We start from the raw sequence: 144,179 nt of genomic DNA on the forward strand, positions 1-144,179 counted from the left end.
TTAGGAAGATTACCTTAGTTGGAGTGGAAGTTTATGCACAGAGTCAGAATCCAAATAGGCGGTTATTGTAATTCTCCAGGCAAAGGAATTTGATGGTTTGGCATAAAATACTGTTCGAGGAATGAAGAAATGGGCTGATTATAGAAGATGTTTAGGAGGTAGAATCAGACACAGCTATACCGTTAAGGAGCTATGAGATTGTGAAGATGGGGACCAGTCAGGACTATGCCTGGATTTCTTCTGCTTTAACCAATGAGGAAACACTGGTATCATAGGAGGCAGAATGTAGCAGAGAGTATGTTAGGGGTGGGGGAGATAATAATGTCAGTTTTTGATATCTTAAACTCAAAAACCTGTGCAACACCGTTGGAAATGTCCTTAGTTGATTATGTGAGATTAAAAATTCTGGATTAAAGGCAGTCTTCAAGAAAGTGGTTGAAATTTGATTTGGCCAGGATTCATGAGTACCCAGAAGCCACAGAAGAGGAAGGTCTGGGTGTCAGGGAAGTTTGTTCAATCAGATTCAATAAAGTCATCAGGTACAAAGAGGGTACAGAGAGTACATTTCCTCAGTCAAGAAAATATAATAGAAAAACCAGTGTTTGAAAGAGATGCAAAGTCTGACTCTTGATGTTGTGAAAATAAAATGCAGTTAATATTAACACTGACATTTGTGTAGCGCTTTAAATTTTACAAAGTGTTTTCATGGGAATTATCTTATTTAATTCAAAGAACCTGAGTAAAGGAGGACAGATATTATTATTGTTCCATTCTGTAGATATGGCTACTGAGGCAATAAGAAGTTAAAGTGCATTTCTCAGTATCAGGTAGGAGATAAGTGCCATTACTGAATGTTGAGTCAAGTTTTCTCATCCTAAGCTCCATGCATTTTTCAACACACACACACACACACACAAATATACACACAGATACATACACAAGTGTAATGCCTGAATATGGACAATTGGAAAGTAAAATGAATGTTGTTTAGAACATAGTTTCTCCCCAGTAAGGATTTTATATATGGGTTAAAAATAAATCAGGGCCATTTCAAGAGACTGTAGCATAATACTAAAGTGTATTTCTATACCATTTATCTAACTTGAGATTTTAAAGATTTTAAATATTAAGAATGAATATACATAATAATATTAAAATAGATCATTGCTCTCAGTAAGCATTGGTCACACACAGCCTGCTAGCTTACATAAAATGTTAGCAGGTTTCCATGATAGACAGATAATTTTACAGTTTACTGCTAAATATACATTTCAAGTGACTTTGGATATCAGATTTGAATGGCAAAGGTTTCCTGCAGTAGGCAATTCAGAGGTAAAGGAACTTTAATATGCGCCCTAGTTTCAATGGTGCACTATCTTGAATAAAAATTGATAAAGACTCCAGGACTGGAAATGCTTTGTCAGTCCCAGAGGGTTTGTCTTTTCACACCAGATGCAGGAAGTTGCCTGTATTCATTAATATCCTTCAGTGAGGGTCACAGGTAGGGAGAGAAGGAGCTCCAGGGGGGATAGCTGGTGAAATAAAAACAAGAATATTGAGTTTTGTGTAGTAAAGGAAGGATGCGGGTTTATTAAGTTCTCATGGTCTTAAGGATGTAAATAAATTGAAAGTCAAGTCCACTGAAAGGAACACGTTGTTACTTCAGCCTTCCTATTGCATCCAGAAGAGATGGTCCCTGTTCAGGGTGACTATTGCTTTTTACTCCTCTCTTTCTCCCTAGTCTACCCTTTAAAATTACACACACACACACACACACACACACACACGGGAGTACTGTTCCGGCTTTGTTACTTTGTTATTTTGTCTTGGATTGGTGAAAACTGGAATTAAAACCCGTGGTATTCTTTTATGACACTTTCTCTGTCAACATGTTTCTCAGAATCGAGCTTAACGGATTCAAGTGAATCTGTGTGCAGAAGTGATTCCTGAGGGAAAAGACAAAATCCTTCGAAAGGATTGCTACACAGCTTCAGCCACAAGCATTGAGACCTCCTTATCCAGCCTAACCCTGCTAATGTATTTCAGAATTGAACCCCATCTTCATCCCGGCACAGCATCCCCCTGGTGATTTGAGCAAGCCTTGTTCACAGTTTCATCTAACAGGCTCAGCGGGTTCAACATTTGATTATCTTTCCCTCAGGTTCCCGATCAAGTCTTTTCCCTTCGTTATGCGCTGACAGGCACACTGTGCTCAGGTTCTGTGTGTGGGTAGCTTCACAGACTGAACGTGCAGAAAGTGCAGAATCGACAATCTGGGTAAATCTCGTATTCAAGAAATTTAATTGTATTATTGAAATTCAGGGCTGCGCCCCTGAGACATGGATCCGGTATTGTCAGTTTCAAATCCTGGGCGCATTGGCAGCGGGCCGATGTGCTCATGGAATTTGCAATTGAGGTAATGAGGAATCAAAGCTCGCGACAGGATCACTAACTGACAGAAAACAGGGGAACCAACGCCAGTCGATACGGGTCGGCCCAATGGAGCCCACCTGGCAGCGTGCAATCCTGGCCAAGTTCCTGGGGTTCCAATTTAAGAACAGGCTCAGGACTTCGGAAAGGGGCACAGTTGGTGGTGCAGACAAGGGTGAAGCCTTTGCTTTCCAAGGCACAGAGAATGTTTGCTCATAAGCTTTTATTGCCAAAGGCAAGGCACTCTGGCTTCAGCAGCCAAATAAAACAAAGGGGGATTAAAACAAAACAGTGGAATACAAAATATGAGGGCAAAAAAAGGAAAAAGACTTGTGACAAATGATTGCTTTTTTGCTCTGCAAGAAGTTAGATGTAATCTGCTCTGTTGGGGGATTCTTCAACAATTTCAAAGGAGGTAAAGGCCCACAGTATTATAAGGAGGATATATTTTCATCATAAAGTTGGAATTTTCTGAACTTCTGTTTATTTTAGACCTAAGAGAAGCTCATTTTCATTTCAGAGTGATGGAACTTAATGTGTTTCTTAGAATAAACCAAAACGGACTATTGTCCTCCATTTGCCCTTTTGTTCAGTAACCCACTTTCCCTCTCGGTTTACAGATGCCCTGGGAAGGCTGAGCTATAATTGTAAACATGGAGAAAAGGAATCCAGAGATAGATATTGCAAGCAAAATTTTTTTATCTTGTTCCTGGACATTTACTTTCATGGGATAATTATTAAATTACATGGATGTTCCTCAGCCCAACAAAACATAGAGTGGGGTTACATCTCTAATTGTGGAAAGACCTTGATTTAAACTCATTGTCCTGGCATAATTATGAAAAGCACTCTCTTTTATTTTCAGAATATCTTCATTTGGATAATAAAAATATGGTAATATGTGGTCACCTTGAAAACCTAAACGAGTTATCAATTCAAAAGGAGAGGGGTTTGCTTCTTACCAGACAGCATTCACTGTACCATATAATACATAAATGTAGCTTGATACCTAGTTTGGAAAAAATATAAATGTTATTGCCTCAGTTTCCTCTGAAGTTAAAGAATAAATGCTATCTTAAAGACTTTAGGGGGGAAATTATTGCTGTTTAACTGGATTTTACCAATACTTAAATTACTCCTTAGATGCTTTATGTGCTTTAGAAGGTACAAGGATACACTTGTGAAAGAACAACATGTTTCATCACTGCCTGAGAAATTGCTGGACTGCTCTGTGGCTCTCAGAGTCACCTTTCTTTTACTATATTCCTACAACAGGAAAAACGCTGTTTTTGTGATTAAATACCAAGAAATCTAGTCAAATAGACAAATCTATTTAAATTATTCAGAAGAAGATTTTAGATAAATAAGTAGGGAGGTATATTTATTTTAACCCTTTTGGATAAAAAATAATTCTCTGAAATATATGGAAACTTCCCAGACCTGATGATCAGAGCATCACTGCATAGTTTAAGGTTATCTAAATTATTGGAAAAGATCAGTACTCATACCAGGAAATAGCTTGGCTTTCCCATCCTGAAATTGATCTCATATCAGTTTGACATTGTCACTTACATTATTTTTCTATTAAAATGAGTAAAAACTATGAGAGATTGATTTTATTGGTACATGACAAAATTGCCATTGTGTAAAACTGGCCATTCAATAATGGCTAAAGCAGGTTTAACTCAAAAGTTTCTTGTCTTTATAAAAATATTTACAGAGTTCTAACAAATGTCTTTGGGACTATTTTTAAAGGAATGTTCTCTTATTTCAGTATCTGTAACTCCACTAATCTCTTAGAATCAGATTCAACTCACTCTCATAATCACTTCTACTAAATTCTATACAGAAATATCACATTTTGTAAAACTTTAAAGTATTGCTATGAGAGAACATTATGACCAATTTTCCCTTTAATATCTACCAAATAAAGATTCACTGTATCTTCCCTTCCATCTTAAAACAGTCAAATTTCATTCTTCTGGAGGAGGCAAATTAAAGTATTTTGAAATTTGGTGACTTAGTTTAACATGCTTATTAATCTTATGATTAGATACAGGAAAAACTTAACTGTCCTTTGAATTGAGAGGAAAAATACAATAAATTTTAATCCAATGTAGCAATTAATTGACTCATTCATTTACTCATAAATAATCGCTCAATGCCCACTATCTGCTAAACACTTAGGAACACATCGGAGAACATGGCAGGAATAATATAAAGATTGTCCCTGCCCTTACTGGGAGGCAAAAAAATGAAGGCAAAATGATTCTAATTTCCCTGTTCTATCGCCCTGCCGTGTCTTCCCCTAGGTCATTAAAGCTTAAAGACCTTCTTATTCTTTATGTATGTTTCTAGAGGGTTCTGCTGAATATCATTCCCAAAAAGAAAGCACAGATGTAATGCAAAGTTTTCAAGCAACTGATAAAATTAAAAAAAAAAAACCTCTTCCCTCATTTTGCTTTTAAGTCTAGTTTTCCTTTAATTCCTTACTAATCATTGTTCAATATTCATTCTACTATGAAGAAATTATTATCCTATTGCACAAATTACTCTCACTCCAAAATGACATGATTAGAAATTTTCAGCTAATCAGTAAGTGGTCTGTAGTTTGATTCCCATTCATCAGTGATGTGAAAGGGGAAGAGATCATGGAAAGGGAGCAGTGCTTTATCAAGCATTCCCTGTTAGGAAATGAAGACTGAAATTGATTAATAATTGAGAAAAGAATTAAAATTCTTTTCTTTCACCCATATTATAGGGAAAAGATTGCTATAGTTAATGGCAATTATGTGAAATATTCTGGGTAATGAAGCAACTTAAATAAACTTTGCAGTCCTCACTCATATTACAAATAGAAAGAAATGGCAATTTGAATGTAATATCACAATTTTCATTTAGGATTATGAGGAAACTCAGTGCTTGAACTAACTCAGCCTATTAGGCAATAACAGTTTCAGTAATTCTAAGTGTTATTATTATTATTATAATCATAATAATGCTCTCTGCTTAATTGCCTTTAGTTTGACTAGCATAGTTTACAAATATTTTTAAACAGGCTAAAAGTGCAACCTAAAACCTATTCTTGAATTTTTTAAGGGGGTGCAGACATCTTAGGGGTAGGGGTTAGGTTGTTAATACTTCAGAATGTATCCCTTTAACTATCATCTTATTTGTAATTTAATTTGTTTTGTATGTCATTTATTTATATAGTAATTAATTCATTGGATTTGTACTAAATGAGAATATAGTCTCTTGCATTTTATACGTGCTATAGGTTTTATGATAGTGGAACATTTAACTCTCCTTTATCCCTGTACATGTTTTCTGAATTCTGAGCTATTTAAATAATCAAACACCTGCACTCTGGCATCTGGTGGTCTTTGGAAGAGTGGGCCAGGTGAGGAGTACCCACCACTGGGGGCTCAGAAGAGGCTCTCCAGGACCATTGATGGCATTATTTGCTCACAGATAATGTGAGCAATTTTGGATAATAATTTAGTTTAGTTAAGATATCCAATAACTGGATGCTCATTAAGCCAACATCAGTGTTTCAGTTGTCAATTATTTTAGGTTTACTCTCTTCCCAGTGAACTAAAATAATCAAGTTTGCAAAAGAGGTTTTATTCATTACACATGATCATGAGGTACATGATCAGAGCTGCGTGAAAATATACACACAGAAAAAAGAACAGGAAGAACTCAGAAATCTAAAGAGTTTTTTTCTCCAAATGGCACAACTGTGTATTTCATGTGTTTTCCATAATAACTAGAAATTGCTTTTGTTGTGGCAATGTAACCTTTATGGAAATATTTTATTACAATTATATTTTTAAAATTTAACAGTCCACATTCAAGACTTTGACATATACTTTAGGAAAAATATTTTCTGAGCACTGTCAAACACTAAATTGTTTCTACAGTCACTATCTTGTACCTTTGCCATCCTAAACAGATGTTTACTTCAACTAAGGCATGTGGAGGACAAAAATAATCTCTAATACTTTCAAGTCCTTATCATCTTTATTAAATGTTGGTCAAAGGAGTTTATCATCAATGGCTTTATACAAAATTTTGGAATTTTTCTCCCAACTCATTAAACTATGAGAAGCAGAGTTGACATTCTGTGAAAAAGCCCCTAACATGAATTTTTCTTGAAAGAATCATTGCCAATTTAAGGAAGCCTTCAGTTGTCCCAGGATTTCTCAAAATGTTTTGTTATTTTTGTGGTGTTTTGCGGAATCCATAATTCCTTCACAGCTAGCTTCCCTAGGGTTAATCTGAGAGGAGAAAAAAAACAGCCTGAACTTATTTTGTCATCTTGATAGTCTATTTAAATAGAGATTTTGCTTTTAACATGGTGCTATTGATTTCCAACTAAATCTTTGCATCCACTCTTACTAAAAATATTGTTCTCTGAGATTAGTAAAATGAGAATTGCTGAAGGCTTGTTGCCAAAAGGAATGAAAGTAAAAAATACACAAGAATTTATTTAATGTAGCTATGTAGGAGGTTAACTGAAAAGCTATTACATTATATATACATACAGTTTGATTTATGAGATTTATATAGAGTATATTAATGTGTACTTTCTTCATTAAAGAAGACCAGAATAGATCTGCAGAAATGTCCAAAATATTAAATGTGTAAACTCAGGTGTAAAGGACTTCTGACAACTCTTAACCTATAGATAAGCACATAAAAATAAATAAAATTAAACATAATTCTAACTTTTTGAAAGTCCTGAAATTAAGAGGTGTCCAAGATAAAGCAAGTTACTGCCCATCCAAATTAACAATATATAAGGGAGTTGATTCTACAGTAATTTTGAATAATTGTGCAGAAATTGTCACATCACCATTATCTTGTTGTATAATTCTATTTCCAAAACATAACTTGATTCAGTTCACTTCATTTCTCCTGCCTCCAGTTTTGTTCAAGTATCTATCTTTTCTCACCTGGCCCGCTGCTGTGAGCTCCTCACAAATTTCCCTGCCTATCTACTGTATTTAACCTCTTCTCTCAATCAGCTCATTTCGTCCAGTACATAAAAATGTTCAAGTTCCATCCAATATATCATTCCTGACCCTCTATATCTCTTTCTCTCCATGTCTTCACAGTCAAGGTTCCCAAAACTTTGTACTTTTTGTCTGTCCTGCTTCAATGATTTTCTACTCTTAATTCATAGTGTAATTAATTAATTCATAATCCTACTGTAACAAGCAACTAGAAACTTACTTCCTGAGGTCATTGAGAACCTCCTAATTGTCAGGTCCAATCTGACCTTTCTGCCATATTTGCCACTGTTGACCATTCTTGTCTTTTGGAAACTCTTTCACAATTGCCTTTTGTGACACATCTCTTCTTTCTGCATCTCTGCTTATGTGTCGGGCAGGGTCATGGCAGGAAACAGATGGCGCATATAAATTGGATAATTTGAGAAGATTTTAATATAGGGACTATTTACAAAAGTGTGAGCAAGGGAGATGGGTAGGATACTGTAGTTCCCTAGGTTTAATATCTGTGAGTGTCACTACTCTTAGGCATGAAGTGCAAAAAGAGGAAGAGATTACCAAGAGTTGGGGACAGAGAGCTTTTGTTGAGCTATATGGGAAATGTGACCTTCAGTCATGGGATATGTCAATGCTTTGAGAACTCAGTAAGATGGATGTGGGAAAATAAAACCTCTGAACTCACTCTTCTTTCTACCAATTTTTTGGAAGTGCCTCCTCTTCAATTCTTCTCCTCTAACAATACCTAAAGTTAGAGGGCAAGGGCACCATTATATGTGGTCCAAACAGGTCAGCTCAGCATCTCAGGCACAGAGCAAGGTGGAGAAGATTAGAGAAGAGAGTGATCCTGCCCAACCTCTATTTTTAAGTGGTGGTTTTTCTCCAGGGTTCCAATCTGGATCCCCCATATTCATATTCTTTAAACATCCTTCTAACCCTGGAAACTTCTTATCTTCAATCTTGACTTCTGTTATTATGTCTATGCTGGTGATTCCCCAATCTGTATCTCCTTTATAAATATATTTTCTAAGGTCAGTCTCATACATTCAAGTATAGTAATAGTATCTCTTTCTTGAATTCAACATCACAAAATCTGAACTCATTTTCTTTCCAAGTAATTTACTTTTCTATATTATCTCTCTTTGAAACTGAGTTACATCCAAACCCACCCAATCACCAAAGCCCAAAGCCCAGAATTATCCTTGACTGAGTTTTACTCCCTAGGTAGGTAGGACCAGTTGCTCACAAGGCATTATAGACTACTCCTAACAGATGTTTAATTCACCTGCTCCTGTACACTGTCACCATCACTATCCTGGTGAGTGTGGCAAAAACAAACATACCAGGAGTTATGGAAACTGTGTATAGGAAGAGTTTACCTAGTCTTCAGACTAAGTTCTTCCAAAGGAAAACCTATGTTAGCTAAGTCTTGAAGGATGAGTAAAGGGTGCCTGGACAACTGGAAAAAGTGTTGGATGCAAAAGAAACAGCATGTGCAAAGATTCCTACAGGAAAGAAAAAAAATTAAACATTAGAAAGACTAAAATAAGGCAAGTATAGCTGGAGTGTGGAGAATTGGGATAGGAGAATATCTTAAAATATCTTCAGCTGAGACTGAGGAAGTAGGAAGACAAGACTGAGAATGCTTTGAGAGTTATCATGGCTTGGGGACTTAATGCATATGGTACTCAAGTTGATGCAAGAAATAAAGAATTTAAGAAAAGACTCCAAAAGAATTATTCTATTTAAGCCTGAAAAGGTCTTACAGTCTTACTCTGTAGAGTAGAAGGATGTTCCAGCCAGTTGAGAAAAGATGATCTGATCAAAGGCAACAGGTAAAGAAATCTTTAGGAGCAGCACACTCATTTACTACTCAATTTTCCAACTGCAACTCATCTTTGTTCCCTGAACATCTGTGCATATTCAAGAATTTTCAGATTACATTATGAGTCAGGAATGCTTCTTTGAAGGGAATTCCTTTGTATTTATAATTTGCTCCAAAATTTTTGGAATTTATTATGAATATTTGTCACATCTTTTTTCCAAGAGGCAGGATGGAAAGATCATTTATCTAAGAGTTAAAAATCTTAGACATCACCTTGTTGTTATTATTATTATTATTTAATCATGACCTTACAGGTTGCTGATAATTGGAGCAAGCCATTTAGGCTCCATGTTTTTATTTCTTATCTTCTAAAATTTGAGTTGAATGAGATAATTACCAAGAGACTTTCAAGGTCTGAAATTCTGTAAATCTAAATAAACCCAAATCATGAGAGAAGATTAAATGACCCTTTAAGATTAGTTCCAATCCTCTAAGCCCTAAAACAAATACCATAAAATAAATGAAATGGACAATCATGATAAATCATCACTGCATGATTCCAAGTAGATCAGCATTCATTCATGTAATCCATAAAGCTTGGAATCTGATTTAAATCTTCCATCTACCATAGTAGTTATTCGACTGTTGAAATTCCATCTCCAGAAAGGTATTAGTAATTAGATATAAGATAAGTTCCAAGTTAATGTACTGAAGAAATTTACCTGACTCTTGGAAGAAACTACATATCACAACACACACACACACAATTCTTGTTAGAGGCTAGACTATAGGTATTTTCACAGACAAAAGAGAATAGGAAGAATGAAAATGATGAGAAAATGAATAATTAAGGAAAAATACATTGTCCTTTCTCATTTTTACATCTTAAACTATTTTAAGTCATAACTTTTGACTTTACTCTTAATTTTCTTTTACCACCTCTTGACTTCAGCTTAACACTGTCCAGTGGAGAATTTCAACTCCTAAAGGATCCTAAGGCTTAATTAATAGAGGAGCCAGCCAGAGGGATAAATCTAGAGATATCAGAAGTAATTACAGTTTAATGAAACAAGAATGAACAAATTACCACAAAGCCCAGTAGCCTGGTAAGTGACCTGAAATGAAAATGTGGTCATCAAACTGATAACTTCTTTTTTTTAACCTCTCTCCCTGAAATACCATTTTTACTTTACTCTTTCCCATTCCATTCCCTTCTCAATTGGGAGAATATTTGAAATGATCATAGTTATGATTGCAAATAAAAATAATAAAAAAATCATCGTATATCGTGCCCTCAACGTAAGCTCACATTTTCAAAAGATAACTGTGAGGCGTGGTCTGCAGGGCAAAGTTAAAATTCAACTTTAATGACATAATTTAAGTCAAAATTAACTTAAAGAGCTGTTTGGATGAAAGTTTACTTTTATTTCAGGTATACTATAAAGTTTTCTGAATATTAAGCATATTTCCAGGCCTACATGCAACTCATTAATGTCTCTCAAACACAGTTTGAGAGGGTGGTCTTCAGCACACAACTTCACCACAGTACATCTTAAATTCAGCCTCAGAAAATGCTTGGAATACAGGGAATGTTTACAGTCCCCGTGCTGTTTATTTTGACAAACACAATCTCTTTTCGCACTGCAGGAGGGAAAGAAAAGGGGATCAAAAAAAAAAAATCTTTGTTTTAATCCGTAGCTATCAAATGTTAGAACTGAAAAGGGGAAATTTAACTCCCATCCTTCTGGTGAGAAGGAGCAGCAGGTTGAACTAAACTGGGAAGACAATCACTGTCCTTCTCATGTTTCCACTGGGGCAAAAATGACAGCCTGTTCCCGGGGACCCCCAGCCCCTCTCCCATAGATGCAGAATCTCTCTAGCACCAGTCAAGATGCCTGAATGTATTGCATGATACAAAGTATTTCAGTTTGGGGGGAGAGGGATATGGGTGAACAAAATCTAGCTGATAGAAGAAAAATTATCCAGTGCAGACCATGGCACTCTTTATTACAAAGCTGGTTGTGAGTGAGGAAATGATTTCCACCCTTCAGCAAACACTGAGACAATTAAATCTTGCATTTTCTTATATCTAACAGTTCACTGCCTCTGTGGACATATTGGTTTCACAAAAATGGAAACTGTGGCAATTAAATGAGGATTTAAAATTTACTCCATATCTCTGGGCTATCTAATGAATTGTAGTCTAAGAAACTAATTGGAGTCAATATTGCCAAACGAACAGTTATTTAGTTGTACACAATACTTTCTTCTGATGATAGCTAGTTTTAGAAATACGTTGAAAGTAGCCTTATCTAATCACATCCTAGAAGAATGATATTTATTAGATAGATACATGATGCTAAATTCTGGCAGGTTTGATAACAGTTGTGTTGGGGGGGATTAGCTTTAAATGAGTCAGAAATATGCTCAATAAATACAATAAATGAATGCAATAAATGAAATACAAAAATAACAAAATGAAAACAAATCTGTCGTTAAAGCAATGTGATACAACTATGAAGGAAACTGCTGTGATACTGAGAAAAAAAAAGATGACGTATTAAAGTACTTTATTATTAACGTCTTTAAAATCAGAAGATTATTTAAGGTTAAATATTAAATTCACCTAAAGAAGTGAGACATCAAGAAGAAAGTAATAGATACAGCTTCCACAGTATATGAAGAGACATGAAAATAGCATTTAAGACCCACTTTAAAGTATTACATATGTGTGTATGTGTATATATATACATTATATGTGTATAAAAATGTAGCAAGTATTTGTAATGAATAAACTGTTCTATCAATGGGGAATCCCTGTGCAACTACACGTTAACATACGTTTTCAAATTTTACGCAAAATCATCCTTCCTGTTCAGGCATAAGGCCAGATGGAAGCTTATGGGCTGCTATGTCAATACCTACAGAACGTTGATGTCTTCTTAGCTAGTCCAAATAGAACCATTCCATCTGCCATAAACACTGGACCCAAAGGCCACATTTAGAGATTGAGCTAAAAATAGTTAAAATTATTTTTACAGTGAAGACATTTTTATAGATTCTGGGAAAAAGGAAACTCACTGTGTGTTCCAAAATATGTATTCTCTGGTGATTGTGAGTGCATTTTCATGTGTGCATGTATAGAGAAATAATAAAATAACCTTAATAGGAGATTTTTATGGATGTCAGAGCTAAATTAACTGTGCAATATTATTGTTTCCCTGGGGGTGAGATCTAGCTGATTCTCTTTAGCTTCTGCATCTTCAGTCTTCTCAAGATGATGATTGATTTTATTCCTTTTTTAAAAAAATTCTAACCACCTGATGGTTTCCTTCTCCAGATGGAAGATGTAGAGTACATCTTTGTCAATCTGCCAGGTCAAATTCAGTGAGCATTTTGTTTCCTTTCAAAATGAGAGTTTCACAGTGCTTGGAAAGGTTAAAAAAATCTGCACCCAGGTTCTTATAACCTGCTAAGAACTCAAAGGTTCTGAAGGTAAAATATGACCATAGGTCACTAACTGTCCCCAAACTTACTTTGTAGGTTTGTAATAGTCAAAAAATATCAGACTTAAATTCATTTATTTTGACTTCTGTAAAAGACAGATAATCATGCATGATTGAAGTGAAGGGAAAAGAAGAAATAAAGAGGATTATTGGAGCCTCCTGTATTTTAAAAAGTCACCAGATACTAAATACTGTTATCCTAGAGTCATGCCAGAGTCCACAAGAAGAGTAAGGAAGGAAAAGCAACTCTGGCCTCTTCTTTCCCTCCATCTGTACTTTAGTGTGTTGGTCATTGATTCTGGGTTGGTTGGTTTGTACACATCAAATTCAGTAATCCATTTTAAGGGATTTGAAAGTCTCAAGTGCTATAATAAGTTGGATGGGGAACCAAATTAAATATTTTTAATGCCATATGAATGTTAGTTATTCATGAGTATTCCCACTATACTCAGTAGGAAATGGTGAAGCAGGGAGGGAAGGGAATTGCCTGGCCAGGCAAGTCAGTTGAATCATCCTGGAGAGGAGTGAGTCAGTAGCAAAAAGATGTTAGACATTTGTCACACTCTGTGGTACACGTGGTGATTGACCTTCCAGCCCATTCCTGTTGTGGAAAGTCTATCAACCAAAGCTGCTAGAACAAACCATCTAGGTATCAAGTGACCTCAAGGAGACTGACTAAAGCTGATTTGTGTGGACCTGTGATCAAATTTAAAAAATATCAGGGAGATTCTCTCTCCCAGAAATTTAGAATTAGGATACTGAAAAACTTAGTCTGTTCATAATGGTATATCCCTAACTGAAAGGTCTTGTAGTCAAAGTAAAGTTAGCACCATGGTCAGCCAATGCCATATACAAGCTGAAATTCTAGAGAAGTGAAGATCTAACTGCAGAGAGGTGGGATAGGGAAAAGGAGATAATAGACAAGCAAAGATCATGTCCATGTGGCTCTAGAGAAGAGGGAAGATACAGCTTCCTTTTCTGACTTTCTACTTTGAATCTTGTGGCAGCATGGCTAAACATCTGCCTTGGTGTTGGCTTAAAACAAGTACCATTTTCATAAGCCATTTTAAGATTTTTTGTACACAAATATGGCATGTCTATAATATGTGCACATCCTTTTCTTAATGCTCTTTACACACATAGTCTACATCACACTACTGTGTGTGTGCAAAATACTGCATCCAGCTCTGTCATGTCGGTTCACATTGGTTTCAAGATTTTTAAGAGAAGGAACTATGCCTTTTATGTTTGCACATATACTACAGAGCCTAGCATTCTAGGCAAACCAGTGCCATTTTAAATACGGACTTATTTGACAGTCATCTTGGTCCAATTCTTCTCAGGCAATGGTGGTTGCCAACCATGAGGAAATCACTCTCCACCTAGGTTTTCCATAAAATGTAAATTATACCTGGGACTGGATGTATTTGGAAGCCTATTAGTCACTACTTCTTTGCTCCACTTCAATGGCATCTTTACGCTTCCATTTAATAAACAAGAATTTCATTAAGGAAGAACTTATGTTACTTGAGGAAGCACCAAAGGAAGAAGCTGGCTTGATTAAATATAAACTTAGGACTAAAATAAATAATCTAAGAAAATAAATCTACAGATGTAGACAAGAACACGGAACTGGAAGTTTTCTGAAAGATTCTTAATTTAGCTATATTTATTCTTAGCATTTCTTATTTTTTCTTGGTGGAAATTAAAGATCAAGTTCATAAAGGCAAACCAGTCTACAGGTTTTTCTTTAAGGATAAAAAGGAAGAAGTAGGGACTTCCCTGGTGGCACAGTAGTTAAGAATCTGCCTGCCAATAAAGGGACACAGGATCAATCCCTGGTCCAGGAAGATCCCACATGCCGCAGAGCGACTAAACCCATGAGCCACAACTACTGAGCCTGCATGCCACAACTACTGAAGCCTGTGCATGTAGATCCTGTGTTCTGCAACAAGAGAAGCCACCACAATGAGAAGCCCACGCAACATAATGAAGAGTTGCCCCTGCTCGCCGCAACTATAGAAAGCCCACATGCAGCAACGAGGACCCAAGGCAGCCAAAAGTCAATCAATAAATTAACAAATTAAAAAAAAAAAAAGGAAGAAGCAATGCTGGGCACCTTTTTTTTTTTTTTTTTTCTTTTTACATCTTTATTGGAGTATAATTGCTTTACAATGGTGTGTTAGTTTCTGCTGTATAACAAAGTGAATAAGCTATAAATAAACATATATCCCATATCTCCTCTCTCTTGCATCTCCCTCCCACCCTCCCTATCCCACCCCTCTAGGTGGACACAAAGCACCAAGCTAATCTACCTGTGCTATGCGGCTGCTTCCCACTAGCTATCTATTTTACATTTCGTAGTGTATATATGTCCATGCCACTCTCTCACTTCGTCCCAGCTTACCCTGCCCCTTCCCTGTGTCCTCAAGTCCATTCTCTATGTCTGTGTCTTTATTCCTGTCCTGCCCCTAGGTTCTCCAGAACCTTTTTTTTTTCTTAAGATTTCTTAAGATTCCATATATATGTGTTAGCATACGGTATGTGTTTTTCTCTTTCTGACACTTCACTCTGTATAACAGACTCTAGGTCCATCCACCTCACTACAAATAACTCAATATCGTTTCTTTTTATGGTGAGTAATATTCCATTGTATATATGTGCCACATCTTCTTTATCCATTCATCAGTTGATGGACACTTAAGATGCTTCCATGTCCTGGCTATTGTAAATAGAGCTTCAATGAACATTGTGGTACATGACTCTTTTTGAATTATTGTATTCTCAGGGTACATGCCCAGTAGTGGGAATGCTGGGCTGTATGGTACTTCTATTTTTTGTTTTTTAAGGAACCTCCATATTGTTCTCCATGGTGGCTGTATCAATTTACATTCCCAACAGCAGTGCAAGAGGGTTCCCTTTTCTCCACACCCTTTCCAGCACTTATTGTTTGTAGATTTTTTGATGATGGCCATTCTGACCAGTGAGAGGTGATACCACATTGTAGTTTTGATTTGCATTTCTCTAATGATTAGTGATGTTGAGCATCCTTTCATGTGTTTGTTGGCAATCTGTATATCTTCTTTGGAGAAATCTCTATTTAGATCTTCTGCCCAGTTTTGGATTGGTTGTTTGTTTTTTTAATATTGAGCTGCATGAGTTGCTTGTATATTTTGGAGATTAATGCTTTGTCAGTTGCTTCATTTGCAAATATTTTCTCCCATTCTGAGGGCTGTCTTTTGGTCTTGTTTATGGTTTCCTTTGCTGTGCAAAAGCTTTTAAGTTTCATTAGGTCCCATTTGTTTATTTTTGTGTTTATTTCCATTTCTCTAGGAGGTGGGTCAAAAAAGATCTTATTGTGATTTATGTCATAGAGTGTCCTGCCTATGTTTTCCTCTAAGAGTTTTATAGTGGCTGGCCCAATATTTAGGTCTTTAATGCATTTTGAGTTTATTTCTGTGTATGGGGTTAGGGAGTGTTATAATTTCATTCTTTTACATGTAGCTGTCCAGTTTTTCCAGCACGACTTATAGAAGAGGCTGTCTTTTCTCCATTGTATATTTTGCCTCCTTTATCAAAGATAAGGTGACCATATGTGTGTGGGTTTATCTTTGGGCTTTCTATCCCGTTCCATTGATCTATGTTTCTGCTTTTGTGCCAGTACCATACTGCCTTGATTACTGTAGCTTTGTAGTATAGTCTGAAGTCAGGGAGCCTGGTTCCTCCAGCCCTGTTTTTTTTCTCAAAATTGCTTTGGCTACTCGGGGTCTTTTGTGTTTCCATTAAATTGTGAAATTTTTTGTTTTAGTTCTGTGAAAAATGCCATTGGTAATTTGATAGTGATTGCATTGAATCTGTAGGCTGCTTTGGGTAGTATAGTCATTTTCACAATGTTGATTCTTCCAATCCAAGAACATGGTATATCTCTCCATCTGTTTGTATCATCTTTAATTTCTTTCATCAGTGTCTTATAGTTTTCTGCATACGGGTCTTTTGTATTCTTAGGTAGGTTTATTCCTAGGTATTTTATTCTTTGTGTTGCAGTGGTAAATGGGAGTGTTTTCTTAATTCCTCTATCAGATTTTTCTTCATTAGTGTGTAGGAATGCAAGAGATTTCTGTGTATTAATTTTGTATCCTGCAACTTTACCAAATTCATTGATTAGCTCTAGTAGTTTTCTGGTAGCATCTTTAGGATTCTCTGTGTATACTATCATGTCATCTGCAAACAGTGACAGTTTTAATTTTTCTTTTCTGATTTGGATTCATTCAATTTCTTTTTCTTCTCTGATTGCTGTGACTAAAACTTCCAAAACTATGGTGAATAAGAGTGGTGAGAGTGGGCAACCTTGTCTTTTTCCTGGTCTTAGTGGAAAAGTTTCCAGTTTTTCACCATTGAGAATGATGTTGGCTGTTGGTTTGTTATATATGACCTTTATTATGTTGAGGTAAGTTCCCTCTATACCTACATTCTGGAGAGTTTTTATCATAAACGGTGTTGAATTTTGTCAAAATCTTTTTCTGCATCTATTGAGATGAGCATATGGTTTTTCTCCTTCAATTTGTTAATATGGTTTATCACATTGATTGATTTGCGTATATTGAAGAATCCTTGCATTTCTAGGATAAACTCCACTTGATCATGGTATATGACGCTTTTAATGTGCTGTTGGATTCTATATGCTAGTATTTTGTTGAGGATTTTTGCATCTATGTTTATCAGTGATATTGGCCTATAGTTGTTTTTTGTGATATCTTTTTCTGGTTTTGGTATCACGGTGATGGTGGCCTCATAGAATGAGTTTGGGAGTGTTCCTCCTTCTGCTATATTTTGGAAGAGTTTGAGAAGGATAGGTGTTTGCTCTTCTCTAAATGTCTGATAAGATTCGCCTGTGAATCCATTTGGTCCTGGGCTTTTGTTTGTTGAAAGATTTTTAATCACAGTTTCAATTTCAGTGCTTGTGATTGGTCTGTTTATATTATCTATTTCTTCCTGGTTCATTCTTGGGAGGTTGTGCATTTCTAAGAATCTGTCCATTTCTTCCAGGTTGTCCAGTTTTGGCATATAGTTTGTTGTAGTAATCTCTCATGATCCTTTGTATTTCTGCAGTATCAGTTGTTACTTCTCCTATTTCATTTTTAATTCTATCAATTTGAATCTTCTCCCTTTTTTTCTTGATGCGTCTGGCTAATAGTTTATCAATTTTGTTTATCTCTCAAAGAACCAGGTTTTAGTTTTATTGATCTGAGCTATTGTTTCCTTCATTTCTTTTTCATTTATTTCTGATCTGATATTTATGATTTCTTTCCATCTGCTCACTTTGGGGGTTTTTTGTTCTTCTTTCTCTAATTGCTTAAGTTGAAGGGTTAGGCTGTTTATTTGAGATGTTTCCTGTTTCTTGAGGTAGGATTGTATTGCTATAAACTTCCTTCTTAGAACTGCTTTTGCTGCATCCCATAGGTTTTGGGTTGCTGTGTTTTTGTTGTCATTTGTTTCTAGGTATTTTTTGATTTCCTCTTTGATTTCTTCAGTGATCTGTTATGTAGTAGTGTATTGTTTAGCCCCCATGTGTTTGCATTTTTTACAGATTTTTTCCTGTAATCAATATCTAGTCTCATAGCGTTGTGATCAGAAAAGATACTTGATACAATTTCAATTTTCTTAAGTTTAGCAAGGCTTGATTTGTGACCCAAGTTATGATCTATCCTGGAGAATGTTCCATGAGCAGTTGAGAAGATAGTGTATCCTGTTGTTTTTGAATGGAACGTCCTGTAAATATCAATTAAGTCCATCTTGTTTAATGTATTATTTAAAGCTTTTGTTTCCTTATTTATTTCCATTTTGGATGATCTTTCCATTGGTGAAAGTGTGTTGTTAAAGTCCACTACTATGATTGTGTTACTGTCAATTTCCCCTTTTATGACTGTTAGCATTTACCTTATGTATGGAGGTGCTCCTATTGGGTGCATAAATATTTATAATTGTTATAACTTCTTCTTTGATCGATCACTTGATCATTATGTACTGTCCTTCTTTGTTTCTCGTAATAGTCTTTATTTTAAAGTCTGTTTGTCTCATATGAGAAGTGCTACTCCAGCTTTCTTTTGACTTCTATTTTCATGGAATATCTTTTTACATTCCCTCACTTTCAGTTTGTATGTATATGTGTTCCTAGGTCTGAATTGGTCTCTTGTAGACAGCATATATACGGTCTTGTTTTTGTATCCATTCAGCCAGTCTGTCTTTTGGTTGGATCATTAATTATCTACCTTACTTTACATTTAAGGTAGTTATTGATATGTGTGTTCTTATTACCATTTTCTTAATTGTTTTTGGTTTGTTATTGTAGGTGTTTTCCTTTTCTTGTGTTTCCTGCCTAGAAAGTTCCTTTAGCATTTGTTGTAAAGCTGGTTTGGTGGTGCTGAATTCTCTTAGATTTTGCATGTCTGTAAAGGTTTTAATTTCTCCATTGAATCTGATGAGATCCTTGCTGGGTAGAGTAATCTTGGTTGTAGGTTTTTCCCTTTCATCACTTTAAATATGTCCTGCTACTCACTTCTGACTTACAGAGTTTCTGCTGAAAGATCAGCTGTCAACCTTGTTGGGATTCCCTTGTATGTTATTTATTGCTTTTCCCTTGCTGCTTTTAATATTTTTCCTTCGTGTTTAATTTTTTTATAGTTTGATTAATATGTGTCTTGGCGTGTTTTCCTTGGATTTATCCTGTATGGGACTCTCTGTGCTTCCTGGACCTTATTGACTATTTCCTTTCCCATATTAGGGAAGTTTTCAACTATAATCCTTCAAATATTTTCTCAGTCCATTTCTTTTTCTCTTCTTCTTCTGGGATCCCTATAATTCAAATGTTGGTGCATTTAATGTTGTCCTGGAAGTCTCTGAGACTGTCCTAAATTCCTTTCATTGTTTTTTCTTTATTCTGCTCTGCGATAGTTATTTCCACTATTTTATCTTCCCAGTCACTTATCCATTCTCTGCCTCAGTTATTTTGTTATTGATTCCTTCTAGAGAATTTTTAATTTCATTTATTGTGTTGGTCATCATTGTTTGTTTGCTCTTTAGTTCGTCTAGGCCCTTATTAAACATTTCTTTTATTTTCTCCATTCTATTTCCAAGATTTTGGATCATCTTTACTATCATCACTCTGAACTCTTTTTCAGGTAGACTATTTCCTCTTTATTTGTTTGGTCTGGTGGGTTTTTACCTTGCTCCCTCATCTGCTGTGTGTTTCTCTGCCTTCTCATTTTGCTTAACTTACTGTGTTTGGGGTCTCCTTTTCACAGGCTGCATTTTCATAGTTCCCGTTGTTTTTGGTGTCTGCCCCCCATGGGTAAGGTTCATTCAGTGGGTTGTGTAGGCTTCCTGGTGGAGGGGACTGGTGCCTGTGTTCTGGTGGATGAGGCTGGATCTTGTCTTTCTAGTGGGCAGGACTGCTTCTGGTGGTGTGTTTTGGGATGTCTGTGAACTTATTATAATTTTAGGCAACCTCTCTGCTAATGGGTGGTGGTGTGTTCCTGTCTTGCTAGTTGTTTGGCATGGGGTTTCCAGCACTGTAGCTTGCTGGTCGTTGAGTTGAGCTGGTTCTTCTCATTGAGATGGAGATCTCTGAGAGAGATTTTGCCATTTGATATTACATGGGTCTGGGAGGTATCTGGTGGACCAATGTCCTGAACTTGGCTCTCCCACCTCAGAGACTCAGGCCTGCCACCCGGCCAGAGCACCAAGTTGCTGTCAGCCACACAGCTCAGAAGAAAATGGGGAATAAAAAGAAAGAAAGAAAGAAAGAAAGAAAAACATAATAAAATAAAGTTATTAAAGTAAAAACTATATTATTAAAAATAAAAAGGTAATAAAAAAGAGAAAAAAGAAAGAAAAGAGCAACCAAGCTGAAAAACAAATCCACCAATGATAACAAGTGCTAAAATCTCTACTAACAAAACAAACAAACAAACAAAAAAAAACAGACAGACAGAACCTAGGACAAATGGTAAAAGAAAAGCTATACAGACAAAATCACACAAAGAAGCATGCACATACACATTTACAAAAGGAGAAAAAGGAAAAAAATATATATATTTTAAAAAAAGGAAGAGAGCAACCAAATCAATAAACAAATCTACCAAAGATAATAAACTCTATATACTAAACTAAGATAAACATAAAACCAGAAACCAGTCAGTCACATACAGCAAACCCCAAGTCTACAGTTGCTCCCAAAGTCCACCGCCTCAATTTTTGGATGATTTGTTGTCTATTCAGGTATTCCACAGATGCAGTGTACATCAAATTGATTGTGGAGATTTAATCCACTGCTCCTGAGGCTGCATGGAGAGATTTCCCTTTCTCTTCTTTGTTCACACAGCTCCTGGGGTTCAGCTTTGGATTTGGCCTTGCTTCTGCATGTAGGTCTCCTGAGGGCATCTGTTCCCTGCCCAGAGAGGATGGGGTTAAAGTAGCAGCTGATTAGGGGGCTCTGGCTCACTCAGGCTGGGGAGAGGTAGGGGTATGGAATGCAGGGCGAGCCTGCGGTGGCAGAGGCCAGAGTGACGTTGCAACAGCCTGAGGCGCGTCGTGTGTTCTCCCGGGGAAGTTGTCCCTGGATCATGGGAACCTGGCAGTGGTGGGCTGCACAGGCTCCTGGGAGGGGAGGTGTGGATAGTGACCTGTGTTTGCACACAGGCTTCTTGGTGGCTGCAGTAGCAGCCTCAGCATTTCACGCCCATCTCTGGTGTCTGCATTGATAGCCGTGGCTCGCGCCCGTCTCTGGAGCTTGTTTACACGGTGCTCTGAATCCCCTCTCTTCATGCACTCTGAAACTATGGCCTCTTGCCTCTTAGGCAGTTCCAGACTTTTTCCTGGACTGCCTCCAGCCTAGCTGTGGCACACTAGCCCCCTTCTGGCTGTGTTCATGCAGCAAACGGCAGTCCTCTCTCTGGGATCTGACCTCTGAAGCCCGAACCTCAGCTCCCAGCCCGCGCCCACCCCAGCAGGGGAGCAGACAAGCATCTCGGGCTGGTGAGTGCTGGTCGGCACTGATCCTCTGCGGGAATCTCTCCGCTTTGCCCTCCACAGCCCTGTTGCAGCACTCTCCTCCGTGGCTCTGAAGCTTCCCCCCACCACCCACCCACCGTCTCTACCGGTGAAGGGGCTTCCTAGTGTATGGACGCTTTTCTTCCTTCACAGCTCCCTCCCAGATTTGCAGGTTCTGTCCCTATTCTTTTGTTTCTGTTTTTTCTTTTTTCTTTTGCCCTACTCAGGTATGTGGGGAGTTTCTTGCCTTTTGGGAAGTCTGAGGTCTTCTGCCAACATTCAGTAGGTGTTCTGTAGGAGCTGTTCCTCATGTAGTTGTACTTTTGATGTATTTGTGGGGAGGAAGGTGATCTCCATGTCTTACTCCTCCGCCATCTTGAAGCTGAGCTTCTGGGCACCTTTTTGAAGTCAGATTTGATAGAAAAAGAATCTCCAAGACACAGATGATGTGGTGTCTGATATATGAGAGAGAGAGAGAGAGAAAGACATAGAGACAGAGACAGAGTGATTGAGAGGGGTTGAGACAGAGGCAGTGGGAGGGGGATGGAGAAGGAGAGAGACCCTCTGAGACCTCTGTCTCTCCAGGTTCCATCAAGATTATCAAGATCACTTGAAGCTCTAGGAATCTTCAGGATGTTCAGGTTAGCTTATGCTCCTTGTTTTCCCAAGAGACAGGTTCATTTTTTGTTAGAGAAATTTCAGGCACTTAGCCTTCAAACCCTGATTAAGAGGGAGTGTTTTGGCAGATTCATCCATTTCTTCCTGAAACTACCTAAGTATAATATATATATATAAAAGTTTGAAATACATGAGGCTCCATTTTCAAGCCTATCGATGGTCGATTCATATGTTTGAAAATATTCCTGAAGAAAAATATGTTTTAAGTTGTGAGTTGTGACTTATAAAGCCTTGAGTTGTGACTGATAAAGCTTGGATGTACATATTTACATAAACTGCAGGGCATTTTTGTGCTGCCATGTTGATAACAATGGAGTTAGAAAAAAAAAGCAAGGATCAATGGTTCCATTATGGGTAGAAACAATCTCACTTCACAGAAAGTCAAATTTGTAGAGAATTTATTAGCGTTCCCCAAAGATAATCCATTGAAAACATTCACACACGAGAGAAATACTTTACATTCTACCCTTACTATATAATGCAACATTGATTCAATAAAATTTTTACAAAACAAGCCTTTGTTAGAGGGAAATGCTTTGCTAAAATTTTGTTTCCTTGGGATGTGATGTTCCTTAACCACTCCTGGCTTCCAACCCTGTATCTTGATCCTCCAGTGGAGGTTGAGTGAGGGGTCAGTTGGTTGGAGGTGATAATTATTAGTCCATGTTTCTCTTCTGGGAGAGATTAAGCTGTCAAAAATTCTGAGCACAGACATTTCCTTTTTTTCTCTTCCTCTCCACTTGGTCCAACAAGGAGCAATGATGTGAATTGGTGTTGCTGCTTTGAAAACTCAAATTTTGTCTTTGGGAGGACTATGCCAATTTGGACAGTTGGGAGAAATGGAGGTTGAAGGCTTGCTCATGGAGGCACTCTCCCTAATTCCTCCAATTTACCCTTCACTGGCTGTTAAGATGATGTTCGGGTAATTCACTTGCTGACGTGTTTTTCTTATTTCCAAAGTTTTCCAAAAGTTCTTCAGGGAAGAGTGTATTTCATTTGACTCTGTAGACAGTCTATAGTATAATGCAAGGTGTATTTTTATACAAATATGAAAATGTAATTTTGGATTACTAATTAAATCCTATAAAATAAATTCAGCAGTATACAGGAATAAATTACTGATTATCCATAAAGAACATTAACTAGTTAATCTAATATGCTGTCAAAATTATTTTTAAAGACAACAGAAATTTATACATAATTCTTTGAGATGAAGAAATATATACTCCATAACATTTGGTGCAGTCAAACACAAAACCATGTTTAAGTTCCGAATTATGAATTCAATTAATAATTAAAGGATTATGCTCATAGGGAAGGGTATATATAAAACAGTAAATGGCTTTTTCAGGTGATTAAGCATCTCACACCAAAGAAAAAAGAAAGTCTTTTGTGATGTTATTCCTTAGCTTGAATAATATTCCTCCAAAATAATAAGAACATAATTTAATGAAAGTAAAATAGCAGAAGAGAGAGTGAAGTTCTTTGGGGCTTCTGAATGGCTGGCCTGACTGTTTTCTTCAAGTTACCGGGGATATCAGAGCGACTGCAAGCAAGAAGTGAGCAGAATGAAGTGAGGGCAGGTATGAAAATGGGATAATTATGTGAACCTGGATTAAATAAGTGAATAATTTTCAGTTGAAATGATCTGTATAGAAAGGCAGTGATATAATTAGATATTTTAAAGCCAATAAGAATTTCAGGGTCATTTTGTGAGTGGGAGAATGTATGAATTTTCTAAGCTAACTTTGCCTATATCCTTCTCTTGACATACTGTAGCAATTATTCTCCCATAAGCCTTCACAGGATACAAATTGGACAGTGTACAAGTAATTACTGATGAATGTGAATGCACGGCTCAGTGATGAAATGTTTTCATAGAAACAGAATGAAGTAGATGGAAAAGGTATTCTCATCAATGTTGAATAGATCTAGTCAAAGATAATGTGCCTACCACAAAAGATTTGAAAAGAGGTGTTTCAGTAATGTGCTCATAAAGGGTCATTTATAGTAGACTTTTTAAAAAAGCTATTCCTATTGAAACACAGAAAGGCAATTGTATAGAAAAAAATGATAAATACACATTACAGCTATTTAAGGAAGGATGGATGCTACATAAATGCGTTCTATTCATTTTAAGACTTGGATTTTTAAAAATTTCTCTGGTTGGAAATATACAGTTTACCTCATAAAGATCCTGTTATATCTAATGGAAATTAAACACTGAATTTCTTTCAGTGTCAATAATAGTCTTTTTTAAAGGTGTGCATAATTGCATTATAAGTTCCTTGAAAAACATCTATATATTCTCAGAAAAATTAATACAGATATACATATAGTTTTAGAAACACTGTTATTTGGGCATATTTGGTCTACCATCCTTGCTTTACTATTGCTTCTTAATCCTTTGTGCATTCTCTTCTCACAGACAGCTGAACCTGTAATTTCACAATTCTCATGTGAGGTGGCTCCAAGGAGTACCTCCACACTCAGCCCAAGGAAAGGGTCCTGCATTTTGAACCCTTTCTGCTGGAAGGACAGGACATGCTCGAGAATTAAAATGAGTTTTCTGCATTGGGCCTAAACCCTGTGCACTCTTCAAAGAAATACAAATAAAAATCACGGTCCAGAAGACTGAACATTTTCTACATTTATGGTCTATGTCACAAAATACTTAAATTATTTATTCTTTGATATGCCACTTTAATTATGCATGGTATCAACTGCAGAAATATGTTTGGGGCTCAGCGTCTCTCTTTCTCAGAGCTTTTCTTGTTATCTCCATGAGAGAACAACATTATGAGTCAAAAAGGGGTGAAACCTCTGGAAATATTGGCAATACATGAAAAGGCTTATAGGATAGCCCTGTAGGGAAGAGTCTGGTCTCTCCAACCAGATATATCCCTTACAGTTCTTGCCTCTATCCTTTTCATAATGAACTACCTTGGGGAATTTAATCTATCTTGGCCTGTGAGAGTTGTGGTGGGAATTAAATAAGATGTCGATAAATACTTAACCAAATACTCCGTTACTCCCCTTGGTTTCCAGAGCTCTACTAAGAGTTGTGGGGATGCTAAGCTCACTATTAAGAGTGGTTAATCTCTTGTTATGGTTGTGTTCACAACACTTGTCTCTTATTCTCTTGTCAGGAATGGTTTGTGCAATTTGATTCTAAGGATGATGAATCAAAGCTTGTAAATTATTTTATTTTTAATAACCAAATGGAGAGGTCTCAAGGTGTAGGCATAAGAGAGTCACTTTCAAGATGCTGCTTTGAATGAGAATGAAAAGGGTTTAGTGACAATTACTGCACTGGGAGCTGCCCAAGGTCCTGTCCCCTCCAAGGGAGAGGACTCACAATGGATATAAATATCATTTGTCCATGTGTATTGGATTCAAAAGATTGAAAACGCTTCAGAAAAAAGGATTGCCCTTAAATTTCCAAGTTATTAAAGATATGGAAAATATGAGAAGAATATTTCAGCAGAGGAGGTGAAACAGAGAAAATCCAAGGTAAGCTTAAGAACAATCATTTGGAAGTCCATAAAGTTAACCCACTTCATTAGTTGCCTTTAAAACTTTTCATGTGAACCTGTATTTGGAAATATTCTGGGGCATAGGAGGAAGTTTAGGGAATTGAATATATCAGGTTATATGGCACCCTATACAAGCAACACATGTTCATTCAACTAATAGTTATTCAACATCTTCTATAAGTCAGACACTACTCTGTCCTGGATGATAGTAATAAAGCATTAAAAAAAAATTCCCCTCTTCTTGAAGCATATATTCACATGTGTATGTGCATGCTCTCGTGGGATGAAAGAGATGGTCTCTCAAATAAGTGGGGGAAAGAAAAATTATTTAATAACAGCACTAGAAAAACTGAATCACAATTTGAAATAAAGTAAACTTGAATTGAAACCTCACATCTTACACACACACACACACACAAATCCAGATGGATCAAAGATCCATCAAACAAAGGAATTCACACAGAAAATAAAATAAAATATGTCATGAAATTAAAAACAAAAATCCATCAAAGATGCAAAAGTCATAAAGTTAAATACTACATAACAATAAAAACACTTTGCTTTGGAAAGTGCATCATAATCAAAGTCAAAAGACAAAGCAAACATCTTGTTTTCTTAACATGTAAAAATCGCCTTGACATCAACAGGAATAAGACCAACAACTCAGAGAAAAATATAACAGTGGACAGATTCTCTGTAGTTTACTGATATATATAAAAATTATCTGAATAGCTGGAAACTATCAGTATAAAGATGAAAACAAACACTGAAAAATATTTTTTCTCTTTATACTTGAATTCTGATTGGCTTATGTTGCCTTTTGCTCTTTGATAAAAGAAAATATTTTTGAAAAGTAAATACTGATTATATCATTTTGAGGATTTTGGATTCTGTAGAAATAATTTATGTTTAATGAACATCATAAATTTTTCTTTGATTTGCTTCTTCATTATAAACAATGTGTCTTTGAACACTTGAACTTAAAGTAAAATCTAATTTGGCTTTAGTTTTTTAAAAAACTGCTTTTTTTAAAAAATCTTTTTATTCCAGCAAACTATTGGATCAAATAACTAAGGAAAATCTTTAATGTTAAACATATTAACAACTTTCTCTTCAGTACAAATTATAACCATAGCCCCTATTGATTTTTTTTATATATTAAAATATAAAGCAAACACTGAAATTACAGAAAGTCATTTCAAGCAGTCTCCTGGCTTTTAGTTAAATACAATACAAAGATTTTACTTGGTTGCACCACATTTAAATAATTCTGATGGCTAGGGCACCCCTTTATCCACAAAAACAATAAAATAACATTACCGGTTAGTATTTCTCAGTTCAGTTTTTGAATATACATTTTATTTACCTAATTAATAAAAACATTAAGTGATAATTCTAGTTATTCTCATCATCATTAAATTTAGAATGCTTTGTATGAATGCAGAGCTTTAAAAATCATAAAGACTACAGTCACTTGACCAAAAATTTTATAATTGAGACTTATATAATGTGTTAAGCAAGGCCTCAAACACTAAGGGTATAGGCAGTTCTTAGGTGAAACTTCAATTCAGATTTTATAAACCTTTAAGCAAAATTCAAAAGAAATAATGTGTACTGCAATATTTCAGAAGTGAAAACCCCAAGACTTGTCAAAATCTTAAATTATAGATTGGTGTCCTACATTTTATTAAATTCTCCATAATGCTTTACTTAAGCAGCTTCAGAAATAAAGTCCACAGGCCTCATGGAATATTCGGGATTCCTGCTATTGCGAGTGACAAAAGCCCAATTCAAACTACCTTCAGAAAACAGAACAAGAAAAGGAATATTCGGGGCATTATGGCTTCAGAAAACTTTAGATCCAGGAGCTAAAAACTGTCACCAGTACTCAATCTAGTTCTTTGCACATTACAATCTGTCAGACATTTGTTACATCATAGCCCCCAGCAGCCCCACCTTTTATGTTACCAGCTTTCAGCTTATAGACCAAGAATAAGAAAAAGAAAATTCTTGGGACTGACTATTGCTGGACCAACCCAGGCAGAGGTCCATCTGAGTTTAACTCATGATATATTAGATCTAAGTCATAATCTGAGCCCTGAAGCCAAACCAAACCTTGTCTACCAGGACAGGGGAAAGAGTATTTTCTCATTAGTAATTTGAGCTGGTGTTTTCTGAACAGTTGGATGTGGGACACGCAGAAGTTTTCCCTTCATATCTGCATAATCCTCATTACCATTTGGCTTTATACTTCCTCTTCTTTTTTGGTCTGCACTTTCTCCTAAAAGTCATCTATTCTTTCTGCAACTCGTAGTTAATTAATGTCATCACTCTTCTCTTCTAGGTTATTAAGAAAGGTACTTAATTACTCTTCTGGACTCTAATCTTCCTTTCTTTTACACACAACCTCCCCTCTGTACCCAAAGTACCCATTTAAAGCCTAACCTAACCATGTCACTATTGATAATTCAAACTCAATAAATATCCATTCCCAAATCTCAAATCTTTGACACATTTATTCTACCCCTTACTTCAATAGTCTCAGAAGATAATCTTGCCTCGTGACATAAGGAAAAAATAGAAAGAAAAAGTTACTGGGGAAATGATCCTTTTCTCTAAAAATTATTAAATAAGTATCGTATCTGATATGGGGCTGAATCATTTTTGTCCTTCTGATAATGTATTTCCAGTACAACTAAATTGAGTATTTACACAAAGATTAATTCACAGATATGTTAGAATAATAAGATACTTTATAGGACTCATAATAAACCAAATTCTCCCAAGAATAGCTTCAAATATTGATGTTTTTGCTCTGAATTTTTGCTCTGTAGTGTGGAAGCACCTCAAAGTTTGAAGTTTTTTGTTGCTGTTATAAATAAGGTTAAACTATTATAAACCTCTATATCCACCTCCATGTTTTCTATTCATACAAAGAAATCTGTGCTACCATTGTTTAATAATGTTGGCTTATAGGCTTATGAACACTTTTGCACATAATAAACCATAGCATTATTGAATTCTACTGGACAGTTGTCAAAGTGCTTAAAGCATTATAATCATATTTTTCTCTCTTCTCAATGACCTGGAAGCACAAAGGCAACATCTATACGTACCCTGTAATAAGCTTATTTTGTTTAAATGAGTTTTGTTAATGCCTGGTGATGTTGGGCAATGTTAATTTTGTTATTAAGGTGGTTCAGTGTGTGCCTAGTGTATCAGCACACACTAAAGAGATCAAAAATGCAAAACTATGGTCAATAAGATCATGCAAAGCTACATCATCACATCACAGTTTAGCATAATTGACTTTCACCTTATAAAACAATTTATGAAATAGCCATAAAACCTAGTAAGTCTTGAGCTAGGAACAATTGATTATATAAAGAAAAAAGATATACTTGGGCAACTGGTGAAACAGATTCTTTAGTGCTTGCACCTCACTGACATATCGATAATAATCAATAATCATTGTTTTTTCTTGCCATCTTGACTTTGCGTATAGTTTATGTAGTAACTGAGAGCATGAGTTCTGAAGTACATGGTTTCAAAAACTGGCTTTACCAATAGCTTCCCATTTTTTGAAAATTATTGAAACTTTATGTGCCACCATTTCTTCATTGATAGAATGGGGATAATAGTACCTATTTCATAGGGTTGTTGGCAAGTTTATGTGGCATCATACCAGGAAGATGCTTAGACAGAATTGCACACACAGTATATACTATTATATATTCTAAATACCATTGTTTATGCATCTCATCTGATATGGGAAGGGACTTCTCAGACTCCACTGACAGTGTCAACCAGAACTAGCAAATAAAGGCAGAGATCCAGGCTCCATATAAGCTGGTACACTGCATTAGGCACAGTATTGTATTGAATACAGTAGTATATTGAATACGGTAATATGCATTGAAGATAATAATACATAATATCAGTGTGTGTTATCTGCATGAGAGACGATGCATTTTTTGAAGTGTGAATTCATAGAACACCTTGGATACACATATTCCAATATGTATTCTTCCACTGTGTTCTGTATCTTATCTCCAGTTTTCAGAGCAGAGGTGAAGGGATTGACATTAGGTCAGAGGTTACACAAGTGCTTTCTTATAGCATGAGGCAGAAAGCAGGGGTGTGGGCAGGTATGTGAAACCCTGAGATCTAGTAATAGGAAATTCGAGTTTTATCTGGTGGCTCAGTTCAGTGGTGAACTTCTTAAGAAAGAGTAATGTGTTGGCTATTTCTTTAATACTATTCTCCTTTCCAAACAATGACACTTAGTAAACTCTGCACACTTTGAACACTCAACAAATAATCTGTGGTTTTCAGAAGTTTTCATTACTCTGGTCATAAAATGAAAAATCAATAATTATAAATTAATAAATCATTCCTATAGTTTATAAATGTCTTCCATTCTGATGGAGTTTCTGGAAAGGATGGGATAGAATTTATTCCTCTTACTCATTACCTACATAGGAGCAGTCAACTGAACTTTGGGATGAAAACAATACTACAAAATTCACTTTTAGGTAGAAGTCATTGACAAATATTATTTTTGTTTTTAGACTGTGAAGATCTGTATACCACCGTCAAAAATTAAAATAATATTTGAATATTATTTGAATTCAATATCAATTCATTTGAATCAATTCTTGATTTTCATTTTGCTTCTATTTTTAAAACAGTGTTCTGAAATGTCCACATAATCTCTGAAGCACTTTGTTTACCTTAGGAAGGTACAAAAGCTTTTAAAATAAAACACAAATAGCTTGGCAGAGTTCACAAGAATATTTACTGTTAAAAGATCTATTTTCAGAAAATATATCAACTTTGTCATTTACTTCAGATTAGAATAAAATATAATCATGTAAGGTAGAATGTGTCATCCCTTAAAAATTAATTTCTTTTTGTTCTTTATTGACTCTCATTCTTCTCCTTATATCCTCTTTTTATTTCAACTTCACCAAGGAGCATTAGCATCCTTCATTAGGCCATGATGCACTCACCAGATAATCCCTCTACATAAGCCTGTTGTACACACTGTCAATGTAAATTTGGGGGTACACACAAGAAGTTAAAAATTTTAAGAAAGACATTTTTTCTCTCTCCTCTCCATTAGCCAAACCAGCAGGAAGGTGGTAAAATAAGGCAAGACCTCTGGCTCAGATAAAGGCCAGAAAGGTAGAAGGGAAGTCACCTGGATACTCCAAAGGTGTTCTTCTGTAAGGTGAGAGGTGGGGAAAGTTTTTATGCTGTTTAGGGTGATTCTTGTGAGAAAAGGATTTCAGTGATCCATGGAGTATAGGCCAAAGCAATAGTGATAGTGTTAATAACATATAGCACTGTAAGTGCAAGATATTTTGACCAAATATTACCAGGTGACTTTGGGTCTCCCAAGCTTACTGAGCCTAGGTTTTCTTATCTTTAAATTAGAGGTGAGAATGCCTACCTGTGGCAGATTATATTTTCCAAAATCTATACAGCAATATTTCTGGTCCCACATGCTCTTCTAGAATTTTGTCGTAGCCAACAAAGAGGCAATCTCTTTATCCTTCTCTTAAACTTGAACAGGACTTTCCAACTGCTCTTCCAGATAGAGTGGTGCAGGTAATACCACGTGACTGTGAGGTCAGAGGTCAGGTCCTGAAAGGTGATACAGCTGTCACCTGGCTCTCTCCTTCAGGACATGCACTTGTGGTTCCCCAGGCCATTGTGTACAAAGTCTAGCTCTCTTGAGTCCACCATGAGAGGGAAAACATGTGGAGAGGCCACATAGAGAAAGAGCTATTGAATCTTCCCTAGCAAGGCACCAGGTATGAGAATGGAGAACGTCTTCAGACTGTGTCCTCATGAGACAGGCCAGAACCTCCCAGCCAAGCTGTTCTTGAATTCTTAACCCACAGAGACCATGAGAGGTAATAAAGTATTCTTATTGTTTTAAACCACTAAATTTTGTGGTGATTTTTGATGTAGCAATAGATAACTAATACATCACAATTTAGTCAACTTGTGAGGATTAGAAAGCATGTTTCAAAACTTTGTCAGAGTAGATGCTCAATAAAAAGCAGATGTTTATTAACATATTTACATGAACTACATGCACTTATATACCATCCTTCCATTCTCTGTCCCCAAAAATTTCTAATAGTAATAATAATAAAAGAAGAAAAAGAGGAAAAATATTATCACCTTCTGTAATAAATGTCTCTGTTTTCTGAAATTCTCTTTTAAGCATAATTTTGTAAAGAGTAATAAAACATTTGGTGAGGAAAGACACAGACCTTTTCCTGGTGCCCTTTCTTTTTAATATACCTGGAAAACTGAATTGAATGAATAAATTATATCTCTATTGCCAATATTATTTTCTCATCTATTATTCCTCATATTCTAAAGCTACAAAGCAAGTTATTTTGTTAGGGGGAGGAATATTATAAGTATGGTAGCATATCACATATAATTATTAGAATATTCTTAATAATAAAATGATATAGCATTCTGTGATTAAATTTGTAGTCATTTCTTGGCATAAAATATGATATACTGTTGACAAAATAAACAGAAGATCATGTAACCAGTGTAATGAAATTGCCTCTGAGTAGACACCAGTGTGTACTTCCACATCCTAGGGCTTGGTTGGGCCTTTAAAGGGAAGGCAGACCTTCATGTTTTGGCCATGCTAAACAGGGCTGAAGCCAGCTGAAACTGTTCCATATAAGAAATTAGGGGTTTTGCTTCTGAGAGTGAGGAAACTGAGAATTTAGGGGAAGGGGAAGGAGTGGAGGGGCATAATCCAAAGCAAAATAACAAAATGACCCCAAACATAAAAATAATAAAAAGGCTAATGTCTAAAATTCAACATCAGATTGTTTGCATATGTGCTGTATTATCTCCTTCCATCTCTACAAGCACAGAGTAAAGTCTGTTGTATATTTCAAATGCCATCCAGGTAATTTATCAATTTTGGATACTGAAACTAATGCTGAAACTAACCCTAAAAGTGATGCTCTCTCAGGAATAGAGGTGGGTAAGTGAGAATGACACTCACTGTTTTTAGATATAACACAACTCCCCATATCTTGCAAATGCCATTTAGTTGCTTAGTACTCAGAGAACTTTCCTTGTCTACTCTTTGGAGATAGTTCAACTATGTTGAACATTATGGCATTCTGATGATTTTTGTTAGTAATAATGCTATTTTCTCAGCTACTCAAAAGCATGCATACTTCACCTTAACTTAAAATCTTCTTCCAAATAAAATTTGAATGGTGTTGTTCCCCACAAACATGGCTACTTTTGTTTCAAATTAAAAATTGGCAATCTTGAGGTGAATTGGTACATACACTCAACAGTTGCTATACAGTCAAATGATTTGTGTAGAGGAAGTAGCCATATTGAATAATTCTGTAGTTAAGTACAGTGTTAGCAGTATAGTCTATCTCAGGAGCATTAAAATCCATGTTTTAATTGACTTATCATAGTTTATTTTTAAAATGTTAGAAGGATTTTATAGCTTTACATTCTGAGTGTTACTTTATAGTATACTCAGAGCTACAATTCTAAATAGCATACAGAGCTAAAATCTTTGCACTGAAATTGGATATACCTGAAACCAAGTGCTAGCTCAGCCATAAACTAGTTGTGTGACCATGATCAAGTTACTTAACCTCTCTGAGCCTTGATTTTGTCCTCTGTCAAAGGTAGACAATAATAGTATCTATCCAATGGGTTGTGGTGAGGGTTAAGTGAGATGATTCATGTTCTTGACCCAAAGAAATGTTACCTTTTAATCCTATATTTTTAAAGTTACTATATATGTCCTCAATAATATAATATCAGTATGTAGAGCCAATATCTTCTAATGACTAATACGGACAATTGCCACTACTTTGAGCACTTTACACTTTACAAGTATTTTCACATGCTTTATCATATTAACTTTCACCCTAAACCTAGGTGCTGGATATTCTTACTATCTTAAGTTCAGAGATGAAAAAATTGAAGCTCAAGGAACTGAAGTAACTTTTCCAAGGTGACTCATGTCGCTACTAGCAGAATCAGAACAATAACGAAGCTGCCACTATTGCCATGATAACTGATCTCAAAACAGAAAAAACAGAAAGAGATATGTGTCTCAAACATTTCAGTTTTGTTTTTTTTTTTAATATAGGAAGTCAAGTTTATTCAACTGAAAGGGTTGTGTTTTTTTTTTTTTAATTGAAGTATAGTTGATTTACAATGTTTTGTTAGTTTCAGATGTACAGCAAAGTGATTCAGTTTTAGATAGATAGATAGATAGATATTCTTTATGTATCTATATAGATATTCTTATATATGTATATTCTTTTTCATTATAGGTTATTACAAGACATTGAATATAGTTCCCTGTGCTATAGAGTAGGTCCTTGTTATTTATCTATTTTATAGCAAACATTTCAGTTTAAAGCATCACATGCTAATTTGCAGTCCTGATATCTTGATATTCTTCTCAGGGATGCATCAATATAATTTCACTCGCATTATTTTTTTTTTCCTGCCCTTCTTTGTGATGGCTGTGCTTTCATTCACACATCTATGGTACACAATGCTTGCTCCCTTGTCTTTCCCCTACAATCAGGTCAGCCCACTGGAGTTCTATACCCTTGCTTTGGGCATAATGACTGCACGCCAAGGATTTGCTGAAGCTGGCTCTGTATAGGCCTCGAAGACAACAGGGGGCACATAGTGTGTCAAATAAGACCCTGATTCACAAAGTGCAGTCTTTAAATTTTTCTGTATCACTGTCTCACTCAAGTACTTTGCAGAACTCGAGCTGGAGTACTAGACTGAAATATTGGGTGGGCAAGAGATAGAGCAACAGCTAGAGGAAAGATTTACAAACCTTATTGGGTTGAAAACAAAAAGAAAACTAAACTTTCACACCTCCGTTCTGATCAGAGCACAAGCTTACTTTTATCAGCTAGATGTCTTGTTTTTCTTGAGATTGCATTATGGTGGGGTCAACTCATTTGCTGACCTCTGTCTTATTCACCCTGAATATTTCATCTCAAATGCTGGACTGATTTTCAAAATGATCCGTAACACAGAGCAGAGTTTAAAAGGTGAAGAGACAAGGGTCCTTGAGGAATTTTGAGTAGGACAGTCAAGTAATCAAGTAACAAGGGCACTGGAAACTACAATTAAGTAGCCTTGAGGAACTGTAAATAGCTGTGAACAGCAGCCTGAGGGGGTCATCAGTCTTGGAATCATGGTTACAAAGCACTGAACATTTTTCCACAAACAGATGGTTTTCTACCTCATAAAATTATGTGGTACATGCATCTTATGCTTCCTTATAAATTTATCCTATAATATCCTTGGCTTTCACTATATCCAGAAGGATATAGATAGCAATTCTAAACAGAAAGGGAGGCTCCCATTGTATGGCAGCAATGCCTTAAGTGACTAATAGCATATTTCTTATCTCTGATTTATTCTTTGGTTTATTCATCAATTCTTTACCATTTATGGAGCCAAGTAACAAAAAGTAGAATATCTTCATAATCTGATTGTGCCAAGCTAGTGATATCATGATTCATTGCCAATATCATCTCTCATAGATATGCATTCCAAGAACCTCCCACACAATGCTCTACATAAAGAGTGAATCACTAGCTACGATGCCAAAATCTTCAAAATCATGAACAAGGACAACTGTAGTCATTGAAAACCTTTTAATAATACTCTAGAGCTGTTATACCAAAAAAAAAAAATTGGACTTATTAGTCATTGTCAAAGAATTTTTAATTATAAAAGGAGGCTTCCCCATCTTAACAAATGGCATTAGCTTCCACCAAGTCATCCTAGCCAAAAAGTTAAGTCCATCTTGATTCCTGTCATATCATCCATCAAATTCTTAAAGCCCCATCAGTTATAACTTCTGAATCTTGGTCATGCCATCTACACTGCTGCCAGGAGTGCCCAAAGCACTACCATTGCTGGCCTGGATGGCCTTCATCTGGTCTCTTTGTTGATTACTGCCTCACTACTATCTACCCTCTGCACAGCACTAACGTGAAAATCCATGCTCTTTATCATGGCTTTCCTGCTTTGAGGTCTGGTCCCAGCTTCACTGTCTATCTAGTACTTTTCCCTGACAATACTGGCCTTTTTCATCTTCTTTGAATATTTGAAACTTGTTCTTACCAAGTAGTTCTCACCATTCCTACATCTTTGCATGGCTGGCTTCTCTGCCCAGGTAGGTCCCCTCTCAAAGGTATTTTCCTAGAGACCTATCCCAGAATTCTTTTCTAAGTCATTCATCTCATTCAAAGTCATTATCTGCCACTCTTTTTTGCTTTTGCCATTAAGTTTATTATCTGACATGATCTTGCTTCTTTTACTTGGTTATTGTCTGTCTCTACCACTTAATGTATAAGCTCCATGAGCACAAGGAACCTATTGTGTTGTTTTCTTGCTATGACCAGTTCTTGGGACTATTCATAGCGTGTGATAGTAATCAATGAGTATTTTATTTGAATGGGTGAATGAATGAAAGGGACCTGTAAGAAAAGATATAATAAGAAATAAAGAAGAAGAAAAAGCTATGTCATAAACTTTTTTATCATAAATCCAAAGGTTAAAAAATAACGTTTTATTATATATCACCTATATGTTTTAAAATAGGTTAATTGATTATTTTCTCATACTGTGGAATAAAGTTTTACTCATTGTACTTTTCTGAATTCTTATTTACATTTATTCATGGAATGCTTATTAAGGAAGTAAACTAGAATTGCAAGCATGACCAAAAGACAGTGTTCGCGGAGCCTGGTTTCTTGATGAGACTTGTGAAATGCAAACATATTTGAACATATAAATATATTTTTAATAATGAATGATTATTAATGTCCTCTAAGCAAGGCAGAATGTGTTACTTAAACAAACAATTATCTTTCAGAATTGAAAAGTGAATAAGAAGATAATTTACATTTTAATTTTTTCCTCTATTGTGTTTTCAAGCAGGTAGCATATGCTCCACACATGAGAGTGAGCAAGCTTGCAAAGACTTGAGCCTTTCTACCAATGAGCTAAATTACCTAATGAAAGGTCAGGAGACATGGAGGGGCTGGCCACCACAGGGGGGCTGTTCCCCCACAATTCAAAGGAACCCAAATGATATCAAACTGTGTTCTCTTTCATTGCTTTCTCTGTTCACAGAAGCTATTTCTTAACCTGAAATTTCAGAAGTACTGTCTCCATGGGGACAACTTCACATTTATCTCTTTTTTCATCACCTTGATCTCCTACTTAGTTTTGAGTAGCCCTTAATGCATGTTCCATATTTGAGCAGAGCCACTAAGCCAAGTGCTGTGAATCTGAGAGGCAGCCTGTTGCCCTGGGAATACTATGATTCACAGGGTCAAACAGACTCATTCCTCCTAAGTCTGCCACTTACTAGCTTGGCGGCTAGGCTCTTTCACTTCTGTGAGCCTCAGTTTCTCACCTATGGAACAGTAAGTAAACTCACAAGGCTCTTGTGACAGTTGAATGAGATGGTGGGGGCAGACATGCTTAACCCAGTATCTGGCATACAGTGTCCCCTCTATCCCTCCTCTAGTCTCAGTTCTGACACTTCCTAGCAATGGGACCTTGTCAATTTACTCATCAGGTCTGGGTTTAATATTCCCCTTTCAAATGATAGCATAATAGCCAACATGTTCTTAAAAGGATTATTAGATCCAAAAGTCTAAGATTCTTACCTGTAAGAATCATCAGCTTGACCATTCACATGGGAATGATATATTCAATGTCTTGGTAATCTCTTCCACATTCATTTCTCTGTTTTATTTCACCTCTACTTTATCATGTATATGTGCTAAAAGTAAATCTGATTTCCTCGAGAAAGACACCACTGTCTTTCAGATGTATCAAGTGCCAAGTTTGTATAAAGCTCAGCACCCGAAGTGCATTATAATGTAGGATGTGATGGTTGTCTTCTGGGTAATGTCCTTAAAGGCACACATACCATTAATTTTATTCTCAAAAGAAAATATCTGTTATGTTGCTTTGACTCTAATATAGATCATCCATATTTTAAAAGGCAACTTGGGAAATAGGATACTTCAACATAAAAAATCTCACCTTCAATGGTTCAGCCAATACAACCACATCTAGACCCAGTCCTGTGAGCCAGATGGTGGCAAAAGATCTTCCTTCCCCACCTGAAAATCCTCTCAGCTTCAGTTTCTCTTTTGCAATATACTAGAGCCCAACTTTACCTGATTCTTTTCATATTTTGTCATGTAAGAATAAAACACAGATAAAGAAATATGCAGTTGAAAATGCATTTGTATTTTAATCAAGAACTGTGTGTTCAGGAATTATCACTCATGCAAACGGAGATAGTCATCAATCATAAGTGCTCCTTTGTATCTGTGGCAACTTATTACAGAGAAAAGAAGTATTTCTGGATTCTGAGAAATTTGCTGTCAGAAATACTACTCAGAACGCTTTTCTTTTTTTTTAATTTCCTGCAAGCCTCTGAAGGCAGAAATGAAGTAGGAGGGATGTTTTTTTCCTTTGCTGTGACCTGAAAATAGACAGAAACAGATAATCTGTAACATTGCCATTTAAATCAAAACTCTGGAAAGGACATTAGTCATTATTTTATTTAGTATTATAACCATAGTAAGATGAGCATAGTAATTTATAGTATATAAATGTATATATATATATATAAGTATACGTTTGTGTATTATATGATTTGATTTATACAAAAACCCTATTATATTTTAATTGAGATTCAGAAGACAGCAAGGGACTTGGGACAGGAACTCAGGGCTTCTGTCCATATGTCCTAAGTTATTTCCATATTATATTTTCCCATTTAATTTACAGTAAAAAAAATCAGAGATTCACTTGAAGTAATAAGAATTTTAGAGAGTGGAATAACACTTTGTATGTATGTATATATATACACGCATACATAATACAAACTAATTGTTTTTTTCTAGTTTATTTATTTATTTATTTATTTTTGGCAGCATTGGGTCTTCGTTGCTGCACGCAGGCTTTCTCTAGTTACAGCGAGCGGGGACCACTCTTCATTGAGGTGCGGTGGCTTCTCATTGCAGTGGCTTCTCTTGTTGCGGAGCATGGGCTCTAGGTGCGCAGGCTTCAGTAGTTGCAGCGCACGGGCTCAGTAGTTGTGGTTCATGGGCTCTAGAGTGCAGGCTCGGTAGCTGCCGTGCATAGCCTTAGTTGCTCCACAGCATGTGGGATCTTTCTGGACCAGGGATCGAACCCGTGTCCCTGCATTGGCAGGTGGATTCTTAACCACTGTGCCACCAGGGAAGTCCAAACTAATTGTTTTCATATCTAATAGTTAAGATTTTGGTTTATCTTTATGTAATTAAAACATATCTTTAGAATTCAATATAGACATACTTTCAACCTCTATTTTCCATATTTAAATTGTCAACTTTGAGAAATGTACAACAATTTCAATCCCCAATCAGCATAAACCAGATAGGAGACTGAAACTCATCTACAAGGTGCTTTGTAAGTGTTCTGAAGTCTTTTCTGCATGCTTCATTCTGTATTTCTAATAGTGTGTAAACAGCTTCATGATGCAGACCATGTTTCTTTTGTGATACCTCATGATATAAGTATTGAGAGATGCAAACAGTGAGATCTTAGTGAAATATGGCTTCCTGAATCTAATTGTGTAGGTTTTTAACATCTCACAGACACTTCAGTTGGTTGTCTTCCTGTTCTCCTCATACTTTAAACTGTGAAGTCAAGAGCTAAGCAGAAGAGCCTTTTAGTCGTGGTCTGGTATTAAATAGGAATCATGTCTACATTTGTACCATCCAGAACATGCCCAGCTTCAATCATGAGTGCTGAGTAGATTTGCATCTTTCAGTATTTGTATGGGAGATTTCATGTGAAAACCAAGTCCTATAGGCCTTTAAGATAAACAGTGTTTTCCGATGGTTAAGAATACAATATTTAAAGTTATGGAAACCTGGTTCATATTCAAACTTTCCTATGTGAACTTAAGCAATTTTCTTCAGTAATTTAGTTCTCAGTCTCTTCTACCCATAGAATGGGAACAAAAGAGCACCTACCTTATTGGATATGTTTGATAAGGATTATACATTAATGCATGTACAACACTTTGACCAGTGTCTGCACATGGTTACTTGTCATTAAATAGTACTTAGCAATAGTACTCAGAGTTTTATAATATTATTAATGCTCCCTTTGATAGTTTACTATTCACTCATTTAACAGATATTTATTGGGTACCATCTATGTAAGAAGCACTGTCCTAGGTGCTAGTTGTACAAAAGCATACATCTCTATTCTCATGGATTTCACAGTTACTCTATTTCTATCATTACTCCTAATTCTGCATTATGCATTCTCTATTGTATTTCTATTCTATACAGTTCTATTGGATTACTGTATTAATTCCATTATGCAAATATACTCACAAATAAGTGTACAATTTTGACTGATAGATGATTCAAAGAAGAGCTGGTTAATGCTATGGACTTCATTGTTTTTTCACAGTGAGGAATAGACCTGATACATAGGTATCATCCACAGGATCTCAAGGTCAGAGAGAACTGAAAAGATACCCAATTAAACAGGTATGTATTTGTATGTTATTTAGTCTCTTCAATGATTGCCCCCTGTACATTTTCCATCATTTAGTCTAAAGTTCATTCTCTTGATTTCTTGTCATTTTCTCAATTGGCTATGATATAAGATAAATAATTATGGCTAAACAATAAGGCTAGGATATAAATGAGAAAGCAATATAGTAAAATCTTGTTAATGCAATGCTAGTTCATTCAAAATAACATTCAAATTGAATCAACAGTTATTCCCCAGTCAAATAGATATGGTTTTCTCATTAAAATTGTTCATTTAATACAAAGCATGCATTATGAATTATTTAAGGCAGAAATTAGGTCCCAGGAGTACCTTGCATTATTAAAGAGGTAAAATAATTCCAAAGGATGCCAGGAAACAGCTGTATATAAGCTACAGTGAAACTGTATTTGTGGACCACTGTGATTACTTGAGGCTGCAGGACTTGGTACATAAGATAACCATTCTCTCACGTCTTCTCTTTAAAACAGATATGCAGGACCATTTCTATAACTTTACAATTTTCCAGGGGAAGGGCTCCTCTGCTTCTTCCTATGGTATTCAGTACCTGGTACAGAATTACTTAATTTTAATAATTAAAAATAATTGAAGATGTTTTACTCTCAACTATCAGCTAAGTTTTCAATGATAAACTGTTTTTTATGATCTCCTTGAATTTCTAGAAACTGAAAACTTTCCATTGTGAATGGCTGGAGAACTAAAAAAACTCACTGTTATTAAAAGGTACTAAGTGTATTTTTGGGAAACAATTGGAAGATACAAAGCACCATTTTTAGAGACAAATTTCCTCAGCTTTGCTGTCTTTGAAATGGAGCTACTGTGATTTGATGCTCATCAGAGGGTCCAGACTTAATATAATTTTAATGTTTAAGAACCTGAGGATCATCAGATAGAGAAGTGTTTTGAAAGTACAAATTAGGATTGTTTAAAATGTATAAACTGTATCATCTAATTATAAAGGAAAATCTTACTTTAGAATCCCTGGGGGTATGGATGTTATTTCTCTTTTAAAACTATTAAACAATCTAAGAGCTGACAGTAGAGTTAGTGTGGTTTGAGCTTTCAGGCATGATTTTAGTGTAAGATTTCACTTCTGTTCTAGGGGACACATAACTGTTGAGAACAAATACTCTCTGCTGTGGCCCTAGTTGTGTCAATATGACAATTCATTTGGGAGATTTGCAAATCATTAGAAAAGGTTTACAGTATTGTTTCCCCCTAATGACCACAATGGGCTATGTCACATGGTGATTTATGACTCCTCATGAATTTCCTTGGGATAAACCATGTGGAGTTTAACATCCTATACTCTTGAAATTAACCAGCATTTCTATCTACGTGATCCACTTGCGAACAGAGAGGAGTAGATTTGAAGGTTAAATCACAAAGACATGGAAAGAGCAGGATATGTGTTTTATAGTAATAATTCATATAATAAAACTACAGTTTTAAGGAAAGCCAATTCAATTCATAAAAGAGGCATGATAGTATTAACTTTGCCATTATAATAATAGCAGGGATCCATTCAACAAATATTTTTGTTGATTATTTTGTGCGTCATCTGTCAGGTGCAACAGGAAACATAAAGGTATCTAAGATATCGCTCCTATCTCAAAATATGTAGATGAAAAATATTTACAAATTTCTTCTACTCTCTCCCCTGGGCTCCATCAAACCAGAGTCAAAAATAAACAAAACTAACAAATATACCAGAAACCTCTCTCTGCCTTCTTCCTAGACTTTCTCTTGGAGCAGAGCTAATGTTAAACTGGTTTAATAAACCTCATTTTATGCCACACAGCCAACTGTAATTGCTATACTTTAAATATATTTCAAAAGCCAAAAGAAGTGTAGAGTCTGAAGTCCCCCTGGGAAAGCTGTGCTTCTCACAGTATTAGTGTCTTTAAGAAGAGATCCCGGAACTGTTTTTCTGTTCCTGCTCAAGAAGAGGGACGTTTCTCCTTCTCTCTCCCTGCCAACACCAGATATTTAAACTCTCCATTGTTACGCCTGCTGAACTCCTGCTTTTCCGCCAAGGAAAAGACTGTGATTCCCTGTCGCATGTGAACCATGTTAGTCTCACCCTTCTCTATGTCCTCCACGCACTTCCTATGGACTCACCCGTGCTTATTGGCAGCAGTGCATTCAGTGATGTGAATACATCCCTGTCTCCAGAGCAAGAGGACACATTGCATGAGAACCAAGACCCCATCTTACTTTTCCATGTATTTCCAGACTTTAGAAAAGTACTTGGAATTTCTGAGGTACTTAATGAGTTAAACGATGGACCATGAGCCCTCTTTTCAATTATTTAAAATACTTCTACATGATGGAGTGATGGGCTTACTTTCCAGAGCTCCAGAATCAGAAGAGAGTTCCATAAGTAGAAGCTCTGCAGAGGCCACATTGGAATACACAAAGGAAACAAACAGAAATACTATATAGAAATCACCAATAACTGGAAAGGAGCTGGTCACTGGATGCATCTAAGGAGTAAAGGAAGAACAATTTGGGAGCAATGCTACAGAGAGAAATCCAAAAATCAGATTGGTTTGTACTACATGGAATTTCTTTTTTTGTTGCTTTCTATTTCCTACACATGCAGCAAGCATGCAGTGATGAGTGTTTTGCATTGTTTTTAAATAAACGAATGATGCGCCTGCTTTCAGTGTGACAGGGATGGGCATAAGGAGAGCATGCACTGTGATAGTATCAGTCTCTAATGTTGTTTCTTTCTACTTCACTCTTCAGCTTTCTAGTTTCCTCATCCAGGTTCAAACCAACCACGATGTGTGGGTTCTTGGCTCACGTTCCCGGCTCCTTGTGATCTGAAACCTTAGCTTGGCTCTAGCTCTCTCAGTTACTAGACTGGATCACGTCCCCTGGTTATGTTTTGAACTTCCAGGTCTGTATCCTCTGCTTCCTTCCTCCTCTTTTCCACTCTTTCTGACTTGACAACACAGCCGTCTGTTACTCTCTCTTTTTCCTCCACATCACTCCAAGCCCCAGCCTCACACCAGCGCATCCGTGTAGCCCAAGACCCCATGTGCTGGAGTCAATGACTTTGGCAGCTGACACTGTGGAGATTGCTCCAGCTCCTGTTCACTCCAATTGTGGAAAAGGGCACAACTAAGGTATCAATTAGGGAAATGACTCAATTTGAGAAACTAGGACAGCAGTGATAGCAGAAACATACACTCCACGGCTTTTCACAACCACAGTCATAATCTCAGGTCCATTCTTCCAGCTCTTGGTCATGCAACCATAGCAGGCAGAGGCAGAGGAGGCTGCTTTGACCTTTTTTTTTAATTGCAAAAGAAATTCTCCACTACAAGTGTTTGCATATACCTGTCAAAAGGTTTCACTGATACACTCAAAGCTTTGCCATCTGAACTCAGAATGCAGGACAGCCCATGTCAAGGACAGAAGTCAGTATTGTATAACAATCCCCAGATTATGGGTCAAACAGGTGGGACTGCGCGTTGACAGCAGTGCTGGTGGCCCCTCATCACCCCATGTTTGCAGGATCACTCATAAATGTAATTAAGGGGCTGTGCTTGTGTGCCTCTGGTCTCAAGGTTAATTAACCACAGGAAAATGACACCTTCAGGTGTCCTGTATCATAACAGCACTCACAGAGAGAAGCAGGATTTTAAATTGACAGCACTGACACCGCCAGACAGCAGAGTTGAAACCAGCAGAGGTGAAAACAAAGACTGACATAGGTTGCTGCACTGCTGACAAGAGGGAAAAAGGACACATTCTTCCTGCCTTTGGTAGAAATAACACTGAAACCAGAAAAATCGCACCCATGATGGCTCATTCTTGAATGTGATTAAGGACACATGTGCAATCCTGCTCCCTCCATCCCATCCCAGGGATGCTTGGGATGCTTCCAGAGCTCTGCACCCCCAACTCCAACATGTGTGCACACACACCACACATATACACACACACACACTCTCCCCTCTACTGCCCCTCAGGACTCTCCAACTCCTTCCCAGATAAGTCCAGCATGGAGGAGGATGTAAGCTCCCTAACTCTCACTGAATGCTGAGAACTTTCCACAGGTCCCTTACCTTCTTGGAGGTTTATTTTCTTCTGATTTAATGACCCTTTCTGATTCTGTATTTTTTCTTTTTCCAAATTGCAAGCTCTGTCCAGACCGGTCGGCTCAGGCATCTGCCATATCCATGTCACCTGGAAGAGATAAACTTGTGAGGAAGAGAGGCTTCCTGGCCCTCAACAATGGAGATTCTTGGGTTTCTCACCAGGTGTTTTTGCCTGCATGGAGAACTGGGTCTCTGCTACCTGGTCAGGATGTGTGTTGAGGGGTGGAGGGAGGGTTTTTTTTTTTTTTTTTCTACAGGGAATGGCACCAAACCCACCAGCACGGAACCCCGCTCGGGTGTCTCGAGCCCTGAATGCAGTGTGCTCAGCTCTCTCTCCAACTAAATCCCCTCTGCTCTCAATTTGTAAACAACTCAACTCTGCCTGCATAATGTGTGAGCCAGCGATGCCAGTGCCTCGCTGTGCCCTTCCCTGCTCCCAGCCTAGCACACCTGCTGCCCAGGGCTCTGGCTGCTACTGCTGTCATCACGCTCTGCCATCGCCCGCCCTGCTGCTCGCTGAGCTGGAGGCGCATCCTTGGTGTGGGGAGGAATGTTTATTAGTTTTAATTCGTGGACACGGCTGAACAGTGACAGTTGGGGAGTATTGTGTGTCATTCACCCTGCACCAGGTGCCGGCTGTGATGGCAGATGTAGGTGGATCAGCTTAGAATCCAACCTACAGAGGAGTGCCTTTCCAGAATAAGGCAGCTGCTGTGTCTCTCCCCTACTTATGGGAACACACACTTTTCCCTTTCTTTTACCACCTCTTGTGCTTTCCTAAGCGGAAAGGTTTTATTAGTCTGGAATACAATAGTCTCATTCAAAAAAAAAAGAAAAAGAAAAGAAACCTATTCTTTCTCCAAAATACATAGTCTATGAATACAAGTACCTCCTTTTTTATGTGACCCAAGCATCTCCCTGAACTGACTGGTAATATTCCATATGTTGCAAGGATTCATATATATCCTGGGTAATATCCTGAACATCAACTTAGCAAATCTTTTTATACACAAATAAAATGTTTCCCCATCAGATTCTACTCCTATTCAACTCTATAACCTCTCCCTATTAAGAAGCCTCGAAGCTGACTGCTTTTCAATCTAACAGATTGAGTTTTTATGTGTTTAGCTCCTCTTCCAAAAGGGGTCAAGCAATAATACCCATAGCAGAGTTGGGTGGAAGCACCAGTGGTCCTTCCAGAAGCAGTGGATCTGGGAGCTGCCAGCTGTCTCCCCTGGATGCACTAGTCCTGGACAGTGGTACAAAATCACACACACACACACACACACACACACACACACAGCCAAACCTCAGCAAACAGTCATTCTCTCAGGATTCCTTCCTTTACTTCAGCCCTTCAGCAAAGCCTTGCCTTCACCAGACCAACAGAAGCCAAGAACATGGCTTGGCGTCGTTGCTTTATGCTTTAATAAAGGTGGTGAGTGTCACATATAGCTTCTGCTTGTTTATACATTTATATCAGCCTCAGCTGCTGCAGGAATGAGCCGAGAGGGGACTTAGTGGCTTCGGAGTGCAGAGCCAGAAACGGTAAAACACTTCTGCCACCTAGCGGTGCAGCTAAAGCTGCACTCATCGGAAAATGTAAATGCGTCTATAGGGCCAGGGAAAATCAACTTTAGACTTTAGCTTCAGTTTCAAAGGAGACAAAGCATATACCCCACGTCCTCAAGTGCAGTAATTAAAAGTGACCTAAAAGTAATGTTTTAATGATGCCAGATCTTTCAGCAATAAACGACTAAACAAAATACCCTATGCTGGTAACTAATTACAGTGTTCCCAATTGTTGATTTATAAAACGAAGTGACCCAAGCAAATGAAATCATTGTACTGAATTTCTTCTCCAGAGTCTCAGTGTTTCTTTTTGTTTTGTTTTGTTTTTTGCCATCTTTTGTTTAGCTATATACTGTTCCAAAGTGCAGGGAAGGATTGGAGTGTTGTTATTAGTGGCAAGGAGATTATTAACTTGGAGAAAAAAATAGCTCATGTCTTAGTACAGAGTATGTACAGCCACAGAAGCTGCCACTCATCCTAAAACAATGGAAAAGAGGGAACATTCAGGATGTATGTAACTCATGATTGAATACAGTCATTATTGAATTCTATCTTCACATGGCTTTAAACAACACAATATATAAATACTGCAAAATAAACCAAGTATTAAATCATTTCCAAATTGCTGCTGAGTGGGTCTCTGCCACTGTTTTAACAGAAGTCAATGTCATGTGTAATGGAATCATTCTGTAAGTACCGAGGGGTTGATTCCTTTTCAAAAGACAACAGGGTTTGAGAAAGAATGAGTATTCTGAAAGGATTTTAGGAGAACAGTCCAAACAGCAGATGGTATGGCTCCTTATGGATACTCAGCATTCAACAGTGAGAGAGATTTAGATAATGCTAAAGGTGTAGAAACTGCAAAATCAAGTATCTTTCTCCCCTCTAAAAATGTAAAATAAGAAAACAAAACCTATGCATAATTTATGGATGCCCCAGGTTAGTCTTAAATTATGCAATCCACACATCCACGAAAAGTTGCTTACTATATTCCTTAGTTACTTCATGACACTGATGGCATTCCCCTCCCCCCAATGCACACACACTTTATTTCTGAGACAAGTCTGTTAGAAAGGGATGTCTGTATCTACCAAGTGAGTGGCACTCATTTCTAAAGCAAATATATCGGTGAGCAGGGAAGCACAAAGGCATTTGCTAACTAAATGCTTCTTTTATCAACTCAGTGGTCTTCCCTGCATAGAAAGCTTCTCAAATGTGCATTATGGGATTTAAAGCACTCTCAATAACGTTCATTACTTTCGTGGTCCTTCCCATCTTCATGTGAAATTAACTGCATCTCCTATATGTACATCTACTTAAGGTAGTAATTTAATGGCAATAACATCTATATCTAAGAGGGTTATTTTTCCCTTGGGTCTGTTTCACACTCAGAGATCTCTTCATGGTGTTTAGAATAAAAACCGGAAACACTGCTTTCCTTCTGTTTTAGAGAAATGAGGAAGAAAAAGACAAAGGAGAACAATGAAATAAATTTTAAAGCAATAATCCTAGAAAATAATAATGCCACAAACATGAGTGTTCAGTGGGGAAGGAAGATGAATAAAGCATAAGTATATTTAATTTGCATTAAATAATCTCCAAAATTTTTAGTTTTTCATCTTATACTCTCTTTTCATCTCCTCTTCTCTGCAACACCCCCCCCCCCAATATGCATACGAAATCTTGCTCTATCTTTTTATTTAGGAAAATCATGTCTACTTCCCCTATTTTCATATACATTCAAGGTAGGTATTCTTAAGCCACACTAGATAAGTGCTGTGTCATAACGTTAATGTCCCCTCCTTTTATGTGCAGAGCTCTGATTTTTTTCCCTTTTTCTACTCTTCTCACACTTGACTCAGAGAGACTGAGCCTTTACCCAGCACTAAACCCCAATTTGCCAAAACCAATCATCATCACCTCATTATATTAGTTGGTGAGCATGTGACCTAGGTCTTCCCAATACCATGGGGGGTGTGCTGAGGAATTCAGAGGATGACTCTGAATTCCTACAACAACAATCCCAGAAATAGTCTTCCTTTGTACCTCTGGACATGGCTCTTTTTAACTGTTTCTCTTGAAATGGTCGTATCCATCTTACATCTCTGAAGGAAAGCAGCCTTTAGGATAACTGTAGAGGATGAATGGAATTTGAGTCTGTGATGACTTTGGCCCCTGGGTCCACTAATACCAAAGCTCCTGACCTGTAAATAAAAGTTAGTGTACTTTGGCCAAATGGACCCTCATTTATTCCTTTGCCCAATGGCCAGCAACTGTAAAGACTACAGATGGCTCCAGAATATGTTCTCTTTCAATACTTTCAATTCTAAAACCTTGATCTTGTCTGCATTACTACTGAAAATTACCCTGAATATTCTAATTATCCATTCTTTCCTCCTTCACATACAGTTTCCTATTGAATCCTATAGATTTCACTTTGTAAATATCTCTTGAATCGACCTTTTCTAATCTATTCCACATTTGCTATTTTAGTTCACTCCCTCATAACTTTTCTTTTGGAGTCTTGGTAGAGCCTCATAACTCCTCTATTCAAATAAATCCTTTGTTCTGTCTAGTATGATCTTATAAATTTCAAATGCAGCAGGTAGTTCTCTATGTTTCAGTGCATGTCAAAATGTCCCTCTGTATTCAGGTTCAAAGCAAAACCCTTTTCTGTGATCAATAAGCACTTTTTTTTGGTTTGTTTTTCCTGCTTGCCCTATGCTAGATTTTTAAAAAATTTTCATTGAAGTATAGTTGATTTACAATGTTATGTTAGTTTCAGGTGTACAGCAAAGTCAATCTGTTATGCATATACATATATCCATTCTTTTTCAGATTCTTTTCCCATGTAGGTTATTACAGAATATTGAGTAGAGTTCTCTGTGCAATACAGTAGGTCCTTATTAGTTATCTACTAAACAGAAATAGACTCACAGATCTCGAAATCAAACTTATGGATACCCAAGGGGAAACGTGGGGGGAAGGGATAAATTAGGAGATTGGGATTAACAAATAAGCACTTCTTCTTGATCATCGTTGGAAATTGAGCTTTCCTACCCTTCTCTTTATCCTCTACCTCCCAGCCGTACTGAAATAATTATGCATCTAAAATCTTGCTATTTCTTGCCCCTGGGCCTTTGCAATGGGTCCCTCTGCCTGTGATACCTTCCTCATCAATCAACCCCAACTCTAGTTTACTTCAGCTGGTTACTTTGTTGTCAAGTCTCTGAGAAGCCAGCTCTCTCATCGTAACTTGTTTTGTTTGTGTGTCCCTCTTCCGCTTCCCATCTCACACTGTCCTCACTTGTTACATAGTGCTGAACACACTGTTATGTCATTTTTTTTTTTTTTTTTTGGCTGTGTTGGGTGTTCGTTTCTGTGCGAGGGCTTCCTCTAGTTGTGGCAAGCGGGGGCCACTCTTCATTGCGGTGCGCGGGCCTCTCACTATCGTGGCCTCTCTTGTTGCGGAGCACAGGCTCCAGACGCGCAGGCTCGGTAATTGTGGCTCACGGGCCTAGTTGCTCCGCGGCATGTGGGATCTTCCCAGACCAGGGCTCGAACCCGTGTCCCCTGCATTGGCAGGCAGATTCTCAACCACTGTGCCACCAGGGAAGCCCTATGTCATTTTTTTTTGTTTATGAATTTCTCTACTAGTAAATGAGCTCTTTCAGAACTCAGAGCATAACTTTACCAAAACTTCATACCATGCCTGGTCTAGAAAAGACTCTCAATAAAAAATTTCTGATAAATGACAATATCTAACGGCTTCCCAAGTTACAAAGTAACGATTCTAAAAGGCACAGGGCTAGATAGTGATGCAAATGCAAATAGAATTGAGAGGTCCTTTTATTTCAATATACTGTTTCAGATTTAGTTTACTCTGGACCCTAGCGGTTAAAACTTAGAACTGTCATTTAAGACAAATAGCTTCTTCAAAGGGCTTTACCAGAGCCTTATAGTTAGAATTGCTTGAGGCAGAACTTTTAGCCTTCCTATCATCCTCTCTCTTATTTACAAAACAGGGGCAATAGTATTGCTCATCTCTTTTTGCCAAGGAATGATTAATGTAAGGGTCAGTGAAACCAATACCCATGGAAATGATTAAAGGCAAGGCTAGGACTCAAAAAGAATATCCTTGTACTCTTTTTTGGTTCATTATATCCTTCTGTGTATTTACTGAATACGAGAAATTCAACCACAGTACAACACGGAGTACATTTTTCCGGTCGTATCTGAGAAAGGAATATGAGACAAACAAAAGAACCACAGTGCATCATCTGTACATACCTTTCTGCATTACAAAGTGGAGTTCAACATCTTTCTATTTCACTATGTGTTTATGTATCAGGCAGCAAGCCCTTGACCCTGTAACATGTTATATTTCAATGCATTTAATCAATTCTATATTTAAACCCTGAAATGCTGTGCATTTTGATTCTACTCAGTATGTGGCAGTATAAATACAATGGCTCTATGGGGAAAAATTCATAATAGTTGTAATGAAGTGAAATCTGAGTTGTGTTTCTGAATATTTTAAGAATGGTCAGAGTTACGTTGCTACGTAGATAAAAAGTGTCCTCTAGACAGACTCATTTCTCATCTTCCTTAGTTATCTCCTCAAATGTTAGTATCAGGGAGCCTCTCTCAACTATTCTATTTAAAATGGCACCCTACCCCACCCCTGTGCCCTCCAACACACACACATTCTGTCTCTCTCTCCCTCCTTCCCTCTCCCCATATTTTCTTTCCTGGCATGCTTTCCTGCTGCTTTTTCATCCCTGTATCACAACACTAGATGACACACCATTTATTTTACTTTGACACATCCTTTACTTGTTTTTTGACTTCATGCCTGTCTCTTCCCACCAGAAGGTAAGTCTCATGAGGGCAGAGGCAGGTTTCTTCATGCCCCATTACCAGTGCCCAGAACAGCATCTAGCAAGTAGGAGGTACTCAATAAATAAGCGCTGGGATAATGAGAATCTTATGCTGAAGAAATAATTTCACTTTGGAGATTCTCTCATAAAAGGACCTTTGACCCACAAAAATATTTTTATTTTAAAATTTTTTTTATTGGAATATAATTGATTTACAATATTACATTAGTTTCAGGGGTACATTATAGTGATTCAGTATTTTTATAGATTATACTCCATTTAACGTTTTTACAAAATAATGACTATGTTTATGCTGTGCAGTACAATATATCCATGTAGCTTATTTATTTTATACATAGTAGTTTGTACCTCTTAATCCCCTACCCCTATCTTTCCCCTCCCCCTTCCCTCTCCCCACTGATAACCACTAGTTTGTTCTCTATATCAGTGAGTCTGCTTCTGTTTTGTTATATACAGTTGTTTGTTTTATTTTTGAGATTCCACAGATAAGCAACAATATAGAGTATTTTTCTTTCTCTGTTTGATTTATTAACCACAATGAGATATCACCTCACACCTGTCAGAATGGCTATCATCAAAAAGAACACAAACAACAAATGTTGGCCAGGCTGTGGAGAAATGGGAACCCTCCTACACTGTTGATGGGAATGTAAATTGGTGCAGCCACTGTGGAAAACAGTATGGAGGTTTCTCAGAAAAGGACCTTTTTATCCTGTGACCTGTGACCTGCTTTGTTCTCTTGACACTTTTTTTTTGTTAACATATCATATCCTAGTATCAATGGTATTATTCAGAAATCTTCTCAAGTGTGCCCTTTGGAATCTACAATTTCTAATGCAGGATATCATGGGTGGAGATACGCAGTTGATAAAAGCTAAAAGAAAATTAATGATTCCACATTTTATCTCACTGCTTTAAAAAAATTGTTTATCCTCTGAGATACAAAACATGATGATAGAAGTTAAAAGAATAGAATGTTCTCGTAGCTTACAAAGTGATCTCCCAGCCCCATGCAAATGCTATATGTAACTGGCAGCCCTTGTGCCACTATAGGAAGGTAATAAAGGAAAGTCTGTTTCTAAGACAACAGCATTTTCTTTTATGTCTTATGCTGTAATAATAGTTCCTATGACTTTGAGGATCATCTGGAATTTTGCCAGGAATAAAACAGTGTAAATTAACCAACAGTTAAATACCCCTTCAAATGATCAAAATAAACAAAGAGAGATAATTTCATTTTATTGATTGAAAACAAGTATTACAGTAACTTTATAGCAATTTATACTGAGCTACCAAGACAAAGAGGTAGAATTCAAATATTTAAAAACACACTACATTTCAATTAAAGTGGCTATTGATAGAGAAACACACCTACTAATTCTGAAGGATTACTTTCCTGACAATATCAGAAAATTACAGACTATCATACATGAATTTCAGACCTTATTTTACTATCCTTCTCAGTACCTTATGCACTTACTCATCCTGACCATGCCCCCATTTTCTCTATAAAATGGAAAGAATAACACTGATACATTTAAATGAAATAAAAAAAAAATTATAGATTGAAAACAGCTATGAGTCTTCTGTGTAAAAATTATTTTAGGAAAACATGCAATACATTAACACCATGAATAATTCAGCCCTGATTCCTAAAATACTCTACATAGACTTTATTCTACATAAATGATAAGACCTTCATTGTATTGACAATTATATTTCAGTCTTATGAATGTTACTACCAAAACATGCGTTCTTAACAATTGTTTCAAGCATTTTTTTCTTATAATGTATCCAAAAAAAGGAGAGAATATTAGTAATACATATTTAGGTTGAAAGATTTTTTTTAATGAAAAAATTACCTTTTCATATTTTAAAATTAAGTTTTATACAGCATGTTCATGTAATAAATTAAAACAGATTCCTTACTCCTCGCCCCACCAATTTTTCCACTAAAAAACATGCTCAAGATTATAAGACAATTTGGTAAGTTTTTTCTGGGTTTTTTTTGTTTGTTTTTAATTTTTTTTTTGAGGTTACTTGTAAGTTCAAGTCAAGAAAAGGTACAAATGAGGGAAGAAAAGAGTCGTGATAAATTTAAAGAATAACTAATAAGTACCTGCCATGAATAAGGGGAAAAATACAGGGATAAGACAATGATAAAACATTGTCTTATGATTATGATATATGCAAAAAGATAGACACAAACTATGTCCTAAATGCCCCAAAAATGTGAATGAAAAATTCTTTTATTTTTCTTTTAAGTTGAAGTATAGTTGATTTATAATATTGTGTTAGTTTCGTGTACAGTGAAGTGATTCAGTTAAATCAGATTATTTTTCGTTATAATTTATCACAGGATATTGAATATAGTTCCCTGTGCTATACAGTAGGACCTTGTTGTTTATTTTATATACAATAGTGTGTATCTGCTAATGCTAAACTCCTAATTTATTCTTCCCCCACCCCCTTCCCCTTTGGTAACCATAAGTTTTTTATGCAAGCTCTCATTCCAGTCTGAATTACAACACAGGTGAAAGGATATTAATATAAATGTTAAAGAAAAAAATATTGGATCAGAACATTGTATTATTTTTAATTCATTCTGTATACTAATAAGCCAAATGTTCACTTTATTTCTGGAAGGTTTTCCAAAATTTGTTCCTCCATTCTCCTTTGTTTCCTTCCAGGGCCTCACAGTAAACCTGAAATTGTAGTTTACAAACAGATAGGCATCTCATACCGTCTTTTGTTCATGTTCCTTCAGCCAGTTTTCAACACATGTGATTGCTCATTATTTGGGGAATAAGATTTCATTGAACACTATATCAAATGCCTCACTAAAATCAATACTCATGACAACTGTTATGTGGCCTTTATTCATTTAGGCTGTGGTTCTATCAAGACCTAGAAACAAATAGGTGCTCTATATAGGATACCTATGAGTCGTGCTTGGCTGTCTTTTGAGAGTTTACACATATGTTTTTATTAAAAATTTGTTATTTTACTTTACTAAGGAGAGTTTTAAACATATTTGAGTAAAATATTCAAACTGGATCTGCTTGTCTACTTTCAAAATCACAGGTGAATGACACATTTTATCTATAATGTTTTATAGTTTTCAGGTTCTGTGACTTCTGAAAAGTCAATCATTCTTTATTTGATAATGTGTTCATTCACTTAAACAAGTTCTATCCATTATGTTGTCAGTTTTCCATGATTAAAATACATTTTCTAATTGAATTACTTTTGTTCTGTATACCCAATCATCTAGTTATTAGAAAAAAATTTATAGTTAAATGTGAAATGTTTTGGTTAAATTGAAAAACCTGCCTGCAAAAGACACAAATACATGCCACTTTCAATATTCTGAATAATTTATAATGTTGGCATCAATGAACTTACATAACACTAAATATCAAGGCAGACTCACTAAATGGATAGTCCTAAAACCAAACTCTTTGTGTTGAGCCATTGGCAACAAGGGATCATGGAGTAAATGGGGGTTCTGGTTACTCTGGCCATGCTAACCCTGGCTCCCCTAGCTGAGAGGATCAGGAAGGGTAATTCAATGGTAAATACTGAAATGATAAACAACCACAGATTGCAGCTTCATTAATTTTGGGTCTAAAATTGTTGGTAATTTCTACATATCTCTAGTTTGCTTTTTAAAGCACAACCTCTGAGCTCATCAGATCTGCTTCCATCTCTTAATGTCAAGAGTGTCACGAGAATGAAATTAAGGAAAGGCAAATTACTCATTGATCCATAGATACTTAGACTTTTAGACTGTTTGAGCAGCGAGGATGCCTATAGAACATTTGCTTTAACCGTCTTATTTTATAGATGGGGAGAAGGGTTCCACTGACATTAGGCAACTTTCTCAGAGTAGCACAGCCAGTTAGAAGCGGGACGAGTACACAATCTGTACTGATTTCCAGTCTGAAATTCTATGCATAATACCACGCTATTTCCTCATTCTTCAATAAGAGGAGAATAATTTTGTTGTAGAGTTTACAGGATTCAAAATTTCTATGAAAAAATTATTATAATATCTAGAATTCCTTACAGAAATTCTAGAATTCCCAGGAGTACTGAGGTATGTAGACATGAAATATATTGATGACTTGTTTAAAATTCATTGCTATATTCTATATTTAAAATAAATATTTTGCTCATTATATTCAATTTTAATAAAGAGAAAGACCTGGAATAAATCAAGAGAAGCAACTATCTCTCTTTATAACATCTCATTCCGTCACATGTTTTCCACTCCCATCCATATGGTGATTATTGAAAACTGAATCTCCAACCCAAATCTCCCTTTTGTACCCCAGCCCTCACTATTTAATGATCAACACTACTTAATGACCATGAGCACATCAAACTCGAAATGTCAAAAACAGAACTCATCATGTTTCTCCCACGCCTACACTTCACAACAAAACGAAATGAATAAAAATTATTCCAGGTTTCTCTTCCTTATTCTCTGTTATCAGAGAATATAACCAGCATCCACCCATCTAGCAGCCCCAAACTCCACCCATTCAGCAACTCTTCCATCTGTTTCACTTCCCACATGGAATTATTCATCAGAGCTTGTCTGTTACATACCTCTTAAATACCTCCCACCTCCTCAAAAGCTCTACCTGGACTCCCATCCTTTCTTCATCTTCTTGTCCCCAGATCAATCAAACCTTGGACTCTCACATTGTTCTCCTGGAATAATAGAACAGCAGTTGAACTGCGACATTTTTGTTTTCTCTTCAGAACCTAAATTTAGAACCTGCATTCCTTCTCATAGTCCTACTGGCATAGGAGAACTGTCATGACCTAACCCTAGGTTACCTCTATAACCTCATTCTTTCTACTTATGCTTCACTACTTAATGTTCCTCTGTATTTAACTTTGCACTTCTCAGAAAGTTATGTGTTTTCTTTCACATTCATGCCTTTACAGAGCGTATTCCCTCTGCAGAGGATAATTAACCTCTAGGACTCACCAACTGACCCTAATTTTTTTGACTAAGCAAAGATGATCTTCCTTCAAAACCAACTAAGACATTGTCTCTTTCAGGAAGCCTTCTCTGACTGCCACAGATGTATTAGATGCTGCTCATAACCATTACCATAAAAATTAAATATATCTCAGTTAGTAAGTAACACACAGCATTGTGAGTTTTCCATTTTGAAGTTTTTAAATTTCTTTTAAATTTTCTGGGGTCCTACAGTCTCCAGTTCAGCAAAACAAGGGAGCTAGATTGAAGGAAACTTTGAAATACCTTCCAAATGTAAATATGTTATATTTCTTATAACATACTAAGTACTGATTTTAATGAAGAGGATTTCATAAGCACTTATTATGTATAAATTATTTAACATTCATTTTCTCATTTAATTTGTTATTGGTGGGATACCTTATGTTACAGTAACAGAAACTTAGTTTAAACTACTTTAAATAAAAATAGTAATTTTATTACCTCACAAAACAAAACACAAATCCCAAAACAAGAATTAGCTCCTGGTACAATTGAATCCAGGGCTCAAACTGTATCTTCAGCACTTGGTCTCTTCTTTGTTTTTGTCTCTTTATTCCTCAGAGTTAGTCTGTTTCTCATGTAAGCCCTCTTAGAAGCAGTGGTCCTGAAAAAGCTCAAGTTTTTAATTAACATTCATCTAATAACTCCAGAAGAAATATAGTTTTTCTTTCCCAAAAATTACTGCAAAATCCCATGTTTGTATCTTACTGGACCTACTTGAGCTGTGTGAATAAATTTTTTTTGTGATCAGAGACATTCAAAAGCAAGACTAACTAGTCCTAAGTACCCAACCCTAAACTAAGAGTAATGGAGTCAGGCCCACCCTACCTCATCTTGAGTAGGTTTGTTGAGATCTGAGATCAGGGTAGGGTTTGTTGCCAAAAGATAATCTCTTATTAGAAGAAAAGAGATTTAGGCTGGCCAGGCAAATATAGCACATAACCTGCAACAAATTCCAACAATTTGTGAGGTTGGTGTTATTATCGCCTTATATTTTCTCACCAGACTAGGGGTCAAGAAACTTCTTCTATAAAGGCCCAGAAAATCAATATTTTATGCTTTTGTGAGTCATATATGGTCTCTGTCACATATGCTACCTCTTTTTTTTACAACCCCTCAAAAATGTGAAAAACTTCTTTAGCTTGAAGGCTGTACAGAAACCAGCTGTGGGCTGGATTTGACTCATGGGTCATAGTTTACTGGTCCCTGCACTAGACAGTGAGTTGAATGCAGAATCTGTGTCTTTGGGGTATTAGTATTCCCAGTGCACATAGTGAGTGCTCAATGTTTGTTTGCTGAATAGATGCAGAATTGGATCAATTAAATTGAGGATTAGAATGAGGAAATGAATTTCAAACTCATTTCATACATAACATTCGAATAACCAGAGATGGAGACTCTTTCTCAAACACTTGATAAATTTCATCTGACCTCAGCCTTTTGGGGAAAACAAAGTTGGGGGAGAAGAGGAGGAGAAGAGAGGAAGAGAGAAAAGAGTTGTGATTCTAAATAATAATTCTTCATGCAGTTGTTAAAGATCACATAGAGAATGCAGTGGACCTTTCTGTTGGGACTGCAGAGGGAGAAAACCAAAGGATCTGGGAAAACACACTCTCTTGAGGCATCACCCAAACTGCCTAACCATCACTGCCTAAAGGACAAGTTTATTGAGAGAAACTATTGAGAGACAGGTGGGAATGCCTCTAGTTGTATTTTTAAACTATCCTATCTAACTTATGCCTCCAACCTCCTAAAGGCTAAAGCCCTCGGCTCCCTATGACCACAGTTGCTAAGATGTATAGCTGCAGTAACAATCAAGGAAAATGGAGCTTCTGTGACAGCTGGAATGAAATAGTACAGGAAGAGAAATCACTATTTTATATTAGGGAGTGTTCCTTTAATTTATGCTATATAGTATTTTCTTATTTATCTTTCTTTAATAAACATGTTTCACAATTTCATATATGTCTTTCTACCACTTCAGTCATTCTGTGTCATTTTTTTCTAGTACTATGATTCCGACAGTCCTTCAAATTCACCTAAATGCCAACTCCTTTGATCCCAACATCTTTTTCACATGTCATCCCCCACGAAGTCCTCTTTTCCTTTTCAGGAAGTTTAAAATACACAATCAAGGGAGTTATTACATCCAATCTAAGTTCCTTGCTCCTCATTATGGCTGAATGGTGGTCCCCAAAATGATATGTCCATGTCCTCATTCCAAGAACCGTGAATGTTTTCTTACTTAGAAAAAAAGGTCTTTGCAAATGTAATTATGTCAAAGATCTTGAGATGAGGAGATCGTCCTGGATTATCCAGGTGGACCTTAAATCCAATGACAAGTGTTCTTAGAAATGACACACAGAAGACACACAGAGAAGGTGATACGAAGACAGAGATAGCAATTCGAATAATGTGGCCACAAGCCAGAGAGAAGAGAAGAAAATGTGACCAGGGGAGCAGAGATTGGTGTGATGTAGCCACAAGTCAAGAAATGCCAACAGCAGCCAGAAATTGGAAGAGGCAAAAAAACAGATTCTCCCCTAGAGTCTTTGGAGAGAGTTCAGATGTGCTGACACCTTGATTTCAGACTCCGACCTCTAGAACTATGAGAAAATAAATTTCTGTTATTTTAAACCACCCAGTCTGTGGTGATTTGTTACAGCAGCCACAGGAAATTTCTTAGAGTGCTCTGGGTAAACCTCTATCTCCTCTGGACCTCATCCCATGCACTGAACATAGCTGGAGAAAACTCACAACTGGTACCATTCTAAATCCATAACCACAAACTCCCCTGGTCTATGTGTGCTCTTTCTTGCTCTCCTTAAGAATGATTTCTTATCCTCACTCTTGGCTGATACTGTCACTTTATCTTTCCCTGAAAATAAATAGAGGAAATCAAAGAAGTTTTATAGACTCTTACCATTCAGTAGGTACCCATTTATCCTGGGTATATAGATCAGGTATTCATACTTCTCTCTAAACATCTAAAGACAATCCCACTCCATGAGCAGATCCACTCCTTCTTGCCTAACAAAGATTTTCTCATCTCTTCTACATCAGTTTTCTCTCTACTGAATTACCTTCAGCGTACAAAAATGTTCCTCTTTACACCATCTACTGTCATATTCCTTTACTTGCTGACGCAGCAAAACTCCGCTAAGTTGTTTGAACTGATTCCCTCCAATTCCTATCCTCTGGGTTAAACCCACTCTATCAAGCTTTTGCCTGTACTACTCCATCAACAGTACTTTTAGCAAGGTGAGTCATTACCTGGATGTTGCTAAATTTAGTGATCAATTTCTATTTCCCCCATTACTTGACTGTTCAGTAATACTCAGTACAGTCATGATGTCTTCCTCCTTGTTATACTCTCTTTACTTGGGTTTCAGAACCCCATACTCTCTTGTTTTTATGCCTACCTCACTGACCATTCTCTAGTTTTCTTTACTAGTTTCTCCTTTTTTCCCTACCACTTAATGTTGGTGTATCCCAGGGATGTTCTTTGTCCTCTTTACTACCTAGACTCGAATTTTTTTTCGTGATCTCACTGTCTCATGAATTTAAATACGATCTGTTAGCAGACTAATCCTAAATTTATGTCCCCAGTCAAGACTCTTCTCCAAACTCCATACCGCTATATTCACCTTTTTCCTTCATTTACCCATTCATTTGCACTTGGAAAGTAGACATCTTAAACTTAACACATCCAAAACAGAACCTCTGAATTCCATCCTCAAAAATTATTTTTCCATACTCTATCCATTAATTACTCAAGGCAAAAACTTTTGACACGCTATCAGAGACATCTATACATTTCTTACATCCCACACTCCAATCATCAGGAAATCTTGTTGTTTCTATTTTCAGAATATATTGAGAATAAGACAATTACTTTCCACCTTCACTGTAGACACCTGGTCCAATCCACCATTATCTCTCATATGATCTCCTAACAGTCTCCCTATTTTCATCCTTTTTACCTTGTGATCTATTCTCAGCAAGTTGCTAGAATTTTCTTTTTAAGAACTTAACTCAGATTTTATCATTTCTCAAATAAAATATTCCCAGTGGTTTCCCTACTACATTCAGAAGGGAGGTTATTCAATAAAAAACTCAGAATAGTGTATACCAATTTATATCTCTCACCTTATCTTCTATGCTTCCCCACCCACTTCTCTACCACTACATGGGCACCTTTGCTGTTTCTACAAAACACCTGACACCGTCCTGTTAAAGCATTTACACTGGCTGTTCCCTCAGACTGGAATATCCATTCCCCAGATAACTTCAGTTATAACTCCTTCACATCCGTTAAATCTCTGCTGAAATTTCATCTTCTCTAAAGTCTGCATTGACCACTCTATTTGAGAATTACCCTGTCCCAACTACCACACTCCCTGTTTGCCTTCCTTGCTAAGGCAAATATTCTCCATGGCTCTTATTGTTTTCTGGCATACTATATAATTTCTTTAACTCTTTGGTTCGCTGGTTAATTTCTGTCCCTCCCCACTAGAATAATTTCCACAAGGCAGAGATTTTTGTCTATTTTTTTCCACTGATAGATCTCAAATTCTTAGGATACTACCTGGCACATTGTAGGCACTCATCAAAATTCATTTGAATAAATAGTGTACTCTAGTAATCTTGCGTTCTAATTCCCACTTTGTCACACACAAGCAATAGGTCTTTGAGTATTTCATTTAATTCCAAATCCTCTCATTCAAATGATTTGAATGTCAGTAAATTGAACATTCAGGGAAAAATATAATCATAAAGGCCACTTTTAGATGCCAGCATTTCATAATTTCAAAATCTTAGAAGCTACCAATTTTTGATAACAAAGAAGAAAAGGAATTGACATTTATCAAGCACTAACATTGTGCTAGTATTTTAATCCATCAACTCACTGACTAAAAATTCCATGAAGTAAGGTATTCTTTTTTCATTTTATAAGTGAAGGACCTGTGGGAAACTTAAGTCATCCAATAAGCAGAAGAACTGAAATTTTAGCACACCTTTCTCTAACTACAAACATACACAATATACACAATGGTCTGTTTAACTGACCTGTTTAGTTAAAAGACAGGTTACTGCTTTGGTGCCTGTCATGGACCTGCCTGGTATTTCCTGCCTAGCACTTTTCCCTTCTCTTGGTAACTTGGAAGGAATTGGGATCTTTACAAAGACCTTATGATTGGGCTGCGATCAGCTCTGGAAGTGCACAGCTTATCTCAACTCATCCAATCATTCCCCTTCTTTGGAAATCGCATGGAGTCATAGCATCGCAAGCTCTGAAGGAACTCGTGCTGAAGTCGGTTTCCCACTATATGGAGGGAATCATTCTGAAAAAAGAGAATGAATCCCTTACACAGAAAAATGCAAAGAAGGGAGATGGAGGAAAAGGAAAAGAGGGAGAGGGAAGGAGGGAGATAGGGAGAGAGAGATGGAGAGGGGGAGGTGAGGACATTATTGGGGCAGGGAGGGTGCTGACACCTAGTTCTTGGAGTACCACCTATTCTAGTTTCAGATATCCCCAAAGTGGGACTGCAACCCTGTTACTCAGAGATTAGTCAACATTTTCTTGGATTTATAAAACAATCAATTCTCCTCTCAGATTGTTTTTTCATATTATATGGTCAAAACTGTATCTTTTTTATTTGGAAACTCTGCATTTATTAAATATAGAATTACAACCCAACAGGGCACCATCATTACCTAAGATACTTGGAATTCCAAATGCTAGTCTTATAAGGTATAAGGAAGTGCAAGTGGCCATGTCTTAGAAAATGAAGCTGAGTTAATTAGACAAACCTTAGAGCAGATATATGAAATAAAATGTTCCATCCTTAGGAAATATATCTAAAAAATAAGAATGAAAATCTGGAAAAAAAATCAGACATACCTGCAGGTCCAAGATCCCTTGTTTTCTCCACATGCTTAAAGTCAAGGTTTATAATTTCAAGAAAGTAGAAGAAGCCAGGGCAAATAATGAAAATGAGTGTCCTGAGCTAGATGTTAAAAAAATTAATTAATAAAAAATTAATTCATAATTAATTCAAAGAAAGTGCAGTAGTGACTGGAGAAAATGGAGGAATTTTTCCTTACTTTCAAGGGACAGGTCCTACTCAGCTCCAGCCATTCATTATCATTTCTGTACACTTTCTGAAGAAATGTACAGACATTTGAGTTTTTATGTGAAACCTCTATATTTATAAATATTGGTTCAAAGTTTTATAACACTGTGAAGTGCAAACAGAACACATCTGCAGACCAAACTCAGGTCCCAGCATCAGCTTTCAACTCTCATTGGTTATCTGGGCCAAGTAATGATAAGGCAAAGTATGAATAAAGAATCAGGCACATGTGTAGTGGCCTCCCAGGAAGGCCATTGAAATAGTTTTATTATCTTTCATCTTTGATAAGACTGACTTCTTAAATTTCACATCGACTAAGTTGGATATTTTTAAGTAGTGGGGTCATGAATTACTCCCACATACTCCAATGTGTAAGAAAAAGGTAATGGTGTTTTAAATTTATTTACTACATTTATGGTGTGAACTTTCCCCACAGAAGCACATTCAGCTGGATAGTATAGATAAAAATGAAGTCTTCCAATCTAACAAAGCAAACACTTCAGACAGTTCCTCCTTGGGGGATGAGTGCTGTCTTAGAGATTACCTCTTCTTCCCCATCTCTTTGCTAAGATGGTATCTGAGTATATACTGGGAGAAGCTTATGTGGGGAGCAGTTGGTTCCTTCCTGATACTCTTCACTAGCACTTTGGTCACCTGCAGTGATGCCATTTACCAGTGTGGTTAACTGGACACCCCGAAGGCATTCATTCTGCCTGGTGAAATAGTGATGTGTCTTTAGTCTCAAGCAGTGCTCAAAGGGAAGCTATTTCATCTCTGTGCTGACAGGAGATAGCTCGTCCTTAGCTCCCCCTGGCGCCATGGACTCCTGACCTCTAGCAATAACTACCATGTGGTCCCTCACCCAGTTGGGCCATAGGGCAGCTCTTGACTTCAGGTCCTTTCCATTCAGCCACACTAACTCCTCAGCCCTCCATCATGCTTATCAGCCAGCACACTAAGCTTCCTTCTGTTCCTTCCAGCTGGATGTGTTTATCAACCCAGGAGCTGAGGTGGACTTTCTGGGGCAAAGCCTACTCTCTTGTTCCCACTGCCTTCCCAGAATGAACTGCCTCTTCTACCCCAAGGCAGCCACTTCACAGACTGTGCAGGGACTTCTCCTCTTAGGGTCCCCAAAGGAAATGAGATCAAAGCCCCTCTGGTCTACGTTGTTCCCTCTACCTCGCCAAATATAATAAAAGTCCCTTAACTCCAAAAAGGCAGAAGCCTTCACAGAGGTTAAACAAGCCCCCCTTCCTCACTCCACCTCATCCTCTCTCCACACCAAGTTGAACCGGGACAAGCAGGTCTGGACTGTTACTTTCTCCTCCTTTAATAAAGGATGAAAATTCTACGATTAAGAAACCAGGCTCTTGATAATGTTATAGAAAGAAATGAAGAAATTTAGAAAATACAGTTCCCTCTAGGTAAAACCAACTCCCAAGCATATTGCCTTACGGAGGACTTTGGTATTTTGGGTGTCAGAGCTACATACAGCTTTTCTCCTTTTCTCTTTGCATTCATGCCATAACATTCTTCACGCTTTTGGAGGCAGATAGATGCATCAGGCTGAACACGGAGGAGATCGTGTACAAGAAAATAAGTAAAAAGGACAGTATATAAGAAATACCTCACTACACTTATGTAGATAGTAAACTAGAGGAGGAATCTCAAGCCTATTTCATTTGGATGTTCTACTAAACAAAACTGAGGAGTCAGCACAGGCACCTGTTTGTGTATTGCAGTCCTAAGCTTGAGACTTGACCAATATTCCAACACTTCTGAGAACTGGAGAAAAAATATCCTTTCCACTACAATCAGCTTTAGGATATGTCTGTTGCTTTACTTATGCAGTCCTGCAACCTCCCCTGATGTTTAGGGAACAGCAACTAATAAATTACTATTGATAATAAGTTTCTTCCTGTATTTTCTTCTTCAACCCTGCATCATTTTCATCTTGCTCTTAAATTTTTTCTTTTAGTCAAAAAATTTTTATCATTATAGGATCAAAGAGACTTTTTCCATGGCAACCTATCCATGTTATTCTCTCATTCATTAAATCATATTTATTTTAGTGCAGTTATTAAAATTTTAAAGTAAAATGACTGATAAAAGCCATTTTTCATTTTAATACATAGTTTTCTTTTTTGAACTTTGAAAGTTTACTTTTGATTGATTTTTAATGACAAAGTCATCTTTCTCCCATGTTAAACTGATTCTTGAGCACTCTATTTTTCTCTTAGGTAATGTACCAGAATTAACCTGAACATTTTTTTGAAGTTTTAATATAAGTATTAATTCTGAAAATCTGTTGCAAATTATGATCTTTGTTCCATAGCAAACATGCTACATTTATGGACATGTATAACTCAAAACAGTCTTTTTAAAAACTCCTCTTTGAAAGGTAATTAATCTCATTAAATTAGGAATAAGCATTAAGCTAGCAAACCAAACTTTTAATTTAATTATAAGTTTCACAATATCTAAGTGACCTTAAAGAACATACCATAACCCTGGACCATATTTTTTAAACAGTTAACAGAAAATAGATATATCCTCACCTACTGAATTATAGTTTAGGGTGTATGAAACAAATTAGGCAAATTATTCTCATTTTTATTATTTTGGGAATATGTTTATATGAATTCTCAGAAGAAAGGAAACCATAGTGTTGATTTTACAAATGCCATTGCTTTGTTAAGCATAAATGTTCGTAAAGCCATGGAAGCATTTATTCCTGTGGATCCACATAGACCCCAATACATACCATGCCTGACACATACTAACTTCTTTTTTCTAAATTAATTTATTTTTTACTGAAGTATAGTTGATTTACAATGTCATGTTAGAAACAATATTCTTTTTCAAATTCTCTTCCCTTATAGGTTATTACAAAATATTGAGTATAGTTCCCTGTGCTATACTGTAGGTCCTTGTTGGTTATCTATTTTATATATAGTAGTGTGACATACTAACCTCTTATAGAGGATTCAAGTTCAGTAACACTCACTCTCCCTTGCTCATCTGCCCTGGGAGGAGGATATATCCTCATCCCATTGGTGTTGGACTTGTCCACGTGATGTGCACTGACCAATGGAATAGGGGTGAAAGTAAAGGCATGTCAATTTCCAGTGACATCTTTAAGAGTCAGTAAAAGTGTCTGGCAGCCCTCCTGCCCTCTTTGCTCTGGCATGATAACAGCGTACTTATATTAGAGCTGCTCCATCAAAGGAGGCTTTTGACGGAGAGGTTATGTGGTGCAAACCAGAACCTGACCATGGGGTCAGCCTGGCGTGGAGCTGCTGCAGCCAATCCACAGATTTGTGAATGAGGAATCAATACATATTCTTGTAACCCACTGAGATTTGGGGAGTAATGGGTTCATAGCATCATTATAACAATAGCGTATAAACATAGTCATTGATACCTAGAAGATGTGTGCTGGCAAAGCCAAAATCTGAAATATGCGTCACGTGGCTTTGGAGCCTGAGTGGAAGGCAGCATGGAAACTGTTAATTCTGTCTAGACAAATGGGGAAGTATTTATGGCCAAATAGTTGGCAAAACTGTCACCTGAAGGAACTTAGAAGGCAGAAGACATATCTAATGAATCTGTAGGTTTGGGCAAGGAAATATTGAGACAGAATATTACTAGCATGAGTTGTTTGTTAGAAGCCGTGGTTGATAAATATCATGAGTGAGAGATGAGCTCAGGAAAGAATTAGCCTTTTTACAAGAAGGGATAAAAGCGGAAGAGAGAATCCAAACATGCCTGGACTTTCAAAGTTTCAAGATGTAACTGATTCTCTCCTCCCAGCCTCTTCAGCCTGGAAATGATTGTCAGATTAAGAGAGAGCTGGGGAGAAAGACCAGCCTAAGGCAACACTGTCACACCTTTTGTTAAGACCTCTGATTGAATTAAGATGTCCTCCCGTAAATTTTTTTTCAATAAAATGGCTCAGTGAAAAGAGACTAAAGACACAATCTACAGAAGTCTAATAATCTCAAAATATCTGTAAGTCTATAGATATACTGGCACATGGTAGTGACTGAAATCATATCTATTAAAAACATGTTTTTGAGACAGTCATATTGCCAAAAGTGTTGTAAAACTAGACCAAAAAGACTGTGACTGCTAAAGAAGTTAAACAATCACAGGCCCCCAAAATTTCTAGGGACAAGGGGCAGGCTGAGAATGTAGCTCAGCCAGAAAGGAGTGACTTTCTTCAATGCCTCCCTCAGATGTTATGAAATGCCATAGAACAGGAGAGCACACAGAGAAGACAGAGTCAAAGCCTTGGAGAACAATGAACTTGAGAGCTACTCGCAGGACCAGAAGTGGAGCCTCTCAAGGAAGATCCCCTAAATACAAAGTAAGGGGCCTCACAGTATCAGCCCAGTGGGTTACTGTGTGATTCCCTTTGTTCCAGTCATTGAATAGGAGTGATTACTGCAGTTGTCTTGTTCCTTGCCTATCCTGTGCGTTGTAAATGTAGGGGGGAAGAGAACTTTTTTATTCTTAGTTTTTAGATTTCCATAATGAGTTGTATCCAGCCATAGCATAGAGACTATCACAAGATGTATAACTCAATAATATATATTGCCTACATGAATAAACTGAGTAAAAGTTAGCTGAAGTGATATGTGTACTATATATATTGGTCAGGAAAGTTTACTGTACTCAATCTAATCATTGAATACCTTCATTCAACAAATATTTAGCAGTGCAATAATAGACCCAGAATCCTCTAATTGTTCTCCTTCTCTTCCATCTGGATGAGTAAAATCCATCATCCACAGAACTATGACATTGATTCATCTAAAAAGCAGAGTTGACCACATGGGACACACCCTTGATTATACCCAAGTCATGTCTTCTATCATCTACTGGATAAAGTTCACACTCCTTGATATGTTTTACAGGATTCTCCATGAAATGGTTTCTGCTTTCATTTTTAGTCACATGTTTTCCTTCTGTCCTCAAAATTTACACTTATAAATATTAAATGGAGAGGAACAAACATCAATTGTTAGCTGATTCTCAAATTAACCAATTTTAATAGATGTATCCATGCACTACAGCAGAAGTAGCCTGACCAAACCAAACTGGCCTCTGAGCTATTTCAACAGGAAGCCCAAACAAGGAGTAATGAATTGACAAGGACAGCTATATGTTACATTTGTTTTGTTTTGTTTCATGAGTCCCATGACTCACCATCCCCTGACCTGGAATCATCTCACTGAAAGCCCCTTTCAACCAAACAAAACTGAATTGTACACTGAGAAACTTCAGCCTGTAGCATTATTTGCTGATTAATAATAATAATAATAATAATAATAATAATAATAATGTGAGGGCAGGAATCACATAAGGGGATGTTTTTCTTTCATTTATCTTTCAAACTGCCATTATAGAGAAAGAAAATATTTACAGAGGGAAATAAGTAAACATGGCAACTCCCCAATCTAGATGATTTCAACTCAGAAGAATGTTGAGATGGTTGTATAGATTATGTAATCATTAGAAGCACATCAACATTCACATTTTTTTTTTTAAATGTCATCTTATTTTTACCTGAATTTTCTTGGCTGTCCATATTAGGTTTTATTTCAACCTCAGCACTATTTATGGTTCATACCAAATAGTTCTTTGTTTTGTGTGCATGTGTGTGTGTGTGTGTGTGTGTGGTGGTGATGGTGGTGGTGGTGTGTTGTCCTGTGCATTGTAGGATATTTAACAGCATCCCTGGTCTTTCCCTACCAGTTGCACCTACACTCCCAGTTGTGACAATCAAAAATGTTACAGATTTTGCTGATTATTCTGTGGGGGAAGAAAGACAAAAGTTCCGGGGCAAGAACTACTAGTCTACACTGATCACATTTTTTGAAAATTTTGTATAATTTTCCCCATTTTACTCACCTACATATATCTTTGTGTAGTTAGACACACAACACTAGCAGGCCATTCAGATGACCACCTCAACAAGCTTTTCTTACAAATGACCCTTCAATCTCTTCAGAGAGGGTGGAAAAGTCTTTGTGAACTAAATTCCTCACTGGATTGCATGACAGCATGACTACTTCTGTTGCATCATTGTACAGTTAGAAAGAACATTTGATTTTTCTCCTAAATATCTTGTGTCCAAGGTGTGGTTTCCAAATAGTCAACCAGTAGAAAGCTCTTGGAAAATCATTTAAACATCTCAACCTCAGTTTCCTGATATGCAAAATAAAAATTATATCTGTCCAATCAACTTTGACAGTTTACCCCAGGATCCAATACGTTAATAAATGTGAAAGTATATTATAAATAGCATTCAAAAGAGGCACACTATTATTTTTTAATAATGCTACTTCTCTAAACCCAGTTTGAATATGAAAATTAAGATACTCAGCTTGGGTGATATCACATTTATTCTAATCTCAAGCCTCTAAATTAAGGCACTTCTGTAAGAAGACCAAGAAGGGATATGGTAACAGTTAATTTTTTAAAGTGAAATGATGTAGCAAATATTTTCTGAACCAGTTAAATTTTAATTGCTTGTACATGGATGATTCTATAGTGCTTTGCTCAGATAAGTGCTTAATAAATACTTGTGGAATTGAATTAACTGAACCAAAAGACATATTTCCTTCTAATAGATCTAGCACTGTGACAGTTCCAAGTTTCATCATGTGGAAATAAATTATGATGCCTTTAAATAGCAGCTTCATATGGAATTGATAAAATAGGTTCAGAATAAACTCTGTCATATCAATTCATTACTGTTTGTTTCCTTTGTGTTGACTCCAATACCATAAGTATTAATAATGTTTCTTGTAAATTACCTTGAAGCTGATAGTTTTATTTATTTATTTATTTAAAAATTTAACATCTTTATTGGTTTACAATGTTGTGCTAATTTCTGCTGTATAACAAAGTGAATCAACTATATGTATACATATATCCCCATATCCCTTCCCTCTTGCATCTCCCTCCCACCCTCCTTATCCCACACTTCTAGGTGGTCACAAAGCACTGAGTGATCTTCCTGTGCTATGCAACTCCTTCCCACTAGTTATCTATTTTATATTTGGTAGTGTATATATGTCAGTGCTACTCTCTCACTTCATCCCAGCTTACCCTTCCCCCTCCCCGTGTTCTCAACTCCATTCTCTACATCTGCATCTTTATTCCTGTCCTGCCCCTAAGTTTATCAGAACAATTTTTTTTTTTTAAGATTCCATATATATGTTTTAGCATTGGTTTTTTTTTTTCTCTTTCTGACTTACTTCACTCTAAATGACAGACTCTAGGTCCATACACCTCACTACAAATAACTCAATTTCTTTTCTTTTTATGGCTAACATTCCATTGTATATATGTGCCTCATCTTCTTTATCTATTCATCTGTCGGTGGACACTTAGGTTACTTCCATGTCCTGGCTATTGTAAATAGTGCTGCAACGAACATTGTGGTACATGACTCTTTTTAAATTATGGTTTTCTCAGGGTACATGCCCAGTAATGGGATTGCTGGGTCATACGGTAGTTCCATTTTTAGATTTTTAAGGAACCTCCATACTGTTCTCCATAGTGGCTGTATCAATTTACATTCCCACCAACAGTGCAAGAGGGTTCCCTTTTCTCTGTACCCTCTCCAGCATTTATTGTTTGTAGATTTTTTGATGATGGCCATTCTGACCAGTGTGAGGTGATACCTCATTGTAGTTTTGATCTGCATTTCTCTATTGATTAGTGATGTTGAGCATCCTTTCATGTGTTTGTTGGCAATCTGTATATCTTCTTTGGAGAAATCTCTATTTAGGTCTTCTGCCCATTTTTCGTTGTTTGTTTTTTTGATATTGAGCTGCATGAGCTGCTTGCAAATTATGGAGATTAATCCTTTGTCAGTTGCTTCATTTGCAAATATTTTCTCCCATTCTGAAGGTTGTCTTTTCGTCTTGTTTATGGTTTGCTTTGCTGTGCAAAAGCTTTTAAGTTTCATTACGTCCCATTTGCTTATTTTTGTTTTTATTTCCATTTCTCTAAGAGGTGGGTCAAAAAGGATCTTGCTGTGATTTATGTCATAGAGTGTTCTGCCTATGTTTTCCTCTAAGAGTTTTATACTGTCTGGCCTTACATTTAGGTCTTTAATCCATTTTGAGTTTATTTTTGTGTATGGTGTCAGGGAGTGTTCTAATTTCATTCTTTCACATGTAGCTGTCAAGTTTTCCCAGCACCACTTATTGAAGAGGCTGTCTTTTCTCCATTGTATATATTGGCTCCTTTACCAAAAATAAGGTGACCATATGTGCATGGGTTTATCTCTGGGCTTTCAATCCTGTTCCATTGATCTATATTTCTGTTTTGTGCCAGTACCATACTGTCTTGATTACTTAAGCTTTGTAGTATAGTCTGAAGTCAGGGAGGCTGATTCCTTCAGCTCTGTTTTTCTTTCTCAAGACTGCTTGGGCTATTCAGAGTCTTTTGTGTTTCCTTACAAATTGTAAATTTTTTGTTCTAGTTCTTTGAAAAATGTCATTGGTAGTTTGATAGGGACTGCATTGAATCTATAGACTGCTTTGGGTAGTATACTCATTTTCACAATGTTGATTCTTCCAATCCAAGAACATGGTATATCTCTCCATCTGTTTGTATTAAATTTAATTTCTTTCATCAGTGTCTTATAGTTTTCTGCATACAACTCTTTTGTCTCCTTAGGTAGGTTTATTCCTAGGTATTTTATTCTTTTTGTTACAATGGTGAATGTGATTGTTTCCTTAATCTCTCTTTCAGATTTTTCAACATTAATGTATAGGAATGCAAGAGATTTCTGTGCATTAATTTTGTATCCTGCTACTTTAGCAAATTCATTGATTAGGTCTAGTAGTTTTTTGTTAGCGTCTTTAGGATTCTCTATGTATAGTATCATGTCATCTGCAAACAGTGATGGTTTTACCTCTTCTTTTCCAGTTTGGATTCCTTTTATTTCTTTTTCTTCTTTGATTGCTGTGATTAATACTTCCAAACATGTTGAATTATAGTGGTAGGGAGGGCAACCTTGTCTTGCTCCTGATCTTAGAGAAAATGCTTTCAGTTTTTCACCACTGAGAATGATGTTGGCTGTGGGTATGTTATATATGGTCTTTATTATATTAAGATAAGTTCCCTCTAGGTCTACTTTCTGGAGGTTTTTATCATAAATGGGTGTTGAATTTTGTCAAAAGCTTTTTCTGCATCTATTGAGATTATCATATGATTTTTATCCTTCACTTTGTTAATATGCTGTATCACATTGATTATTTGCGTATATTGAAGACTCCTTGCATTCCTGGGGTAAACCCCACTGATCATGGTGTATGATCCTTTTAATGTGCTGTTGGATTCTGTTTGCTAGTATTTTGTTGAGGATTTTTGCATCTATGTTCATCAGTGATATTGGTCTGTAGTTTTCTTTTTTTGTGACATCTTTGTCTGGTTTTTGTATCAGGATGATGATGGCCTCATAGGATGAGTTTGGGAGTGTTCCTCCGTCTGCTATATTTTGGAAGAGTTTGAGAAGCATAGGTGTTAGCTCTTCTCTAAATGTTTGATGGAATTCCACTGTGAAGCCATCTGGTCCTGGACTTTTGTTTGTTGGAAGATTTTTAATCAGTTTCAATTTCAGTGTTTGCAATTGGTCTGTTTATATTTTCTATTTCTTCCTGGTTCAGTCTCAGAAGGTTGTGCTTTTCTAAGAATTTGTTGATTTCCTCCAGTTTGTCCATTTTATTGGCATATAGCTGCTTGTAGAAATCTCTCACGATCCTTTGTATTTCTGCAGTGTCACTTGTTACTTCTCCTTTTTCAGCTCTAATTCTGTTAATTTGAGTCTTCTCCCTTTTTTTCTTGATGAGCCTGGCTAATGGTTTATCAATGTTGTTTATCTCCTCAATGAACCAGCTTTTAGTTTAATTGATCTTTGCTATTGTTTCCTTCATTTTTTTTTTCTCATTTATTTCTGATCTGATTTTTCTGATTTTTTTTCTTCTGCTAACTTTGGGGGTTTTTGTTCTTCTTTCTCTACTTGCTTTAGGTGTAAGGTTAGGTTGTTTATTTAAGATTTTTCTTGTTTCTTGAAGTAGGATTGTATTGCTATAAACTTCTCTCTTAGAACTGCTTTTGCTGCATCCTATAGGTTTTGGAGCATTGTGTTTTCATTGTCATTTGTTTCTAGGTATTTTTTGATTTCCTCTTTGATTTCTTCAGTAATCTCTTGGTTATTTAGTAGTGTATTGTTTAGCATCCTTGTGTTTGTACTTTTTACAGTTTTTTTTTCCTGTAATTGATATCTAGTCTCATAGTGTTGTGGGCAGAAAAGATACTTGATACAAATTCAGTTTTCTTAAATTTACCAAGGTTTGGTTTGTGACCCAAGATATGATCTCTCCTGGAGAATGTTCCATGAGCACTTGAGAAGAAACTGTATTCTGTTGTTTTTGGATGGAATGTCCTATAAATATCAATTAAGTCCACGTTGTTTAATGTGTCATTTAAAGCTTCTGTTTCCTTATTTATTTTCATTTTGGATGATCTGTCCATTGGTGTAAGTGAAGTGTTAAAGTCCCCTACTATGATTGTGTTACTGTCGATTTCCCCTTTTATGGCTGTTAGTATTTACCTTATGTATTGAGGTGCTCCTATGTTGGGTGCATAAATATTTACAATTGTTATGTCTTCTTCTTGGATCGATCCCTTGATCATTATGTACTGTCTTTCTTTATCTCTTGTAATACTCTTTATTTTAAAGTCTATTTTGTCTGATATGAGAATTGCTACTCCTACTTTCTTTTGATATCCATTTGCATGGAATATCTTTTTCCATCCCCTCACTTTCAGTCTGTATGTGTCCCTAGGTCCTAAGTGGGTCTCTTGTAGACTGCGTATATATGGGTCTTGTTTTTGTATCCATTCAGCCAGTCTATGTCGTTGGTTGAAGGATTTAATCCATTTACATTTAGTGTAATTATTGATATGTATGTTCCTATTACGTTTTTCTTAATTATTTTGGGTTTGTTTTTGTAGGTCTTTTCCTTCTCCTGTGTTTCCTGCCTAGAGAAGTTCCTTTAGCATATGTTGTAAAGCTGGTTTGGTGGTGCTGAACTCTCTTAGCTTTTGCTTGTCTGTAAACTTTTTAATTTCTCCATCAAATCTGAATGAGATCCTTCCTGGGTAGAGTAATCTTGATTGTAGGTGTTTTCCTTTCATCACTTTAAATATGTCCTGCCACTCCATTCTGGTTTGCAGAGTTTCTGCTGAAAGATCAGCTGTTAACATTATGGGGATTCCCTTGTATGTTATTTGTTGCTTTTCCCTTGCTACTTTTAATATTTTTTTTTTGTATTTAATTTTTGATAGTTTGACTAATATGTGTCTAGGCGTTTTTCTCCTTGGATTTATCCTTTATGGGACTCTGTGTGCTTCCTGGACTTGACTATTTCCTTTCCCATGTTTGGGAAGTTTTCAACTATAATCTCTTCAAATATTTTCTCAGACCCTTTCTTTTTTTCTTCTTCTGAGACCCTTATTATTTGAATATTGGTGCAATTAATGTTGTCCCAGAGGTCTCTGAGAGTGTCCTCAATTCTTTTCATTCTTTTTTCTTTACTCTGCTCTGTGATAGTTATTTCTACTATTTTATCTTCCAGGTCACTTATCCATTCTCTGCCTCAGTTATTCTGCTATTGATTCCTCCTAGAGAATTTTTAATTTCATTTATTGTGTTGTTCATCGTTGTTTGTTTGCTCTTTAGTTCTTCTAGGTCCTTGTTAAATGTTTCTTGTATTTTCTCCATTCTATTTCCAAGATTTTGGATCATCTTTACTATTATTACTATGAATTCTTTTTCAGGTAGACTGCCTATTTCTTCTTCATTTGTTTGGTCTGGTGGGTTTTACCTTGCACCTTCATCTGCTGTATTTTTCTCTGTCTTCTCATTTTGCTCAACTTACTGAGTTTGGGGTCTCCTTTTCACAGGCTGCAGGTTCGTAGTTCCTGTTGTTTTTGATATCTGCCCCCCGTTGGTGAGTTTGTTTCAGTGGGTTGCGTAGGCTTCCCGTTGGAGGGGACTGGTGCCTGTGTTCTTGTGTGTGGGGCTGTATCTTGTCTTTCTGGTGGGCAGGACCACGTCTGGTGGTGTGTTTTGGGGTGTCTGTGAACTTAGTATGATTTTAGGCAGCCTCTCTCTGCTAATGGTTGGTATTGTCTTCCTGTCTTACCAATTGCTTTGCATGGGGCATCCAGCACTGGATCTTGTTGGCTATTGGGTGGAGCTGTGTCTTAGCACTGAGATGGAGTTCTCTGGGAGAGCTCTTTACGTTTGATATTACGTGGGGCTGGAGAGCCCTGAATTCGACTCTCCCACCTCAGAGGCTCAAGCCTGACACCAGGCCAGAGCACCAAGTCCCTGTCAGCTACATGGCTCAGAAGAAAAGGGAGAAAAAAAGAAAGAAAGAAATAATAAATAAAAAAATAAAATTATTATAGTGGAAAAATAAAAAAATATATTAAAATAAAAAATATTTTAAAACTAATATTAAGTAAAAAAAAAGAGCAACCAAACCAATATATAAATCCACGAATGATAACAAGTGCTAAAAACTATACTAATATAAACATAAAATTCAGAAACAAGTCAATCGCAGACAGCAAACCCCAAGTCTACGATTGCTCCCAAAGTCCACTGCCTCAATTTTAGGATGATTCGTTGTCTATTCAGGTATTCCACAGATGCAGGGTACATCAGGTTGATTGTGGGGATTTCATCCACTGCTCCTGAGGCTGCACAGAGTAATTACTCTTTTCTGCTTTGTTCACACAGCTCTTGGGGTTCAGCTTTGGTTTTGGCTGCACCTCTGCATGTAGGTCACCCTCAGGCATACTTTGGGAAATCTGACATCTTCTGCCAGCGTTCAATAGGTATTCTGTAAGAGTTGTTCCACATGTAGATGTATTTTTTATGTGTTTGTGGGGAGTAAGGTGATCTCTATGTCTTAGTCCTCCACCATCTTGAAGGTCCCCCCTGAAGCTGATAGTTTTAAAACAACATTTTTCCTATGTTTTCTCATTCTACCTTTCTGAAATTTCTCCATTCTTCAAAGGCTGAATCAATGTTTCTCTCTTCCATAGTTTCATCCTGTATAGTCTTCTACACACACTAAGAATCACATGGATTTTTTAAAATTCTTTTTGTTGACTCTACAAAATTACAAAATGTACTATTTTATTATGTGACTGTCACCTAACATTTCATGTGTTGTCCATTTTATAAATATTAGTCAGTAAATGGATGTTTGTTATTTGAGTCTGTCCCTGAAAAGTGGAAGTTCTATAAATGCAAGGACTATGTCTTACACCAATTTTGCATTCCATGAAGAATTCTTCTTTCAACAAATATTTGATGAATATTTGCTATATGCAAGTCACTGTTCTCAGTGATTTGGGGGATACAAATGTGTGTGAGCTGCTGCAATCCCTTACCTCCAGTGTAATTGTATAATTGATAAGTGGGCTGAAGCCTACCTTATAACTATATGAGTTCACTCAATCTAGGATATTTAATATTTTTATTTAATTTCCACTACCACCCATCTGTTTGTTTTGCTGTTGCTGATATTTTTTAAACTCAACATCTAAATGGGAATTCAAATGAATACCTTGAGTATCAAATTTGTTGATGTGTGATGGCATTCGTGCTTTTACTTTCCCATTATATTTTTTTCCTGTCAAAAGAACTTCAGCATATACATTTAAATCAGAATACACCATCTCATATAGTTTTATATTTTTCCCTCAAGTTGGTCCTTTGAAAATTCATCTATTCAACCTTTAGTCCTTCCTATTCTTTACTTTTAAATTAATAACCTCGCTGTTCTGTTCAGAATATTTTCCTCTTCCCTTTCCAAGTTTGACTGCTATGCTTTTCTTCAGGGCAATGCTGTAAAACACAGTCAACAGCTGCCCTTAAATAAATAAAGCCTGAATAAATACATTTTTACCTTTTCAATAGCTTATCCTTAAGGCTCTATAACTGTCACTGCAAAAGCTATTCATGCTGGAAACTAATATGTTCAAAGGCCAGAAAGTGCATTTGGATAATATGATCGACAATCAATTCTAGACAATATTTTAACTATTTATAATGCCAACAAACACTTCTTAAAAATCAATGTTATGGATGCATGTCATTATATATTTGTCCACACCCATAGAATGTACAACAGCAAGAGTGAACCCTAAGATAAACTATAAATTTTGGGTGATTATGATGTGTCAATGTAGTTCCATCAACTGTAACAACTGTACCACTCTGGTGGTGGGGGGGATATTTATAATGGGGAAGGTTATGGGGCATATGTGGGGACAAGGGGTATATGGGAAATCCCTGTAACTTCCTCTCAATTTTTCTGTGATGGTAAAACCTCTTTAAAAATATAATAAAGTCTTAAAATTTTTAAAAATTAATGTTCTGTTCACTTTATTTGAGTTCAATAATCAAACTATCTGTAGATCATGTTTCAAGTTCAAGTTTTTTGAATTACCATATTAATCCAGCTCTTTAAATCATGACTTGATCATAGATTAACCTACGGTAATAACGTATGCTCCATACTTCCTACTTATCATCTGTTTGTGTGTATCACTGCTCCAATATATCTGATATTTACATTGTTAATAATATGAACATTGACTAACGTTATTTGCCAGCTACTTTGCTAAGTACTTCACATGTATTAGCTCATTTATCCTCACATAAAACTGTGAGGTATAAACTATTAATGTTTCCATTATAATAAAAATTAGACCCAGAGAAATTTTATAATTTACTATTGCTCATCCAGTCATTAAATGTCAGAGTCCATGATTTTAATTATTGTGCTTACTTCCATATATAAATTTTCATATATAATTTATTGCATCATTCTTCTTTTCTAATATTGTTCTGGTATGTCTCATTAAAAATTGAGATAAAGAGCAGTTTTCATTAATAAAAAAATTAAAATATATATATTTTTTAAAAATAGGCTTACCCCATACAGACATTTGAATAAGTAACTTAGACTTGACCAATAATATGTGTTGCCTATAGACTGAACCCTACCAAGTGGCTTCCTTTATTAGAGAATGATTTGTAATTTACATTTTTATATAAATAGGAATTTTAAAGTTTCCTGAAGGCACTTGAAACTTTTCTAACATATACAAGCAAATATAAAACTCCAAACACTATTTTTCTTTAAAAAAAAATTACAAACATAGAATTTGTGGAGTATAAAGATTAGCAAGATATTATTTATAAATTGCAAGCAAAATCATGCAGAACAACCACAAAAACATGACACTGAAAAGCATGCATGAAGGCGTCTAAAGAACGGAGCTAGCAAGATCTCAAGGTGTAATTTTCTTAAAGAGTAAACTATCCATAATGAAAGATGGGGTGCATTAACTTCTAGTACCTAGCATAATTCTCAACATATAGTAAGAACCAAATGAATACAGATTGGTTGGCTCTATGATGTGAGTTAATATCAGTGGCAGGACCGTGGATCATTGTCACTGGATTCCTTTCTTTTCCCTATCTCTATTTTAGTTTACATAAAAATGACATGTGAGTCAGCTCAGCTCTCTAGAACTATACTTCATCACACATGACAAGGCTTCAGTATAGGCTCCTATAGTACAGTCTGAAAACAGCTGAGCTATAGACGTAATAAGCACTTTGCCATGGCTGGGCAGTGTGACATTGGCAGTGCTCTAGAGAGAGGAAATTCCAAGAGCTGCCTTGATTCTTCCCATTGTCAAGACCTCTATTGATCAGTTTCCTAGAGCTACCAGATTGATGCTATCATCAAGTCCTGGCTTCTCCACACCATTTTAGATTCCTTGAGATACCATAATCCCCTGACAACAATGCTTTCTTTTGCTTAAGCCTACCAGAGTTGGCTTCTTTTACTTTCAGCAAAAACAACAAACTGCCAATAAAATCTTTACTATCAAACCTCAACTGAAAAAGGCATGTACTTACAATCAGCTCAGGAAACCTCTAACCATTATCAAGGGAGCATCCCTTTCACTGTAGTCACCTAAATACTTGGTATAATGATTTTTAATATCATTGACAATTTAGTAGGTGAAAATGACATCTCATTGTTATTTTCTTTTTATTTCTTTGAATGCTAGGGAGATTGAATGTATTTTCGCATATTCTTTGGCCATTTACATTTCTTCTCTGTAAAATGTCAGTTAAAGTTCTCTGCTCATATTTCTATTGGGGTGTTCACTTTTTCATATTGATTTGTAGAAGTTATTAAAAATATTAACTCTGTGTGTGCTATGTATAATATGAATTTCCCAACTTTATAATATGGCTTCTAATTATTCTGGTCCTTTTTTTGGCAAATGGAATGCTCCTCATTTATAAAGCAATAAATTCTTCCAATTTTCTTTCTTTCCTATTTTTCCTTGATTTTCACTTTATTTGGGTGCATTTCCTTACCCTGATTTTTAAAAAAATTTAGTTTGAATGCTTCACTCTTTATTTCCTCTGGAATGCCTATTGGTGGAAAGTAGAATTCTAACTGTTCTGATTTATTACATGATTTTTTTTTCAAAGAACCCTCAATAATATGTTAAATAACCATTCTTTTCTTCTCTGATTTAAAATATCCCTCATTGTAGACATGTGATATTTGCTTTTATTCCTCCTTTTTCTGGTCACACCATTACATTAAGTACATTTTGGTGGGCAAATGTCAGTCATGCACCCAATGGTTGGGTGTAGGTCTGGCCCAGCCAAAGGATCCAATGAATTGGGTATTCTTTATCTGAGATTTAGACTCTTGAGGAGGCAGACAACAAACTGAAAATCATTGGAGTTCATTTATTGCAGCTGTGACCCCATGAGAGGCTCAAATTTGTGCCACTTCCTGCACTGATGGAGCAATCAGCTTCCTTTCCTTAGTGAACTCACTCTTCACCATACAGTTTCCTTCTGGGATCCCCAAATTCTTAAAAAATTTCTTCTTTCCTGCACTTACCCAGAGCCAGTTTATATTTGTGAAGCCAAACACCTAAGGATTAATATTTACATATTAATAGAGGAAGTCCTAAAGGAAATATAAAATATATTCTTATGAGAAAGTAAAATATGGTGTATGGAGTTTTATTATTGTCTTAATGCAGGAAGGGCCAGAATGCCACCCAATGTATTGTCATATGGGTATTGTCAGGAACTAAGGCTGTGGCTGCCCATATGGCCTTCAGGTTGCTGGTTGCTGTGGCTAGGGTCAGCAACAGAACTTTCAGGAGAAACACTTACCTGGTATAAGAATCTGTGGCCAGAGAGCAGACTCTCTTTCGAAGCCTGTCTCTGCAGCCAGCACAAGGCCTCCCTGGAGAAGGCAGTTCAGCAGTCATTCATGAAAGGGCCTTAGAGCATATTAAGGACTCACTGAGGCTCACTTTCCTGGGACGCTATGGAATGACTCTAAAGAAAGTCTTCTCACATCAGAGCAGTTGGAGATAAATGGATATGAAAAGAGGTCTCCCTAAATATCTCCACATCATTTCCAGGAACTGATCTGATGTTGTGGTGAGTCTTATAGTTCACTTTTTGATGACTCTGCTTAGACCCACATTCTAACCAGAACCAACAAAAATCTATAGAATATGATTCTCATCTGGATTTCAAACTACCCACTAAATTACAGTTGAGCTATGGTTTGAATACAGTAACTCTTGAAATTTTCCCTCAAACCAGTAAATTCTTAGTCTTCCCTATCTCAGTTGACATAATTTATTTCTATTTGCTTTGGCCAAAAGACATGATAATTCCTTTGAAACTTCTCTTTTTCTCAACAAGTTTACGTGGTTTGGCTTTCTAAATACACCCACTTTCTAACCATGTGTCACTGACCCTACACTTGCCCAAACCATCATCATCTCTCTCCTGGATTAAAGCAATAGGTTTCACATCGCCCTTCATGCTACTCACCTTGCCTTCCTGGAATCTTATCTGAATGTGACTGCTTGGTTGATACCATTAAAAATAGGCTAGATTATGTTTTTCTCAAATCCTCCAATGATCTCCCTTCTCACTCAGAGTAAAAGACAAAAATTTTTTGTGTGTTACAGAGAAGGCCCAATGTTATCTGACTCCCCATGACCTACTTTACTTTTTTCTCCTTAGTGCATCTCATTACCTACCACACTATTATTTACTTGTCTAATTATTTTATTTTGCATCTCCTACACACATAGAATGTAAGCTACATCCATGAGGACAGAGATTCCCCTCCCCATTGTTATATCTTCAGCACCTAGAAGTGTGCCTGACACAGGGTAGACACTCAAAAAAGACATGTGTTGAATGACAAATGAATGAATGAATGGTTCTTTTCCTAGTCAAAAAAGACAATTTTAGATTCTCTACCATAGTCTTCTATTGAGAGCTTCTAGAAGGCAAAAACCATAGCCAGTTAGTTTCCTGATAAAATAGATTGAAAATATAAACTCTTTATAATATGTTAATAGCATTAATCATGAGAGGTTTAGAAAATAAAACCAAAAGTATAGTCCTTACACAAAAGACCTAGTGTACCTATTGCATAAGTGTTTTAACAAGGAAGCACATGATTTAGAAAAATCTACAGAATAGAACATTAAAATAGCCAAAGAGATGCAGTAGCTTCCATTTCTAAAAAATTTTCTTCAATCCGGAAGTTGTCTGAAAAGGCTGTGTCGGTATCTATGACATCATTAGAGTGAGATAAAAGTGGACACAAACCTGCCCAATTATCCAGGATGTTTACAAGAAAGAATATACTTTGAAGCTAAAGAAAACAAAATAGGATAAAATCAAGTCCTATTATTTTATAGAGCAGCTAATAAAAATACAGAATTCACTAAGAACACAGAACAGATGATCTAAGAAATAGAACAAATTAAGAGGGATTTGAAAAATATGTGAGTAAAATTAATCCATAACTAGCACCTAACAAAGAATAGGGTTCAAGATCTATCCTGTAACTTTAGAGGTTCATGTCATGAAGTATAACTAGCAACTAATCCAATTTAACCTTCCTGATGCCCCTGTCAGATATAGGAAATTAAGATGCACCTTTGGTCTGACGAACTGTAATATTTTTATGTTCTTAAGTTTAAATGTCTCAGCTCCATCTGGTTCAGCTGCACTTAATCTAGACCCTGCTTCAGTTTTTTAAATAATAAAAGTATTTTACTAGGGGAATAAAAATAGCAAATGCTGATCACTGGTTATGGGTTGTGAAAGAAGACATTGCTTGTAACTATAGATATATATTTTTGGAGTTTATGATTGCTTACAAAACTAAATTAATCTCATCATGTGTCACAGTAAAGCAAATCAATGTCTGGAATGACATACCTTGTAATCAAGCAATGCAAATACATCAAATAATCAACATAAAATCAATATGCAAGTAAAAATGAAATATAAAGTTGTCACTAAATATCTAAATATGAGTAGTGATACAAATCATTTAACCTCTTTTTATTTTCAAATATGGCTAATGACTAGAACCATCAAGGGAGCTTTTTTAAAATACATATTTCCAGGCTATACCCCCTTGAGATTATAATTCAGAGATTTGGGGTAGATTTGAGAACATTATAAACTATTCATATAAACATTTGGAAAATTAGTAGTTATGATACAGTGCTGTTTTAACACTTAGTCAAAGTTGTCATTGACCATTTAAAATAAAATGAGATTAATATAAAGAGAAATTATGTATGATATGGAATGCGTGTCAAATACTTTAAAAAAACTATTACTATAATGATTTTACTTGGACAATGTAGTGATACAAGTTTGAAGAAGTCAGAAATATCAGAGCTTTGCACATGTGGGACATAACATATAACCTAGTTAGGAGGAATCTTTTTGGACTTTAACAAGTCATTAGACTACAAGGGTTAATCCTTCAATTCACAAAACAAGCAAGTGTCAAATTTCAAACACACAAGGAAAAGAGGTTAATGTATTCATTTCCACTTTTCTCGTCTGATCGATGAGATAAGATTTTAATGAGTTTTCTCAGAATTGCAAAACTTGGCTCACTCTTCCATTTCCATTTAAGAAAAGTTTAGAGATCTCCATTTGGGACCTATCCTCAAAGAAGCTACTCCGTCTGATATTAAGTGCCTCCAAGATCTCAATATTCAGTCTCAGATATTCTGTATTTCCCAATCACAAATTTAAATCTCTGATTTTCAACTGGAAAGTGACAATAATAGCAGTACCTGCCTGTATAAGTTGGCATTCTTTAGGTTACAACTGACAAACCAAAAATGCATCATTGCCCTCATGGTTAGGGCTGGCTTTTGGATGCAGAAGTTCAAATGATGTCATACAGATCAAATTCTCTGTTTTTAATTTTTAATTAATGAAAACATATTTAGACATTAAAATAAAAGCCTAGCTTAGGAAATAAAACATTTCAATTATAATTGAAGATCACTCTATATACGTATTCTTGATGTATATCCTATCCCCTTACCTGCCTCTTCCCACCTTCCAGATAATAGTCACTAACTTGTTCACTTTTACTATTTGTACACTTAATCCATAAATAAATTAATACACACACATGATTTAATTGCATGCCTCAAATGTTTCATAAAAGTCTCAGAATATATATGCTTCTGCAACTTGTATTTTGTGCTCAACATATGTGAGATTTGTGAGATTTATCCACGTAAATACATGTAGAACTAGTTCATTATATTAACATTAGTATATGTGATGTCTGTAGAATATTCTAATTTGACTGTTGGACATTCATGGCGCTTCCAAATTGTTACAGAACACAGCTGAAATAAACATTCTTATACATATCTACTTTGGTAAATATTCTAGAGTTTTTATTCAGGATTTCTTGTCTTTTTCTTACTATTTGACAGGAGTTATTTAGATAATATCTATTATAATCTGTAGTTTAATAACAGAAATTGTCTTGCCAATTTCTTCTTGTAGTTTATAGCTTGTCAAAAACACAAAAGATTTATATTTTACTGTCATCAAGTATTTCAATATTCTCTTTGATGGTTTGTGATTTGGGAATATACTTTAAAAAATTCTTTACTAGCTCAAGATCATGAAATAATTTTCCTTTAGATCAATAGTTTTTAGATATTTCTTTTTCATATTTAGTGGTTTAATCCATCTGAAATCTATTTTTGTATATAATATAAATTAATTAAAAAATTTTCCATATGGATAAATACTTGCTTATTCTAGAAAGAATCATGTGGCCAAGTAAATAGGATGAATTAATTCCCTAAAATCTGGGTCACATGCTTTACTCCAGGAGCTAAGGAGAAATAGATCTCTACCCAGAGCACATGAAGTGAGAATGGAGAGAATTTGGATCCTTCGTCTCCTCATTAGAAGTTGTTTGATTAAACTATTAAAAGAGAGCAGCAAATGGTTTGTTTTGTTTTGTTTTTGAGGCTTCCTTCTACATTGCTCAAACCAACTCATATCAGGGAAACAAGAATTCATACACTATAGGAATCTTCCTCAGGAATAAAGAGTGTGCAGATTGCTGGATGTTTCAAGCACTTTCTATTGTAAATCTAAGTTTAGAAGTGGCCAAATTGGAAGCAAACAATAAGAGATAATCCCCTGTATGAATTTTCAGTTCGAGAAAACAATGTACAAAATTTTCAAGCTGTTGGCTGCCTACTGCCCACTTATCACCAGGCAAAGCCTCAAAATTGACCGCCTCATCCCCTCACAGAACACTAGTCAGGCTCTTTGTTCAGAGGAGGCTGATTATGTAAGCAAACTCACATGCACAGCAAAAGAGGACTCTCAGGACAGTGGCACAGAATAACTAATCCAATTCTATCATCATAAAATATCAATAGAAAACTTCTGATCACCAGACACATGAAGAAAATAGCAACCAGAAAGTGAATAATCAAGACTAAAACAACAACAAAAACCAACCAACCAACCAAAAAAAAAAAAAAGACAAACACCTGAATCCTAAAAAAACAAACATAACTTCATGGAATAAAAGAAAAACAAAAAATTATCTCATTGTAAATCCTCAAGAAAATAAAATAAGATTCAAAAAATGGAACAATTGAGGAATAAGAAGAACCTGTTGTAAATTAAAAGAAAGAAGCAGAACAAAAATAAGAGGCCGAGAATCAACCAAATAGGCCCAATATTCAATTAATAGATATTCCAGTGAGAGAGAACAGAGGAAAGAGAAGGTAGAAAATTATAAAGTTAAAAACTAGAAAAATACTTCCCAGCAGTAAAGACACAGATCTTCACATTGAAAGGGACCAAAAGAATGTAAAAAAACAAAACAAAACAAAAACCCAAAAAGACAGTTCTATACTCTCTCTTGTACATTTTCAGAAAACAAAAGACAAATGATTCAAATATTTCTCCTCTGATAAAACCAAAGCATATGCATGTGAATAAAATTGGCATCAAATTTGAAATAAGCAGCATTACGTGCTATGAAAGTTCTGAGAATATCATTTTAAACTGTAATTTTATTATCCATACAAACTCTCAACCAAATGTAAGATCACAATAAAGAAATTTCAGGACTTCCCTGGTGGCACAGTGGTTAAGAATCTGCTTGCCAGTGTAGCGGATACAGGTCCAGGAAGATCCCACATGCCGCGGAGCAACTAAGCCCATGTGCCACAACTACTGAAGCCCACGCATCTAGAGCCCGTATTCCACAACAAGAGAAGCCACCACAATGAGAAGCCACCACCATGAAAAACCCATGCACCACAAGGGCGAAAAGCAACCCCCAATCGCCAGAACTAGAGAAAGCCCACGTGCAGCAACGAAGACACCATGCAGCCAAAAATAAAATATAAAATAAATAAATTTTAAAAGAAAATTTAAAAAAAAAAGAAATTTCAGTATGTAAGAATATACTTCTCTTATTTTTTTTCGAGGAAGGAGAAAGACAGGATATAAGAAAGAATATGGTTAAAAAAAAAAAAGAATCTACAAAAGATGCCCACACAGCTGGTCTAGAAAGATATTGGTCCAAACTAGAACAGGAAGTCAGTGAGTTATGAGCAAAATATCCTCAAGAGAAGGTATAATGCATTCCATTCAAAAGTTACCCAGTGTAAAAATCTGTAATTTCTTAACAAAAACCATAAAAGTAAAATAAAATGAGAATTGAACTTTACCCAGTGTTAAACAAACTTAAATATATGGCAAGTTTTTATCAAATGATGAAACGCGAGAAAAGAGAATCCATTTGAACTTCATGTTTGAAATACTCTCCTTAGAGTTCACAGGGGTTAAAGGAGAAAATCTAACCATGGCATACCAATTTGCATCATAGGGAGCAGTGTTTCCATAATCATCAGGTAAATAATAAATAAAGGTTTTGAACTTTGTAATATAAAAAGAACAGAAGAGAATCTAAAAGGTATTAATTTGACAGTGTACAGATAAAGTTATGGCTGATAGATATTGATCATTGATGAAAAGTGGTAGAAAGGATGGGAGTACTAATATCCTCATCTACACCATCGGAAGTCAAGAGAAATGACCTAGACTTGCTGGGACAAGAAATTCAAGTTTATGCATATTATTTTAAGTAGAATTAGTAAACCAAAAGAATAATGATAATAATCTAAAAATTTATATTTGTAAAGGAGATGGAGAGGTGCATGGGGTTACTATTCGTAAGGTAAATCTTTACCTTCCTTAAAGGAGAATAAATATATGATTAAGTGTTGCTTATTCATAGATATGGAAGCAATTACCAGAACTGCAATTATTAAGAAATGATTGTTTAAGCTATGGAAGGTGGTTTAATAGACTGCTGTTTTGTTTCACAGGTTCTTTAAAACAATATGTATTTTTACAATGTATTTGGATTTGTGTGTTTGTTTTACTTTGATTTAATTTTTTTAAAGCCAAAACACAAATTATCTGATGAAGAATACAGATAAATGAGCTACTTAGTCGAAGTCCATCCATAGCTGCTGACACATGTCATGAAGCTCTGCCTCATTGATTCAAAAAGAATACAATTGTGAGGGCTGTGAAGTGGATTGATGGGTTCTCCTTGGTTGGCAGCTGGTTTCAGTGAGAAAAAAGAAATACCTCAGAGGTGGGTAATGAGTGTGCTGCGTTGGTTAAAAGAAAGGCAAACAGTTATCTCATTCTTTTTATAACTTTCTGAATAGTGATTTTAATAAAGTATTAACAAAATATTTTGGCTCCTAGCAGCCTAAAAATGAAGGCCATATAACATTCAAAAGAACTTCTGTTCATTAAGGAATTAACATCCTTTTAAAATCCAAATAGAATGTTGTTATTGAAATAACCAAGCCCACTAAGGCATTTCATTTTCTGAGGCAAATATCTTTCTATAAGGTTAAATTCATCTTAGAATATTTTATAAGCATCATTTTTACTTCTTTTTAAAATTTTAGGAGTATCTTAGCATTACCTTAATACCAATACCTAAATACTAATATCCTATTTTCTAATTTTCTTTGATATTTTAAAAAGAAAAATTATAACAGTGGATTTTAATGAAAGTCACTCTTACAGGACTACTAGTAAAACTATTTAAGATATTTTTATGTAATTGTATGTATCTTTCTTATAATATCTTTATATAATATTCCTTACCTTTTCCTTAAATAATCTATTATCCTTTAATGAGCCCTAAATTATTCCATCTTCTTACAAAGTTAAATACTTTGTCAATTTAGAGAAAGACAAATACTGTATGATACCACTTATAAATGGAATCTAAAAAATACAACAAACTAGTGAACATAACAAAAATGAAGCAGACTCACAGATATAGAGAACAAGTTAGTGGTTACCAGTGGGGAGAGGGAAGGGGCAATACAGGGCTGCGAGAGTGGGAGGTATAAACTATTGGGTGTAAGATAGGTTCAAGGACGTATTGTATGACACAGGGAATAGAGCCAATATTTTGTAATAACTGTAAATGGAAAGTAACCTTTAAATTGTATAACAATTTTAAAAATTAATTAAAAAGAAAAATAAATAAATAAACTCATTTCCTGGAAAGCAACTCTTATGATTTCCTGAGTTACTCATTGATTTTTTTAAACTTTTACTCCATAAACGGTAAGGTAGGAATTGTGAGTTTCTTGTCTATGTATCCAATGATACCACAAAATACTTTGAATTCCTTTCCAGACACAGACACAGGATATGGATGTCTTTTTTTTTTTTTTTTTTAAACAGTGGTTCTGATACTCCTGTGAAGCTCAGGATATTTAGTCAAAGTTTCTATATTCCCCACTGTATTTTCCAAGTCATACAGAACATTTATATTAATCTAATAGTCAGGCATACTGATTTCAAGAATCAACCTAATTGTTCAAGATTATGGCATGCAAACTTATTGCTTTTTTAATGTTTAATATTTAAATTTTTAAAATTAATAAATTAAACCAATTTGGATGGAACGAAAACCATTTAACTCAATGGAACATGAGCAAATGATACACATTTTAAATTTACTTCCATGTTTGCATTAAAACAAAACAAAAAAAAAAATGTTGGACACAGTAGAATCATCCTCCTCCTAATAGAACCCCATGAAAGCCATGTGGTATCCTTGATTAAAAATTGAAAAATAAAAGCCATGTACCCCAAAATTCTTAAAATATCATTGTGTTACAACTAGTTTTATGAACTCTGTTTAAAGAATTGTATGATATGAGCATTAGATAAAGCCTTATGTAAGCAAATACAATTCCCATGACCTGCAATTTCCTCAAGAATAGGGTTAAATGGAATCATTTACAGACACTGTACTTTGGAACCTTAAAAAAAAATGGCATTTGTGATAGAAACAGCTTATTCATTCACCAACTCCCCTTTCCCTCCCATTCACACTGTTGTGTTGCATTTCTTTCCAGACAGATCCAGTCATGGGGCTAAAATCTGGCCAGAGGAATGCAGGATAGAGTAAGGTCCTCCACTTGGACACCTCATTCCTGCAAATCCTCAGCTATCCTTCCTAGTCATCTAGCCGGATTGAGAGGACAATTTGGGAGGTGCCTGGGTCCACAGAGAACTGAATAGACCAGAGTCCCTCTCCCTTTTCTTGCATTGGATTGTGACATGGGGGATAAATACAATTCTATTATATATTACATAAAGCCACTGAAATATTGGGTTTATTATATCAGGTAGCTTATCCTTATTTCACAAAATGTACCAAGCCACCAGTAACATCCCCAGATTAAGAAACAAGAGACCCAGATTATAGCCCCTGACCTGCCATTCCCCACACAAACAGCCATAGTTGCATCAGTGGTGTCACTTCAGATGAGCTTCATGTGGGCAACATCATCACTGCTGAATCACACTACTAAAAACAAAAACAAACAAAAAAAACATGCAATGGTCACTCTTTGTTGAACCTCCATTAAGTTACATACAAGGCTAGACAGATATTCAGCTAATTTCACAGGTAAAAACAAACAGGCTTGGAGATACTTCAAATGACATAGTTACCAATCAGCAGAGGCAATTGGAGACACCAAGTCTCTATGATTCCTGCTACCTCTCAGTGAACTATGGGGGAACGTCACACAGGTACTCTACTTCCCTACACTCGGTGTCCTCATCAGAGGATTGGGTCAGAAAAACTCTAAAGGCTTTGACTCCAAGATCTCTCTATGAGAAATAAGAAATAGTTGTCAGAAAAACATAGAAGTGTTGGCTGACATATTTATATTTGTGCTAAACTATTACAACTGTGTTATATATCCTACAGAACTATGTGGAGAAAGTTGGTGGACTTACTCGCTAATTTTCCTTCCGATTTTCCTCTCTCTTCCTCCCCTTCACTAAACACACACACACCGTCCTTCATAACCTACAGTGATTCACTATGTGGCTCCTTTATCTGACAATGTTTTGAAAAGTGAATACCAGCTATAGGGAAGATAGGATATCAGGGGACCTGAGGAAGACAAACTTGTGTATGACACAAATTTTATACCCAAAGAAATTTTACATATACTTTTGGAAGATATTCAAATAACAATGAGATCATCTCAAGAAGAGGGATGGTGATCTCAATACAAAGTACTTTAGTGAGGAGCCATCTAGAGTAAACTCTGAAGAACCAGGAAGATTTGTATTATGTAAGACAGGTGGGCAAGAGGAAAGGTGATAATCTAGCAAGAGGAAGAAGAGTGAGCTAAGCAGTCATGAGGGTGGAAAGCATGAGAAAATCCATTAACGTTCGGTCCAGGGTAGGGTGTTTCACTCTATGTGGTCTCCTCTCCTACTCCCTGAACTTACAAATGCACGTATTTTTGAGGGTTTCCTCATTTATCCTCTTTCCATGTCTACCACATTACCACCTATGTGGTAATGGTTTCCGCATCTATGTTTTATTTCTTTCATCTATGTATACGGCACTTTACCCTGCCAGATAATTATCTAAGCATTAACAAATACTAAGCCATTTCAATCCATATACATTTCAATAGGATAGGTGTACTATTTTTATTCCCATATTACAGGTGAGGAACTGAGGCCCAGGGAGGTTGAATACCTTGCCCAAGGTCCTGCAGTTAATAAGGGTTAAAGTTGGGAAATAGCCACTCAGGTAAGACACATCTCCTGAATCTTGAATAGCCATGATCAGCTATGGTATGGCATAAATTTGGGAAATCATCTAAATAGATGTGATTGTTGAAGACGTGTAGAGGGTTCAATGTTTGACTGTCAATTGTCAATGTGTACAGAATACTGGGAAAAGAACCAGGGATAGAAATATCCACTTTTAGAAACAAAGGAAGGAAGCAGAGTCAGAGACAGAACTGGAAATATAGGCAAGGCAAACAAGAGCCTGCCTTGCCGTAGAATTTGGGGTAAAAGAGAGGCAAAACAGGAACATGGTCCACAGATTAAATGCTGCAAAGTTAAGTGGCCTGAGTGCTAAGAAAACACAATACTTGATATTCTTGTGACTTGTTTGAGAGCACTCCTGAGATCAATGAGTAGGCAACAATAAAGTGAAGATGGTGAATATAAATCTATAAGGGAATAGGAGGTGTTATAGACAATGCATTAGAAGATCTGGTTCTGCTGAGAGATTTGAGAATGCCTTTTTTTCTCCACCCTATTCATTAGCCTTTATTCTCTTCAGCTAATAAAACAGAAGAGTTTGGCCAAATAATTTCTATTCAGTTTTACGACCTTATCAGAGTATTGACTGCATAGGGAGAAAGGATTTGGAGGATGGCGTGTGTGTTTAAAGTAAATGTTTATTGGTGCCACAGAGGAACCCAGCTCTGCTGACTTCAACACCTAACATGAGACCCAACTGACTCTAAGTGAGACACACAAAACTGCCCGAAGAAAGCTGAGTAAAAATCAAATCTAGTGGAATTTTCTTCATTATTTTCTAATTTCACCTTTTAAGTGGACATCTTCAAGACTCTTCATGACTCCTTGAGAGGCTCTGAAGGCTAAAATTACCACCAAATGCTTCTTTTCCTATGTCAGCCCTTAATTTGGGTCTTTTTATTGCCTTAAGACCTCAGGTTCAGGCATAGCCATCAAGTGCTTGGGGTGACCAAATATGAACTTCTGCTATTTGCCATCATTTGATGTAATTTCAGTGTCAACTTGTTCACTTTTAAAATGTCAGTAACACTTATTCAAACTGAATCAAACAAAAAAATTTTGGGTTGTCAGGGCATTCCAGAAGATCACAGAATGAGAGCTAAATACTTACTGGTGTGTCTTCTAAAGAACAGCAGAGAAAAGAACATTGCCACTGAAATGTTAGGAGCCATAAAAATGTCTGGGTAACTAAGCTCTCTACCCAAAACTCAAAGGCATTTTAGGACATATCAAAGCCAGCAGGAGAAGCTAATGGATGTAACAGAGTCCCATAGGAAAAGGGATTTCAAAAGCTACTCAATTCAACCTCCAGCTCCCATCCATGTTCTTAAGGTGGTAGAGTGGACATTTGTTTTATTCGAACATTCCGAACTTCTCTTCTAAATTTTGTCACTTTCTATTCAATGAGTCCTCTTCCCCCAGGTAGAAGAGCCTTTTGCCAGCCCCTCTTGCAGCTGGGACACATGTATTCAGGTTCTGTAGATGGGCTAGTCAGAAACATGATCCTGAGATTTATTTTAGGAAGAGAGTGATGTGAAGAGGGCAGAATTATGTGAAGGTGGCAAAGGGCAGAAGGATGTTCAGTTCTCAGAGGCAGCAACAACAGAGGTCTAAGCAGATACTCTCAGGCTCAGAGGCTCTGGTGTAAGCCATGTGTGCCTGGCAGCTATGGGTGTAAAGTTTCCTCTAGAGGCACCTGAACTATAATACGAGTATTAGATAGTTCCTGGCTACCCAGCCAGAGTTTAACTCTTTGTGCTCTTGAAAAATGTGGATACCTCTTAATGTCCTTTGTAAAGTTCCTTTCACCTTAAATGAGATAGACTAGGCTTTAATTTTTGCAACTAAGAATGTTTACCTTTAAATGGAAATTTCAAACAATTGATTTTTGAAAGATATATCAGGATAATTATAACAAAGCCTATATTCTGGTCTTGTCTACTGTGCCAATTTTTCCCATGACTATTTTTCCTTTCAAACCACTTCTTGAAATGCACCTGGCTTCTTAGCTCTGCTGGTTTCATTCATTTGTGTATCCATTCAACTGTGATGTAGTGAACATCTATACAGCTTATTGAGTGTCCAGTATCCAATGAATAATGATGGCTGAAACTGTCCTTGATTTCAAGAAATTTCCAGGACTAAAAGTAAACTAGGAAACAAGTATGTATAAAACAATGATATCATACAATTAACGTTATGATGAAAGTGAGCACAGGTCACTGGGAGAACACAGAGGAGGGTAATACATTTAACACAGGGCTAGGAGGTGGGAAATTCAAGAAAGACCAGATAAAGAAAACTACAAGTTAAAAAATAAAGAATGAGTATGGGTAGATAAATGTGGAGATACATGATTGACAACATATGCAAAGTCTTAATTCCAAGAAAAAGCATTGCATTCCTGAGGAAATACAAGGCATACAGTAGGACTTGAGCTACAATAAAATGGCATGTGAAGTGAAGCTAACAGGTAAACCAGAAACAATGACCCATACTGAGGAATATATCAGAAATGGGAAATCATTGGAGAACTGAAGCCTTTAAGGCTGGGACACAGACCTCAAGCGAACTAGGATGAAGAGACTGATGATATTATGATGACTTTTTTTAAAGGGTTATTTGTTTATTCTTGTCTGACTGATTAAAAGAGTTTATCACTTTTTCTACAATGTGCCAAACAATTAGGGGCATATTAGTGCCTCCCTGTAGGGTCCTGATTTAAGCTTCTTTTTTTATTTTTATCAGTCAGGGGTCATACATATATATATATATATATATATATATATATATATATATATAAAGGTGCTGAGCAGAAGAAAATAGTGGAGTTCTCCTCACTTCAGATAATACTGACCAGGTTTCTCTGCTGAAGTGATCCCTCAGTAGTTTGTCCTCCAATGTAGGGCTCAGTGCCTTAGAAATGAACACAGAGTCATATTTATATGGGTCTTTATGTTATAACTACCAATGAGCAAAATCCCTGCTATTATTACTTAAAATGCAGAGCAAAATCTCTTAACCTATTCCTGCCCCTTCTCTCTAAGACTCATCTTCCTAACTAAGAAGTAATTTCTTCTTAGTCTCCCAGCCTCAAGTCAGGCATTATGATGTTTTTCACTTACTTTATGTTATTCTACAAGGATATCAAGTCTTCCCTTCACTCTGTTAAAGGAAATCATCCCAGAACTGTGTTCCCAAGCCTGGTTACATCCCTTATTCTTGGGAACTTACCTTTTTATCATATTTTTTCCTTCCCAACACCTCTTAGGAAATAAGTTAAATCTGGAGTCATCCTGAGCAACAGTGTTAGGGAACTTGGAACTCTCTCCTATATTCACCCAGTGTCCATGCATTGACCACTGACACCACATCAGTACTGTTCTAGGTGCTGAGGATACAATAATGAACAAGACAAGCATGGCCCCTGCCCACAGAGCTTAAAAAGGTACATTTTCACAGTCTGGAGTTCCTTGAAGGTCAAGGACTCCACAGCACTAACCACTTATTTACCAATACTTAAACGACTGCTATGCTCAATTAAGTACATACCAAATTGTTTTTCTTTCTTGGTGAAAGCTGCTCTGAACAACTCAGGGAAAGTTGTGTCATATTCTTAATAGACTCAGAATTTCTTTTTATATGTAGCACAAAGAGAAGCATTAAAGCTCCATTTGCAGCCTAAAGAGCTGATGCTTTTATTTTTTATCATTGGCAAATTCGTTGAAAAAATACTTTATTGCATTATTTAAAACCGATCGAAGTAATGTGTCCTCTATCAAACTTGGTACTCAGACTTTTATTAAAGTGATCTTCTTGCATGGCAATGAGTTATAACTTGGAGATCAGTAACAATTATGCTAAACAGTGAATGGCAAATTTTTTTATACTATGAACTTGAACCTTCCTATAGACCAGTGATGCTCAAAGTATGGCTCCTAGAACAGCAGCATTGACAACACCTGGGGGCTTGCTAGAAATGGAAATTATCTGGTCTCATCCAAAACTTACTGAATCAGAAGTTCTGAAGGGGGGGACCAGAAATATGTATCTTAACAAGACCTCCAGGTGATCTCGTGCACACTCGAGTTTAAGAATCAACCTGCAGAAACATCACCCCTGATGGCTTTCAAATTTTCAAACTTAAAGAAACTTACCTCACAAAAGAATACAAATAGTCATGTAAAAGGGTACAACTTCACTAAAATTAAATAAGCAAATATGTTATTTTATGGTTTATTAATTAAAGTAGCAAGGATTTTTGAAAATCATACCAATGTTGGTGAGGGTTCAGGGAAATAGACCTTATTGGGAGTGTAAATTTGTTCACATTCTGGATGGCAAGTTAATAATAATCAAAAGCCTTTAAATTATCTGTAACTTCTCAGCCAGAAATTCCAATTCTAGGAATTTAGTGTGAGGAAATAAGATGAAGAACTTCAGTTCTGAAATTAAGCAGACCTGGGAACAAATACTCCTTTCACTTACTAGCTTATGACTTTTGGGTAATTTCTTTAAACTCTCTAAGCTTCAGTCTTTCCGTCTGTGAAATGGGGTTAATTCTGACAACTAACTCATAAACTGATAAAAACAAAGATATAGTCCATATATTTATGGTTGCCAGATAAAATATGGAACTTCCAATTACATTTCAGATAAGCAATAAGAATTCTTTAGTACATATATATGCCACAAATATTATGAGACATACATATACTAAAAAAATTATTTATTGTTATCTGAAATTCAAATGAGTGTCTTGTACTTTTATTCATGGAATATGGCAACTCTACCTATCATGTACTAGGTGTTCAATAAATATTAGCTACTCACTTATTTTGTATTGTATTTTTACTTGAGAAATTGATAAAGCAAACTGGTGACAAGAAAATTTGCAAATTTTAAATTGAGATTAGCAGTTCTGTAAAACTCGAAAGAAGTTTATACTTACAAAAACTTCATGATATGCAGATGAATATGCTGAAATACAATCTTAGGATGTCTCATATCTAGAAATACTCCTGAGTAATCAAAGACATTCAGTATCTTGGGTTTGAATAAACCCAAATTAACTGGAAAACCTGATTTGTTAAAACATTTGAGCATCCCGGTTCTGCTGCACTATAAGAAAATATTTGCTTATACATGTATCAAAAAACTCCTCTTATAATAGAACAAAATAGAGAGTGAAAGTAGGGCTGCTGACTTTGTAAGAAACAGAAAGAAACCCATGTGCTATCAACTTGTTACTAATAAAATGTAAACATCCTGAAACTTTAAATCGCATTTGATTCAGCAACCAAAAATAAATTTGTCTTTTTAAAACTGTAAAGTTCTCTCTTTATGCCAATAAAATTTAGTGACTTATAATTATGCCCAAAAATGTATGTGACACAGTTTAAAACATAAAGTATGAAGCGGAACAGTAGTCACAATTTGCCTTTTTTTCCCCTTACTTAAAGATTGTAGCCGGATGCAGATGCTGAAAGGGGACCAGTGTGACAGGGGCTGTCTTCACTATCAAAGGGATGGCATCATGACTGGTCATGAATGATCGAGTCATTTTGGCTGTCTTCATGATAGATAGATATGTTTCCCTGATCAATTCTACCTGCCACTGTGAAAGGTATTGACCTACAGGCAGCTAGAAATTACTGAGTGATGGTTGAATTCACTGGCTACATACAGATCTGGTTGAAGTTAGGGCTGTCCAGAAACAGTGAGATCCTTTCCCAGTGGGGTTGTCTGAGAAGAATCCATGAAAGAAGTACTAGTGAATCTTGGCCTTGAAAATGACTAGGGTTTGGTAGATAAAGACAGGAAAAGAGGCATCCTGGGCCAGTGGGAGATGCCAAGAGCAGGTCTGTTGGGGATCGATGAATAAAGTGAAGCAATATGCTCTTGAGAGAACAAAATGAAAACAAAGGTGAAGTAACTTTGGGCCTGCTTGGAGGTACCAAGGAGTATGGATTTCAATCTCCTACAAGAGGAAGATACTGGGGTTTTGTAAACAGACAGGTGACAGATATTGATACCAATTAGATTTTCAGAAGGCTAATCCTACAGGAACATAGAACATGTGCTGGTGGAAAAGGAGATGGAGGCAGAGAGATCAGTTAGAACCTCTCCTAAGGGTTTTGGCATTAAGAAGTGAGAGATGAGCTTTATGGAAGCAGAGATAACAGAAACAAAGCAGCCGTGATGGAAATTAAGCCATGGGAAGCAAGAGTCACAAAAAGGTTGTTTATACCGGGAGCGGTAAGATGGATGGAGAGAAAACTGGCTTAAAAGGGGAGAGGGCAGGGGTCAATTTGGTTAAAAAAATCAATGATGTCTTGGTAGGTGTTGAAGTGGAAATATCCACTAGCAGCTGGAAATGCAGAATTTCATTTTTGAGGAAATCTTAGTGATGTAAGTAAAAATCTTAGAGACCATGGCAGGGAGGGAAAACTGAGGCAGTGAGAACATATTGAAGACAAGAGGTGGAAGGGGTAAAATCAATTCCCATTGAATCTCTAAGGTAACTTCTGCCATGAACGTAGATGGATGAAGAAGAAACAGTTAAAATATGGGACCAGGAATTGTAAGACTGAAGAAGAGTAGTCTTAGAGAGATGAATAAAACTAGCTTAGAATTATATCACAGCAGTCAAAGTTGGGAAGATAATCAAGTAGACAAGAGCAGCCAGAGTCAATGGAGCAGGCCAAGTAACAAGTAAAAAGGCATTCCAGGCAGGTCAAATGGAGCAAGTAAGGACTCTGAGGTAGCAAAGAGGGTAGAAAAGTTGGTATATTACTTCAAAAAGAGCATGGAGTTTGAACTCCCACCAGGGTTTAAATGCTGATATGCTTCCATTAAATGGAAATAATAATGCTGTTATCAGTGAGAATTTAAAGTCAAGTTATCTGGTATAGAGAGCAAACATATGGACACCAAGGGGGGAAAGTGACAGGGAGGGTGGTATGTTGAATTGGGAGATTGGGATTGACATATACACTAATATGTATAAAATGGATAACTAATAAGAACCTGCTGTATAAAAAAATAAATACATTTCTAAAATTCAAAAAAAAAAAAAAGCCCACCAAACAAGCAAACAAAAAATAAAGTTAGGTTATCTGGGACTTCCCTAGTGGCACAGTGGTTAAGAATCTACCTGCCAATGCGGGGACACGGGTTCGAGCCCTGGTCTGGGAAGATCCCACATGCCGGCGGAGCCACTAAGCCCATGCGCCACAACTACTGAGCCTGCGCTCTAGGGCCCCCATGCCTCAACTACTGAGCCCGTGTGCCACAAGTACTGAAGCCTGCGCACCTAGAGCTCGTGCTCCGCAACAAGAGAAGCCACCGCAATGAGAAGCCTGCGCACTGCAATGAAGAGTAGCCCCTGCTCACCACAACTAGAGAAAGCCCACCGCAGCAACGAAGACCCAATGCAGCCAAAAATAAAGAAAGAAAGAAATGGGAAAAAAAAAAATAAAGTCAGGTTATCTGGATCAGACATTCAGAGCACCAATCAGTAAGGGTCTGAGAACATCCCCTATATATGAGATAAAGGCAGTTACATTTCTAGAAACTTCTTGAAGAAAGATTATTGTGTGTGGTGAGAAGGAACACTTAAATTAGCCATTTGGACTGGGAAGGGGCACTGTGAGCGCTCAGCAACTCCCTACCCCATTCTTGTCAAAGACCACTAACATAACTTGACTGTTTGCAGAGGAGAAATTGTAGAGCTTTTATTCTCAAAGTGGACTGTGTTGCTGTGGTCACCTTAGGGGGTATCACTTCTGTGCTTATTCCTTATCCAAGGCTCATTGTCCTGTCTAATTAAATGCTAAACAAATATTTGAAGAATATTGTTTGAGGGGGGAGCAAATTAGCCTTCCTGAAACACCCACAGGTTTCAGCCTGGCCCTGACCTGTTTCATTTTTGTCCAGATTAAATGTACCATTGGCCCTCTGTATCCATGGGTTCCACATCTGAGGATTCAACCAACTGTGGATAGAAAATATTCAATTATTCTTTTTAAATTCCAGAAAGTTCCAAAGAACAAAACTTGAATTTGCTACGCACCAGCAATTATTTACATAGCATTTGTGTTGTATTTACAACTATATAAATAGCATTTACATTGTATTAGGTATTATAAGTAATTTAGAGATGATTTAAAATATACGGAAGAATGTGTGTCACTTATATGCAAATACTACACTATTTTATATAAGGGACTTGAGCATCCTAGGGTTTTGGTATCTGCATATCCCACAGAGATACCAAGTGACAACTGTATATGAAGTCTTGGGGCTTAGTGAGCACCCCATCCAATAAGTGTTTCCCAACAATTTCAAAACTGTTATCCAACTAAATTGGCTATGCAAGGTGTCTTTGTAAAGTATCCCTGAGAGAGAAAGATAAAAATAGAGGTTTAGGAGAGAGCATGGAAGGCTTTAATATCAGACCAATGAATGAAGACAAAGGAAGACACTGAAATGAAGAGATTTTGAAATACACATTTTAGTCTTGAAAACCTCAGTTTTAATCTCAGCTTACCATTGACAAACGGGGTGATCTTGAACTTCCCTGATCCTGTTTCCCACCTAGCCTATAAAATCAAAATGCCATTCCGCAAGCTTATTGTGGTACCCACTGGCAGACAATTAGATGGCAATACAACGTGGTAGAAATCAAAATGAAGGGTGTTAGAAAGGGAATGAATAATGAAAAATGAAACCAATTCTTACCGAAAGATTTCCAAGGAAAGTAGCTGCAGAGGGAAGTGGGGTCCAGTGATTGACCTCCATGTCAATCTCCCTCCCTACCTTGACCTCTCTACCGTCCTTCCTTCCTTCTTGTTTCTTTCTTAATACGGGAAGAACTACTCGTTATAGCAGAAAAGACATAAACTACACAGTTAATAAAAGGATAATAAATATAAATTCCACTAAAAATAAAGCTCTCTGCTGAGAAGGATCCTTTCTTCCTTTCTTCATATACAGAACATAGCATAGAAGTACATTTATACAAGCCGTTAAATACAGAATTTCCCAAATATTTGGGATATTCATCATTGTCTTAGACTTATTTTTGTGTTTTCTTGTTAATGGACTCTAGGTTTCTATCACTAAGCTACCAAATTCATTTATCAACTGATGAATATGAAAACGAGCTATGTCTAAGGCTGGCTGGAAAAAGAATCCCTGATAAACACACACAGCCAGTAAAGCCCTTTGAGGTGATGCCACAGGATTTAGTGTTTCTACCAAAGAGCTGCTCATGGAGAAATATGCCTCTCAAGCCTAGGGAATAGATGGAGATTGAGTGATATTGTGATCCTCAGAAAAGTTTATTCTATTGCAAAAATAGCTAATAATCAATGCGTTTTTGCTTCCTGATTACTTTTTTCATTCTTGTTTCTGTAACGCATGAATTATGTAAAAATATACTTCCATTGTGGTCAAGAAAATAGTGATGCCTGGATTTAAAAACCACCAGGCTATTCCCTTCCCATCCTCCTTCCTTCTTCCACCCTCATTATCCTCACCTCTGCATGACAAGCAGGTAATTACTGACACAAATAATTGATAGGAAGGTATTTTTTCCTGCTGCCTGTTTTCAACCTATCCCATTCTGACAAGTATGCACAAACACTCTATGGGTCAGTGATGTGATTTCTAAGAAAAGTCACTGTTCTTATATTAAAAGGAAAATGTTCTAATTCATGCATCTGTAAACAAGGAATGAGTGACAATCCCCAAAGATTTGGGGTGATTTACATTTTAATCAAATGGCACAAACTATTAATGTTTACTCTTAAATTTATAATAACAGATTAAATAGTAATATTGCTATCAGGGAAAACAGATACCATGGTACCAGTTGCCTTGAAATTGCATTAATAGATAATACAGTGGTTGTTTTGGCCTTTAGTCTTTCATATCTTACATTTCTATTTGCGTTGGTGCTTTAAAGTGATAAACCTAAACGTTTCTATTAAGAGAAAAACATATTATTATAAATTATTGTGTTTTTGCTTAATTGCTAAAATATGCATTTTTATTTCATTCTATAATCTACTTATTTGAAAAATATAAGTTGGAAATATAAGTTGGTAAGTCATTTTTCTAAGTCAACATGGCACAGTTAGGTGTAGATTAATTGAAATAGTGGTTTCACAGGTCCAGAAACTATAAAAATGTATCTTATCTCTTACCTGACTTCAAACAGAACCACTCTTACATCTACTCAAATGGAGAAAACCCTTCTGCTTTTAAAGGACTCCAGATATACTTTCCTCCCTCATTTTCCTCATCCTATAAATGGGATAAAGTTGATATCATAAAATTGAAAAATTAAGGAAATTATACATGTCACTTAGCACACTGCCTAACGAATAGTAGCTGTTCAAAATAAATAATTATTATTTTCTCATTCTTAAAGAAGCCTCATGTATATGTACAAATACAAATGAAAAGAATTTTCAAGACTGCAAACTAGAATGCATTTCCCTACAGAACCATTCATTCCAGGCTGCACAATTTTTTTCACCAAACATTTCTTGAATATGTACCATGCACCACACTACCTTTTGGCACTAGGAATAAAAAAGCCAAGTGCAGACCTTGACATCATGGGCCTTGCATGTTTTTCAACCATAGCAGCATGCAATTCTGAGCATGCTTTTGTAGGCTAGTTGCTCTAAAATCTTATATAAGAACTGTTTGGAGAGCTACAATATTAGTGTGTAAAGAGCTCACTGGTGTAACAGAAAGAATGCCGTGTGTAAAGTTTTTTTTTGCTTATTTGTGTAAATCAGATTTTTATCTTGCTCACAAAATGAGGAAATAAAATCTTGACATATCTCAAAATCAACAGGGTATGAAGGATGCACAAATCACAGTTCAATACCCATTACCTGTTCCAAATCTGTTTAATGGATAAACTCACAAAACTTGAAAACTGTTAAAAAAAAAAGATTCTTACTTTAAGCACAGCAATTACATAAGCAGAGCAATAACAACAAAAGTTATCCTTCTTTCGTATAAAAATAAACATATGAAATGCCCAGTTAGCCCATCAGCCTATTAATAACCACCATGGTTTGGTGATAAAGCATTCTTCCAGTGCTGAGATTAAAAAAAAAAAAAAAAGACCAAACTAACAAACAAACAACAGCAAAAATATCACAGAACAATATAAGCACAATGGAAGATCTGGGAGGATACACAAATGAATCAATTTGAAGTCCTGAAGAGAAGCTCATTTGGAAATGCAAATGAAATAAAAAGAAAGCATGACCAAAACAAACAAACAAACAAAAAAACCAAAAACACATCATTCAACTAAGGCAGTAAAACAAGGGCATTATGCATCCTACCTAAAACAATGACTATGTCTCCACCATGAAGGAAATCTTATTTTAACTTGTCTAAACAAGAAAAATTGTTTTCCTAGTCATATCAATATCAATATCAATATTTGTTATGTGTTTGTACAATTCAATAGGAAACAGAAGTTTATCATCCATCCTTCTCTTGCAGGGAGGTCTGTGGGTCTTCATTCTTTATTCTGGTAACTGTGTCATCGTCAACATCATCAATAAATATTTATTATACTTTAAGGGCAAAAATCATATTGTTACACATGGATTCATTAATTGAGGAGTTTAAAATTGTTCATATCCCATGAATGTGTCCAGAATTCTGGCAAATAATACTGTCATCCATTTACCAAAGATTACATAACCATTGCCTTTGTGCCAGGCACTATGCTTAGTGTGAAAGCAAATCAAATTTACAGTCGATTGGTGAAGTGGGGGATTAAACAATGTGAAATCTTAAAGTCTATAATTAAATTATGCCAGGGGAATATCTAACTGGCTTTGGAAAACATAACAATAAATTTCTAAAGGTACAAGCCTCATAATAGTGATAAAAAGCAGGATTCCCTAAATAAAAAGTATCTGTTGGTGAAAGAAAACAGGACAGAAAAGAAAAACATTCTTGGAGGTAAATAACTTGGAGGGAAACCAACAAAGATGAAATAACAAAAGTAATTATTGTGTGAATTTCTTTGGACTTTTGGATCTGAAACACTCCTTAAAAGTTGCACTAATGTGTTATTTTCTTGATGCAGTTTTTGATAGACCACATAGCAGAGACATTAACATTGTTTTGTCCCTGATAGATTAACATTGTTTTTCCAGAAGTTCTTGTACTCTTCACATAGGAAAGGAAAGCATGAGTAATCTTTGCAACCAGATCTATTTCTCTCATTTCCTATTTGACAAAAAGTTTCTTTAGAGAAATAAAAAATAAATTGAAGTCAATAATAACTTTACCAAGTATATCTTTTTTTTAACATCTTTATTGGAGTATAATTGCTTTACAACGTTGTGTTAGTTTCTGCTGTATAACAAAGTGAATCACCTATACATATACATATATCCCCATATCCCCTCCCTCTTGCGTCTCCCTCCCACCCTCTCTATCCCACCACTCTAGGTGGTCACAAAGCACCGAGCTGATCTCCCTGTGCTATGCAGCTGCTTCCCACTAGCTAGCTATTTTACATTTGGTAGTGTATATATGTCAATGTTACTCTCTCACTTCGTCCCAGCTTACCCTTCCCCCTCCCCATGTCCTCAAGTCCAACAGTGATAGATTAGTTATAAAGTGTCTCAGGATAGCACATTTTGCACCTTTCTCTATCTTTTAATAAAACACTGTATTCCTGGGATACCAATAGACCACTTTTCCAGGGCACTGAGTCAGAGCATTTTCCAAGCAAAGAGAGAAGGAAGTGTGACTCCAGAACAGTTATAGAACATGACTCCACATAAAGTCCTCTCAATTACCTGCTCTTTCTGTGAAGCCCTCTCTCATTTTCAAGGGATTTGTTACTAATTATTAGAAAGAAATAGAGGATATCCAAAAACAATAAATCGGATTCAGAGAAATCTTGCAAATTCTTACATTCATTGGCCATGGCTTATCTAGGTGCTCACAAAAGGTAGCTGAATGAATGATCTGTATTCACTAAGGCTTCCTTTCTCCAATTCTTTAATTGGAATTGGCGGAAAGGCTTTTATCTCCTAATGTGTAGTTGACTATGCATCAGACTGTGGCCAAAGAAGAAAAAATTCAGCTTCCAAGCAGAAGTCAGCTTTCCGCCCAATAGTTTTCAGATTCAGACACGAAATAGAAGACTGGTTTTCAATCCTTCTTGTCAAAGAGACAAACAACTTGAGTAACTGGGAAGGGTAGTGGGACATGAGGAGGAGTCAAGGAGAAAGGATGGCTAGAAACAATGTAAACAGTTTGACTTGTGTAATAGCCTTGTTCTTACATAAGGAAGTCACCAGAAGCAATTGAAGAGGTCATACATTAAAACCTGTTTATTCAATTTATGCACGCCAATCACACTTTGTTGGCAAGAGTCATTTCCAACGATGAAAATAATGCTGGAGTCTTTATGACACAACCTAGGGTAGAAGCAACATGTGTGTGAACTAATATCATCCCCAAACAGCATTCCTTGTCTTTTCTTTATGCCACTTTGCCTCCCTAAACCACCAATGTTTCAACCCCCTTGACCTCTTCCCCTAACACTTCTGTCATGTGCTGCCAACACGCTTCAGATTCTGCCTGTAAGGTACAAATTCTTAAGCCACTGTTGCCTGTCGCTGCTACTTCCATTCATATGTTTGTGACTACAGCACCAACATCAGTCATCTCTTTAGCTTCTAGTTCCCTTGGGCTATGCCTTCCCCCAGCTCACCTCCTCTACATCTAATGTGCCTCCTTCAACTGTACAACAGCTTTCTTCTCAACTGTGGTCTCGCTGTCATGCTGGTGATCAACAGAAGTACCAACAAAACAATACAAAGAAAAACAACTCCTCAAACCTTTCTGTATCTAGGTCTCGCACATTCACAAAATTCAAATTTTAAAACTGGAGAAATTGTGCAAAAAGTATTTGATGGGAGAGAATATCTTGACTGAATAACTGAAAGTTTTTCCGAAGTCTCAAAATTCAATCATCTTTATGAACTTTTCTTTCTGATTTGTTTACCTATAACAACAGTAAAGCAACTGAATGTGGTTACCATGATAATTTTTTAAAAATCCAAAAATTTGCAATTTCCTGGACCTGAAAAGGCACCCTAATTATTTATTGACTGCTTACTTTACACAGAACAGGGTGATTATCATGGTGAGAGGTAATTAGGTCTAAGCATACAAAAATCTTAGAAGTAAGAGGAGACAAATGCACATAAAACATCATATATGCAAATATCATGAATATATAATACCCTTTCATCTACAAATTGTAGCTTTAAATAGCACTCAACCTCACAATTTATTAGCAGAACCCTTGCAGGATTTACTGAGACTCGTTTTAAGTGTCAACAGTATACATAACAGAAGGAACCCACATTGTCTGAAAACAGTTTCAAAATCCTTCCTCTAATCTGTCTTAAGAGATGTAAATAGTGTATATAGGCCTTGGATATTCAGTAATCCTGATAACGGATTTTAAATCTCCTATTCCTCCAACAATTTTGCCCTCTGAATAAAAATTAGGACCTCCTTCTAGAATGCTGTCCTCCTGGTATCTATTTTGTATCCAGTTCAGATTGGACTTCTCTTCTAAGGATTTTACCTCCACCAGTTTCCTTTAGGTGACCTATTAGCCTTCCTTATTATTACAATGGGGTCAATAGAACAGTTTTGAACTTCTGTTTTTACTTAAAGAAAAAGTATAGCTTTATTCATTTATAAGAAAAATTGTATAGAGTGAGAGTATTTTCTAGACAATGCCAAACTTATTTGAAATACTATTTCCTCCTCTAGACTTTAGAGGTTATACAACTAAATAATAAAAGTCTTACAATAAGAGTTTCTCCTTGAATCTCACTCTTTCGGCTGCAAATCACAATATACTCTCTCTATAAAATTTTTCTTATAAATGAATAAAGCTATATTTTTTTCTTTAAGCACTTTAAAATGAGCTCATAGATGCTTCATGAAAATGTATTTTCTATTCCTATTAATCAGTCCTCAAACTTCATCCGTCTGGTATTTCAAATTTGTCTCCAAAAGGTGAAGAGTGAGAACAATTATAATTTATAATTTTCATCACTAAGGTCTACAATTTCTATCTGCGATACACTTAGAAATCATTGATTAATTATCTCAATGCTTTTATGAAATGGATATTATCTCTATAGTTACATGATTTAAAACTAAAGAAACTTTTAAAAGAATAATCCTGAAACTAACCTAGTTTGAGGAGGATTCAAATCAGGGAATATGTTTTAATATGTGAATTTGATGGTTTAAATGATGGTTAATTTTGATTATTCCTTAAATTACCCTAGGACATAATGAAAATCATACACGTTTTAGAACCAATACTAAGGGAAATATTTTTCAATGCCAAAGGTCAACAATATTATCTTTTAAAAGAGCTCATGAGGTTGATTGCTGAAGTTTGCAATCCATGTGTTGATAAGGCTGCCAATCTAAAATATCAACCGTGAGAACTCTTTTAAAATTTAGCATATTTAGATTTTGGCATCAAAAAATTTATGTGAGAAAAATCCATGACTTTTCATTAAATCTCAAGAAAATATAATGAATAAAATAAGTAGTTAAGCATAATTATCTTTCTCTAGTCTCTCTAGTGCACCAGTACACAGATTGTCCTTTCTGCTTGAGTTTTATATTTACCAAAAGTCAGTTATCTTTGTTTTCATACCTATTCATGGAAGTTTTAATTATGTAATTTAATAAATATAAACTGATGATATATAAGAAAAAATAGAACTATTTTGCTTTTTTCTAACTCTAATGAATGCCTTGGAAAATTCCCCAAAAGATGAGCTATTAAAAAAAAATGCTGAGGTGAGGCCAAGATGGTGGAGAAGGAAGACCCTGAGCTCACCTCTTTTCAAAGGCACACCAAAATCACAACTACTTACAGAGCAGCCTTCAATGAGAATGACCTGAAGACTAGCAGAAAAGATTTTCCATAACTAAAGACATGAAGAAGGAACGAGGACACAGAGAATCCACTCTTAAAGTGTATACAAAATCTCACATTCTCCAAGTAGCAGCATCAAGGCTGCTGTAGTTTGAAAGGAGCCTGGGTCAGACCCACTTGCTGATCTTGGAGAGCCTCCTGGAGAGGCAAAAGGCAACCGGAACTCCCCTAGGAATGGAGATGCTGGTGACAGCCATTTTGGGGAGTTAATTCTACCACATTGACACTGGTGCTGATAAGCATGATTTTAAAATCCTTTCTCTAGCCCATTAGTGCTGGAGGCTTACCTGCCCTCCAGTGGGCAGACACCACTCTGTGGCCTGTGTAGCCAGCCACATGCATCAAGATAGAATGGGATAGAAATATCTTAACTCTAATATCTTAATCCAAGAAAATCAACCATATGAGGAATTAATTTTCCTCCAATATTTAGGATTCAGAAAATACGGGTGTACCTCCTTAAATGACAATTTAATGATGCAATTCAGAATTTTCTTTCAGATAATTAAAATGGAGCCTACAAGGTCAATAGTCAAATCTCAATACAGGCAAAAGGAAGTCTTAGTTTATCAATCAAAGATGCCTTTATTTCCACTGTTGCTTCCACTTCTCTTTTGAATACCTCCCTAGCCCTAACTAAAATGCCAAGAACCATTTTTCTCTTCCTCATATGAATATCTCATTTACATTTTTAATCCTGGACCGTACTTCTAAACATCGCTCTCCATTACTCTACAATATTAGAACCCAAAATATGGCACCTTGGTAAATTAAATATTTTAAGCTGAAGGATTTTGGGAAAACCACAGAAACAGGAAGGTCATTCTGAGTATCTCCCCTTCTCACCTGAAGCAGGGCAAAAGATCCTCATGTAAGAGGTACCCTCCTTATACCCAGAGGAAAGACACGCACTTACCTCCAACACAGAGGGATGCAGCCCCGACTGCTACACTTACTCCATACTCTTTGCCCCATCATATTGCTCCATTCTTTATTAAATCTGTCATAAAAATACTCAGGTTTAACTGTTTCTTCAGGTCTTCATTTCCTTTTGAAGTCTCCCATGTCACATAAAACTGACATTAAATAAATTTGTGTGCTTTTCTCCTGTTGATCTGTCTTTGTCAGTTTAATTTTCAGACCCAGCCAGCGACCCTAAGAGGGTTAAGGAAAGCTGTTTCCTCCCCTGCAAACCCAAAGGAGGGCTTGGTTAGTTAAGCTCATGTAATATTGAGAAAGAATCTCACTGGAAATATAACAATGAACCATGAGCCCAAGAGTAAGTTCTATTCTTTCCTTTCCCTGTTATGATCTATATGCCCCCTGGGAAACCACTTTGGGACCTCAGTTACATTATCTGCAACATTAGGAATTAAATTAGAATTATGGTAGTTTAAAATGTACCAGCTACTACACTAATTTATTGTCTCATTTAATTTTCACAACACTCATATAAGGTAAATAATATTATCCCCATTTTTCATATAAACAAACTGAGGCTTATGAGTCAAAGGGTGGCAGACACTAGAGGAAAAACTTAGGTCTGCCTGAACTTTACATTTAACAGGATAAGTTGAAACCCATTAACTGTTCAAGGAAAAGATAAAGCTATTTTTCTAAATTAACCAGGCTTGTTAACTGCATGATTCAAATAGTCTATTTGCTTAACTATTTACCTCCTTTGTCAAGTAGACAAAGTAGGCTGGGCTACAGATAAAGTCCAAGCAAAATGACAACAGAATAAATCTAGAACAAGACAGAAGGTTTTACCATTTGCACCACTTATAAAATGAGTTTCAGTTGGGTCTCTTCACCTCTGTGAGACTTCTGATACATTTTTAATATAGGCATATTTTATTATGCCTTGCATTATTGCTCTTCACAGATATTGTGATTTTTACAAATTGAAGGTTTGTGGCAACCCTGCACTGAACTAGTCTATTGACACCAGTTTTTTCAACCACATTTGCTCACTTTGTATCTCTCTGTCACATTTTGGTAATTCTTACAATATTTCAAACTTTTTCACTATTATTATATTTGTTATGGTGATCTGTGATCAGTGATCTCTGATGTTACTATTGCAAAAAGATGATGACTCACTGAAGGCTCAGATAATGGTTAGCCTTTTTTTTTAGCAATAAAGTAGTTTTTAATTAAGGTATGTATAATTTTTTAGGCATAATGCTATTGCACACTTACTAGAGTACAGTATAGTGTAAACATAAGTTTTATATGCACTGGGAAACCAAAAAATTTGTGACTTGCCATTTTTGTGAGATTTGCTTTACTGCAGTCGTGTGGTCTGGAGCCGAACTTGCGTATCTCTGAGATATGTCTTTATATATGTTTTCAGTTGACCTTTAAACTTTCAGGGCCACTTATCCATAGATTTTTCACCAAATACTTACTACTGTACCACACAATCCATGGTTGGTTGAATGCAAAGATGTTGAACAGCAGATAGGGAGGGCTGACGCTAAAGTTCTATGTGGATTTTTGACAGCGCATGCTCCTAACCTCACTGTTGTTCAAGGAACAACTGCGTTTATACTACCCTGAAAGCAAACACAAGTTCTCTGAATCAGGGACAGACTACTATTACTTACATCAATAACCACATTGCTTCCTTATGCTCCATTTCCCCCTTCAGAGCAACAGAAAGAGAACCTGCTAACCCTATGCATACTAGAGGTTCCCCCCAACACCACCACAGGAGAGGAACCCCACAATTTGAATCTGGGAGTTTATATAGGCTACATGTTGTCCTCTCAACTACCACCCTCCAGAGAAGAAAGGAAGAGAGAAAGACCTTATCTTCATAAAGTAAATAAATTTTCACTGGGAAGAGGAGGAGGAAGCCAAGTATTTGGCTCCAGAGACAATCTGTTTTATTATCCTTTGAATGAGAGCCAATGGCTCCACAATAGATGAGAGGCTCTATGCCCTTGGAATATGAGAAATGAATGATCTAGGAAAATTTTATATTATTTTCTTTATTTATAGCATGTACTTTATTTTGCCCAGAATGTCCCAACCATACAATAACATGAAAGTATGCATCATGCTTCCCCACACCTTAGTATTCTCATCTGTAAAATAAGAGTGTTGCTATACAAAGTCCCCAAATTCCATCCATTTATGATGCTTTTGTAGATGTCATAGCTCCACTCAGGAAAAATAAAATGGTCAGAAAAAATAAAATTAACTGAAGACATCTACAGGCAAAATGACAAACTGGCTTAGATGTTATACCTCTCTCATAGGGGGGAAATCATTTAAACTGTCAGCTTCCATGCTCTTATTGGTTAAATGAATAGCTTGGACTAAATGAATCAAATACTCCTATGAAATTAATTTTGAATCAAAATAATGGCTACATATGCTTAAAAATTTACTCATATGTAATTTCATTACCATTCTCAAATTTATATCAATGAATTTATTGGCCAGAACTTTATTGCTAAGTGAGGTAAATAAATATTTTAGTCACTCACATAATTGATGTCATGACTCTACTTTGCATTAATCATAGTTCAGACCAGGTGTTGATTGATTTTCTTTACTTTCCCAAGAGAGGCTGGGAAAGAGGATGACATTTTGAACAGCAGCTCTCAAACGTTAGCATGCATTAGAATCACCTGGAAATCTTGTGGCTATTGCTGTGCTCCCACCAGCATCTCTAATTCGGTACATCTGGGATTAGGCCCAAGAACTTGCCTTCTTAAAAAGTCCCTGCATGACGTTAATGCTGCTGGTCTAGGGACCACACTTGCAGAACCACTGAGTTACGGTGTTTCTAAAACTTTACTTTACAGAAATCACTTGGGGTGGGATAGGATGGGTGGGAGGGAGGCTCAAAAGGGAGGGGATATGGGGATATGTGTATGCATATGGCTAATTCACTTTGCTGTACAACAGAAACTAACACAGCACTGTGAAGCAATTATACTCCAATAAAGATGTATAAAAAAATAATACAAAATAATAATAATAATAATAATACAATACAATACAGTACAATACAATAAAAAAAGAAATCACTTGGAGATCTTGGAAAAATACACATTCTGAGGCTTGGGGAGGAGTTTGCCATGCTGCATTTGTAACCAGCTCTCAGGTGATGTTGCCATTTCTGATCCACAGATTGAACACTTTGAGTAGAAAGGACCAGCATAGGCATCACTCAGAAGCTGTTAGACAAGCAAAATTGAAACTCAATTGAACAAACATATTGATTGCCTACTATGTATCACACGCTATAAAAGCTGCTAGTGTCCTGAAATGAATTACGCCCTGTCTGTAAACTCAATAAAGTTTAGACAGGAAATCAGAAAATTAAACAAACACATAAGTATCATGATAAAAGTATAGTAAAAAGGGCTACAGAAACACAAAATTAGCTCTGACTAAAAGGGGATAATGTTTGGGAACAGCACAGAGGGACAAGTTTTTCTTGAAGAAAATGCAAATATAATTTATGTAACCTAAAAGACTCAGAAAAATTAAACCTCAGAGGCAATATGAGAATTTTAAACTTGTTTGAATTAACACAGACACTAGAATAGGCAAGAAGACAAAAAAGCACTACTCTAAATAGTTAGACCAAGCAAACAACCATTTTCACTTTAAAAGGATTTAAACTTAGCTAACCAAACAAGCAGACATGTTAAGCCCACTTTAAAAATAAAATAAAATAAATAAGCAAATAAAATAAGCCCACAGTTATTTCAGGTAAGGTAAATAATGCTTCACAAAATTACTCAGATACCCACATATTTAAGTTAATGCAAATAACAGAGGACAAACCAAACAAAGACACAGCAGCTTCTTATAGGACCATGAGAAGGCCCCTCTGAGGTGCCTGGACCAAATCTGAAAACTTACCAGTGCTCTGATGGGCCAGGAGATCTCTACCTCCAAACATTCCCTGTCCTAATAGGGGATCTTCAGCTTCAGGGTGCTGTAGACAGTTGACTCCTGTGTAATTGAAAGGCTTCTGAGGAAGTATTTTCTTTTGATATAATGGAAAGTGTAAATTCCCCAAGTTTTCAGTCACTAGTCTTTTTGTGGGCAATAGAAATTGAAAACAAAACAAACAACAAAGACGACAAAACTGTTTTCTTTCTAAACAGAAAAACAACTTATAAGTTTTAAGTTAAAACTTAAAACATTCATGCAAACAGTTAAATATAATTTAACCAGCACTTTAAAAAATGGTTTCTGATAGAATTGCATGTCATTTTCAGAGTATGAAAGTGAAGAGAATGAAGATGCCATTGTGTATGGGGCATTTCTTTAAAGCAGTATTCTTTGGAGTATGAAAAAGAAGATAGGGTCGTTCCAGCCTCACAATGTCATCTGATAAGAGAATTGACCTCGAACTCCTGGCAGGTGAGAAATGGCTGGAGCAGAGGCTGAATCACTTCCAAACACACACACCTTGCCTCTTCCTCTCCTCCCTGCCAGGGCCTTTAACCTCAACCACAGACCTCATTTTAGAAAGTCAGGAGACAACAACCTAAAAAGGATTGAAGCAACATAGCAAAATGTGTGGAGAGTTCAGTTTTAAGGGTCTTCTATCTCTTTAGATGGAGAATTTTAAATGTACATTCAAGACCATGGTTCCCACAAAGAGAGAAGTACACCCATCCTCTGCCCATGAGTTTAAGTGCCACAAGCACCCTAGAACTAATTCACTTTTTTACAGGAATCCCTGGGACTTAGCACTGTCAACCCCTGTCACTTAAAGTCAAACCATAAATAGCATGTTGATGTGTCCATTCACTTTCAGTTCTGTTCAGTGTTGACTGAATACCTACTATACATTAAAGTTTACAAATATAAAACCTCTGGGCAACTCCATGGTAATGTTGATCAGTTTGCAATTTAGATTACATTGCATGGAATGGAATACCATCATATCCACAAAGCAATTGGTTCGGCACCACAATGGCATCTTTCAAGTATATGCCTTCCCATCCTTGTGTTATAGAACACCTGCAATGACATGTGTCACCACTACGACCTTGGGGCTATCACTCACCTTTTGTTTATTTACTTCATTTTAATGAATGCCAAAACTGAAGGGGATTTTATACACCTAGGACTGCAAGTACTGTCCTTGTTTAATGGAATAATACAAAATCTGGACAATTCATGACCCTGACTTTTAGGTAGACTAAATGGAGAGGGGAGAATAAATAGAAAATAATGTTTTTTTTTCTTGGAATGAAGCAAAACAAATTTTAAGAGAAGGCATTTTATCTTTCTGTTTTGTTTCACTTTGTTTTGAAATATCTGTTTCATAGTTAAGCACATAACAGTTAAAGCCCGTGCAATAAAATACAGAAAAGGAAATGAATGTAAACCTTTTCTGAGAGCTACTCTTTACAGATTTTAATGTGATGTTACCCTCTATTTAAACATGGTCTTGTAAGTTCACTGGCTCGGAGTATATTGAACATGTCAGAATGTAGAGTTTTAATAACTAGGAAAAAAATCTCAGATAAACTTGACTCTAAGATATGAACAGAAATGTCATTCTTTTTGCAGCTAGATTTTAATACATCCTTCAAGGTGTAAGGAGTGTGGGAAATCAATAGCAAATCCCAGGGTCCTGCTGTTGAGGTATTCAAAATACCTGAGTCATATCAGAAAAAAAAAGCTGATATAACCTAGGACTGAGCAGTTCACACAAGAGCTGGAAAGAATTATTGCTCAAAATCTAAACACATCTTCTTGTGTCTTTAAATAACAATACACAAGCTTGTAGTTGTCATAATTTTAAGAAAAAATGTAGCCATTTTTTTTCAAAACTGAAAGCACTGATATGAAGGTAGATACTTTTGGAGAAATTATTTTCTCTTGCTTAGTAATCATCATTAATGAAAGAAAGCTTTCTTAAATACTAATAAATCAGGGCTGAATTGACTGACCATACATCCAAATTGTTGCATTATTCACACTGGAATTACTACAAAGATTAGCTGCAAATTGCCCTCTAAATTGAATTTATGGTTTCATTTTTCATGACTACTGTGTTGTGACAAGTGAGAGGAATCTGAGAGGAAAGTGACAGCGATGGACCCAATTTCTTAGTGCTCTATCTTCAACATAGAGCCAAACCATCTCTATACGTCATTTTGGCAAGCATAAAAACCTGGTAAGCTGAACTCCAGGAGATTCTACTCCATATCCTACTTGGTAAGGAAAAGGTCAACATTATATTTTTGTCAAGGGGAAGCTAATCAAATCGACATCCATGGAGGGGAAAGGAGTTTACATGTATGATGAAATTATTTTGTGTGTGTCGACTGAAAAAATTGCACAACCTAAATGTTGAGAGTTATGTTTTACTCGGTGGATGAAACTGAGGACTAAGCCCGAGACACAACATCTCAGATAACACTGAGAAACTGTTCCAAAGAGGAAGAAGGTGAGCCAGGATATATAGGAGTTTTTGCAACAAAGACCAGCTAGGCAGCACATTAAAAGATTACTGTTAATTAAAGAAAACCAGATATCTCAAGTTAAGGAATTTAGCACTTTTCTATTTATGGGAAGATGCAAGAGTCTGGGATTACTGAAATCGTTCCTTTGATATGCACTTCAGCTATCTGGGGCCAGTATCTTGTGCTTTCTCATCCTGAGTCTCCTCATGGTGCATTATTGTGGGGTGGCTGCAGTGGCTGATGGCTTGATGGTGGGCATCCTGTTTCTATCCTGAGTTCCTTCAGGGCTCACCACTGGGCAGCTGTAATGTGATGGCTTGATGGTGGGCATCCTGTTTCTATCCCAAGTTCCTTCAGGCCTCACCACTGGGCAGCTGTAATGTGATGGCTTGATGGTGGGCATCCTGTTTCTATCCCGAGTTCCTTCAGGGCTCACCATTGGGTAGCTGTAATGTGATGGCTTGATGGCTACAACATCCTTTGTTTACTGTTATGGCAGGCAATTTTTTCATTCACATGTGTGATATTCCTCGATTTAATCCTCACAACAGCACCATGGAAAAGGTAGTTGTATCCTCATTTCATAGAAAAATAAATAAATAAATAAATGAGATACTGAGAGGCTGGATAACCTGCCCAAGTCTGGACCTTTGGGAGGCCTTTCAATCTGCAAAACCCATGTCCAGGATCTCCTGCCATGCCACCTCCCAGAAAGGGCTACTGCTTGGATCCCACTACCAATTCAGATGTATTAATTTTATGCCTGGCAAAACACTTGTGGTTTCTTTTTTGCACCAAAGAAAATAAAAATGACTACAGTCCAAGTTAGACAGGGGGAAACATAAACCTATTCCATCACCTGGATGTTGTGAACACATCTAAATCTTTGGAACAATTGTTTTTAGACCATTATTGAAAAGCTGAACAAAATAAGAACTGCCAGAACAGAGAGACAGTAAAGTCCCCCTTTATATGAGGTATATAACTTGTTGCAATACATGGAGGGTAAGACAGTTTTGTTAGCCTTTAAATTGGGTTTGTATCGTCCAGGCCTCTCAGGTTAGAAATGATTGAAAACAAATATTAGGTTGGAGTTAGTGACAAATGCAGTTGATGCCTTCAGGTTTCTAAGACACCAGTATGTGAACATATGCTCTGTTTGTAAGACAAATGATTAGACAGCCTCTTACAGCTTCCTGTTTCTAGAGGTTTAGAACATGTCACCATTTTTCTTCTGTAATGGCCTCGGGCATGCTTTCTTTTATCAAACTAGCTCTCACGTTAACATACAAATACTTAAGCATAAGCGGCATTGCTATAACGAAGGGAGCAAATGAAGTAATTTTTATTTACAAATAAGTGTTTTCACATTTTTTACACTCAGATTGTTAATAGAGAATTTGCATGATCCTTTAAGAAGACAGAAATAAAACCTTAACCTGTTAGAGGGGATATTGCAAAACTCTGGGTCTCTAGATAAATCTCTTTGCATCCTTTAACATTTTAATTCAGTTTATTACTGATTTTATAATGTATCTTTTCTTAGTGCATATAATTTAAGTTTTTTCTCCTCTGAAGATAATTCTTAATATTTTATCTTATGCTAGTGTGACATACATTTTCAACTCCACACATCTCTACTCTACTGGTGCCAGGTGCTGCCTTTATCCCATCAAACTGGTCCATTTTTGTTTTCCCCTTGTTTGATTATTTTAAATGAAACTAAAGTGTTGACATTTGAATTTAAACTCAAACACTATTCTTAGTTGATGACAAGTGTGAAAACAAGCTTTACTTTACCATTCCATGTAACTGAACAATGTAATACTAACTCTGGATGTCTAGAGCAACTGACGTCTTTTCATGCTGAGTTTGGCTATTGTACAGAAAAGACAAGCCAAGATCCATGGGGCACAGATACTTTAGTGAAGCAAAACTAAGTGTTCAACTAGCTGTGTGAACCTCTGACAAGCTCCTTAATATCTCTGAGTTTAATGTTGGGTTAATGATGTCTACTCATAGGGATATTGTGAGGCTAGGATGAGAGAACCAACTCTCTAGATCTTATTCATAAGGCATGTCCTCAATCCTTCATATCATTTCTGAGAAGAAAGGATCGGACTTCACTATCGAGCAAAGAGAAAAGAACTCCAGTGATGAAAGAGTAAAGAAATACTAAGCCCAAATCAATGGCTTGGATTTTAGCTTTCAAGATGGCTTTAAATGTATAGTATGTAAATATGTATGATAGAAAAAATCTAGGGGAATATCCACAACAAATAAATGGTTGTAACCTTGGGAACTGGGTTAGGTGGATTTTCATTTTCTGTTACATATTTCTAGAATGTTTGTAGTTGTTAATAATAAGCACATATAACTTTTGTTATAAGAAATTCTAATAAATATTAAAAATTTAAAAGTGTCTAGAATACAGTAAGTGTTCAATTAATATGTTTCTATTTGTCTTCCTGATACACAAGCTATAAAAATAGAAGTATTCATTTGTGCATTTGTGCTAATATTTAATGCCTACCTACTCATTCTGAGCTCTTCTCGATTCTGAGGGTTCAAAATAGGAAAAAATAGACAAGTCTTGGTCTTTCTTATCTGTCAAGGCATAGAGACAAGTAATAAAACTTTCAAAAGTCCCTGTAAGAAAAAATTGTAAAAGCTTTCTCTCAATCTGATTCCCTCTCAAGTTTGTATCACAGAGAGTCTCCCCACCTGAAAATTGGCCACTACCCTCTGAGAAATAAAGTTAGAAAAATATTTCAGGAATACGTAACCAAAATAGAAATTGTCATGATACTATGATATCATTTTGTCAGAGTAAAACCTAAATAATCACTCATTCACTTGAACTAAATGTATATGTAATTTCTGTTTTCATAGGTCAAAATTGTCAAATAGTAATTATAAATGTTTTCCCTTAGTGTTTACTATCAAGATAGTTTTAAGACAATATTGCATCCAGACTTGCATGTGTAATAGTAATTACACAGGTTTTCACTTAGTGTTTACTATCAAGATAGTTTTAAGACAATATTGTGGGACAATATTGCCCCACAAAATAAATGCATTTCTAATTTTTTAAACCTGACTTGAGTGCAGCTAAGAATTCTTAGTATAAATTTCTAAACAGTTTTTGATATCTGCACGGATGGATGGGAGCAGCCAACACATGTAAGTCAAATTGACTGAAGTCCAAAAATTATTCACATATGGCTTTCAAATATTGCCTGGAAAGTACAAGGATCTCCTTAGTGAACGATATCAACAAAAAGCTCAACCACCAGTTCTGTGAAACCATATCAGTAACTCAAAAGCAGGGTGTACAGGATGGAGGGTCCTCAACTCCTACAGAGATTATTTCATTGATTCTCTCATGCCAATTACGGTTTATGCAGAGCAAACTTGAGCAGAGTAAGTCTCATTCTAAGAACAAAGAAAATCTTCCCTGGCCTGGACTAAATCATTGTCATAAACACCTTAAGTGATAGAAGCTACGAGAGGTGGGTAACAACAGGAACAAAGAAAACAACAAAGTAAAACATCCTGAAGAAGCAGCTGCTTAGATGGAACCCTACAGTGTTTCCCTGTACGCTTAGAGGAACTCGAAACCAGTGCCAGTGCTCAAGTGGAAAACTGCTGAGAGCATGGTGGGGTTTCTGGGCTGCCACAGAAGTTGGTGTCCATAAGGATCCTATTTCTGACACACCTCTTTGAGCAAAGAATAGGAATCTGGGGCTTGTCACTGCCTCGCACCCTGAGAGTTGACAGTGGGTGGGAGTAAACTGAGATGGCCTCTGTGAGGGCAACCTGGCAAGCAAAAGTTCAATGGAGCAGAGAACTCAAGTGGGATTCTACATACAGGGTCAGGAGCAAGGAACAGATGCAGCGGGGTGGAGCCTCTGGCTTAACCTAAGGACAAATTTAATTCTCCTAACTTCCTTCTGTCCTACATGCTATTATTACTCTGTATTTTGGTCCTACCTTGTTTGTACACTCCATAATCTGCACATAATTGGCCAATGCTTATATAGCTTTAACAATCGTGTTAAAAAAGATTGCTCACTATTGTTTCTTGCATCTCATGCCTTCCTTCTAAGTATGATGTTCTTCTTAATGAGATATATTTTAGTAAATTTTAGCTGGAGTCTGTGGGTCGGATAATTTTCTTTGTCTGAAAATGTTTTTATTTTATCCTCTTTTTTGACAGACATATGCATTATATATACAAATATGTATATATTTTTGTTGGAGTGTAACATACATTGAGAAATGCTCATGAAACTGACATAGAGTCTGATAAATTTTTGTTTGGTGAACATATCAATAAACCCAAACCAGGGCAAGAAATAGAATTTTACTCTCACCCCAGAGTCTTTCCTCATGTCCCATTCAGTTCTTATTCCCTTGCCTCAACATAACAATAGTCCTCAGTTGTTAACTACTTCTAGATTAGATCTTCCTTTTTTATAACTTTATATAAATGGAATTATACATGTAGTGTTTTGCTTGGGCTTCTTTCATTCTACATTATGATGGTAATATCCATTCATGTTTTATAGAGGGTTTCTCTTTTTGTTGTTTGTTTCAAATATCATTGATGGATACATTTCATAGCTTGATTATAACACAATTTATTTCACCACTGTGCTGTTGTGGACATCTGGATTGCTTCCAGTCATAGGCTACTACAAATAAGCCTTAATATGAACACTCTTGCACCTGTCTTTAGTGCACATATGCACACATTTTGCAAAGATACATACATAGTATATGAATATGTACACCTTAAGTAGAGTTTTCTAAAGGAGTGCTACCATTTTATACTTCCACCAGCAGTGTAAGAGAGTAAAAATAATTTTCATAAATGGGTAGAATTATGGCTCTCATAATATATCATACTGATATAAAAAGGAACACCTCAAACATTTTTAACACATTCAATGAGAGAAGCAGACTGAAGTTATCATCAGTTTAAAAGAGAATCCAAAGAAAAAATATATTTATATAGAGTTGAAAATGGCTGAAAGATAATAAACAGAGATAGAATCAGATTACTGGAAAGAGTTTGTCCTATACAGACAATGCATTGTTGTAAAATAGTTTGAAGACAAAGAAAATCTAGAATCAAATGACTTACAAGAGTGTGCTCTAGATAACACATTGTTTTTCATTGAAACACATTTACTTTTCTTCTACAGAGGGTTCTAATTGACCCATAGACTCTCCAACACTTGTCACTTTTTAAAAATTTTAACCATTTTGATGGCTGTGCACTGTGGCTTTAATTTGGATTTTCACTGATAATCTTACAACTATGAACATGTTTTCATATTTTAATTGGCCCATTAGTCATCTTTTGGGGTTAAAGTTCTATTGAAGAAATTTGTCCTTTTATTGTAGTGGGTTGACTGTTTTTTACTTGTGTATTTGTAGGAATTCTTTTACGTATTTTCAATCCAAGTCCTATGTCAGTACACATATGAGTATTCATCTGCCTTTTCACTTAATGGCATCTTTAAATGAATAGAAGAAATTACATTAAAATATTCCTTGTTTAATTATATTTTTGGATTTTATTACTTGTTTTAGTTTCATTTGTTTTTATTTTAGCCCTTTGAAGATCTTACTGTATCTCTTATGGTTTCTAAATTTGCTTTTGAGATATCTGCTGTAAGTTTCTTTATTATTTCTTTGCAGATCTCTGTTTGCTTTTACAATCTCTTTTTTTCTTTGTTCAGAAGATCTTCATTTTGAGTCTAGAGTCAAATAGTTTAAATGACTGGTGTCAGGGTGTGAATTTCCTTGTATTTAATCCACTAGGAATTCTTTGTATTTCCTAAATCTGAGTAATCAGTTCTTTCAGCAATTCTCTTCAAAGTTCTCTCTTAAACCTTGCGCCTCTCTCATTCCCTCTTGCTCCTTCAGGAACTTATTTTTGGCATTTGCTAGGCATTTCATTATTTCCTCCATGTCTCTGAACTCTTCATATTTTCCATCTCTGCATCTCACTCTGCTGCATTCTGTGTAATTTTTACAATCTGTTTTCTGCTTTACTAATTGACTCTTCAGCTCAACCAATCTTTGTGTTTTCAATTTCAGTGACAATATTCTTTAGTTTTAAAAGTTCTATGTGGTCCTTTTACTTATCATTCTACATATATTATTCTTTTAGATTCTCATTCTTTTCTTTTTTATTCTTTAAATTATGTCTTCAATCTTTTTTTCTCTTTTTTAAAATTGTGGTGAACACATAACATAAAATGTACAAGCATACCCATTTTTAAGTGTGCAGTATACTTAGTCATGTTCAAATCATCTTCAAAAAGGCTTCCAAAGCTACATAATGGAGAAAGTATTGTCTCTTCACCAAAAAGCCATTGGGTCCTGGGCTTTTCTCTATTGGGAGGTTTTTGATTACTGATTCAATCTCTTTATTGGTTATAGATCTATTCAAATTTTTTGTCTCTTCATGATGTTGTCTTGGTAAGTTGTATGTTTCTAGAAATTTATCCATTTCTCCTAGGTTATCTATTTTGTTGGAATATACTTGTTCATGGTAGTCTCTTTTGATCTTTTTAGTTGTGTACCATCAACTGTAATGTCTCCTCTTTCATTTCTGACTGTTTTTATTTTAAACTTATCTCTGTTTTTCTTGGTGTAGTTAAGAGTTTATCAATTTTGTTGATCTTTTCATTTCATTTTTTTCTTTCATTTTTCTATTCTCTATTTTGTTTATTTCTTTCCTAATCTTTATTACTTCCTTCCTTATGCTAACTTTAGGTTTAGTTTGTTATTCTTTTTCTGTTTCTGGTAGTGTAAATTCAGGTTGTTGATTTGAGATCTTTCTTCTACTTAAATGTAGAAATTTATCACTATAAACTTCCTCTCTGTACTGCTTTTACTACACCTCATATGTTTTAGTATGTTGTATTTTCATTTGTCTAAATACATTTTCTATTTACCCTGTAATTGCTTTGACTCATTAGTTTTTCAAGAGTGTGTTGCTCAATTTCCTCACACTTGTGAATTTTCCAGTTTTTCTTTTGCTAGTTTAATTCCATTGTGATTGGAAAAGATACTTGATGTGATTTTAGTCTTCTGAATTTCACACTGGTCAGAATGGCCATCATCAAAATGTCTACAAATTATAAATGCTGGAGAGGGTGTGTAGAAAAAGGAACCCTCCTACACTGTTGGTGGGAATGTAAATCGGTATAGCCGCTATGGAGAACAGTATGGGTGTTCCTTAAAAAAATACAAATAGAGTTACCATATGATCTTTCAATCCTATTCATGGGCATATATCCGGGGAAAACTATAATACAAAAAGATACATGCACCCCAATGTTCATAGCAGCACTATTTATATAGCCAAGACATGGAAGCAACATAAATATCCATCGACAGATGAATGGATAAAGAAGATGTGGTATATATATGCAATGGAATATTTCTCAGTCATAAAAAAGAATGAAATAATATCATTTGCAGCAACATGGATGGACCTAGAGATTATCATACTAGGTAAAGTAAGCCAGACAGAGAAAGACGAATATCATATGATATTGCTTATATGTGGAACTAAAAAAAATGATATAAATAAACTTATTTACAAAACAGAAATAGACCCACAGACATAGAAAACAAACTTATGGTTACCAAAGGGAAAAGGCGGAGAAGGATAAGTTAGGACTTTGGAATTAACAGATACACACTATTATATATAACATAGATAACCAACAAAGACCTACTGTATAGTAGAGGGAACTATGTGCAATATTTTGTAATAACCTATAAGGGAAAAGAATTTGAAAAAGAATATGTATATAGCAATATAATCAGTTTGCTGTACACCTGAAACCAACACAGCATTGTAAATCAACTGTATTTCAATTTAAAAAATAAATAAATAAATAAAAGACTTTTTGCGGCCTAATATGTGATCTATCCTGGAGAATGTCCCATGCACACCAGAGAAGAATGTATATTATCTATATATCTGTTAAGCTCAATTGGTCTATAGAGTTGTTCAAGTCTTCTGTTTTTTTATTGATCTTCTGTCTGTTGATATATCCTTTATTGAAAGTGGGATATTTAAATCTCCTACTATAATTATATACTGTCTATTTCTCCCTTTAATGCTCTCAATATTTTCTTCAGATATATGGATTCTTTCTTGTTAGGTGTATACTTATTTATAATTGCTATATTTCTCAGAGAATTGATTCTTTATTTGTTACATAATCTCTTTCTTTTTCTCTTAAAACAGTTTTTGACTTAAAGTCTATTTTGTCTGATTAAGTGGCCACCCCTGCTGTCTTTTGGTTACCATTTTCATGGAATATCTTTTATAATCCTTTTACTTTCAGTCTACATATTTCCCTATATCTAAAATGAGTGTCTTGTAGATATCATTTAGTTGGATCTTGTTCTTCATCCAGTCAGTTACTCTGTGTCTCTTGATTGTGAAATTTAATCCATTCTCACTTAAAGTAATTACTGTTAGAAAAAGACTTACTATTGTTATTTTGTAAATTGTTTTAAACTGACAGCAACTTAACTTCAATCACAGACATAAACTCTACTCCTTTACATCTCTCTGCCCTCACCTCATGTTATTGATGTCACAAACTACATTTTTTTAATAATTTATATCCAGTAACATAGTTTTATTGTTTTAGTTATTTTATGCTTTCATCTTTAAATTCTATGCCAGAATTAAAGGTGATTTATGCACAACCATTACAGTATTACAGAGTTCTGTATGTGTATTTGTCTAAAGTTATATATTTTCCTTTACCAGATATCTTTATATTTTCATATGTTTTCATGTTGCTTTCTAGCTGCCTTTTATTTCAATTTGAAGGACTCTCTTTAGCAGTTCTTTAGATAGACTAGTAATAATAAACTTTTCTTAGTTTTGTTTATCTGGGAAGATCCTTATTTCTCCTTTATTTTTGTAAGACAGTTTTGTCAGATACAGTATTCTTGGTTGTCAGTTTTTTTTTTCTTTCAACACTTTGAATATATCATCCAATCCCTTTTGGCTTTAATGTTTCTACTGAGAAATCTGCTTATAATCTTATGAGAGATCACTTGTACATGATGGGTCACTTTTCTCTTGCTGCTTTCAAAACTGTCCTTGACTTTTGATATTTGGATTGTAATGTGTATTGTTGTGAACCACTTTAGGTTCCAAATATTTTAAGCCCTTTGAACTTCTTAAATTTGGATGTCCATTTCTTTTCCTAGATTTGGGACGTTTGGGGCCATTATATCTTCAAATAAGTCCTATGCCCCTTTCATTTTTTTCTTCTCTTTCTGTGGTTCCATATAGTTTACATTGGTCTGCTTGATGATGTCCCATAAATTCCATAGTCTCTATACTTCCTATATGTGAATTCTTAGCAGGTCTAATTCTGTTATCTATTATTTCTGCTGAATACAATCAGTGATGACTTGTTTGCTTGAATGTTTTGAAATTTTTCACTCTGAGACTTCATATTTCTTAAAACTTTATCTGTGAAAATTATCTGAGTTCTGCTATGCAATGTTTATCCCTCCAGAGAGGATTATTATTATTTTTTATCTGTCAGGTATCTGTCTTGAGTTTATCAGACCTGCCACATAATGTGACTTTGAGTTGCAAAGCCACCTGAGATCCAGTTTTTAGATAGGAAGTTTCAAAGATTTTTTTCATCTCTATCCAGAACCAAGACAGAAACCTTTCCTACAGTGGAGTCCCATAGGTGACAGGTTTATTGATAATCACCTGCACTCTGGTAGAATAATCCTTTAGGGCATTCCATGGCATTTTTCACCACATGAGGCAAAAAACCTCAAGGCTTAAGCCAGCTCCACTGCTGTTTACTCCAAAGGATTTGCATTTACTTAGTTTTTGGCCTCTGAGTATGCTTTATATTCTTGTTAGTCCATTAATGCATTTTAATATATTTAATAAGAGGGAAGATCAGATAACAAATTTACGAGACTATCAGGGGAACAAATGGCAGTTTTTTCTTCCTAATACAAATTTTTACTGAGCATGGAACCTCTCAAGGACACAGCTTTAAGCAGGCAGTCCCAAATATTCCAACTCTCAAATATGTGGCCTTAACACATTTTTTCCAGCTCTAGCCTCAGCACACTTTGACCTAAGCCAACATCCTCCCATCATTCTCACCCTCTTTCTTCAAATAGGATATTTACAGGGCTTTAGTTTTCTCTCTGTTTTTACTCCCTAGACTTTAAATTATTTAAGGTTCTGTGTGCATTTAAAGGAATATTTGTAGTATTTTATAATTATTTTTGTAGCATTCCTAGACTTTTATAGCAGAAGTATAATCAGGATTTACATTCCACCACATTGTCCCTTAAAATTTTGGCACACCTATTTATTGAAAGTCAGTGAATTAAAAAATAGAATTATGTTCTCAAATTTTAAAGGAGCTAATTAGATGGCTTAATTCAACTGACTTTCATCAAGGCATTTTGCGCTATATATAATTTATATTTCCTTGAAAATTGAGTATGCTACCTTGCACACTTTTTATAGTAATCTTTTATGGAATTTCTTTTTTTCAGTTTGCAATCATACTGTTATGTTTAGGGAAAATAAATATTCTGATTTTTTTTCCATCATAAATATTCCATTTTCACTCCAAGTACCATACTGCAATACTATTTTGGCACCAACTACCCTTACTGTCCGACTCTATAGGTTTAAGGGCTCAGTTCTCCACAAGACTTCTCTCATTTCAGATGCCAGCTATAAGTCTGAGGGGCAATTCACACTTCTGCCTGATCAGTTAAAACTCCAGGGTTACTCACAACCCCTTCAGCTTCAATAATTCACTAGAATATCTCAAAGAATTCAAGAAAGCACTTTGATTATAAATATAGTTTTATTATAAAATATATGTCAAGAACAACCAAAAAAGAAGGAGACACAAAGGGAAAGGTCTGGGACAGTCCCACATGCAGAGCTTCCATGCCTTCTCCCAAAGGAGTCAGGTGCATCACCCTCCCTGGATATCAGTGGGTTACCCATTAAGAAGCTCCACTAAGCCTCTTGTCCTGAGTTTTTATTGGGGTTGCATTATGTAAGCATGACTGGTTAAATCACTAGCCACATGATAGAACTCATTCTCCAGTCCCCTTCCCCTTCCTGGAGGCTGGGCTGACTCAAAGTTCCAACCTTTAATATGTGGCTGGCCCTTCTGGGAACCAGTTTCCCCATCTTGAAGCTATATAAGGGCCAACAATGAGTCACATCATTAGCTCAACAAAAACACTCTTCACGCAGAAAATTCCACGGGTTTTTGAAGCTCTATGCCAGGAACCTGGGACAAGGACCAGATATATTCTTTATTATACTACAATCATGTATACCAAAAATATCATAAAGTATGTTAAGCTATGAAGTACTTCAGAAAAATCAATAGATAGTAGAAGTAGTGAATAAGTCAATTCATTGCTAATATACGTTAACACTGGTGTGTAATTCTAAATATTCTAGGTGCAAATTTATAATCTTTTTTTTCCTTTATCGTATCTTTTATTTTTTATTTTTCTACACATCTTTATTGGAGTATAATTTCTTCACAATGCTGTGTTAGTTTCTGTTGTACAACAAAGTGAATCAGCCATATGCATACATATATCCCCATATCCCCTCCCTCTTGAGCCTCCATCATTTTTTACATGTGTCCAGTGCTTAAACATTTTTTAAAAAAGAGGTTCTCCTATACTACATCATTCTATTGTTAAGTCCAGTATTAAAATGCCATCTTTATAGGTAAATTAAGATTTAATGACTTGCTTAAACTCACAAAACTCTGTAGCAAATCTAGAGTGAAATGACTCCAAATTAAGTGATCTCCAGCTAACATCACAGTTTCTTCTTTAACGCTTGTGATTTTTATCTGATGAAATAGAATGCATTTTTGTGTTTATTATTTTGTTTCTATGCTCCCTCACTGTCATCAACAGGAATGAAATCATCTTTGCCTTTATATTCCTGCAGAGTCCTTTGGCCACAGCCAATTAATACTGTTGTTCCTTTGACCTGAAAAAAGGATGTTAATTTGGTTAACAAGCTCATAGAAAGATAGAAGCTAGCTACAGAAGCTAACTGTAACTCAGTGGTTGTATTCCTTTCTCTTACGGAAGGCCCCTGCTGAACTTGATTTAATGCAAGTGCAGTACTACATAATGAATATTGCATTTTCCATTTCTATAGTGAACTAAAATAAACTATTGTGAGTGTTAGAATGTAATAATCCATACATTATTATGTTTTATTGATAGGGTTTTACATTCTGGAATCCATTCAGTCATATCCAACCCCAAATACCTTTAACCGAATTTAATTCTGTGCATGAAAGTTATTATGTACATCATCACGCTTTTTACCTAGCTGTACAGCATTTAATTTCATGGCCATAATGGAACTGTAGACATTAGCTCTATTTCCATATATTGGGTTGGAAAAAAAATGAAATTCTCTTTTTAATATGATCGAGAGTGAATTGTTACACTATGACATTTAATTGAAACTAATACTCAGTTAAAATAATTCCTTCTTCCAGATTCCTAAAAAAAATAGAGATGATAGATCAATTAAAATCAGGAGGTTATAATTCATCAACCTCCATCTAAGCTAGCAGATATTCTACGTAGGGCAAACAAAAAAGGTCTTTCTTTTATATTTTTAGTTAGTAATAAATTTTTATGTCTAGAATTTAAATAAGCATCTGATTTTTCTTCCAATATATGCAAAGGGTATTCTGACATAGAGAAGCATAGCAAAGTAAGACATATTGTAATAATTAACTGAATTATTCCTGACATGCCGTGAACAATTACAGGATTAATAACTACCCAACCAAATGGTGTTATGTTGGAATAAATTGACCGACAAGGTTTCTCAGCTACGAAATGAGGCTCAGATAGATCATCAATAAAAACGACTGTAACGAGCATACTTGTGAGAACTCCAGTGTTTTACATTTACAAAATATGGCCGTGGTCACTGTGCTTAATGATTGGAAGAAGGTATTTAAAAATTCATTTAGACTATTTTGCCCTTTTTAGTTGCCTGCTGAAAGACATAATGTTTGACGGTCACAAATGTACCATACAATCTACACTTAGTTAAATACCTGTAAGTTCCGAAAGCTACTATGAAACATTCATTCTAAATAAAGAAAAAAGCAAAAGGAGAAAAAAATAAGAACTTCAGCTTGTTTGGAATATGTGGTGTGCCATATGCATCCATATTAAGAATCATACTGGCTAAAAAACAGAAATAATTTAGAAGATGTATGATGTCATATGCCACACTTTGAGATAATATGTAGTTTAATGTGAGATTATATAACCTGCCTTATGAATACATTTATTAAAAGATTTGACTTAAAAAAATTACTAAAGATCAGGTATAGCATCAATATTTACATTTTATTGTATATAGTTTTTGTCAATAGCTGTTAACTTTAAATCAGAAGAAGAGGGCAGAAAAAATGTTATGGAGGAGGAAGTGTGAAGGAAGGAAAGTTTGGGATGTTGGAAATATCATACATGTGAATGTTGAAAATATCATATATACAAAATTTCTAAAAATATTTTCAGAATAATTTGGTTTATGAGGATATGATAACTAAAGTCATATTCTGCTGCAAATGGGAGTAATTGACTTGTAAACTAATTTGAACTCTCCCTAGATCTTTACTTTCCACTCATCTTTCAAATAAATAGCCTGGCCAAGCCACCAACTTACTATATAATAAGAGTAGTATCACAGAACCCTTCTTAAAGTTAGTTTCCTCAGTTATAGTTTAAAGGTAATTGTCCCCCCCCCCAAAAAAAAAAACTATTGTGAAAAATACTTAAATGTACACAGAGTATAAAACACTTGAAAACTTAAAAAATGTCTTCACCTTGTTATGAAGTAGATAGTAACCATGTCAACAGCGCCAATTCTAGAAAATTGTCTCTGTGACCTCCTGCCTTCATCTTACTTTAAACACGCTTATTTCCCCAAAGCGACTGCGTTTTATCTCTCCTTAAGTTGTCCATTCTTCCCTGCAGCCCAAGTCACAGCTTCAAGTACAACCTAATGTCTCTGTCTCTCTCTCTCCTTTTGTCCCTTTTTCTCTTGAATCTATCCTCTCAGATACCCCATAAATACTTCAAACTCAATGTGTACAACACTAAAATTAACATATTTGTCCCTCAAATCCCTTCTTTCATGCTCCCTACCAGTTCACCCTATAATGATAGATCTCCTCATCCTTATCCCTTACATCCAATGAAATCCCAGATCCTCTCATTGCATCCTATTGTCTGCCCTGATATTATCCACTTTCTCTACTTGGTTTTCCACAACATCTTCTTAAAGGGCCTCCATGTCTCACCCTCACCTCATTCCAACTCATGTTCACATTATTGTCAATATAACCTTCTAAGTTTTTTGCTTAAAACTTCAAAAGTCCACATGTTTTCATTATAAAATGCAAATTCCTCAGCATGAGATGCAAGGCCTTCATGAACTGGGTCTTGAGTCCCACTTCATCATCACATCTCCCCACTTTCTCTCTTGCCAGTAGGCTCAAGTCATACTGGCCTACCAGAAGTTTCCTGAATGTGCCAAGCCCACTTATAGGTCTGCCTTTGCACATAATGTTTTCTCTGTCCAGAAAGGCCTTCTCTTTCACTCCTCCCTGCCCATATCTCTGTTTAACTCTTACTGATAACAAAATCTAAATTTAGAAGTCACCTTCTCTAGAAAACCTTTCTTGACCCCACTTCCATCCCAATCCCAATGACATGGGGTTACCTCTACTAGAGAAATTTTCAAAATATGATCACAATTACTAATGTTGTTGGTGGCATGGGGTATCTATACTAATTTTCTTTTTTTTTAAGTACAACATGATTATATTTTAAAATACAACCAAAATACAAAACACCAGAGTAAATTGATGGTCATAAGACATAGTATTTCTTTGCATTGCATGACAAATGGTTAACATTCTTAGTCATAAATGAGTTTTTAGAAACCAGTAACAAAGACATTGATATTCCAAGGGAAATTAAAAAAACAAACAAACAAAAAAAAGAACATGAAATAACACGTGACAAACATTATCACAATTACTGATCCTCCAGCCAGACAGTGAATTCTCATTGCAAGCAGGCTCCCCAGGAATCAGACTCTGAAATACAGATGTGCATACAGGAAGGTCACTGGAATGTGTTCTTGTGTTCTCAGCATCAAGGATTGTGGGGGGAAGTGGAGGAAATGGGGGAGAAATTGCGCTGTGAATTCATGCAATGACAATAAAAGCCTCAGCCAATCTTATGGGAGCTCTGAAGCTGGGATGGCCCTTCAGAGTTGTCACAAATTGGGGCAAGAGAAATAATCCCCATCTTTACCAGTCATTAGATGCAGGTTTCCTCTGGGAGGCAGGCTTCCTTAAGTGAGTTATGGACAAGGACCAAAGAGAGACTCAGCTAAAAACTGGCAATCACCAACATTTCCATCTGCTGGGGTGACGTTATATGGGCAGAGCACCATGAAATCCACTACAGCTCCCTAAAGACAAAACCTTTTTCTCATTCATTTTTATGTGCCCTGAGCTAGCAGAGACCCTGAATTATAGGAGGCATTCAAAAATAAATGTTTATTGAATGAATGCACAGCATGATTTTTAGTCAAATTCATCTTTCTGAAAGCAATCTGTGCAGCAGATACCTTATGTTCAATATGAAAATAAGGACCAAAGAAAATACAAAGTGCAGAATAAATAACTTTTAATCTAACTGCCATCCCTTGGCTTCTTAGAAGACTCATAATGGTCCTCTTTCTTTAATCTCTCTAACAAAATGAAAAGTTAAAACCACAGCAGCAGGGACTGAAATACAGAAGAAAAATCTTTGTATTAAAAGAAAATTCATATAGTTTTTACTTGGAGAAGATATCAGTTTGCAGCATTCCTAGTACTAGTTGAATCTCAACATTCTGCTCTTATTCACATTTGGTAAAGCAAACCAATGATGTGGTCAGGTGTAGGCTCTGATGGTTATATTAATAACTTGCTCATAGGCAACTGAGATACACCAAATAGGAAATGCATTGCTAAACACTGTTTTTATGCTTAAATTTCACCTGAAAATAGAGAAAAATGAGAAAATGACACAAACTTGATTCAGGCTTACTAATATGCAGCAGAGATACTGATGAAAAGACTAGGGTGATGAGGAATGTGGGAGTGGCTGCCATGAAAAGAAGATGAAGATCGGTAGCTTTTCAGTGTTAGGATCTAAGAGATCAAGGTAGCTGCAGTGATTCCAAAGCCTACAGGGAAGACTTGTAAATCAACTTTTGAAAAGCAAGGAGTTATGCAGGAGAGAAAAGGTGAAAGTGTCCCTTCTCCCTTATCTATGATAGCCCAATGAGAGGGAATGAGAAATCATGACCCTTACCTCTTAGAGGGCATTTAACAGGAAAAGTACATGGCATAGTCAGAGAAGACCCAAACCTCTAATGATCTGAATGCTTTGATTTACACAAAAATCACACAGGAGTACAGTCAATGTTGCTAGGATATCTGTTTCAAAGTGTGAATTTGTTCCAACATTATTGGTATATTAGGTAACCATTTGAGCATAACGCAAATTTCGCCTTTGCTTATGTGAGATTTCATCTGGAGAAGCACAGGTGAATTCCAAAAAATGCACCCAACTGAACTGAGCCACACTGAAATACACAAAAGACACACAAACACAGGCCTGAAACTTCTACCAGTTACCTCACTTCAGCATGCGTGTTTCGAGCCAAACTCCTGCACATCTGGTATTACAACTCTCCACTTGATTTCAGGTAACCTTCCTTCCATTACTTACCAATAACACAAACTACAACCCTCCTGACGCAACTTCTACAAGCAAACTTCAAGTCTTGTTAAGGGTAAAGGACCATTTCTATTGTAGTATTTATGTATTTCTTAGCCATTTAACATGTGTCAAACTGCACTACTGTGTTCATTAGTGTCCTATCTCTTTCCAGTGCATCACTAATGAACTTTTTAGTGCTGTATTCCTTTCTTCACTTTGCTCATAAGCCCTTGAAGCTATTATTGTGTGGTTTTGTATAGTACAGTGAATTACAAGAACATTTATGTCACATTATAGCAGAATTGACTGTATTTGTTTAAAAATGCTAAATCTCATCATTCTTCTAAGATTTTGATTCAATAGTGTTACCAAGTCCAAGCTCATACTGCTTGCCACACGACAGGCCAATAAATCGAGAGACATTTTGTTGGAGTAAGGGTTATTGACTTTATTCAGAAAACCAGCAGACCAAGAAGATGGTGGACTCGTGTCCCAAAGAACCATCTTGCCTGAATTAGAATGCAGGCTTCTTTTATACTAAAAGAGAAGAGAGTAAAGTCATACTTTTCCTGGTTCTGGTCAGCCTCTGGAGGGATGTGTTAAATTCTTCCTTCCTGCAGTCATTCACAGGTAGGCCTGGTCAGGATGCTTCCTGTGAGCTAAACAAAGATATTTTAGCTTAATGCTCAGTACCTGGGAGGCAGGGTTCCCAGAGATGGGCCAATATGTATAATTTAAGCTTATTGGCAATATCTCTTTACTGATTAACTTATAATAAAATACAAAGGTTTTTCCCTATTACAAGAGGTTGGATGGGTCTCACTAGGGTGGGACCAGTGTAGTTGGCAGCTATTTTCTCTTTTTTTCCTACTGGTTTCCAAATGGATGTGTAATCCATTATTCAAACTTGGAGGAAATTAAGACACGGGTACTTAGCCAATGGATGCACTAACTTAAGACAATAATTTGAAATGATCCAAGAATGAATTCAGAAATATACAAAACTGAGAAGTAATTCTCAGAGACAGTGGAAGCGATGGCATGAGGAATAGAGTGGTGGCAGTGACAGGAGTACAAAAGCAGTGGTGCCAGAAATGGAACCCAACACGCCCATCACCACAGCATGACTCTGTTGCCCAACTATCATTAATTCTTGCCTGTTCTCCAAGCCTTTGTTTCTGGCCTCTATGTCAATTTTGTGAGCCACACAACAACCTACTGATAAACTTTTTATTTAGGAAAGCCATGCCTACAAAATGAACCCTGACACCGATTCCTCCTCTAATCTAACATTATAACAAACACTCTGCTGATTCCGACAAAGGTGCCCTGTGGAATTAAGTTTGAGAATTATTGTTCTTAAGTGGATCACAGAATTATTATTTTTTTAACATTTTTATTGGAGTATAATTGCTTTACAATGTTATGTTAGTTTCTGCTGTATAACAAAATGAATCAGCTATATGTATACATATATCCCTATATCCCCTCTCTCGTGTATCCCTCCAACCGTCCCTATCCCACCCCTCTAGGTGGTCACAAAGCACGGAGGTGAACTCCCTGTGCTAGGCAGCTGCTTCCCACTAGCTATCTATGTTACATTTGGTAGTCCATATATGTCAATGCCACTCTCTCACTTCATCCTAGCTTACCCTTTCCCCTCCCTGTGTCCTCAAGTCCATTCTCCACATCTGCGTCTTTATTTCTGTCCTGGCCCTAGGTTCTTCAGACCTTTTTTTTTTTTTTTAGATTCCATATATATGTGTTAGCATACCGTATTTGTTTTTCTCTTTCTGACTTACTTCACTCTATATGACAGACTCTAGGTCCATCCACCTCACCACAAATAACTCAATTTCGTTTCCTTTTATGGCTGAGTCATATTCCATTGTATATATGTACTACATCTTCTTTATCCATTCATCTGTTGATGGACACTTAGGTTGCTGCCATGTCCCGGCTATTGTATATAGAGTTACAGTGAACACTGTGGTACATGACTGTTTTTGAATTATGGTTTTCTCAGGGAATATGCCCAGTAGTGGGATCGCTGGGTTATATGGAAGTTCTATTTTTAGTTTTTTAAGGAACCACCATACTGTTCTCCATAGTGGCTGTATCAATTTACATTCCCACCAACAGTGCAAGAGTGTTCCCTTTTCTCCACACCCTCTCCGGCATTTATTGTTTGTAGATTATTTGATGATGGCCATTCTGACTGGTGTGAGATGATATCTCATTGTAGTATTTATTTGCATTTCTCTAATGATTAATGATGTTGAGCATTCTTTCATGTGTTTGTTGGCAATCTGTATATCTTCTTTGGAGAAATGTCTATTTAAGGCTTCTGCCCATTTTTGGATTGGGTTTTTTGTCTTTTTGATATTGAACTGCTTGTAAATTTTGGAGATTAATCCTTTGCCAGTTGCTTCATTTGCAAATATTTTCTCCCATTCTGAGGGTTGTCTTTTCATCTTGTTTATGGTTTCCTTTGCTGTGCAAAAGATTTTAAGTTTCATTAGGTCCCATATGTTTATTTTTGTTTTTATTTCCATTTCTCTAGGAGGTGGGTCAAAAAGGATCTTGCTGTGATTTATGTCATGGAGGATTCTGCCTATGTTTTCCTCTAAGAGTTTAATAGTGTCTGGCCTTACATTTAGGTCTTTAATCCATTTTGAGTTTATTTTTGTGTATGGTGTTAGGGAATGTTCTAATTTCATTCTTTTACATGTAGCTGTACAGTTTTCCCAGCACCATTTATTGAAGAGACTGTCTTTTCTCCACTGTATATCTTTGTCTCCTTTATCAAAAATAAGGTGACCATGTGTGCGTGGGTTTATCTCTGGGCTTTCTATCCTGTTCCATTGATCTATATTTCTGTGTTTGTGCCAATACCATACTGTCTTGATTACTGTAGCTATGTATATAGTCTGAAGTCAGGGAGCCTGATTTCTAAAGCTCCACTTTTCATTCTCATTATTACTTTGGCTATTCGGTGTCTGTTGTGTTGTCATACAAATTGTGAACATTTTTGTTCTAGTTCTGTGAAAAATGCCATTGGTAGTTTGATAGGGATTGCTTTGGAGTATAGTCATTTTCACAAAGTTGATTCATCCAATCCAAGAACATGGTATATCTCTCCATCTGTTTGTATCATCTTTAATTTCTTTCATCAGTGTCTTATAGTTTCCTGCATACAGGTCTTTTGTGTCCTTAGGTAGGTTTATTCCTAGGTATTTTATTCTTTTTTTTGCAATGGTAAATGGGAGTGTTTCCTTAATTTCTCTTTCAGATTTTTCATCATTGGTGTATAGGAATGCAAGAGATTTCTGTTGCATTGTGTTTCATTTCTGCATTAATTTTGTATCCTGCTACTTTACCAAATTCATTGATTAGCTCTAGTAGTTTTCTGGTAGCATCTTTAGGATTCTCTATGTATAGTATCATGTCATCTGCAAACAGTGACAGCTTTACTTCTTCTTTTCTGATTTGGATTCCTTTTATTTCTTTTTCTTCTCTGATTGCTGTGGCTAACACTTCCAAAACTATGTTGAATAATAGTGGTGAGAGTGGGCAACCTTGTCTTGTTCCTGATCTTAGTGGAAATGGTTTCAGTTTTTCACCAATTAAGGATGATGCCTGCTGTGGGTTTGTCATGTGTGGCCTTTATTATGTTGAGGTAAGTTCCCTCTATGCCTACATTCTGGAGGGTTTTTATCATGAAAGGGTGTTGAATTTTGTCGAAAGCTTTTTCTGCATCTATTGAGATCATCATATGGTTTTTCTCCTTCAGTTTGTTAATATGGTGTATCACATTGATTGATTTGCATATATTGAAGAATCCTTGCATTCCTGGGATAAACCCCACTTGATCATGGTATATGATCCTTTTAATGTGCTGTTGGATTCTGTTTGCTACTATTTTGTTGACGTTTTTTGCATCTATGTTCATAAGTGATATCGGCCTGTAGTTTTCTTTTTTGTGACATCTTTGTCTGGTTTTGGTATAAGGGTGATGTTGGCCTTGTAGAGTGAGTTTGGGAGTGTTCCTCCCTCTGCTATATTTTGGAAGAGTTTGAGAAGGACGGGTGTTAGCTCTTCTCTAAATGTTTGATAGAATTCGCTTGTGAAGCCATCTGGTGCTGGGCTTTTGTTTGTTGGAAGATTTTTAATCACAGTCTCAATTTCAGTGCTTGTGATTGGTCTGTTTCTATTTTCTGTTTCTTCCTGGTTCAGTCTCGGGAGGCTGTGCTTTTCTAAGAGTTGGTCCGTCTCTTCTAGGTTGTCCATTTAATTGACATATTGTTGCTTGTAGTAATCTGTCATGATCCTTTGTATTTTTGCAGTGTCAGTTGTTACTTCTTTTTCAATTCTAATTCTATTGATATGAGTCTTCTCCCTCTTTTTCTTGATGAATCTGGCTGATGGTTTTTCAATTTTGTTTATCTTCTCAAAGAACCAGCTTTTAGTTTTATTGATCTTTGCTATTGTTTCCTTCATTTCTTATTCATTTATTTCTGATCTGATCTTTATGATTTCTTTCCTTCTGCCAACTTTGGGTTTTTTTTGTTCTTCTTTCTCTAATTGCTTTAGGTGTAAGGTAGGTTGTTTATTTGAGATTTTTCTTGTTTCTTGAGGTAGGATTGTATTGCTATAAACTTCCCTCTTAGAACTGCTTTTGCTGCATCCCATAGGTTTTGGGTCATAGTGTTTTCATTGTCATTTGTTTCTAGGTGTTTTCTGATTTCCTCTTTGATTTCTTCAGTGATCTTTTGGTTATTTATTAGTGTATTGTTTAGCCTCCATGTGTTTGTATTTTTTGCAGCTTTTTTCCTTTAATTGATATCTAGTCTCATAGTGTTGTGGTCAGAAAAGATACTTGATACGATTTCAATTTTTTTAAATTTACCAAGGCTTGATTTGTGACCCAAGATATGATGTATCCTGGAGAATGTTCCATGAACACTTGAGAAGAAAGTGTATTCTGTTGTTTTTGGATTGAATATCCTATAAGTATTAATTAATTCCATCTTGTTTAATGTGTCATTTAAAGCTTGTGTTTCCTTATTTATTTTCATTTTGGATGATCTGTCCATTGGTGAAAGTGTGGTGTTAAAGTCCCCTACTATGATTGTGTTACTGTTGATTTCCCTTTTTGTGGCTGTTAGCATTTGCCTTATGTACTGAGGTGCTCCTATGTTGGGCGCATATATATTTACAATTGTTATATCTTCTTCTTTAATTGATTCCTTGATTATTATGTAGAGTCCTTCTTTGTCTTCTGTAATATTCTTTATTTTACAGTCTATGTTGTCTGGTATGAGAATTGCTTCTCCAGCTCTCTTTTGATTCCATTTACATGGAATATCTTTTTCTATCCCCTCACTTGAAGTCTGTGTGTGTCCCTAGGTCTGAAGTTGGTCTCTTGCAGACAGCATATATACAGGTCTTGTTTTTGTATCCATTCAGCCTGTTTGTGTCTTTTGGTTGGAGCATTTAATCCATTTACGTTTAAGGTCATTTTCAATATGTATGTTCCTATTACCATTTTCTTAATTGTTTTGGGTTTGTTATTGTAGGTGTCTTCCTTTTCTTGTGTTTCCTGCCTAGAGAAGTTCCTTTAGCATTTGTTGTAAAGCTGGTTTTGTGGTGCTGAATTCTCTTAGCTTTTGCTTGTCTGTAAAGATTTTAACTTCTTGGTCAAATCTGAATGAGATCCTGGCTGTGTAGAGTAATCTTGGTTGTAGATTTTTCCCTTTCATCACTTTAAGTATGTCCTGCCACTCCCTTCTGGCTTGCAGAGTTTCTGCTGAAACATCAGCTGTTAACCTTATGGAGATTCCCTTGTATGTTATTTGTTGTTTTTCCCTTGTTGCTTTTAATATTTTTCTTTGTATTTAATTTTTGACAGTTTGATTAATATGTGTCTTGGCATGTTTCTCCTTGGATTTATCCTGTATGGGACTCTCTGTGCTTCCTGGACTTGATTGACTATTTCCTTTCCCATATTAGGGAAGTTTTCAACTATAATCTCTTCAAATATTTTCTCAGTTCCTTTCTTTTTCTCTTCTTCTTCTCGGACCCCTATAATTCAAATGTTGGTGCATTTAATGTTGTCCTAAAGGTCTCTGAGTATGTCCTCAATTCTTTTCATTGTTTTTTCTTTATTCTGCTCTGCAGTAGTTATTTCCACTATTTTATCTTCCAGGTCACTTATCCATTCTTCTGCTTCAGTTATTCTGCTATTGATTCCTTCTTGAGAATTTTTAATTTCATTTATTGTGTTGTTCATCATTGTTTGTTTGCTCTTTAGTTCTTCTAGGTCGTTGTTAAATGTTTCTTGTATTTTCTCCATTCTATTTCCAAGATTTTGGATCATCTTTACTATCATTACTCTGAATTCTTTTTCAGGTAGACTGCCTATTTCCTCTTCATTTGTTTGGTCTGGTGGGTTTTTACCTTGCTTCTTCATTTGCTGTGTACTTCTCTGTCTTCTCATTTTGCTTAACTTACTGTGTTTGTGGTCTCCTTTTCGCAGGCTGCAAGTTCATAGTTCCCATTTTTTTTGGTGTCTGCCCCCCATGGGTAAGGCTCATTCAGTGGGTTGTGTAGGCTTCCTGGTGGAGGGGACTGGTGCCTGTGTTCTGGTGGATGAGGCTGGATATTTTCTTTCTGGTGGGCAGGACCACGTCCGGTGGTGTGTTTTGGGATGTCTTTGAACTTATTATGATTTTATGCAGCTTTTCTGCTAATGGGTGGGGCTGTGTTCCTGTCTTGCTAGTTGTTTGGCATGGGGTGTCTAGCACTGGAGCTTGTTGGTTGTTGAAAGGAGCTGGGTCTTAACACTGAGACAGAGGTGTCAGGGAGAGCTCCCGCCGATTGATATTAAGTGGGGCCGGGAGGTCTCTGGTGGTCCAATGTCCTTAACTCGGCTCTCCCACCTGAGAGCCTCAGACCTGACACCCGGCTGGAGCACCAAGACCCTGGAGGATGGGCAAGTCAGAAAGGAATCAAGTTCACGTCCCTTCAGAACTATTATTTTCAAGTAGTTCAACATCCTACTGTTTAAATTCATCAGCCAGTTTATTTTTTTTCTTTTTTCTGAAATCTGTTTTGCCAATCATGAGAAACTTTTAAAAAATATTAACTTTGCCACATTCAGGAAGATGTAATTTTTCTTTATATAGTCATGCATTTTGGAGGTGGAAGCATGAGGCACAGATAGTACTTTCTTCTTCCACTTTCCTCAACTCTGATCATTTTCTCAGAACAGAATATTAAAGTCTCCAGCTTTCTAAACCACCATATTTTATACTAACAGAAAAAAGCCTGGACCTACGAAAACTACAAAAAAGAATACAATCTTCTGGTAAGCTTTTTTTCATCAAGATTAGAAAACATAAATTTGGGAGTGATAAAATTTTATTTCAGAGTGAATCACAGGTTTCATATATTTTCCCCAGGAACCTATTTCTCCTACCTCAAAATATTTCCACTTTTTAAAATCCAGTGAATTTGGTAGGTGGAAACCCACATATAGTGAAGTTGGTTATGTTTTATGAGTCATTTTTGGTTCAAAATACTAATTTTACTGCCTATAAAAATATATATATACTGCTTATCCAGTGTATCTCTAATAATACAACAAATAGCACAGTCAAATACTGGACAATGATTATAACTCATACAAGGAAGTGATGTGTTCTTGTAAAACTGCATATTACTTCATTATCCATTTAGTGTTTCATAATAACTAACAAGCTTTATGAGTGCACCTCAGTTTCCTCACCTGTAAAATGAATCAGTTACAACCAACCGCTTCCCTGGTCCATTCCAGTTCTAACATCCTATTGTTTATATAAACACTAACAGAAGTTCACTGTATGTATCCTTATTTCTTATTAAAAATGATTAATAACTCCATTAATTGTTCATATGGTAAACTGTCATCTCCTAATTATTGTTTAAAAATACAAATCCCACATATTCTTTATCCATTCCTCTGTCGATGGACACTTAGGTAGAAGTTGTGGCACATACATACAACAGAATGTTACTCAGCCATATAAAGAAATGAAATTGAGTTATTAGCAGTGAGGTGGATGGACTTGGAGACTGTCATACAGAGTGAAGTAAGTCAAAAAAAGAAAAATAAATACAGTATGCTAACACATATATTTGGAATCTAAGAAAAAAAAAATGGTTCTGAAGAACATAGGGCCAGGACAGGAATAAAGACGCAGACGTAGAGAATGGACTTGAGGACACGGGGAGGGGGAAGGGTAAGCTGGGATGAAGTGAGAGAGTGGCATGGACTTATATATACTATCAAATGTAAAATCGATAGCTAGTGGGAAACAGCCACATAGCACAGGGAGATCAGCTCAGTGCTTTGTGACCACCTAGAGGGGTGGGATAGGGAGGGTGGGAAGGAGATGCAAGAGGGAGGAAATATGGGGATATATGTATATGTATAGCTGATTCACTTTGTTATAAAGCAGAAACTAACACACCATTGTAAAGCAATTATACTCCAATAAAGATGTTAAAAAAAAATACAAATCCCAATTTTCCATTTCCAAGTTGACTTAAATTAGAGTTCAGAGATTTTTATTGTAATCCTGTGCTTTATAATCATTGATTTTACTGCCACTAAAATATTCAAAGGTAATCCATTCTCAAAGAGCAAGTTATACAGCATATTAACACAATGGTGAGAAATCAAGTCACTAAACCATTACAGTGAGTCCTCAATTATCTGGCAATGATAGTAAAATTGGTCATTTTGTGTAACTGAATTTCTAAGTTAATAGAATCAGCACCTACCTGGTGACCCCTTAGAAGAAATGCTGCTACATTCAATTAACGGATGCTTTTAGTAAGAACAAACTAATTTACTCCTTTATGAAAAATTAGACAAAGTTAGAATAAGGTAAAAAAAATGTAGGAAATATATTTTTAAGAGAAATTATTTAGTTACTTTTTAATAAGCTTTATTGTTTAGAGCCGTTTTAGGTTCACAGCAAAATTGAGTGGAAATTACAGATTTCCCATATACACCCTGACCCCACACAGGCATAGCCTCCCTCATTATCAACCTCCTTAGCCAAAGTGATACATTATTACAATTGATGAACCTACATTGCCACGTCATTATCACCCAAAGTCCACAGTGTACATTCGGGTTCACTGTTGGTGTTGCACATTTAATGGGTTTGGACAAATGTGTAATGATATGTGTCCGTCATTATCATACAAAGTATTTTCAGTGCCCGAGACATCCTCTGTGCTTACCTATTCATCCCTCTCTTACCTCTAAACCTCTTGTAACCACTGAATAATATACTATACCCATAAATTTGCCTTTTTCGGAATGTTTTTCAGTTGAAATTATATAGCCTTTTCATACTAGTAGAGGAACTAGACCACAACTCCGGCCTCCTCACTCCAGTTCCAGAACCTTCTGCACTGTACAAGGGTTTGGTAATGCAACCCATCAGCTCAAGCCAGTGGGCAGTTGTTCTGTGGCTTAGAGAAAGCATATATTTTCAATATCACTCAGGAGTAAAAGCCACTTAAGCATTTTCTAGGGGAATATACTGAGATCAAATCACTATTTACTATTGACTAAAGCCCTCAGACTAAGTGAAGTCATATGTTAAATTGTAGACTTTTATTATACTGTAATACATTCACTCATTTTGAATATAAGCCAGAAATATTCGTAACTTCCCTGATTAAATCACGCACGCGCACACACGCACACACAGACTTTCCTTCTCAAATGTTCTTTGCACTGGTTATACTATCTTATCGATTTGATTCTATCATTAATTAATGAGCTGAATAAAATTTCTGACACATGTTCATTTTATATTTGTGTGAGAGTCATCAAATTGCCCTTTTGAAAAACAGACTTTAAAATTCATTTATTGCAAATGCCTTTAACACATAGCATGCTACAGTCACGGTGCTGTAAGCCAAGTGGAACCAACAAATAAAAGTCAATCCAAGCCCTAGAAAATCTCACAATCTAATCAAACATCTAACTAGAGAGCAGAGATAAGTGCTTGGGCAGAGGGTTGGTGAAATTGCCAACAAACTAAGGAAATCTTACTTATCCTGACGGGATTTTTAAAAAAGGAAGATTTCCCAAAAAAAAATAGCATTTGGGTGTAACATTTAAATATACAAGGGACTTTCAGCATATAAGGTAGAGGTAGCAGGTTAATTTCTAAGATCAGCACATAATGCAGAAGTCATCCATAAACAAAATAACCCTACTGGAGATGCTTACACTCACCCATAAAGTGTGGTATACAGTTTGTATATATAATCCTGCATGGTCCTAGGGATGTAAGGATGTCTAGAGTATATAGTAATGTAGGGTAAATAATCTCAGAGAGAAACAATATTCAGAAATCTAATCTCTCAAATGTCTTATTGCTAGAAAAACTTGAATAAAATTATGGCTTTTTTCTGATCTCTGTTAGACTATAGACTATTCTTTTAACTCTTTTCTATAGACCATTCCTTTAACTCTTCATTAGGCATTGTTCCTCTATAAATGATTCTTCACATAAAGGCTATCACAACAAATTTCATGGCCAGCTGAACAAAATATCTCACTTCTTCATTAATGGTCAGGGAGATATTAAATTACTCACATAATGTTTTCCTTTGGTTTTGGCCGACAGACATTTACTAGTTCAGATTTGATTGCATCCGTTGCTTAGATCACATACTCACCTTACTATTCAGAAGGGACTCACAAGCTCTACAAGTTTTTTTAGGTTATGGTTTGTAATTTATTTTGTGCTTGCGTGTTGAACTGGGAAAGTAATAATGTTTGCATTTCTCTAAGCATATTTATTTGAATTTAAGTACATTAAATGTGTTTATGTACGATGGAACTCACTGTTACAGAGGAGTTACCAAAATATATACAGTATAAGCAAAGGGAATGGTATAACTAATAGCAAGTGGCTTGACTCTATAGCGTAAGTTTGAGTAACTAGGAACACCTTGAATTGTGTGTAATCATCTTTATTTTTTTTCTTTTCCAACTTTATTGATATATAATTGATATTTAGCATTGTGTAAGTTAAAGGTGTATAGCATGTTGATTTGATACACTTATATATTGTGAAATGATTAGCATGGTAGGGTTTACTAACACCTCCATCACCTCATATAATTACCATTTCTTTTTTGAGATGAGAACATTTAAGATCTACTCTATTATCAACTTTCAAGTATATAATGCAGTTTTGTTAACTACAATCACCATGCTATACATTAGGTGCCCAGAGCTTGTTCATCTATACTAGAAGTTAGTACCCTTTAACCAACTTCTCCCCATTTCCTCCACCCCAAGGCCCTGGCAACCACCAATTATTCTCTGTTTCTATGAGTTCAGCTTTTTTAGATTCCACATATAAGTAATATCATACATTATTTATCTTTCTTTGTCTAACATTTCACTTAGCATAATGCCTTCAGGGTTCATCCATGTTGTCATAAAAAGGCAGGGTTTCCTTCTTTCTCATGGCTGAATAGTATTCCATTGTATATGTGTGCATATATATATATTTATATATGCATATATATATGAGATATATACATATATATCTTCTTTATCAATTTCATATCTTCTGTATCCATTTATCCATAGATATACACTTAGGTTGTTTCCTTGTCTTGGCTATTGTGAATGTGCTGTGATGAACACGGGTGTGCAGGTATCTCTTGGAGTTCCTGATTTCATTTCCTTCAGATATATATCCAGAAGGGGAATTGCTATATCATATGGTAGTTCTACTTTTAATTTTTAGAGGCACCTCTATACTGTTTTCATAGTGGCTATACCAATATACATTCCCACTAAAGCACAAGAATTCCTTTTTCTCCACATCCTTGGCAACACTTGTTAATTGTTTCTTTTGATGATAGCCATTCCAACAGTTGTGAGGTAGCATTTATGAAACCACAAATACTTTGAGAAAATATTTCCAGAAGCTAAAATCTGTTGCTTCTTTTTCTTCAAAATTTTAGTCACTGAAATCTTGGCTGCATTGATCACCTTACACTCTATTTTTGTCTCCCTGATCCCATGAGATTGTCAAAAGCTTCAAGCCATGACTTTCTGCCTAGCATTTCAGCCTCTGCTCCTTATGAATAGACAGGAGGCTAAGTGGTAGACCGTCTGGCTCTTCTCAAGATGTTTCTGCTTTTCCCCACATCTTGGCTTCTTTGAAGTCCTGGCTGCCAAAGTTATTCTCTGCTTGCTCTTAGATCTGATGTTTTTGTGTATTGTATCCAGATTTCAAAGTTCTTAGCTGGAGAGACAGTCTGATACAAGCTATTCTTTCATATTGAGAAGCAAAAATAAGAATATCACTCAATAATTTGTTAGTGATTGTAGTGGTTTGAATAGTGATCCTTGAAAAGATATATCTACCTAGAACCTCAGAATGTGGCCTTATTTGGAATGACGGTCTTGACAGATGTAATTAAGACAAGGATCTTGAAATGAGATCATCTTGGTTCATAGTATGTCCTAAATCCAGTGACTAGTGTCCTTGTAAGAAAGATATAGAAAAGAAAACAGAAACAGAAACATGGTGGAGGAGGCCCTATGAAAATGAAGACAGAGACTGGAGTGATACAGCTCCAAACCACGGCAACCCTGGAGCCACCGGAACCTGGAAGAAAAGTAGGATTCTCCTCTGAAGCCTTTGGTGGAAGCACCTCCCCATCAACACCTTGATTTCAGACGTTGGCCTCCTAGCTGTGAAAGAATAAATTTCTGTTGTTCTAAACCAGTTTAAAATTACCAGTTTCTGGTAATTTATTATGGCAGCCCTAGGAAACTAATGTGTTGACAAATCATACTTTTAATTTATAATCAATTAAATGTAAACACTGAGCCCCCAGATGACAAAAGCACTTAAAATCATTCCTAATTAGATTTACTAGTTTATATATTAACAAAATCATATTGTGTCAAAAATATTGGAAATACAGATTTAATTCAGTTCTCTTGTTTGACAAATGAGAGATCCATGGGCCTTGGAATGAAGGGATTTTCATTTACTGTCTTAAACTGCCACCTCCCGTGCAATATTTTGATACCAGACCCTGTCTGGTCTGTTTCATGATTATTGATATACCAATGAAGTCACTCAATATTTGAAGTCTTTATCTTCTCTCTAAAAGCCCAAGACAGGCAGTATCTCAGCACAAATTCCCTAGCTTTGATTCAGTGTGATGATAAGGGATTGGGACACAGGTCAGCTGGGCAAGACTGTTTTATACTGTATTTGAGAAGTGAAGATTCCCTTTGGATAAATAACTCTTTGGCATTGTAGGAAGTTAAGCCACCACCAGTTCATCTCTTCCAGTCTTTTTTGTCTTGTTAGTGTATCTACTGTCAACATTACCATCCATTTATCTTTCTAATCAATTATCTAGATATATCCAACTTCTAGTAGCCTCCCAAACACCTAGATTTTTTATGACTCTGGGTGTTTCCTTTTTACAACCAACACTCTTCCAATTGATTGGACCATACGTATTCTTTAAGGCTATCTATTCACCTCCTCATCAGT

The sequence above is a fragment of the Eubalaena glacialis genome, chromosome 16, assembly GCF_028564815.1.
Source record: "Eubalaena glacialis isolate mEubGla1 chromosome 16, mEubGla1.1.hap2.+ XY, whole genome shotgun sequence".
Lineage (NCBI taxonomy): Eukaryota > Metazoa > Chordata > Mammalia > Artiodactyla > Balaenidae > Eubalaena > Eubalaena glacialis.